The sequence below is a fragment of the Medicago truncatula genome, chromosome 4 (assembly GCF_003473485.1).
Source record: "Medicago truncatula cultivar Jemalong A17 chromosome 4, MtrunA17r5.0-ANR, whole genome shotgun sequence".
In the NCBI taxonomy this organism is placed as follows: domain Eukaryota; kingdom Viridiplantae; phylum Streptophyta; class Magnoliopsida; order Fabales; family Fabaceae; genus Medicago; species Medicago truncatula.
In genome coordinates this window covers 47330322-47474500 of record NC_053045.1, presented here as the reverse complement: position 1 = coordinate 47474500, position 144179 = coordinate 47330322, and the positions used below count along the sequence as shown (strand labels likewise).

The window sequence follows — 144179 nt, the reverse complement described above, 5'->3', positions numbered from 1 at the left end:
CTGAAATGTATTCTGCTTCTACTGTAGACATAGCAATTGTTGCTTGTCTTTTGCTTGCCCAGGATATCAGATTCTCTCCCAAGAATTGACAATTTCCATTGGTTGATTTTCTTTCAATCCTGTCACCAGCATAATCAGCATCACAGAATCCAACCAACTGATAATCTAGGGATTTCCTATACAGGAGTCCAAGATTAGTTGTTCCCTTCAGATACCTGAAGATTCTATTAACAGCAGTTAAATGAGATTCTCTAGGATCTGATTGAAATCTTGCACACAAGCATACACTGAATAAAATATCTGGTCTAGATGCAGTGAGGTATAACAGAGAACCAATCATACCTCTGTATAGCTTCTGGTCTACTTTAGTTTCAGTATCTTCTTTGCTTAAGGTGCAGGTTGGATGCATTGGAGTGTTCATCACTTTACAATCTTCTAGCTTGAACTTCTTCAGAAGCTCCTTTGTATATTTTGTTTGATGAACATATACTCCTTCTTTACTTTGATTAATTTGAATTCCAAGAAAGAATTTTAATTATCCCATCATGCTCATTTCAAATTCATCCTGCATTAACTTAGAAAATTCCTTGCAAAGAGATGCATTAGTAGAACCAAATATTATATCATCAACATATATCTGCATAATCAGAATGTCTTTCTTAAGAGTCCTTCTGAAGAGTGTTGTGTCAACTTGACCTCTCTTAAAATCATTTTTAATTAAGAAATTACTTAGTCTATCATACCAAGCTCTGGGAGCTTGTTTCAAGCCATATAGTGATTTCTTAAGTTTGTAAACATGGTCAGGATGCTTAAGATCCTCAAACCCAGGAGGTTGTTTGACATACACTTCTTCTTCAATGACACCATTAAGAAAAGCACTCTTGACATCCATTTGATATAATATTATGCCATGATTAACTGCATAGGATAGAAGTAACCTGATTGCTTCCAATCTTGCAACTAGAGCAAATGTCTCAGTGTAATCAATGCCTTCTTGCTGATTATAACCTTGTGCAACAAGTCTAACTTTGTTTCTGGTTACCTCTCCTTGTTCATTCAGCTTGTTTCTGAATACCCATTTTGTTCCAATAATGTTTTTCTGATTGGGTTTGGGTACCAGATCCCACACATCATTCCTTTGAAACTGATTTAGCTCTTCTTGCATAGCTAATATCCATCCATCATCAGAGAGAGCTTCTTCAACAGTTTTTGGCTCAATTATTGACAGCAATCCTATCAAAGATTATTCTTGTCTGAAATGAGATCTTGTTCTTCTAGGACTGTCTTTGCTTCCAATGATTAGCTCCTCATGATGTGAAGATTTGTGCTTGAATTTTGGTTGAACCACATGCTGAGTGTTATCTTGAATGTCCTCAGAAGCATTTTCATTCTGTGCTTCTGAATTAGGTTCAGCTTCTGAACTTGACTCAGCTTCTGGATTAGATTCAGCAACTGGACTTGATTCATCTTCTGAATTCTTTTCAGTATCAGAAGATTGATCAGATTCTGATGTATCTTCAGAATCATTTGTACCTGCATTACTTTCAACTTGCTATGGAGTTTTACTTCCAGGTTCTCTATCATCAAATTTAACATGCATAGATTCTTCAACACAATGTGTTTCTGAATTTTACACTCTGTATGCCTTTGACCTTTCAGAGTAACCTAAAAAGATTCCTCTTTGAGCCTTGGCATCAAATTTCTTTAGATAGTCTTTAGTGTTTAGAATGTAACAAGTACATCCAAACTAATGAAAGTAAGAGATATTGGGTCTTCTTCCTTTGAAGAGTTCATATGCAGTTTTCTCCAACATAGGTCTGATATAGATCATATTTTGAATATAACATGAAGTATTGACTGCTTTTGCCCAGAAATGTTTAGCTAAATTATTTTCATGGATCATGGTTCTGGCCATTTCTTGTAAAGTTCTGTTCTTTCTCTCTACAACCCCATTTTGTTGTGGAGTTCTAGGAGAAGAGAATTCATGGAGAATCCCATGTTTTTCACAAAAAGATTCAAATGGCTCGTTTTCAAATTCTCCACCATGATCACTTCTGACTTTCAAAATTTTCATTTCCTTTTCAGATTGTATTTGAGTGCAGAAGCTGCTAAACACTTCACATGCATAATCTTTACTTCTAATGAATTTTACCCAAGTCCATCTGCTGTAATCATCAACAATGACCAATCCATATTTACTTCCATATAAGGATGCAGTGTTAACTGGTCCAAACAGATCAATATGGAGTAATTCTAAGGGTCTGGAGGTTGATACAATGTCTTTGGATTTGAAAGAAGTTTTAACAATTTTTCCTTTCTAACATGCACCACATAGTGCATCTGAATGATAATCAATGTTAGAAAAACCTTTGACAAGTTGTAACTTGCTGATTTTAGAGATTAATCTCCAATTAGCATGTCCCAACCTTCTATGCCATACCCACTTTTTATCATTCATTGACAGAAGGCAAACTACCTTCTGATCAGCCAGATCAGAGAAATTAATCTTATAGACATTCTCAACTCTCTTTCCCTTAAATGTAATGGATTTGTCATCCTTGTTGACTAGAGTGCAGTTGGTCTTACTGAACATAACATCATACCCATTGTCACAAAATTGACTGATGCTCAATAGGTTATGCTTCAGACCATCTACTAGCCAAACATTATTTATTGAAATGGAGGAATTACCAATAGTATCTGTACCAATGATTTTTTCAGTTTGGTTGCCACCAAACTTCACTTCTCCTCCATCTTTCATGGTAAGGGTAAGGAACAAAGCTTTCTCTCCAGTCATATGCCTTGAACACCCGCTGTCTAGGTACCAGGACCTTTGTTTCTCTCTTGCCCTTAGGCATACCTGCAGTTTTGATCAATTCAGACTTAGGTACCCATATCTTCATGGGTCCTTTTGGGTTAGTTCTGGAGGTTTTACTTTTCCTCCCTTTTACCTTGGGGTGAGTGCTGAGTAGCTTCTGATCATTCAATACTTTAGGTTTAACACTTTTGGTTATTGTTTTCTCAGAAGCAGTAACTGTTTTGTTCTTCTGATCCTTTGACTTTAGGATTCTAGATTCTGGTTTGATCAGACTCTGAGGAACAGGTTCTGATCTTTTTAGAATTTTGATCTTTGTAGTCTTAGAATCAGATTTTGTCATAACCTTAGACTTGAGGTTTTCTGGCTTTGATGTAATCTTAGCCTTAGAACCAGAAGCTTCAGGTTCTGACTGAACAGCAGTTACAGCATCAGTACCCTCAGGCACAAAGGTGGATTTCAATCCATCCTTAATACAATCGCAATAGCTCTTGAGACTGTACTCTTTGGATTTCTCCTCAGAATATCCAATCCCTTTGCCATTGTTTTTGTATATGCTGTAGATCATAGAAGCTACTTTGCTTCTGTCTATGCCAGCCATTATAAAATCATCCAAGGCAATTTCATGTTTATTGCCAGAACTTTTATCACATTTTTCTTGTAGCTTCTGACAAAGAATCTTGAGTCTGTCTTCATATGTGGTTGATATGAAGTTAAACCCTCTGAGTTATTCTTCAGAAGCTTTCAGTTCCAATAGAGTTGTTTCTTGTTGTTTCATTAAATCAACATATTTTTCTTTTAAATTAGACAACTCATTGGTTCTGTGTTCAAATAGTGATAGGAGTTCTTTAAGAGAATCAACAAGTTCTAGTCTGGGAATTTTGGAATATACCTCATTTTCATCTTCTGAATCTGATTCAGCTTCTGATACTGCTTCTGATGATACTGTTGCCACTAACCCCATGGCTGCTTTTGCATCATCATCTGCTTCTTCTTTATCAGAACCAGATTCACTATCCAGATCTTCCCAGGTCGCCATCAAACTCTTCTTGATTTGTTTTTTGAATTTGCTAGAGCTGAAACTTGGTTTCTTAGGTCTGCTCTTTGACTTCTCCTTCTGAAGATCAGGGCAATCAGCAATGAAATGTTCAGGCTTCTTACAGTTGAAGCATCCCTTTTGATCTTCTTTCTTGGAGTTCTTATAACCACTTCTCTTGCTCAAAAACTTCTTCTGCTTCCTTGCCAGATATTCAAGCTTGTTAGACAGCATAGCCATCTTCACAGATTGATCTTCATCAGAATCTCCATTTGGTGACTCTTCTTCAGATTCACTGGCCTTGTAAGCTTTGGAAGACTTTCCTTTAGATGGTAGAGCAATAAATCTATTTTTCTTAGAGGATTCATGCTCATTCAGACTCATTTCATGTACCTTGAGGGAACTGACAAGATCTTCAACACTCAAAGTGTTTAGATCCTTAGCTTCCTCAATGGCAGTTACTTTGGGTCTCCATCTAGAAGGCAAGCTTCTCAGAATCTTGCTAACGTGATCAGAAGCAACATAACTTTTCTTCAGTATTTGCAGTCCAGATACTAAAGTTTGAAATCTTGCGTACATCTCCTCTATACTCTCATCATCCTTCATTTTGAACAGCTCATACTGATGAACTAGCATTAGTGCCTTTGCTTCTTTAACCTTCTTGCTACCTTCGTAGTTAGCACAGAGTGATGCAAACATTGCCTTAGCAGTGGATTTATCACTCATCTTCATATATTCAGTGCGAGGTATAGAAGCAACAATGATCCCTCTGATCTTGTGATGCTTTTTGTAAAGTTTCTTCTGAGCAGGAGTGTGTATCCTTCTGTCAATAGCAGCTCCTTCTTCATCAAAATTCAAATCATCAACTCCATCTTCAAGAATATCTCATAGCTCCTCATCCAATCCCATGATGTAGCTGTACATGTTGGTTTTCCACCATGAAAACTCTTCTGGATCTCCATTGAACTTTGGAGCTTTTCCAGAATCTGATTTCCTGTCAGCAGTATCATAGTCATGTTTGACACTATTGTATTTTGTTGATGTAGTGGATTCATCTTCAGTAGACATGTTTTTCTCGGATCTTGATCTGTCACACGGTTAAGTGCTTTGATAACAGAGCAAGCTCTGATACCAATTGAAGGTGAGAAAAACACAAGAAGGGGGGAGTTGAATTGTGTTTTCTTTTTCTCTAAAAATTCTTCTACTGATAATACTTCAGAAGCAGGTTAGGAATGCTTATGATGTGATGATCAGAATCAGATATGCAGCGGAATAAAACAGAGCAGAGAAAAGAAAGAGACACAAACAATTATCCTGGTTCCTTCCACAAACCAGAAGTAGTCCAGTCCCCCTTGCACTTCCAAGGAGATTTTCACTAAAAATCACACAGATTACAAATGCTCAATACTATCTAAGTATGAGACTTCTTCTAATGCTCAAGCACGCAGGCGAGAGTCTTCCAATGCTCAAGCACTAAAGCAAGAGTCTTCTAATGCTCAAGCACGTAGGCGAGAGGCTTCTATTCAAACAAAGATACAGAGAAAATGTTTGACTTTGAACACTTGATATACAATCAGTGGTGTTCACAATACAATGCAATAAAGAGTCTAGACTTGAGAATTTCTAAGATGTATCAAATCAGTGCAGAAATTCAAAGTGCTTTGTAGAATCAAATTTGGCAGAGTTTTGGCGCTTTTAACTTGTATTGATTTCTCTTGCCAATCTTCACGTCTTCACTCCTTTATATAGAGGTGTGAAAGAGACGTTGAGATTTTTAGCACGTCTAAAGAGTCGTTGAGTTCCTTTGATCATCCACCAGTAATCTTTTGCCTGATTTGGGTGTAGTCCTTTGAAGAATCAACTTCAAATTCATTCTCATCTTGAAGGAACATTTCTGCAGGCAGAGCTGTTGTCTTGTCTTGTAGCGTAGACAAAAATAAAGTAGTGGAGGTAGTGGTTGTACACTTGTACTTTGTCAACTCTGATAACGAAGGACAAATACTCAATGCTTTTCAAATGACCGTTGATACCTCCCTTTCAATTCTTCGTTCTCTTAGACGAGGTTGAAAGAAAAAAAGCTCCTTTGAATCTTCAGTTTAAATTTACTGATCACTTGTAGCTTCTGGTGATGATATAGCTTCTGATGAAATCTTGCTTCTGATGGTCTTCTGCTTCTGATGAACTTCTGCTTCTGATGACGTCATTACTTCAGAGGCACTTGTTACTTCAGAAGCACTTCTTAGCTTCAGACGCAGTTTTCTTCAGATGCTTTGGATTCCTTTGCTCTCCATTGTTCTTCCAAGACCTAGTGAAATTGATTGACTTTGCCTATGGTCCTGTACACTTGAACAATTATTAGCAATAACCAATTGATAATTTTTAATACCTTGTTATCATCAAAACTCATTAAGGTTTATTGTGAAACACATTTTGTTCCAACACATTCTTCATTAGTTCTCTTTCTCTTCTTCCCACTCCCTACTTCCAACTTATAATAATTGCAATCATCAATATCATCATAGCTTAAAAAATCATCAAACAAACATAATTTTCAACTCTCTCCATGGCAATTCAACACTCTATCATCTTACTTGCTTTTCTTATTCAATTCTCATCATTATACTTCCCCTCGCTCGGATACGATGAACAAGACATATACTTCATCAGTTGTGGATCAGATAGCAACGTTACTGTTACTGAAAGTAATAAAGTTTATATTGGGGAATCAAACCCCAACTACCCTAAAACAAGTTTCAGCAAAAGCTCCATAGAAACCAGTCAATCATCAGTGCCTTCACCTCTCTACCAAACAGCAAGGATATTTCATTCCGAATCTTTATACGAGTTCAAAACCGTACCAAACAACACCTACATGGTACGTTTCCATTTCTTTTCATTCTCTTCACCACTTAACCTTTCCACTGCAAAATTCACCGTTTCAGTCCCTGGTTTCATTCTGTTACAAAATTTCGATGCAAAAAACACCACCAACTCTCCTTTAGTAAAAGAGTATTACCTTAAAATCATCAGAAAAAAATTCAAAATCACGTTCACACCTCAAAAAGCATCATTTGCCTTTGCTAATGCAATAGAACTCTTTATGCTCCCTGTTCATTTAATCCCCGACTCAATCGCGCTTTTCCATTACAAAGAGTCTACTGGCAGAAACTTATCTACTTATAGTAATGATTTCCTCTCTCGATCGTTGGAAACCAACCTCCGTCTTAATGTTGGTGGCGGAATTGTTAATAGAGAAACTGATACACTATCAAGAGAATGGTTACCAGATGACAGATATATAACTGATCCCCAAAACGCTAAGAATGGTTCCTTTGAAGGTGATATTAAACGCACTGCAAATGATGAATCTGTTGATTCAAATTCAAATAAATACATAGGTCCAGATATTGTTTATAAAACTGCCAAAGTGAGTGTTAATGGTTCAATCGGTTTAAACATAAGTTGGAGTGTTCCTGTGGAGAAGAATATAGATCATTTCCTTATGCTTCATTTTTGTGACATTTTTAGTGATCAACAGACTGGTCTTACAACTTTCATTCTCTTCGTTTATGACAGTTATGTTATAAATGTAAATGATAACCAAAGTTTGTCACTACAGATGCCTTATTATTATGATTTTGTGGTTCGTTCAGACAGCTCAGGACTATTGAAGGTTAGCGTAGTACCTAATACTTCGGTTGAGGTTGCTAGACCGAATGCTTTTTTAAACGGGCTAGAACTAATGAAAGTGATTGAATCATCAGGCCCAATTCCCAATGATGATTCGGATTCGAGGAAGATTAGTCTTCCTGTGGTGGTGGGTTCGGTGATTGGAGGTTTACTTTTGGTTTCTATGGTGGTGGTTTTGTTTCTTTGGATTAGTAAAATCAGGAAACAAAGGCCTGTTGAGAAGTCCGAATGGTTGCCTATTCCAGCTGCCAGAGGAGGAAGTTCTCACAGCAGATTAACTGATGCAACAACAATTCAAGGCTCGCCTTTACCTAACATAAACCTTGGATTGAAAATCCCTTTGCTTGATCTATTAAAAAGGCTCACAAATTTTTACTTGAAACTGTGATGAAACTCTCCTTATATAACCATAAGGGAGAATGTTGTGTTTTACTTTATAATTTAGACCTTTGATAAGTTATAGGACTTTTAGCCGAACCAAAACATAAACAAATATTGGACCATATATCATCTAGTGTTACTATAGCCATTTTTTTTTAATGTGTTGTTACTATAGTCATTTTTTTTTAAAAATAAACGATATTCATTCAATCATATTGATAGAGTATATCGATACAATACAAATCTAAATTCGCTAAAAATAAGGATAAATCTGTGAGCAAACTCACATCATCCATGTTAATAGCATAAAACGGCAAATTACATATGCCTACAAATATGACTAATATGACTATATTTATGTCTTCGAAATGCTCATGTTTTCGGATCTGCAACGTTGACGACGTCAAAGTCATTGTCATTGATCGGATCTGCACTTGCTCAAAAACTAATCTTTCAACCTGAATCAAATAAACACCGCACTAAGACGAGAAATAAAAAACACACCGCACAAAGACGGAAAATCAAAACAAATAGATTTGTTCAGAGATGACGAAATCATAAAAACAAACGAAAGAAAACAGAAAACATGTGAAATCACTTATTCAATTAGGATAAAAGGAAAAACAATTGATTTTTGGGTCAAAATTGACTCTAAATCACCCCTCTAAATAGAAGAAAAAGAAAGGGGTGATGACCAGGTTTGAAATGGAGAGAAGAGAGAGAAAGAAAGGGTTTCAAAGTGGGTGCCATTTAATTTGGGAAAGGAGAGTTCTTTTCCACCATGGGAAAGTTGATCATGTCCATTAGATTAAATGAGGAATACATCTTTACCATACTCTCTCAACACTAAATTATTTTTTACACTATCTTCCACCCTCTCTCTTTCATGTTCTCACACACTTTGACCACCACCGCACCACCACCAAATCTGCCATGGATCTTCAAAATTCTTTATCTGGGTGGTGTGAATCATAATGGATAGTGCCTCAGGGATCATTCTAACAGGTTCTCCCATGCTCCTCAATGTTGCAAGAACTGTGAAAATGGTTTTCAGCATTTAATAGGATGGTGTAGGTAACAACACATCAAACAAAAACAAAAGCAGGTATAACCGTATGATACTTCCAATAGAGAAATGAATTAGTAGCTTTCAGGATCTGCGCATGTATCTATGAAAAATATAACATAATTAAATTTTCTTAAAATACATTGTACGCGTAAGTGATTAAAGTCATAATCATATCATCAATGTTGAATGATAAAAGCAATTGATGGATCTGGAAGACATTCTGAACAAAGCCATTAACTCAAAGCAAGAACAAGTGATTGTGACTTAATGATCTTCGTATTATTTACAATATCTGAAGGTGTTCGTCCTGTGCAATCATAAATTGTGACTGACAATTTTTGTTTGATCCTTGAAAATGGTACGCTAACAAGTTTTTCGGCAGCAACCATGGTGGTGTGTGGTGGTGCAGTGGTGGTTAAAGTGGTTGTTGAATTTGTGATTTAGTGGTGGTGGTATGGGTGTGTGGGGACATGAAAGAGGGAGTGCGAAAGATAGTATAAAAAAATAATCTAGTGGTTGAGAGAGTATGATAGGAATATGTTCCTCATTTAATCTAATGGATATGATCAACTTTCCCATGGTGAAAAAGAACTATCCTTTCCCAAATTAAATGACACCTTGAGAGTGTGTTATACTATAGTCATGGTATTGGTAGGTGATAAATCAACTTTCAAATATTTTATTTATATTTAAAATTAAAGAGAGAAACAAACAAGAAATAAGAAAATTCAAAGGTGACGACTTAACCAGTCCACAGCTAAAGTCTTCCTCTTATCTATGTCTTCTTCATCATTGGTTCCCCTTCTCTTCTCCACTCCCTACTTCTACCAACTTCTATGAATAGCAATCATCAATTTCATAACTTAAAAAAAATCATCAAACAAACACAATTTTCCTCTCTCACCATGTCAACCTTTCACTTCCACACAATTCAACGCTCTATCTTTCTCCTTGCTTTTTTTCTTCAATTCTCATCATTACAATTCCCCTCACTCGGATACGATCCTCAAGACACATACTTCATCAATTGTGGATCAGATATCGACGTGAATGAAAATAACAACCTTTATATTGGTGAATCAAACCATGCTTACCCGAAAAAATTATTCAGCGAAAGTAACTCCAAAGTAACAAGTCAATCACCAGTGTCTTCACCTCTCAACCAAACAGCAAGAATTTTCCTTTCCAATTCTTCCTATGAATTCAAAACCGTTCCAAGCAACACTTACATGGTACGTTTCCATTTCTTTTCATTCTCTTCACCAACTAACCTTTCCTCTGCAAAATTCACCGTTTCAGTTCCTGGTTTCCTTCTGTTACATAATTTCAACGCTGAAAACACCACCAACTCTCCTTTAGTAAAAGAGTATTACGTTAAAATCATCAGAAAAAGATTCACAATCACTTTCACACCTCAAACATCATCATTTGCGTTTGTTAATGCAATTGAACTCTTTATGCTCCCTCTTCATTTAATCCCCGATTCAGTAGCACGTTTCAATTACATCGGTTCTACTGGTCGGGGCTTAACTACTTATAGTGGCGGTTTACACTCACAACGATCGTTGGAAACCAAACTCCGTCTTAACGTCGGTGACCAAACTGTCGATAGAGGAACCGATACATTATCGAGAGAATGGTTAGCAGATGACAGTTATGTAACTAATCCACAAAACGCTAAGAATCGCTCCTTTGACGTTCATATTCCACGCACTGCAAATGATACATCTGATGGTCCAAATTCAAATCAATATATTGCTCCAGACAGGGTTTATCAAACTGGCAAAGAGAGTATTAACGGTTCTAGCAACATAAGTTGGAGTGTTCCTGTAGAGAAGAACGTAGATCATTTACTTAGGTTTCATTTCTGTGACGTTTTTAGTAATCGACAGTCTGGTCTGACAGATTTCCTTCTCTTAATTTATGACACTTATGTTGTGAATGTCAATAATGACACAAGTTTGTCACTACAGATGCCTTATTATTATGATTTTGTGGTTCAATCCGATGCCTCTGGGAACCTGAATGTTACCGTACAACCTAATGTGTCGGATTTTGTACCGAAAGCATTTTTAAATGGGCTAGAACTAATGAAAGTGATTGAACAATCTAGTGAAATTCCCTTCGATGATTTGGATTCAAAGGTTAGTCTTCCTGTAGTGGTGGGTTCAGTGGTTGGAGGTGTAGTTTTGGTTTCTGTTGTGGTGGTTTTGTTTCTTTGGATTAGTAAAATCAGGAAACAAAGGCCTGTTGAGAATTCCGAATGGTTGCCCATTCCAGCTGCCAGAGGAGGGAGTTCTCACAGCAGATTAACTGATGCAACAACAATTCAAGGCTCACCTTTACCTAACATAAACCTTGGATTGAAAATCCCTTTGCTTGATCTTCAATTTGCAACGGATAATTTCGATGCAAAGAGGATTATTGGAAAGGGTGGTTTTGGAATTGTTTATAAGGGAGTCCTCACGAATGGAGTTAGTGTTGCAGTGAAAAGAAGTGAGCCAGGATCAGGTCAAGGTCTGCCTGAATTTCAGACTGAGATAATGGTTTTGTCCAAGATTCGTCATCGGCATCTTGTTTCCTTAATTGGGTATTGTGATGAAAGGTATGAGATGATACTTGTTTATGAGTACATGGAAAAGGGGACACTTAGAGAAAGTTTGTACGGTGCAAATTTGCCTAGTTTCTTGACTTGGAAGCAAAGGCTTGAGATTTGTATTGGTGCTGCTAGAGGTCTTCATTACCTTCACAAAGGAGCAGCTGGTGGAATCATTCACCGCGATGTGAAGTCCACTAACATATTGCTTGATGAGCATCTTGTAGCTAAAGTTGCTGATTTTGGTCTTTCAAGAACTGGTCCTCTTGATCAGCATTCTTATGTCAGCACAGGTGTTAAGGGAACTTTCGGTTATCTCGATCCTGAGTACTTTAGATCACAACAGCTTACAGAAAAATCTGATGTGTATTCATTCGGCGTGGTTCTACTTGAAGTATTATGTGCAAGAGCAGCCATTGAACCGTCGCTTCCAAGGGAACAGGTGAACTTGGCTGAGTGGGGAATTTTTTGCAAAGACAAAGGGATACTTGAAGATATCATTGATCCTTCCATCAAGGGACAAATTGATCCAAACTCACTTAGAAAGTTTAGTGAGACAGTGGACAAATGCTTACAAGATGATGGTTGTGATAGGCCTTCAATGGGTGATGTACTGTGGGACTTGGAATATTCTTTGCAGCTTCAGAGAGGTGCAGTACATAGAGAACCTCATGAGGATAGTTCTAGCAGTGCTTCTGTATCAATTCAATTGCCTAATGTTCGCCGTTTGCCTTCTCTGTCTACACTGAGTGAAGGGGATGACACGTCTATGTCTATTGGTAGAGTTATTGATGAATCTGATAGTGCAGCAGATTCTGTTTTCTCTCAGTTGAAAATAGATGATGCTAGATAGATATTCATGTTTTCTCACAAGTGTCTCAAGTAAGTGGAGGAGCTGTTTTTATTAGATGGCTCACTTCCCTCTTTTGTCCTTGTTTCCTTGTATTTTTCATACTTGGTTATGGTTGTTGGTCTATTCTTAATTGTAAGACTAATGATGATTTCTATTTTTGATGATTGCAATAAACCATTGGTAATTAGCTGCATTATATACATCACTTATTTGAATGCTTGAACCAATATTCTACACTGGCCAGCAAGGCCATATACTAGTATATGATTCTGTTTCCTTCACCTTTTTAAGGTATCAGTGGCATCTGGCATGCAAATTATGTTGGATTATTAATTCAATATTGGACTTATACGTGAATAATTATATATTGTGGATCGTTGTTTAAGGTTAAGTCTAACTAAAAATGATCAAATGTTTCCGGTGATTAACATGATTGATTAATAATTTTAGATGATGGATTTTTCTTTCAACAAATCAGTTACCTTTTACAAAGGAAAAGAGTCTGTTGACCTAGCAACTATTGAATACATTCCTTTCTATCCTCATTTGGTCAGAAGGCCAGAATGATGAATTCAAACCAGTTCAATTCAATGAGCACAAATAGGGTATTTGTTTATGTGAACAGAAATGCTATACACCTCATTTGGTTTCACCTTGTGGATTGTGATGTTACTAATTCCTACCTATATTGCAATTCTGTTTTATTCACCATCACCATTTCCTACTTGCAGGTGAGCAAAGTTAAGAGAGAAACTAAGATACAATAATGGATTAACGCACATTGTCAAAAACTAAATAAAATAATAAAAAATGAATTAATGCAAATAGCGACAGACATGGATCCTTGACTCTTGCATATAGAGAAAATTCGATTAAAGGGGGAACTACACCTTGTGTGTCTCATACATTCTTCCATGAAGATTTAATGATTAATCAATGATAAAAGATGGTAGAAACTGCGTACATTTATGTATCGAAGGTACCTATGTTTCTTAATCTGACCCGTCTCTGATGTATTGGATTGATAGACTATAAATGGTCGTGGCTAGAAATGGACGTGAGTTTGCTGTTGTTTGACACTATACTTTAGGTGCTTGGATTCGTTAGGTGTTGGCGATCAGATACACTTGTGTAATCAAGATTTGGATCCACTGGCTACACCACACACCTCTATTTTTTTTTTTTTATTATTATTTTCTTTGCAATTTGGTTTTATATTTGTACGCAAGTGTGCTAGATTGTGCTAGTAGTGTGCGATCGATTGTTTTGGGATTTGTGGTTTCTAGGGTTGTTTTGTTTTACCCATTTGGTTTTTCTTTTTCTTTTTTTTTTCTTTTATATATTTGGCAAGGTTTTATGTCCTCAATGGTCTTTTTACTCTTTCTAATTTAATTTTAACCCACTTAGGATATTGTGGAGTCATCAGCATCCCATTTCATTATAAAAAAAATGAAGAAGAAAAATATAGTGATACATTTCTCTAACACTATGTTTGGGTGTGAAAGAAATATAAAAGTGAAGTGGAAAACGGAGAAATATAAGATAAGAGAAATAGACAAAAAAATAGAGTAGAAATAATATATTGTTGGGATGAATAGAAATACAAAGAAAAACAAAAACAAAAGAAATATCAAAATCAATTTTCACTTTTTTTTAATAAATACAAAAATAAATTTAGAAGCATTTAGTACGTACACTTCTTGACTTAAGGCTTAATTTACTTAGGGTCTAAGTCAGGAAAACATAAGCTCAAGAGAGCTATAAATATCCACCTTGAGATCATTCTCAAAGCATACCTAAACAAACTAAATCCTAGTTTTAGATATTGTACTCACTGCAAGTACAAATATCCATCTCTCACCTTCATTAGAGGTGGTAATAATCTAGATTGACTAACATGAAGCTACATTATAGTTTACATTAGGTTTATGTTAAGTCGGACTTTATTTTTAAATAGATAATATTAATTTGAAAAAAAAACTTATTTAACGAAAAAGTTAGATAATTTGTCCTCCATTTGGGTCTTACAAAATTCAAGAGATCAGTCTCTGCAGTTGCGCACGAAGGATACCTGATTAACGTAAAAAGAAGTCTATTATACCTACCAGCCTACTTAAGAATATACAAATAGTTTCTAAAAAAAAATGAAAATATGAATCAATTTTTGTCATTACTACTATTATCATATTAGGACTTGAAGTTTAGATAAAGCTATCGATTTACTATTTTTTTTTTCTAAGGAAATTTACTAACTTTATTGTGACTTCATCTTATTAATCTACATTAATTTTTTTATCATATTTTTTTAAGTAGTTTAGTAGATAGAGCTCATATATTTTAAATGTAAAGAATTGGAGTGTCCGGGGTTCGAATCCTAACCCTACATATAATATCAAATAACTCTACCAACTAAGTTAAGCTAACAAGAATATTATTATAAATTAGAATTGAAATGCGATATTATACGTTTTCAGACTTGCTCAAATTTCATGTTAAATATCAAAGTGAAGTTCATTCACATTAGACTATTAGCTTATTAATCTAGTTGTCAAACATAGACCGTTATTATTTATTTAAAATCTAGTTTTTTTTTTTTTTGAGGGAATTTGAAATCTAGTTGTTAAACATAGACTATATTATTTATTTAAATATGTGTATATGAAATAAGTTTTTAAGTATGCTAACAATTCAGGTCTGATTTTTAAGAAGATCAAATCTAGATTTTAAATTTTGCTGACAAGGCGGAACTTAAATCTAACAAAGTTTATTTAGTACGATTTGATATGACAATATTATGATATTGATTAAATTTTGTCTTGTACAATGTTTGATCTTAAAGTTTCTCTATGTCTCTTACTAAATAACAGCACAACTTTTTGTCTCAAATATATATTGTCGAAAACACCAAAATAGTCTTTTGTCGACAAAAATTTATAATAAAATTATTCAATATCATAAAAATTTATATTTTTTTGATTTGTGCTTTTATGTTTTGTGTTGTTTTATCATGTTAATACCTTTTAACATATCAAACGCACCCTACTATAGACAATTAGATTTGGAACCACAAAATTATTCTCCATTCCATTATAAGAACGTCACGACAAATCATGCCACTTTGGAAATTTCCATGCCCCGGGAGAGATATTTAGACTCTACTCCAGTGCCTTATTTTGGCTGCATTATTAGCAGCCTCTTAATTCATTTTCAGCAGCATTTAAATAAATAAGTTATTAGCACAAGTGCGTCTATGGCTATCCTCCCAACCAACCAATCATTTTTAGTAAAACATAATAATAAACGGTACACCTTTAAATTAAGGTGTACCGGTACACCTATTTCATAATTCAATAAGTTAATAATCTTTTTTATGTAATAAAGAGATGTTTATCGACTTTTATATTTTAAAAAATATCATTTCATAAGAAAAAACATCATTTCATCATTTATAAAAATCATACTAATTTTTTTAACATTTTATCCAAAAAAAAATCAATATTCAACAATATGAGTATTAAAAATTAAAAAAATTTAAATTTTGATTTGCCGACACTTTTGAAAAATAAAATATAATTATTATAATTGTAACTAATAGAAAATAAATTTTTTTCTAAGAAAAAAATATTTATTAAACTACTCATTTAATATATGAGTGTATCGGTACACTCAATTTTTGTAAGTGTACTGTAGAAATTGCCAATAATAAAATCCATATATAACAATATCTATACATTTTATTTGTAAACAACAAAAAGTTCATCAACTTTCGTAAAAAAATGTGTATGTCTTTTAACCAAAGTGGAAAATAAATAATAATATTTATATAATTTATTTAGTTTAATAACGAATACAGATATTCGCATATGCATACACTATTAAATCAAAATTCATGTCCATTAAGTAATGAGTAATTGATATATCCATTTATTTTACCTGCAAATAGTCATTAAGTTATCCACTTCTAATTTGTGGCAAATTTTATCGTTCGATATAGATTTTTCTGCTCTCCATACTCAAACGTAGTTCCATTGATAAATCAACTTCCAATATTAAATAAAAATTAAAAGGAGAAACAAACAAAGAAGAAGAAAATTCAAAGAACCACAGGCCACATTGGTTCCCCTTAGATAAAGTCTTCTACTTTTGAAAGATAAAGTCTTCCTCTTATCTAACTCCATTCTTTATTGGTTCTCCTTCGCTTCTCCCTCCCTACTTGAAATTGGATTAAGTGCAGTCACATTATTATGCAGTCAGGTGCAGTCGGCACCTCAGAACCGTCCAATATTTATCGGACGGTTCAAATCTCAAAATAGTTTTTGATTTCTGTTTAATATAAAGTACTGAGTTTTAAATTTGGATTATCCATCCAATCTTGATCAATGGTCTCGAGCTTATTGACTATATAACTGCAGTGGATTTCGACTGCACTGAAACCCAATCACTGCCTACTTGTACTAACTTCTATGAATAGCAGTCATCACAGCTTAAAAAAATCATAACACAAACATAGTTTACTTACATCTCTCCCAATGACAATTCAACAGTCTATCATTTTACTAATTTTTCTTCTTCAATTCTCATCATTATACTTCCCCTCCATCGGATACAATGAACATGGTTACTTCATCAGTTGTGGATCACACAACAATGTTACTAATGAAAGTAACAAAGTTTATATAGGAGAATCTCAACATCATATTTACCCTATAACAAGTTTCAGCAAAAGCTCCATAGAAACAAATCAATCATCAGTTCCTTCATCTCTCTACCAAACTGCAAGGATTTTCCGTTCCGAATCTTGGTACGAATTCAAAACCATCCCAAACAACACCTATATGGTACGTTTCCATTTCCTTTCATTCTCTACACCAACTAAACTTTCCACTGCAAAATTCACTGTTTCAGTTCCTGGTTTCATTCTGTTACAAAATTTCAACGCTGAAAACACCACCAACTCTCCTTTAGTAAAAGAATACTACGTTCAAATCATCAGAAAAAGATTCAAAATCACTTTCACACCTCAAAAATCATCACTCGCATTTGTTAACGCAATAGAACTCTTTGTGCTCCCCGTTCATTTAATCCCTGATTCAGTGTTGCGTTTTACTTACAAAGAATCTAGTTCTCCAGGCTTATCTAATTATAGTGGCGGTTTAAACTCACAACGAGCTTTGGAAACGAAACATCGTCTTAACGTAGGCGGTGATAATGTCACTAGAGAAGCCGATACATTATCAAGAGAATGGTTACGAGATGACAGATACATAACTAATCCACAAAATGCGAAGATTGGTTCCTTTGGTGATATTAAACACGCTGCAAATGATGAATCTGATGGTCCAAATTCAAGTATATATATTGGTCCAGATATTGTTTATAAAACTGGCCAAGAGAGTGCAAACGGTTCAAAAGGTTTAAACATAAGTTGGAGTGTTCCTGTGCAAAAAACTGTAGATCATTTCCTCAGGCTTCATTTCTGTGACATTTTTAGTGATCGACAGTCTGCTCTTACAACTTTCAATCTCTTCATTTATGACAGTTATGTTGTATATATCAATAATGACACTAGCCTGTCAATACAGATGCCTTATTATTATGATTTCGTGGTTCAATCCGATGGCTCTGGGATGTTGAAGGTTACAGTTGTACCTATTACTGATACGAACAAATCTGCCATACCGAATGCATTTTTAAATGGGCTAGAACTAATGGAAGTGATTGAACAATCTAGTGAAATTCCCCCGGATGATATGGATTCGAAGGTTAGTCTTCCTGTGGTGGTGGGTTCGGTTGTTGGAGGTTTAGTTTTGGTTTTGGTTGTGGTGGTTTTGTTTCTTTGGATTAGTAAAATCAGGAAACAAAGGCCTGTTGAAAATTCCGAATGGTTGCCAATTCCAGCTGCCAGAGGAGGGAGTTCTCACAGCAGATTAACTGATGCAACAGCAATTCAAGGCTCCCCTTTACCTAACATAAACCTCGGATTGAAAATCCCCTTGCTTGATCTTCAATTCGCAACGGATAACTTTGATGCAAAGAGGATAATTGGAAAGGGTGGTTTTGGAATTGTTTATAAGGGAGTTCTCAGGAATGGAGTTAGTGTTGCAGTGAAAAGAAGTGAGCCAGGGTCAGGTCAAGGACTACCTGAATTTCAGACTGAGATAATGGTTTTGTCAAAGATTCGTCATCGACACCTTGTTTCCTTAATTGGGTATTGTGATGAAAGGTATGAGATGATACTTGTTTATGAGTACATGGAAAAGGGGACACTTAAAGATAGTTTGTATGGTGCAAATTTGCCTAGTTTCTTGACTTGGAAGCAAAGGCTTGAGATTTGTATTGGTGCTGCTAGAGGTCTTCATTACCTTCACAAAGGAGCAGCTGGTGGAATCATTCACCGCGATGTGAAGTCCACTAACATATTGCTTGATGAGCATCTTGTAGCTAAAGTTGCTGATTTTGGTCTTTCAAGAACTGGTCCTCTTGATCAGCATTCTTATGTCAGCACAGGTGTTAAGGGAACTTTCGGTTATCTCGATCCTGAGTACTTTAGATCACAACAGCTTACAGAAAAATCTGATGTGTATTCATTCGGCGTGGTTCTACTTGAAGTTTTGTGTGCAAGACCAGCCATTGAACCGTCCCTTCCAAGGGAACAAGTGAACTTAGCTCAGTGGGGAATTTTTTGCAAAGACAAAGGGCTATTGGAAGATATCATTGATCCTTCCATCAAGGGACAAATTGATCCAAACTCACTTAGAAAGTTTAGTGAGATAGTGGAAAAGTGCTTACAAGATGATGGTTGTGATAGGCCTTCAATGGGCAATGTTTTGTGGGACTTGGAATATTCTTTGCAGCTTCAGAGAGGTGCAGTACATAGAGAACCTCATGAGGATAGTTCTATCAGTGCTTCTGTATCAATTCAATTGCCCAATGTTCGCCGTTTACCTTCTCTGAATACACTGAGTGAAGTGGATGATATGTCTATGTCTATTTTGAGGGTTATTGATGAATCTGATAGTGCTGGGCATTCTGTTTTCTCTGAGTTGAACCTTGATGATGCCAGATAGATTTTCATGTCATGTCCTTCAAGATACAATGATCAACTTTCAAGTGTCTCAAGTAAGTGGAGGAGCTGTTTTTATTAGATGGCTGACTTATCTGTTTTTTTTTAAAGCTAAATTAACCCACCTAAATTGCCACTGGGGAGAATCGAACCTGAGACCTCGAGGAGGAGCACACTCCCAGATCCCAAGCCATTACCATGAGACCAACCCAAGTGGGTTGGCTCACTTATCTGTTTTGTCCTTGTTTCCTTGTATTTTTACATCCTTAGTTATTATCGTTGCTGGTCTATTCTAAATTGTAAAATTATTATTGATGATGATGCTGTATATTTTTGATGCTTGAAATAAATTGTTGGTAATTATGTGCATTATATACAGCAGTTGTTTGAGTGCTTGCACCAATGCATATATCCCACAGGGGCCAACAATGGTATAACCTAGTACATGATTCAGTATTCTTCACCTTATATGGGTATCAATGACATGCAAGTTATGTTGAATAATTATATATTGTGTATTGTTGCTGAAGTTTGAGCCTAATTAAAAGTGATATAAAGTACTTAAATGTGTGAAAACTACATGGTGGTTCTATTTTTTAGAATGGACTAGTTGTATTAGAAGGAGACATGGAGATAGCAAAAGGGTTCTCTTGGACAAAGTTCATGTTAATCTAAGAGGCCAAATTGCACAACTAATTAGTCATCATTAATTCCAGTATGCTTCCATGATACTTTTGGTGATTAACATGATTGATTATGAATTTTAAAGGACTGATTTTGATACCAACAAATTAATCACCTTGTGCAAAGGAGAAGAGTGTCATTGTTGGCCTAGCAACTACTGAATACATTTCTTTCTATCCTGCTAATAGAAACCAGAATGGAAACCAGTCCAATATTTCAATGAACACATATAGGATATTTGTTTATGTGAAAATAAATGCTATAAACCTCGTTTGAACTCACCCTTGTGATGTTACTAATTCCTACCTTTATTGCAATTCTATTTTATTTAATACTATCATTTCCTGTTTGCAATTGCAAGTGATCAAAGTTAAGAGAGATACTAAGATACAAATAACTAGAAAGCTATAAGTAAAAGATGTATGCAATTAGAAATAGAGCTATGGTTACTAAAATTTGGGAGGGATTACATAACAAATATGTAAGTATATCTGAGAATAATACTTGAGAGGAGTTAGTTTTGATTTTTTTTCTTCAAAAAATCGGTATTTAGCTTAAAGACCGACTAATTTGGAGGACCAATCCCACCATCCATTAGGGGGGACGTAATTGAAGTCAAGACAAAACCTTATATAGACCGACACAACATAAGAATTGTTAGTATCAATCGAATGTAAGACATAGAGTGGAGCACACTCCGAATTTAAAGTAAGGAAAATAGAATCTTGTAAAATTTTCATCTAAGCCAGGCCCTCAATTTTCTTGAACTAGCTAAGATATCAAACACGGACCTTATTATTGACTTGTAAACCGAAGGTTGCATTATGTCACAAAAGCTGGCCAACTACTTTGTTATATTTTGGTAACCAACTACAAGTAACGTTACTATTTTTTTCCTATATAACAGAAAATTGGCCAAGACAAGTTCAAGTTCTGTTGATCAAATTAATATTAATCACAATATTAATCTTTGTCCACTGAAAAATGTCAACCATTTATGATTATGACGGGTTTGACAGTATGGTCATACGGTCTCCACTCTCCATGGCCGTTTGAATTTACTGGTGCCATGATCACATATATACCTTAATTAATCAATCAATCATGTACTAATCCGGTTATTTGTACTAATCCGGTTTTTTGCTGACAAACTCAGGGTTCAGCTCAAATTTTCTTTATATAGGTGGATTAAAATTATTTCATATTAAAGCCTTGTTACCAGAACAAAACAAAAAAAGTCTTGTTACTTTAACGTGATGGTGGCACCTACTTCAATTGATCAAACCATATAGTATCATTATCATGATCCTGTCTAGTTTATTGTTACTGCTTACTCTGGTATATATGTTTGATATAAATCTTAACGTTGTTTGTTGACTATGAACCACATACACAAACATTAGACACGACTTGAATACCGATACGTCAATAAGGATAATAATTTATGAAAATGATATAATTAAGTGTAATCATAGGTGTTATGTCGGACACTGATACGTGTCCGACACCGAGACACACCTATTCCGAGGAGTGTTACTGCTTCATAGTTTTTTGATTTAATTAAGACACTAAGATTCATAAAAAAATTGGACAACAAGACCTCTTGAATCACCTTGTTACTGGTTTATATAATTTGTCACACATGTAAAAAAACACATTCGTTTTTTATTCCATGACTTAGAATCATAAATTTGAGTGTTTTTTCATTTTTAATCACATCACCACATGTTCATAAACATGTATGAACCGGGCATAGATTCATTTCACATCCAACTCAAATTTGGTAACATTGAAGCAAGTCTAAATCACAAGAAAAAGATTTCAACAACACTGTTTATAATTTGTTTGTTCTGTAATAAAACTTTGTATGTTACGAAGAAGAAGGTGTCAAAAAGTTTGTGATGCTAGTGCTCATCGAGCTAATACTTTTCGTACCATCATATATAGGTATCGAATTTTATCCTTTGACGATTATGATTGATTGAAAGTGTACAAAATCTCAAAACATAATATGATTATATTTTACATATTAATTAATTAAACACAAACTAATTAAACCAAATAAAAACATAATCTTAGCAAGAAGTAAAAACTCGAGACTTGAGAGCTCTCAACCATTCTGTACAGTAACAATGCTAGAACTTGCTAGTGTTCAATATATTCCAAGCTTAAAAATTGTTATACAATGTGCAAATTTATATTTTTCCAACATGACTTTGTCTCCTAAAGAAAAAAAATCAACACCTAAATACTTATAGGCATAAGTTACACTTTCTCATACATAATATATAGTTTTACATGTACAAATAAGCTATATTATATGAATAAAACCATAAACAAGCAAATAAAAATTATCAAACCAACTAGTAAACTAATCATCAACCGAAACATTATATGTTAGTGACCTGCACCTCTTCTGCTTGGCCCTGAAGTCATGGTATGATATTGGTTATCAACCAAAATCCTGTTGTTCATTGAAGCCTTGAGATGTTGAAGCTCTTTGATGGGTTCATGAGTGATTTTTTCTATGTTTGTTGGTGATTGAAGGATTCTAGAGTTTACAAAGCAAGACCTTGTAGCAGCAAGAACTGTGAAAAATACTAGAAGTAATATAGAGAACTTCATATTTTTTTGTGCACCTTCAAGGTTGGCTTCAACCAACCTTATTGGTGATGAAGTTACCTTGAAGTGTTTTATTGACCCTAAATAAAGGGGTGTGGAGCTAAAATTATTGGTTTTGCATCTTGTAATGGGCAAGGTACTAAGTGAAGAGAGGGAAGAGGCTTTTACATATGAAGGAAGAGTATGGAAGGAGGGAAATGGACGGTTAAGGGCTAATGTAGTGAGTGTGGGACCTAATGTAGAGAGTTGTTGACTAAAACTGTTTAATCGGTAATAATCTGGCGCTGTCATCCCTATATAGTTCCACATTGAGACTGTCCAAAACATGTCTATGTTAAAGAATCTAAAATAATTATATATTAGAAAACAAAATATTTTAACTTAAAGTTGAATGCACAACTTTTATATATTAAGTTTTTTAACATGCATCATTCTCTTAAGGGCACATGATATCATTTGTCTTTTAAAAACAAAGGGTTGGATAGAATCATGCTTGTTGTGCAAGCGGAGGAGTCGATAAAATAGTAAGTGTTAGGATGGTATATCCCACTGAAGTGAATAAATAAATGTGTACAAAAAGTGCAAAAGATTGATCACAAAATTTGACAAAATTTTTCTAGGGTAGAGTATTGTTGTAGTTTTAATATTATACAATACTAAGGTTACAAAGCATTTTTAACTTTATTTTCTCCATACACTAGATTTGAGCGTCGGTCCACTTATCAGTAAATATGAGTCATAGTCAATTCATGTGAACTTTTTATATTTTAGTTTGTCACAAATTATCTTTAGATTAAATTATCATGTTTGAGTCATGATTAGACACTAAATATGAATATAGTTTCCATTCGAGATATAAATATTGATTTTCTACTTTGTGCAAGACCAACCCTTCTTTTTATATGCAAGTGGAGGAAATGTATATATAAAGATACTTTTTAGTGGGAAGTCTATCATGTAAAAAGAAAAATTATAGTGATTTTACTCTTGGGTTACTAGGTCTAAAAGAGAATTATCTTTTTGACAGAATATGGTTTAGATTGGGAAATGCTGAGGGTCCATATCGTTCCCAAGTTTATGGTGAGAAAGTGGAGTTGGAATCAACAACATGCTAGGGTAGGGTGATTAAACCAACGGAGTATTTGAACTTAATTTAACATCATCCTCACAAAATGCACTTAAAAGGAAAGATTGCAAGATTCTCTATTTTGAAAATTCTGTGGATACAAAAATAATTGAATGAATTTGTGCTATTAAAAAGGCTTATACTACTTCACATGGGTTTTCTAGGAAATTTCTTTTTCTCAAATTTTTAGTGTATGGGAGAGTTAAGAGAAAAAAATGTCGAAATCTTGAATTATGGCACAATTGACTAGTGTAAGTGAGTACGGATCAATAGAGGGATGGGAGGTGTGTGTACCCTTACAAATTTGATTCCATTTGTTCACTTTTTGCAATTGATGGACGACATATGGTGCATCAAAGCTCAAGATAGCTAGAATCTTTAATTGGTGGTTTCCATTATTTTTTTTTAAAATGGTAGGACATTGACTTGACGAATCTGGCTTGTTTCAAAAGGAAATGAAAATATTAGTATTTTTTTTTTTATGAAAATAATTAGTATTTCTTTTTTTTTTCTTCCGTGATAAACAAAACAAGACGAACTCTTACCTAGTCACAACCTCAAATATATTTTACTTAGACACACATGTAAAAGATAAAATTTGAAAGAGAAGTGATATTAAAGACGTGACTTTCTCTTTTAAATTTTGTCATCTATGTGGGTGCGTCCAAGTAAAATTTATTTGAGGTTGTGTCTATGCAAGAGTTACTCGATAAACAAAGACCCCCCATCATCCATGACAATAAGCGCTGGGTCAAGACAAGCAACATCGAACTCATAACCTTCAAAAGAAAGAGAGTGTATTTGTTTGCTAAAAAATCTTCACAAACGATTAGCTTCACTATAAATATAATAAATAGATGTCTTACAATCACAAAGTTGAAGAAGAGAAATGATCTCTTGTAAATTAGCACATAGAAATGCATTATTCTAATTGTAGGACGAACCGCTATGAGAAACTAAATGGTCATATGATAGAATAATTTGAAGATCCTTTAGTTGATTTTAGGTTAAATTACATTTTTAACTCTTAAATTTCTTAATTGTGCGATTTTAGCCCCTTTAATTTATTTTGTGTAATTTTAGCCCTTCAATTTTACCCTTTTTTTATTTGGTAGCCCCTCATTCAATTTTGTACTTAGTCGGCATTTTTGTATGATATTTTATCATTGGCACCTTGCCACGTGGATTTTAATTACATTAAAAAAATATTACTATGAAAACTTTGGGTATATGAACCTGAAGTATTCTTCTATGGTCACAAGACTAAATCAATAGTGTTTGAACACATACACATAAAAAGATGATCTTTAAAATATTTAATTTTTTTTTTTTTATCAATTTCCTCTTTATTATTAAAAAAATATTTCTTTATGTGTGTGTGATCAAACACTTTTTATTTAATCATGTGACCATATTAAAATTTCTCTGGACCACCATGATTGCTGGCTATGCATGTGAGAAACGGTGATCTTGGTACCCTATCGATGAACACATACACAAACATAGGGAATACCCTTCTTCTTAAAAATTGAATTGCAGCTTGCAATGAAGATCTTATTCCTATCACTCATTCACTCCTTTTTCTTCTACTAAATTTCTACAATAGGGTTTGGACTTACCCTATTGATCTTATTGCCAACAATTAAAAGGGGTGGTGAGAGAATTTTTATGTTGGAAGCAGATGAATGAGGCATTGGAGGATTGCGAGAAGGGATTCAGTGCACGGACAAAAGCGTTTTGAAACCAATTTTCTTTTAGATTTTTAATTTAATAAAAATCAATTAAAACATACATTTTATTTTATAATATTTTTATTGTTTTAATTTAATTAAAATCCACGTGGCATAGAGACAAGGGAGGCATATCATACATAATGCCAACTCAGTGCAAAATTAAGGGGGTGTTTGTTTCAAGGTTAAGAATGACATTCCCGGGAATACATGATTAGGGAATGATTATATCCATGTTTGTTATGAGGTTGAGAAAAAAAATTCCTAGGTATAAAGGTTCCTGGGAATGGAGTAACTTCCCATAACTTCCATTATTCCCATGAATTTATTCCCATGTAAAGAGATGGGAATGTGCATTCCCATGATATTATGCATAGATTTTAAAAAAAAAAATTGTAACTTCCAATTTTTTCAGGAATGTCAAGTTATTTGCCAAACACTTTTTTTAACAAATACCCAAGAATCAAATTTTCATATTTTCATTCCCGGGTATGTTATTCCTGAAAATAATTTGTGTTTCCCAAAAATAAACACCCCCTAAATTTTTTTTTTTAAACAGCAACAGTACAAGATTAAGTGAGGGGCTATCAAATCAGAAACTGGGTAAATTTAGGAGGTTAAAACCGCACAAAACAAATACAAGTTCAAAATCACACAATTGAAAAACTTAGAGGGTTATTAATGCAATTAAGTCTTGATTTTGATAATTTAGTGACTAAATTTGCGAGAGAGTGTTAGTTTAGGGATGTTTTTTTTTTAATAAATATATAAAATAAATACATATGGATGGGTTGAATATGTAGTACATTTGCTATAAATAAATTTTATAGAATAATTACCAGGATATTCTAGAATAACTATACAGATGGATGGGCTACTAATTATTTAGGGTGTGTTTGTTTCAAGTTATAATTGTTGATTCCCGGAAATAAAATGATAGAAATGTATATGTTTATGTTTGTTACAAGTTTACTAAAATTTATTCCTTGGTATAAAATGTTCATGGGAATAGAAAAAAAATTCCAAGGAAAAGGGTGGAAATAAAGTTCTCATAGAGATGGGAATAAATTCATAAATAGTTTACCTATTATAATCCCTATTTTTATGGTTCCTAGGAATATTATAAAGCTAACCAAATATATTTTTCCTAAATTCCTTAGAATAAAATTCTCATCTTTATATTCCAAGGAATGTTATTCTCAATTTAGCAATAAGGTAAATAATTAGGATCTATAAATTTCTTTTAGTTGCCCTAGGCAGTAATTTTGGTTTGCATAAAAAGTAAATAATAGAAAATAAGATAGAGTTGGAAAGAATGAGAGAGAGATGAGATCAGGTCTTTCGAATCATCTATGTTCCCCTAATTGGTATACTGCACCTATTCTTATGAATGATTTTCTAGTTCCACGATAGTTAACAAAATAGTCCTAATCAATCCTTTGAGTTAGGACCCTCTTATCAAACTACAGCCCCTAATTCCTTAGGTGGTCTAATAATCTTTGAAGGTTTTAAGAACGTTAACCTAATATCACTAACAAACGATTATCCATTCCTAGACTAACCCTGTTTATTAGAACAATTCAATTCTGTCTAAGTAGAAAGCTATGGTCAGTAGTCATTCATTCTCACTAAATCATGTTTATATTTGATCAGGATATAAAAAGCATTAAGAACAATTGAATTGAATAAAAACTAGATTGTCATTCACAATAAATAAAGTTTCACAGCAACATGGTTCAATTAGGGTTACAAAGAATCATCTCAGACCTAATCTCTAAGAGATTTAGCTACTCATAATTGAGTTTACAAATAGCATAATCAATAGTGGAATCAAAACATACACGAACCGATAGAAGGTTGAAGAAATCGCCCTCCTAGCCGTCTTTAGGTCTCAAAATCGCACTTTGCTCTCTCCAAATCGTAACCCCTGTCTTTGGAATAGACTTCAGCTTAAATAGGCACAAAATTTCGCCTAAAATCGTGCCACGATTCTCCTTGAATCGCAAATCGCTGAATTAGGGTTTCCTCAGATCGTGTCACGATTATGCCATCGTGACACGATTTCTTCAATGTCGAAGCTTGATTTTGGTCTTCTAAAATCGTGTCACGTTTTTACCAAATCGTGACACGATTCTGTTCTTTGTATTTTCTTCAGTTTTCTACTCTTTTGCTGCATAAGTTGCCTTGTGAACTCCAATTTGTGATCAAAATACATATAAAAAGACTCTAGAATTAGCGAATGACGGACTGTCATCACAACCCCAAACGTCCTCAAGGAATTTACTTGTAATATTGACAATCGACAGTAAAATAACAATTACCTGAACAAGCGATAGTAACCAAAAGTTCAACACCTTACTAGCTAAAGATGAGCCAGTTTGACTTGTTAGCAACCACCAATTCACAACTCCACGCAATCAATATGAAAAGGGTTCACACACAATCGACATGCAATCTACATATTACCATACGCTTGAAAAGTTTCTAAACTTCAATCAAAATCAATGTCAATGCACACTTTGAGGTCATTAAGGGTTATAACTGGGCTTAGGTGAAGGTGGGATATTTATTTGGATAAGTAGGCTACACAAAATTTGAGTTAGGCATTCCTACGGAAGTTAAGCACAAAATTCAATCCATCATTCATTCACCTTTTGGAACAACAATTCTTGCAAGGGTACTAGAGATTATTTAAAACAATTGGGACAATCGAGCTTGAAGTTACTCGGTTTTTCAATGTTTTGTCCCTTTTTCATTCTATACTCTTTTTTTTTTTTTTTTTCTAATACACCATTTTGTTTTCATAAGAATGTTCTCTTTTTTTTCTTTTGTTCTCTAGTATCCCCACCCCAAACTTAATTGGTTGCAAATTCCAATAGCAACCCCAAACTTAATATTAAGCAACATCCTACAATGCCTAACTCAGAAAAATAATAAGGGATAAATCCTAAAGTCTCTAAGCTTGTAATGTAGTTTGTCACCGAACAAAAAGATCTAAATCTACCGGCTCAATTTGGCTAAAGAAAGGATAATATTTCAATACAATCAGGGTAGGCTTCAAAAGGCTCACAGGACCAAGCACTTTTGCCTCAGTGTGTATATGACAAAGATCAATCGACAACAGAGAAAAATTGCAAGTTCTAGAAATGTAAATGCATGGAACACTCTTTTAGAAGTAAATTGGAAAATAAAATTTGGCTATGAACCTTACAGTTTAGATTTCTGGGAGTTGAGACTACCTATTCTTCACTGCCGTACACTTCGCCTTTGAAACACAAGTCACTCCTCCTTTTGAACTTTTGGAATACCACTTGAACAAACATTTGTTACTAAACTGGAAAAAGTCAACAATCAAGCAAATTCATCAATAATAAACAAGTGCAAGAACAATTACATAACAGGGGGATACAACTGAGTTATTCAAACACAATGACAATTGTCTGACTCAACAATAGGAATAAAATACTGAAAATAAAAACATAATAAAAATGATGGGTTGCCTCCCACCAAGCGCTTTCTTTTACGTCATTGAGCTTGACGCTTCGACCACTGTTAGGGTGGCAAATATGATAGAAAGAAGATATCATCCTTCTTCTTCCTCTTGTTTGGTAGGAATTCCATGAATTTGGCACAAAGCAGTAGACGCTCCCATGCTCCAGCCACCAAATCTTTGTCATTTGAGCTCTCCCATCTTAAAGAAGGACATGCTCCCTTCTGCACACGAGTGATTTCCTTAACCACTGTTGACCCATACTTCGAGAAAATATCAGCACTCCTCACCTTGCGATTTTCTTCGACCACAACCTGGTGACACTCAGTCTCCATCTGAACCAACTTCCTCTGAGACTCATGTGCTTTCTCAACAAGATTACCACACTGAACATCAAACTTCTCAAATAAAACTTGATTTGACACCAAGAAATCATCTAAAATATTTTGAAGTTGAGTATTGGAATCGATGTTGATCACCTCTTTCTTCTCTTCACAATTACTACCTGGTTGATCCCCCTCATAACGACCACATCTCTCATTTAATCTTGAGATTTTTCTGTCCAAATATCCTATCTTCAAAGATAGCATATATTTTTCATACTTCAACATACCAATCTCTTTTGTGTCATGGAGGTATAACCTGTCTATCATAGCTGCAACACTTGAATAAACTTTTTAGTAGCACAGTACAATGAGAAGAAAAAGAAGAGCATAAATCATATTTTTTTTTTATATATATAAACAAAAATATAAATGACAGAAATCCTACATAAAAACAAAATTACCAAATTGAAATGACTCAACAGTCCCCGGCAGCGGCGCCAAAAACTTGATAGATATTTTAGCAAGTGTACTAAATACTATCAAAGTAGTAAAAATATCGTTCCCACGAGGACTGTGTTAATCTCAATTTAGCAATAAGGTAAATAATTAGGATGTATAAATTTCTTTTAGTTGCCCTAGGCAGTAGTTTTGGTTTGCATAAAAAGTAAATAACAGAAAATAAGATAGAGTTGGAAAGAATGAGAGAGAGATGAGATCAGGTCTTTCGAATCATCTAAGTTCCCCTAATTGGTATACTGCACCTATTCTTATGAATGATTTTCTAGTTCCACGATAGTTAACAAAATAGTCATAATCAATCCCTTGAGTTAGGACCCTCTTCTCAAACTACAGCCCCTAATTCCTTAGGTGGTCTAATAATCTTTGAAGGTTTTAAGAACGTTAACCTAATATCACTAACAAACGATTATCCATTCCTAGACTAACCCTGTTTATTAGAACAATTCAATTCTGTCTAAGTAGAAAGCTATGGTCAGTAGTCATTCATTCTCACTAAATCATGTTTATATTTGACCAGGATATAAAAAGCATTAAGAACAATTGAATTGAATAAAAACTAGATTGTCATTCACAATAAATAAAGTTTCACAGCAACATGGTTCAATTAGGGTTACAAAGAATCATCTCAGACCTAATCTCTAAGAGATTTAGCTACTCATAATTGAGTTTACAAATAGCATAATCAATAGTGGAATCAAAACATACACGAACTGATAGAAGGTTGAAGAAATCGCCCTCCTAGCTATCTTTAGGTCTCAAAATCGCACTTTGCTCTCTCCAAATCGTAACCCCTGTCTTTGGAATAGACTTCAGCTTAAATAGGCACAAAATTTCGCCTAAAATCGTGCCACGATTCTCCTTGAATCGCAAATCGCTGAATTAGGGTTTCCTCAGATCGTGTCACGATTATGCCATCGTGACACGATTTCTTCAATGTCGAAGCTTGATTTTGGTCTTCTAAAATCGTGTCACGTTTTTACAAAATCGTGACACGATTCTCTTCTTTGTATTTTCTTCAGTTTTCTACTCTTTTGCTGCATAAGTTGCCTTGTGAATTCCAATTTGTGATCAAAATACATATAAAAAGACTCTAGAATTAGCGAATGACAGACTGTCATCAGTGGTCGAATCCTTTGATTTGTTTGGATAGGCTAACTGCTTGATTTGTAACTTTTTGACAGATTCTTTGTTTCTTTGAGAGCCCTCTCTGGTAAGCCTTGTGCCAAAGAGGTGTCTCTGTTTGTGTGATTATATATATTCCATTTTTGTTTCTAAAAAAAAAAAGAATTTTGATATTTTATTCAATGTAATATATATATATATATATATATATATATATATATATATATATAATTTTTTAATATATATTTAAATATTTTTATAAGATAAAATATGATGTGTCCCCGTGAGCATAGCTCAGTCGGCATATTATATGTAGGGTTCGGAGTTCGAATCCTGAACACCCCACTTATTCACTTTAAAAAAGGTGAATCCTAGCCACTGTGTTACTTGACAAAAAAAAAAATGATGTCTAGTTACAAATAATGGTGAAAATAATATTATATGACTTAATGGTAATATTAATGGGTATGTGTGTTTGAATACATCCATAATTATTTTTATATTTTCATAAGTTCTAATCAGTTTATTAGAATATCATTTTTTTATGGAAGAATAAATTTTCTTTAAACTACTTATTATAATAATTTTATATACTATTAGTTTTGAAAGAATTATGGATGGTTTTAGTTTTTGTCCCCCTCTTCTTTATACTTTTTTTCTTTCTTTCGTTTAATATTCTTTCTTTCTTTTGTCCCTCATCAAGTCGATCTTTGTCTTTTTAACTCACTTTTAAATTCGTCTCTAATTCTATTAATATTTTAAATTAGTGCATGTCTTTGTCAAACGATTTTCTGTTTGGTACCTCCATTAGTATTAGTCATGTAACTAAACATAAAGATAAGGACCTAACTGTGAAAAATTAGACAAAGACAAATACTAATTTGAATATTAATAAAATCAACGACTAATTTGAAAGTGACTTACAAAGACGGAGATCAATATGGTGATTTACTTCTCTCTCATTATATTTGGTTACATGATAAAAGAAAAAAATAAAAAAATAGGTTACATCCTCAAAAAAGACACACCGACAACATCCGCTAATAAGCCCGAGGACAAATTAGGCGGTGGTTGATGAACCATAATCAGATTATCTAAATTATTAACCCTCATCTTTGCTAAAATATATGCATAAACATTTCCTTCTCGAAAAATGTGATGAAATGATGAACAAAAACCAACAAGTGTATAAGTTTGTCGTGAAGTAGTAATTTTTTGTGAAAGAGTTTGTATATATAGGGATTGCCTAGCTTCAACGTAACTACTGCAAATCAATTAAGTTAATAGTAAAAGGGAGGTTTTTGCATGTTGAAAATTATTGGTTTTATTACCTTAAGAGAGAAGAGAGAAGAGAGAAAGCAATTGGGTTATGGAAGATTTTCTTCCCTGAATTAATTGAGCGACTACAAATATGAATAGTGTTACTGATTACTTGTTTTTTATTACCTTTGATAAAAATAGTTAGGTCATTGTCTTGATCACTGACACTCTTCAATATGTCACACTCCCTACTTAGTTCAAGAGCTCTAACCGAATTTGATGTTAAAGAACGCAAAAGAATCAACTATTATCAGTCCCTACTCCAATCCTAATCAATAATAATGATGTAAAAATTATTAATGGTTTATGTCTAAATCTAATCGATAATTGGTTGGTTAAAGTAGGTCAAGCCACCAAATTTAGGGTTAGTAATCATTGATGAATTATTATTTGATTTACTAACCGATGTTAGGGTTAGTGATCATTGATTACATAAAAAACATTAAGATTGAAATAACGAAGTAAATAAAAGCAATCGACTGATATTCATAAAATTATTTAAAGTTACATGAATGATTAATTACAAGGAAGTTTCTCTTTCATAACTTAACCTAGAGAGGAATTAGCCCCTCATGAATTTTTAAACACGTATATTTATATATGAATAAAAGAACATAAGAAAAGGATTATGGGTTGATGATTGCTTGGCTCCCAAATGGCTCTGACCGCTTCATTCCTCCAAAAATTATCTTTTTGCCTTCTTGTTCTCGTCAAAAGGTGTTTTTCAATTGACATATGGGGTTAGTATTTATAGGTGTTTGTTCCCCTAAGTTTTAGGAGAATTGGTTCGTGATGCGAATGGTGTCTTGCGACGTGAGACATGCTTTGAGTATATCCTTTTTTGACCTAGTCGCTATATCTCGCATTTCAGGGCTCTTAGTCCGTGATGCAAGATAGACAATAGAAAAGGAAATGAATTTCCTTTCATTCTCGCGATGCGGGGCTCATAACCCGCGATGCGAGTTAGGCGGTAGCTGACTCCTTGGTTTTTTTTGCTCCTAGCTTCATTTCTTCTCACCACCGTATACCCCAAGCTTAATCAATGATAAACTCGTAAAAAGCATAGTACGATTAACGATTATAAAGTTGTCTGGTTCGAGTGGATTTCTAAGTGAGAGAGAGAGAGAGAGTTATTTTTTAAGCGCAATAATAAGTTAAACAAACATATGCACGCTAGTATTATTCATAGAAAATCATGAAAATTTCAAATGTCTGCAAAGTTGCGTTTTCTATCAAACCTTCGATGATCTTCCTGAGCTACAAACTTATTCAATATGAATTCAGAATCACCCTTTACTTCAGAATTGGTGTCACCAACTGGAGGTGTGATAAGAACAGTTGTACTTGTTAAAGAATGCTTAGATCATTCTTAACAATATCATTGTACTTGTGATTCTTATCTCCACCTTCAATTTGAAGCTCAACAATTACCTCTTTGTCTGAGGTTTCCTGCACCACCCTTGGATCGTTCTTAAAAACCAATTCCCTGGTAAACTTATTGAAGTTTCTTGCACCACCCTTGGATCGTTCTTAACAACCAATTCACTGATAAACTTATTGAAGTTCTTGCTAGAACTACCACCTTCCTGTAAAGTTTTTCTTGCCAACTCTTTAATTTCTGTAGCCCTCTTCTTAATCTCACCAGCATGTGGCCCTTCCAAAACCTCCCTAATACACCTCTCAATCTCTTCTACACTTGCAACCCCATCTTCCCCATATTTCACTTTTACACCATTCCTAAACACATTCTGAATAAGCATAGCATTTGTTGGTTGGTCAGTCCAAGATGGCCAACCAATAACAGGCACACCAGTTATCAATGTCTCAAGTGTTGAGTTCCAACCACAATGACTTAGAAAACAAGCAACAGCAGGGTGCATTAACACCTTCTCCTGTGCACACCATTTCACAACCAAACCTCTCCCTTCAGTCTCTTTCAAAAACTCTTTTGGTAATTCATAAGCAGCATCCTTTGTTTCATATCCTCCATTATTTGCTGGCTTAACAACCCACAAAAAATTCTTGTTGCTATTCTTCAAAGCTGTAACTATATTATTCATTTGTGTTTGTGATAACACAACCAAACTACCAAATGATATATAAATAACTGATGAATTTGGTTTATTATCAAGCCAACCTATGCATGCATCTTCAGCATTCCACATATCAACACTAACATTACTTATTTCCTTTTCTCCTAACAGAAAAGGTGAAACCAATGGTCCAATAGGATAAATTGGAGTTAATGAATCCATTGATTTCACTATTTCTTCTTCAATTTCAAAAAATGAAGCACCTAAAACCCATTTCACATTATTCAAACGTTTGTATAAATCATCCATCATTTCCTTGAAATGAAGAGGACTAGAAGGAAGTATCATTGAAGGAAGATCTCTTACCTCTAATATTGGTAGCCCAGGTAATTGCACTTTCTCATTTAGATCCTCCAAACTGGGAAAAGAATCAGTGACGTTGAAGTAATGATAGTAAATTGAATACAAAGCAGAGGCTTGTATCCAAAGCAATGCACAAGGGATTTCATGTTCAGCAACAACATCAATAGCCCAAGGAACAAATGGATTGACAATTGCACATGAAAATGTTTCATTTTTGGTTAGGTTGGTGATGAGGTCGGATAGGTTTTTGGAACCCTTTTCTTGGATAGTTTTGACTAAGGTTTTTGTGTCGGAGCGGTCAAAGTCAACGCTGAGACCGTCAGAAAAGAACTCGAGTTTGATTCCTGAATCAGAAGAATTTTTGTCGATGTGTTTGAGCATGCGGTCACGACCATCTTCTGTTGTGGCAATGGTGACGTTAACACCCTTTGAAATGAGGCGTTTGGCGAAGTTTAGCATGGGATTGACGTGACCTTGTAAGGCCATTGACACCATGAGAATGTTAATGTTTGTTTTTTCATCGGCTACTGACATGGTTTCTAGGTACACAAGAGATGTGAAGTACTATGGTGTAATTGTGTGAGTCTGTGAGAGTGATGGCATGTACGACTTTATATATATACACAATAAATACAGATGACTGAGATGGATACAATGTACATTTACAATAATAAATTTGAACACCAAAAGTAATTATTATTTTGACCAAGTATAAAATAGGAAATATTATAAAATAGTCAAGTCAACAAATATATTGTAAATTATACCTTTCAAAAAAAAATATTGTAAATTATTGTAAAATAAATATTTTATATGATAGAATTGAAATAATTTAAGTTTATATTGAAAATATGAATAGAATTCGACGTGAAATACTATAAAATATGACATGAAATACTATAAAATAATTTAAGTTATAAATATTTATTTTTGTCAAGGCTAGTGGCTAGAGCCCTCACATTTTAAATGTAGAGAAGTGAGGTGTTTGAATTCGAACTTCGGTCTCTACTATAAAATAATTTAAGTTTATAAATATTTATATGGATAGAATTGAAATATTTGATTTTAATGTATAATATAATATTTTAATATAAAAGTAATGATGGATATAAGATAGCGCAATGATGTCCAATTTAGTGGTGATCTTAGTGTGTTTTTTTTTTCTTGGACGGGGTTTGAACCCCGAACCTTGCATATACTATGTATTGTTCCTATCAACTGAATTAAGCTCACAAGGACAGATTTTAGGCTTCACAAAACACGTCAAAACATTTCGAATTTTAGAACGTGAATAGGGTGCATAAAAAATTCATAGGTTGGAAAAAATAATAAAGGAAAAAGTCTCAAAAAGAAATTTTTACACAAAATAATATTTCGTTTTTCAAGCCCAAATGTTGGTATTCTTTTTTTGGGTTATTAGTGTTTTTCACCCCTGTAATATATGTCATTTTCGGTTTTCGCCCCTATAAAATTTTCGGTTTCGTAAAAAAGAAATTCCGGTAAACACCCATAATAGTCCATTTTCAGAATTTTTTTTTAAGAAATTTTGGTTTTTGAATGGCCTATTAAGGGTGCTTTCTGGAAAGAAAAAAAAAATTAACGAGGTGCAAATTAAACCGAAAATTTTATAGGGGCGAAAATCGAAAATGACATATATTACAGGAGTGAAAAACACTATTAACCCTCTTTTTTTTCCTCTTCTTTTTAAAGAAATAACTACACATTTACGACCTCAATTTTTTCAACAAAATCTTCCTTTTTTTTTTGTACAGAAAATCTTCCTTTTTCTATTCCTATGTAATCAATTTTAGTTAGTTTTTGACAATTGATCTACTTTTTGTTTTACCATATCCACATATACAACTTCATCGGCCTCAAGACTCCAACTTTCCTCATTGTATTTTTTAGAGAATTTTATCCTGAAGAATATTGTCAAATTTGTATACCATATAGCTTATATACCATATAATTTGGTGATGTGATCCTAAAATTCTCTCTCTTGAAAAGAATAATAAATTCATTATGGAATAAAAGAACCTAATTAATTTTGGGTTCAAAGTTTTATTTTCGTAGGTCATGATATGTCTGTCTTATTTTGGCTATATCTGGAGCTCTAGATGTCCGTTTGAGGTGATCTTTAACTCGTTGGAAAGCTTACGAAATTCTCCACAATTCATCTGTTTGACTCAAGAGCAAACTCAGAATATTTAATGGTTTAAAATGAGTTGTAAGTTGAAAACGTGGTTAAAGTGTGTAAGCTGAAGAATTAAAGGTGGTGTTTGTGAAATTGTAACGTCTAGAAATAATAAGTCTTCACAAATCAATGTGCAAATGAATATGTAACCTCCTCATGCATTGATTAGCCACCAACTTAGAGAGTCATTTTGTAACCTCTTATTTGCATTAATCAGCCACCAAAACATTATTGTAATTAGTGGCTGCATTTCCTTTCATTTTCTAAGAGTTTTAGAGTCAAAATCAACATGTAATATGCTCATATAGATAGAGCACGAAAATGTTATGAAAAAAAAGTGGAATTTTATAGAATTTTACACATATGTGTATTGAGAGCTTTGTCTCTTGTGGTTCTGGATTGAATCATCCTTGATCTTATCAAGAAATCATATTTCTTGTGGCGATCCTCGCATCCATAGACTTATCACTTTCTTGGATTAGAAAGTGTGGCGTCCCTGTCTATCCATTCCATTTCTTCATTTTTTAGTATTTTCACCAATTCCACCAACAATATTCATAATTTGCTTCCGACGGCTCCGTGGCACTCATCATTTGGACTCATGACTACATAAATATAATTTATGAATCTGATTCTCTCTTCGCGATAAAATTCATCAAAGAGGGAGTTCGCGGACCCACCTATATGTTTCGATTGTTGATTACATTATATCCTATTGACTAGGGACTAGAACATTGTTCTTGTTCACACCTTTCTTGAAGAAAACTCTAGCGCCGACTGGTTGTTCGATTTTGAAGCTGCTCTTGATAAGGAGATTACAATTTTTGATTTTTGCTCCCCTTTATTGGTTAGTATATGCTTAGCTGACAATATGGATGTATCTTTCATCAGACATTGGTTTTCTTTTTTATCTTCTTTTTTTTCCCATTGATAAAAAATATATATAGCTATGTACATAAAATATCATATTTTAACAAAATATTATTATTACTATTTTGAAGCAATTCACAAAATATTATTATTACGTAAAAAAAAAACAAATTATCACTATTGTTTGAGAAAAATTAATGCTTCATCTACAATCACGCTTTAGGTTTCACTTAATGTTGGGCCGACCTTGATGTGGTGTGGTGTGTGTGTGTGTTTTTGCGCGTTCGAATATGTATAAAAGTTGTTTTTGATATACTAGAATAAAATTTCTTGAAATTACTTATAAATGAGCATTTAATCCACCTTTTTTTTTATCAAATAAGTGTTTTTCTGACTAAATTTTATCAAATAAATGTTCATAAATTATTTAAAAACTTTACTTTTCATGTACAGTAGTGTAAATAGTTTTACAATGTCAACATACAAAAAGATTTACATTGTCAACACATCATAGTCGGTCATTTGTGAGACTTTAGAAATGATTATGTTAAAATTCAAAAGTGTATAATAATTTAAAAATTATGATTGATTGACAATTTAAAAACTCTTTACACTATCGGTGTATATGAACTAAATTTTTATTTAAAAACATGTCTTAATTAAATATTATACACCCACAAAAAATAGAAAGATTTACAGTTATAGTTTTAAAAACCGGATCGGTCATCGACTCAACAAAGTCGTCGAGTCACTGGATCATTGGTCAAACAAACAACTGATCACTGGTTAAACTGCATGACTGAATCAGATTAAATCGGATGACTCGGTTGTATAACTGGTCTCTATAACAAATTTCTACTGATGTAAACCGGATTTAACTGAAAGGCTCGGTCTAAAAATATTATAAATTTTTTCATCTCGATAATATTAAAGAACTCTAATTATCTTTAAATTATATATAATAAATAGATTTGTAAATGAGTATTATATAAAAATCTGGTATAATGATATTTGTATAAAATAATGGCACACAAGTATAGTGGTTTAAATATTTTAGGTCATTAATCTGTTTCTTCAATTTGATTCCTGTTTTTTGTTTTTATAATTTTTGGTTTTTTAATTCCTATTTTTTTCAGGATTTTTTTTGCATTTTATCGTTTTTTTTTCTTCGTTTTTTTAAGTTATTCAAAATTTTGTAATTTATTAAGAGGATAATAAGATAATATTTTAAAATCCACATAGCAACGCCAGATCAACATAAATGAGTTTAAATTTGACCTGGGGTTAAAATCCTGAAAAATGTAAAATTGGGGGGGGTGGGTGTTCTAAGTTTTAAAATAGGGGGAGGTAAAATCCAATTTGAGTCAAAATAGGGAGGTAAAATTACACTTAAGCCAAAGAAAATAAAAAGGATTTAGTTTGAAGTAGCTTCTCTTCCGTGCTCTCCATTGTTAAAAATTATTGAATCAAACATCTTTTATTCACTAGTTTGTTGATTTGCTCAGCTTAGTCCAGATCCATTCCCATTGTGTGGAAGGATCCTCCGCTTTCCCTTGATCAGGTTAGTGAGCTGGTTTATATGTGTGATGTGCAATACTTTGTGAACACAAGTCACATAGGGAGGAATATGGCTTACCTTGAGAAAACTCCTGCTTTGTTCGAAAATGGCAACCCTTGTCTACACTGCCATAACTATCGAGAATCTTATATCAATGGTAGTGGAGGAACTTCAATGGCCAAGGCAGCCTTGGAGTCGAAGTTGTTGTCTAGTGATAAAGAGAAAAATGTTTATATGAAGTCTTCGAGCGACATATCTGGGAAACTCAAGGTTGCGGAGGACATGATAAGAAATCTATATATATGGATGTCGAGGGCAAGGATTTTGAGAATACCGGGAAGGATGAAGTCAATTCCGCCAAAAATGGGAAGGTAAAATTTCTAATCTTTTCCTTGAAGGATGTTGTTACCAAGCATGTGTCTGGAATGAAGGAAGTTAGTGTCAAACACGAGGTTGGGCTTAGAGACGTTTCGTCCAATGTGAGGAAAAAGGTGAAAAACCTAAATAAATTCTTCATGGAGGCATTTCATAATGCCGTGAATCAAGTCTCGTTTTTAAACAAGAGGGGTCTCTTTTGATTGTACTAGATCCTTCAAAGTCGTTTGAGAGGTTGAAATTTGCGTTTGTTCCAACTATCGTTAATCTAGATGTTTCGACAGGAATCCAAGGTAACACCTCCAAAGTGACCAAGTTGGATCAAGGTATTGTGGCAGATGTTCAATGATATCCCTCTAAATCTGTTGATGCTGAGATGGAAGGCCAATATGGAATTTATGTGTAAGCACTTGTGTATGTGTACAATTTTATTTTATTTTTGTAATATTTATGGTTGGTTGGCATGTCTGACCATCGGTCGGCACACTTGACACTTGTTACATATTAGCAGTGATGGCAATGGGTAGGGTACTATAGTACATTTCCCCATACCCGCGTTTGTAAAAAATGTCCATACCCGAGCCCGTACTTTCACGGGTAACAATTTTAGTGTCCTTCCCCATACTCTGCAGGCACCTAAGTGCCCATATCCGTAAACATTGCCCGCACTTTAATTATAAAAAGACAATAAAAAAACATCACAATTGAAATAAAACTATAATCCAATTTTTTTTAAAGTAACTCATAAAATGAACAAACATTGACACTCCCTTTAGTTTCAAAACTTACACTAACCTCGCTTAAGTTCTCATGTAATAAATAAGCACATCCCTTCTTTGTTAACACTGTTAAATTACTGTTACTTTCTTTAGAGATTTTTCCATTAATATTTAACGGAGGTTCTTCAATATTGCTTTAGCTACCCTCTCCGGTGATCTTATTCATGTTCCTTCTTCTACCGAAAGCTATTTTTGATATTTTTCTTTATATTGTGGAGGCTATTTACCTGACAATTTTTTTGTCAAATTTCCCACCGCTAGTTATGGCAATTGGGGAATTCTTGCTACAAAGCCCAATTTATCCTTGTAACCTTCTTTTGTGGTGTCTAGTTCTTGTTATGGGAAAAGTTGTATCATCTGGATCATGTAGTATAACGTCTTCATCATTGGCACAATTATACCATGTGTGCGTTTCCAAATTCCAACTGTTCGTTAGAAACAACTTTGTCCTTCAATGCATATTCTTAAGTGAAGGACAACGAGATCAACAATGTGAATGATGGTGAGAGCCATGACATGAGCGATAGCATAGTAATAACAATGACGAGGAAAGACGAGATAGGAAGATGGATCAATATCTGTGAAAATTAACGGAAAAGTAACGGTGTTAATAAATAAGGGATGTGTTTATATATTTCATGAGAACTTGAGGGAGGTAAGTGTAAGTTTTAAAATTAGTGGGGATATTGGTGTCATTTTCATTTTCATAAACCTTAAGGGAGGTGAATGCAATTTTCTCTTAATTAAAAGTATATTTTTATATCATTGTTATAAGTCAATTCAACTACTAATTTTATCAAACCCTTCAAAATGATTATGCTAACTTATTTTGTCATTCACTACTTTTTACTTAACAAAACATAATTTTTTTTATTTTTCACACCGGTGAAAATTGCATAAATATACTTACGACAATAACATTATGTACGAGGATCCTCTATAGGATCCAATCACAAAAAATATAACAAAGTTCAAATATTTGATTAATGAGTAATGTCAACTTGTATCTTAAAGATGCTAGTTAAAAATAACAAATTGAATATCCGACTAATAAATATTACATTGTCTTTATATTTATATATTATTTGGATTTGGACAATACCAGATGGTCTTGGTCTTCAACTTAGAGGCAGCTGAGATCATCATACAAACTTTTCATCGTTCTTTCCGTGACCGTAGGCAATGAGAACTAAGACTTATTTCCCAAATTGCATAAGTGTCAAGTTGGACCCGTAATTCTTCAATTTTCCAATGTGTTTTTGCTCTTTAATGAATAACTCTACTCTTGTATACACTTCTCTCCAAAACTATAATCCAAATTTGGTTTTTAGAAATCAGAACCTCCCTAGTTGTTTCCTTCGTTAGAAAAAATCACATACCCACGTTTGTTTTGAAATTTTATTTTGAATATATATTAAAAATATCACATATTTCAATTCAAGTCACTTTCCACATTTTAGTCAAGACACCAAATGCTACTATCCATGCTATAAAAAGGACTCTAAATCTCTTCATACTTCACAAATATCAACATAAACAAAATTCGTCCCTCCTTCTCTATTTGTATTTTAAATTCCACATTTACAAATTTTATAAATTTTAGGAAAGATGAAAAGCACAATCCATAAAACTGAGGCATTATTAGTTCTCTTCATGTTGATGAACTATGCTTTTGTGATCTTAGAAGCATCACGTCCATTGAGTATCATTGACACCAAAAACTCAGCTACTAGAGAGGAAGTCTTGGATTTGTTCGATTGGTTATCACATTCTCTTGGAGCAATCAAACAAGGTGTGCCAATTGAAACACTCGGAGGGATCAAGGATTCGGGTCCAAGTTCCGGAGGCCCAGGACACAAATTTACCGACAGTGAAACACTCGGAGGGATTAAGGATTCGGGTCCAAGTTCCGGAGGCGTGGGACACAAATTTACCAACAGTGAGACTCTTGGTGGAATTAAGGACTCTGGTCCATCACCTGGCCAAGGACATAAATAATATGTTCTTCACTCCCTTTGTTTCATTTCATTGATCCCGTTCACCTATAGTTAGCATTAAGCATGCTAATTTCCGATTGATTAATTCCTTCATTTATTTATGTGTAATTTTGTTTCCCTCTTTCACATCACTGTTTATGTTGCAGTCGTTAAATTGATGTAGAATAAACTATCAATTTAGTTCTAAAATATTGTCATGAAAAATGGAGAATCCATCAATTTAATTTCTAAAGTGTTCTCATGCTAGTGATGGATCAGAGCGTGCAATATGATATTTAAAGCTTGTTAAAATCTCTCCTTTCTTATGGAACCTAAACAAAACAAAAAAATTACCAGACAAAATCATCAACAATAATAATAATCTATACCTATTAATAAAGGCAAAACATTTTATTTGATGTAGCATATTTTTTTTTCAAATATACCCCCTCTATTTCAGTTTTTTACCCGTAACTTCTCATGAGTCACTAACTGATTTATAGCAGTTTCTATATCCAATTGCCAATTAAGCGGTTCTATTGGTTTTTCAACACACACAAAAAATGAAGAAATGGGAGCAGGGACGTTCCAAATTACAATTGAAGAGACATTTCATCTATATTTAGATAGGGAAACATGACAGGGTTTTACCAAATATCAATATTTATTATCTCTTTTATCATCCATTGGTTTCAGAACAAAGAGAAAGATACATACTTTCATCTTACACTTCTTATTTTTAAATTCAATTTCAGTATGAATGGATGATTTAGTTGGTCATTTTATTGGTCATTTTTTTTGTTTTAAAAATATTCTTTATTGATCTTTTCTTCAATTTTCCCTTACATTGATTTATTGTATTCATTTGTTTTTCCTTAGTTTTCATGCAAATCCATTTATATTATAATCCCTTTTTTAGTGTGGAAAATTTATTTAACTTACCTTACACTCCCTCCATTTCTTTTCTTTTGATGTTTTAGCTCTTGACACAAGTTTTAAGGAGTAATTAAAGTATATAAATATTTGTGTATTTTTGACTAAAATGTCCTTATTTAGTATTAAATTCACATGTGATAAACCAAAGGTAAACCTGAGAAAACAATAATAAATTTACTAAAACATCAAAAGTTTTGGAAAATAGTTGAAGTTCTAAAACATCAAAAGAAAAGAAATGGAGGGAATATTACGTTTCAATCTTCTAACCTTCCATTTTTTTTAACAAGAACCTTCTGACCTTTCTTTGGTTTTCATCTTTTTGTTCAGGTCAGTGGTTTCGTGTTGTCATAGATTTAAATGGATAACTCTTATACCATATCAATCACAAGCTTCATGGAGCAGTTGCATGTCTCCTAAACTAAATTCAAATGGGTGTTGTAAATGTTCCATTTTGCATTTTTTTTAATTCCTATATTTTTTTTTAAAAGTTCAGTGTGTAGTAGTCTATGGCTTTGTTCTCAATTTGGCAATCCAAAAGCACAATGATAAGTGGAAGGTATCGTGAGGAAGAATTCCCTGACTTTAATAACTACAAGTTTCCATTACGTCTTTTCAAGTTTGATTTTGTATATTTTATGTTGAATTTTAATTTCATATAAAATAGTGATGTTTAATTTGAAAAAATGCAGTTATTATGTTTCTACTATTAAATTAAAATGCTTTACTTTAATCAGGTTGTGTTGTGTAATTTTAAGGGTGATTCTACTATGTATCTATGTGATTCTTCTACTTTTTTTTTGGCGATTCTACTCTTATATTAAGAGAAAGTATCCCCCAATAAAATACCCCATCTGTTATTCAAAAATGATGACACAAAACTCATATCTCTACTGTGGTTTCAAGAGAGGTTGCACTGGTGTAGCGGAATCCACCATTTCAATAGTATGATTTACATTTTATTTTATACATTCCATAGCACCAATAATTTTAATTACAAATATTTATCTATAAAATGGTAATTGTGTAATGTACTTCTACTTTAAAGTTTGACGCATGTGCCTGAATATAGAAAAATTATGGTTATAGACTACACAAATTTAATTTAATTTCATGACCCTTTGTGCTTGATTTTAGCAAATGTTATAAATTGTTGTGTTTCTCTACAAAGTTTGTGAAGGAAATATTTAGTTAAGAAAAATAGAAAGAAGTGATAAGAAGAAGAGAGTGAGGAAAACGGCAAGAAAATAGAGGACCATTGAGACCATCCTCCAACCGTAGTCTAAATGCATACTTATGTGGCAATCACACAAGATGATGGAAGGGAGAAAGTTGTGCCAAAGGCCGAGATAAGAGTTTACTTATTGTTTTCAATGCAACTTTCTCTCTTCCATCATCTTGAAAGGCAGGGAAAGTGTTTATTTATACTACCTACCAACAGGGCCGGCCCTAGGGCATAGGCCGCGAGTGCGACGGCCTAGGGCCCATGCCGGTAGGGGGCCCAAAAGTTTTTTTAAAGTGTAGGGGGTATATAGAAATATTTGGATTTTGGGGGGTATATATAGCAAAATTCTCTGAAAAGGCCCAAACTTTGACATGATAAAGGAATGGGCTGAAATCTGTTAATGTTTTTTGCCCTTTTAGTGAGATTTACTATATATATATCCCATGTGGCACAAATATTTCTATATACACCCTCCTACAATTTTTTTTGGTTGTTCTTAATAATATGCTCAAAAATTTATTATCAAAGAAATAAATGATATTTTTTTGGGTCCTTTGTTCCTAATAATGTGCTTCACTAATATTAAAAATATCGACGATATTTTTTATCCAAGAAATTGGGATAATTTTCATAACAAAGCAAATTCTATTTTAGTTGAAAATGGGGTGCTAAAATTTTAGTTTACCATGCATGTGCTATTTTTCTCTACATCTACAGTATTTTATTTTGTTTTTGTGTATATAGAGTATTTAATTTATTTTCAGATGTTATCTAAAAAACATTTATTTGGTAATGAAAAGCGAAATAAAAAACGAAATGAAGAGCTGAAAAAACACAACAATGAGCTAAAAAAAATTATGATCTATTATGTAAGGACCCTTTTTTCATATTATGCCTAAGGCCCATAAAACTCTAGGAACGACCCTGCCTACCAAAGGCACGAAAATGCAGTTATTATATACTATATATTAATTTATTTTATACAAAAAAAACAAAGTGAAATATATATGTGTTAGCATAGTAGAAAAAGCGGACAGACGGACACGGGAGTGCCTGTTTGGACGCTAATAGTAATAAAGAAAAAAATTATAAATATTACACCATAAGTTTTAACATGGAAAAATCATTTCAATGTAAAAGAACAAAAATCACGAGACAAACATCAAACAATCATCGAGCAATGGTCGAAAACCAATTTAGAATACAAATCCACAAAATTGGGCGTCCCAAACCAACATAAAGAAAGGTTAAGGGGGTGTATTGGATCATGATTTTAAGAAATTTTAAAAGACTTTTTTATCATAAAAAAGTCTTGTGGTATTCAATCAAGACTCTTTTCAATTTAAAAAAAGTCTTGTGTTATTCAATCAAGATTCCTTGTCATTTAAAAAAAGTCTTGTGGTATTCAATCAAGACTCTTAATCACTTAAAAAAAAAGACTTGTGGTATTCAAAATCATTCAAATTTCGAAGAATTGTTTAATAAATCAGATTTTGATGGATTTTGTGGGATTTTCTAGTGAAATTTTAGCAGGAAAAAGTCTTTCATGAAAGCATGAGATTTCTTAGGATTGTTTTTTTCTTTTAAGATTTTACTCTCTCTCTCTCTCTCTCTCTAGCTCAAATCTCTTGAAATCCATAAAATTATTTCAAATCCTTTAAAATCTTAAGAATTAAATCCATTAAAATCCTTAATAGTCTTTTATAATCATCAAAGTCATCAAAATCCTCTAAAATCTTTTAAAATCCTCAAGACTTTTTTAAACAAAAATTATCCTTTAAAATTCTAATCCAATGCATACTAATAAAATATATCAAAATGACAAACTCTTCGTTGAAAATAACATACTAAAATTTCAACTGAAACGTAGTACATATGTTGAATCCACTTCCACCACCGGCAATTTTTTTTTCTTTCTTTCTCTTTTCTTATGTGCTGCTCTCTAATTTTCTTCACTCTCATGCTCATGCACCGTATCTCTTTGTGGCACACGGCTTTCTCTCAACAAATCAATGCCATTGTCATTTGTATGATCTTCAGCCAATTCATGTGAACACTTTGTACATCTAGCAGCAGCAACAATCATAAAATAATTGGCGAGTTTTCAAGTGTCCCACGATCGGAAGTTATCATAACCTTTATCACATAGTTTAGCCACTGAAAATAAATTCAACCGAATGTTTGGAACATCCTTCACACCCGTGAGAGGTAATAACTTGGTACCAAGAAACATCTCCAAATTAACATATCCAAGACCAACACATTTTAACATACCTCGCGTGAGCCAACTTTACATCATTCACCTAAGAGTTGTGTTTATTAAACATCCATATATATGACAACTTTTGTGACAACCAAAATTTTACAAAGAAAATGAGGTATTGACACAAAAATCAAAGTAATATAGAGAAAGAAAGTAAAAAAATAATATGAGTATGAGAGAGAAAGTTGTCACAAAAGTTGTAAAAAATAGTTGTTCATATATCATTTCTCTTCACCTAAAGGATAAGAGAATAAAATATATATCCTCCATGTGACATATATGGATGTACCACTATGCACTATCGACCACCCAACTGGACATAATATCCACAATATCAATACCAAAATTTTGCTCTTCAATGAGAAGCAAGTCATATGATGTCATATTTTACATTTGTCGTCATCACCTGTGGCAGAGCTTTGTATGGGCTAAGGTGGGCCACAGACCACCCACCCAAAAGCAAAACAATTTTTTTTTCTATAAGAAAATTACTAAAAACTCATTGTTATTAAAGAAAAATGACACACGCCCTTCCTCTCCACTACTTAAGCACGACCCTTCCTTCCCTCAGGCTCTTCTAACAAATTTCCAACTTCAATTCCTCTTCGGCTCTTTTACCGTCGCTGCCCGTTCCGCTTTCAATCTACCCAATCAACATTGCCATAGCTGAGGTGAAAAGCCCTCTTCGTAGTCTCTCTCTCACTCCCTGTCTCAGTTTTTCACTTTGAATTTGAAAGTCAATTTCTTATCTCTTGTTGATTTTTGAATTGATAAGTGTTCTGTTGTTGTATGTATATGTCTTTGTTGATTTGTTTTTTTGCTGTCGTCACCGTTGCTTCGAATATCCTTCATTACCATTTCTAATTTGATTAATCTATTCCCGCTCGCCTTAATTGCAGAGTGAAAACTAATTTCTTAACCTTTGGTAACGAAACAAAATGAGAATATAATTAAGGATAGAACGGAAGATAAATGTTTCAGCTAACTCTTGTTGTTTTCCACTTATTTCAATAGGATGAAGTGTTATAAGAAAGTGAAAGCAAAGTGGCCAAATAATTTGGTATTTGTAAAGTTTAAAAAAACAATCTTTCATACATATGTGTCAATTACTTATATTAAGGATAAATATGTTTTCGTATTGTTAGGACTATAAGAGTTAACTATATTACATTTTTTGTTGAAGACAACTAAAATAAAACTATAAAAAAAGTCATTAAAAAAAAATTATTTTATACTTTATTGTTTATTTTAGTGGCTCACCCAAGATTTTTTTTTTCTGGCTTTGCTACTTGTCATCACAATTTCTTCTATCTCTTTTCCTTTACATATGTTTTCATTATCTTTTTTCATAGACCAACAATTCTTTTGAATATGCCCCTTTTTACCGCAATTACACACTCAACATGCATCTATTTCTTGAATTGATCAGACTTTGGTCTATTGCCCAAATATCAGTTCTTGCATCTTTCCTATATTCAATAACAAATACTTCTAACTGCATAGAACACTCATACTTTCTTCTCATCTATCGACTCAAACTACTACTCTTAACGAGATTTGATGACAACATTCTTAAAGTTTCCCACAAAGCATACAAGAAACCATAAACCAAAGGGTTTTAGAAGACATTTACCAGTAAGATAAACTTATTAGAATTGATATACAATAAGAGTCTACTATTTTGTCACTTCATATATTAATTTAAATATGTTTGTTTGCAAAATGGGGTTAACGTGACAAAATAACATACACTCTTCGAATGTTATTGCAAAATTGGTTTACTTTAAAAGTTAGGTCCAGAAGCTTGTTTTCCTTGTGATTCAATGTTTCTTAGTAGCCATTTCATCAGTTTTGTTCAACTCTTGCGTTTCCTGATATTTGTTATTTGCTTTAAAATTTATCCACTAGGGGAGCAGCAGGGGAAGAAGGATATGCGGAAGAAGGATATGTCGGTCACCAGGATCAATGTCAACTGCGGACCTTGGATCTTCTCAACTTTAATTTTGCACTTCACCGACTCTCTTGAGTTCATCATTGTGGAGTTTGTAGCAATTTTGTTATTGCTCTTGGTTTCCATATTTGCAGAATGTACATGGCCGCTCCATCCCATTCCACCCCCTAAAAGAGAGGTGGATTTTCCATATAACATGGGAGTTAGAGGGTCTCTCTTATTGACACTAGCTGTCTATTTTGCATAATAAAATATAATAAAAATTATTTGTTTACATTATCAGCATAGCATTCATTCCGAACAAAATAAATGCTAACTGATTTTTTCAGGTATTATTGGTGGTAACGAAGTTGTGATCATGCTATCACATGAACTGTTCATTTATCTTTGGACAATTTAATCTCAATTGCCTAAAGAAATGTTACTTACTATCTAGCACGGTGTTTAATCTCAATTGTCTAAAGAAATTGTACTGCTTTTTATCTAGCACGATCTATCAACATCAGTTAAATGAAACGTATTCCATGTCATTAATTGTGAACACACTTTTTTCCCTGGCAATCAACAAATGAGCTAATTACATCCACGGTTCACCTTCTACACGTTGGAGAAGAAAGCTAGTCATGCGAATAATCTTTGACACATTATCAAATGCACAAAACTTGGTTTCCAGTCAAGTAATAGCTGGTGAAATCTTTCCCTAGTGTGGTTGTCATGAGTATTACAGATTTTAATACTTTACTAATGTGTGTTTGTTTCCACGTTTAAAACCAATTAACACATATGATGTTAATATTCAGACATTGTCTGTGTCATTCTGTGTTCATCTCAAGTTTACTTTGTATCTTGTATAACTTTCACGCACATAGATATCGTAGAACATCCACTGTATTCGACATCAAAATTTCAATGTCAAAACACCATTTTTCATGGAATACATCAATGTAAGTGTTTAAAAACCACACATAGAAATCATAGAACATCCACCGTATTCGACATCAAAATTTTAATGTCAAAAAACCATTTTTCATAAAATCCATCAATGTATAAGCAGTAAAATGATGACATCGTTAATTGTTTAGCAAACATTTAAAAAATTCTATCATTATATATTTCAAAACGTTGAAGGAAAATCAATATCTACATATTACAATTCTATCGTGTCTTCACATATTAATTTGGAGTAATGCTAACAAAACTCTCTTTTAAACACTCTCTCTAATAGTCACTCTCTTATTGATTTAAATTATTGTGGGTCTACACTTTGAAAATTGAACCAACACAAAGTGGTGGAACATACATTGATTTCATCTAATAAAAGAGTTGGTGTTAAAGAGAGTATTTAAAAGTGAGTGTTGCTAGCATTCCTCATTAATTTTTTATGCAATCAAACACCAATTTTACAATTTATCCCACGCCATTTTGATTTTTATTTTTTTTTATAAAACACCATCGTGCAATAAAAAATATATAATTTTTAACACCATTTTAACATGGGCATCAGTTAATTTTTAGTGAATAAAAGCTAAAATCATTTCCCCCGAAAAAAAAAAGCTAATATCATTCAATAATTAGTAGCAAAAGAATGTGGTGGGGACAGCTGCCCTGATTTTTGTATAAGATGGACCCATCACTGATACTCATCACCAAAATCAATCTTAGTTTTTACACAGACAAACGACATGGGTGATGAATCACTTGAGCCTGATAACTCTTGAATGATATTTTTCTTGTTTTTAAATGTTTCAGGAGATAAAGGTTGCTTTTTAGAATAAAAAGTAATTAGAGGAACCAAAAGACCAACGTTACAAATGAACCATTTACAAAAGCTAAAAAAAGAAGAAAAAAAAAAAGAATGAATATGAGTGGTGACATAATGATCATGATTATTTGTTGTTTTATATAGTTCAGGTAACAATTGACATCAAGGGAATTTTTAAAAAAGCAATTGACATGAGGGGTATTTGATTGAAATTTTAAAACACAAAACATGCCCCTACTATCCACTAAAACGATTTTAAGCGTGCTTTTAGATTTTCAAGCTACCATCACATTTGCATCTCTGGTGTGTCTGTCCACACTCCATACTCAAACTGCATTGTGAAACTGAGCCAAAACCCCTCTGTTCCGGTCACATCCATAATAAGTGACACGCCAGTGAGTCAGTGACTCCTGTGACGGTGAGCCGTTGCTATGCCATGCTCTTCCGCGAGTGCAGCACGATCCAGCACTTTTGACAGCCACGGTATAGTTATAGATAAGATTTCGTCCAGATATAGGCAATCATCCTTTCAATAACTGGTCATACATGAAATCCATTGGCTACAATTATATTGGTTGAAGAATCACTATAGGAAATGTGGATTATAAAACTGAACACAACCTGTGTTCGTAAGTCTATTTAAATTGATCATGATATACAAGTCACTGATAAAATCCAACCTATATAAAACTCACTAACTAAAATATTGGAGATAGATTTTGCACTGGATATTATTAAAAAACAAAATATGATTGCACTATTCTACCATCAGCTATAATAACCAGAAAAATAAACATAAACTCATAAACTCGGAAAGCATTGAGTCAAGGAATAGCTGGAACAGGAATAATTCCCAATTTTCTGCGAACATCTTCCAAATCTTGATGAAAATGCTGCTCATAATATACACACATGAGATCATTGCACTGTGTGCCAGCACGAACAGCCCAGGGGAAGTAGTGCTGATAAAACAATTTTCTTTGTTTTTCACTGAATCTTGCTGTGCCTCCTAAAACAGACATGACACACATAGGAAGATGCATCTGCTCAAACTCAATTACCTTTAGCGCTGACTCCCCAATCAAGTTAGTAGGAAGGTCAAAAAGGGTATGCCAGAAGTCATGGACTTCACGAGCTCGCATGGCAACATAGGCCAACTCATCTGTATCCATGAAGCGCACAGGAGGTCGATCATCTGGTGAAAAATTCCTGGATCCCATAAATCTAGCATAGGCAGCACCAAATGTATTAGCTGGCAGGTCCCAAGCATGTCCTACATTCGCAGATACAACACGAGGGCGCTCCAAAAGTACTGCCTGTCAAACAAGGTAAGGTTGTAAAAGCAAATGCATTGGTATTAGTGATGACTATCTATAACCCCTTTAATCTGAAGAAATGAAGCAATAATCATCCTTGTAGAATTTTGAAATTCCAAAAGAAAACAAACATGTTGTTGAAAGAATAAAAGAACATGAAAATAACTAAAAATTGGAGAACCGACCCTTCCTTCAGGGGAAGATTTCATCCTTTGAAGAACCCTTTGAAAGGCAGGCTTTCCGGTTGTTTCACCAAGAGCTGCTATCAAATCAGCTCTTCGTGGATCCAAAAGTGCTCCAACTGCAGAACCTAATGCCACAGCTGTCTTCTGCCATGTCTTCAGCTTGATTAAACCGCCTCCCACCATTCCAAATAGTTTGTAAAATCTGATTCATTCACGGAATTCAATCACAATTGTTAACATCGAATTTAGGGTTTTGTGAATTTAAATTGAAGAAGAAGAAGAAGAAGAGATCAATTGAATGAGTTCACCTGTGTTGAGAGAGGCGAGGAGATTGAAAAAGGGTTTTGTTTTATACACGTCAAAATCTCTCTTAATATAAGAAGGGAAGATGTTGTGGAAAACTTATTTTTGCCCATCAATGATTGGCTGCCACATATCACTTTTAAGGGTAAATTTTGTCTTAAAATTACTTTTTCTAACTAAATGACCTCACTTAACTACTATGATGTCATTTAACCATAAAAAGCTTATAGTTTGATTTATTTTGCTCTTCAAAAAGTCAGTTCCATTACATGCCAACTATAAGCCAGATTTTGGTTGACACGGAATCCAATCAATGGAGCCAAATTCTCAATTTCAAAATTCAAATTTCAAACAGACTTTATATTTATCCTTCAATACTCATATTCTCTCATCTTTCTTTCATTTTCCTTTCCTCTTTTTTCTGACATATTCTTATCTACATTTTTTCTTGTTTTCATTTCTTTAGCTTCATTTTCTTCTCTCATTGCAGGAAATTCTTTTTAAAACAAAGAACACAGACAGGTAAAATAATTTCTTTTCATCTTTACAAAACCATGAAAATGATCATTAAACTCATTATTTCTTTAATTTTTTATCTTCATTTTATTGTTGAGCTTCATATGACATATTTAACAAACTATAGAATCTTCAACATCACATATGAGGCAAAACAAGAAAATATATAAAGATGAGAAGTTAAAGAAAGAATACATATCCAAAAACAGTCCTAACACAATTTTACAATTATATCAACAACAAAAAAGTAAATATACAAAATATATTCATTAGAAAATGCTGATTGTGCCTTCTTAGTTTGTTTGTCTTGCAAACTTGTCAGCTGATCTAATGTTTATCCTTTCATTGGCAGGAAGATTCCAGATCACATACGAGCAATAAGGGAAGGAAAAAAAAAAAAAAAAAAAAAAGAGCCCATAAATAAGAGATAGAGGGATGAGCAGCTGATTCTCAGAGTGAGAGAATTGAGAATATGGTTTAGTATCAGTTTGGTTTTATTTTTTTATGCATAACAATTTCGGCTTTGTAAATAAAAAAAAACTATGTATAAAGTGAATTTTTTTAGAAAGAAATGAATATTATTTGAGTCATATTACAAGAAAATGTAAGTGAAATTTTTGTTAAATCATAACAAGTAATAACAGAAAGTGAAAAAAAAAATTTCTTTTGATTTACAAATAAAATTTTTATTCTTCTGTAAAAACAAATCCTAAATTCTGAAGAAAAAAAAAAAAGCTGTTCTATCAAAGATTCATTGAAAAAAGATTTTTGTTATCAATCTGTAGTATAAAAAAAACAGACTTTTTTATCAGTAGCATCAGAACTAAAAAAGATTCATCTACAAAAGAAATTTTTACATCTCTAGAAATAAAACAAAATCACATCCAATTTCATATTTGTATTGTTGTTGTTGCATGTAATGGAAACAAAATATGTAAAGAACTTGACCTTGATGAAGACAACAGCCCAGGTTTAAGTGTTTGTGTAAAAATTCTGACCCAGATCTGGAAAACACGTAAGCTCTTTCCCGGCACGGTGGTTGCAAGCTCCGGCGTGGTGGTCACCGGCGAAGGTTGTCCGTTCCTGATTTTCTTTAAATGGGTTTTGTAGAGAAGATGGAGGGGACTCTTTTTATGGTGATGGATTTTCAAAAGCTTGTGCGTGGATGTCAAGATCTAGCCGAAAAGATGGTCGTAGGGAAATTTAAAATCATCTTTGAGTTGAAATAAATTTGATAGAGTATAATTACATATGAAAAGGAGAGGATGAAGATGGTGGAGCAATGTAACGACCGCCGGAGACACACTGAAGGAGGGAGGAGGAGGAGGAGGAGGCGTCGGCTAGGGTTTGTTTGAGAATGAGAGAGTTTTCTAGATTTCTTTGGTGAAGAGAGAGAAAATTAACTTTGAAATAAATATGGTGTGTGTGGAATAAAGTTAAATGACAAAAAATAAAATAAAAAGAAAATTATAAAAATATACTCTAGGTTTGTACGAGATAGAAACGGGTATAGACTTTTTTTATTGCAAAATTAGTGTAACATAATAAAAATAAAAATAAATAATTTCTTTAAAAAAATAATAATTATTATTATTATTATTATTTCTTTATCAAATAAAAAAAAATAGTAGTAGTTTATTTAATCTCTAAAAATATAATTTAATAAATGTTATTTTACATACACACACATATATATATATATATATATATATATATATAACGGCGTGTTTTTTTACAAGATCTAAAGACGTGTTGTTACATTAATTAATGAATATTAAAATTTAATTTTTTTATATTCATAAAGACATAAGGTAAATAAATTTCATTGTTACATTTGCATCTCTGGTGTGTCTGTCCACACTCCATACTCAAACTGCATTGTGAAACTGAGCCAAAACTTCTCTGTTCCGGTCACATCCATAATAAGTGACACGCCAGTGAGTCAGTGACTCCTGTGATGGTGAGCCGTTGCTATGCCATGCTCTTCCGCGAGTGCAGCACGATCCAGCACTTTTGACAGCCACGGTATAGTTATAGATAAGATTTCGTCCAGATATAGGCAATTATCCTTTCAATAATCGGTCATACATGAAATCCATTGGCTACAATTATATTGGTTGAAGAATCACTGTAGGAAATGTGGATTATAAAACTGAACACAGCCTGTGTTCGTAAGTCTATTTAAATTGATCATGATATACAAGTCACTGATAAAATACAACCTATATAAAACTCACTAACTAAAATATTGGAGATAGATTTTGCACTGGATATTATTAAAAAACAAAATATGATTGCACTATTCTACCATCAGCTATAATAACCAGAAAAATAAACATAAACTCATAAACTCGGAAAGCATTGAGTCAAGGAATAGCTGGAACAGGAATAATTCCCAATTTTCTGCGAACATCTTCCAAATCTTGATGAAAATGCTGCTCATAATATACACACATGAGATCATTGCACTGTGTGCCAGCACGAACAGCCCAGGGGAAGTAGTGCTGATAAAACAATTTTCTTTGTTTTTCACTGAATCTTGCTGTGCCTCCTAAAACAGACATGACACACATAGGAAGATGCATCTGCTCAAACTCAATTACCTTTAGCGCTGACTCCCCAATCAAGTTAGTAGGAAGGTCAAAAAGGGTATGCCAGAAGTCATGGACTTCACGAGCTCGCATGGCAACATAGGCCAACTCATCTGTATCCATGAAGCGCACAGGAGGTCGATCATCTGGTGAAAAATTCCTGGATCCCATAAATCTAGCATAGGCAGCACCAAATGTATTAGCTGGCAGGTCCCAAGCATGTCCTACATTCGCAGATACAACACGAGGGCGCTCCAAAAGTACTGCCTGTCAAACAAGGTAAGGTTGTAAAAGCAAATGCATTGGTATTAGTGATGACTATCTATAACCCCTTTAATCTGAAGAAATGAAGCAATAATCATCCTTGTAGAATTTTGAAATTCCAAAAGAAAACAAACATGTTGTTGAAAGAATAAAAGAACATGAAAATAACTAAAAATTGGAGAACCGACCCTTCCTTCAGGGGAAGATTTCATCCTTTGAAGAACCCTTTGAAAGGCAGGCTTTCCGGTTGTTTCACCAAGAGCTGCTATCAAATCAGCTCTTCGTGGATCCAAAAGTGCTCCAACTGCAGAACCTAATGCCACAGCTGTCTTCTGCCATGTCTTCAGCTTGATTAAACCGCCTCCCACCATTCCAAATAGTTTGTAAAATCTGATTCATTCACGGAATTCAATCACAATTGTTAACATCGAATTTAGGGTTTTGTGAATTTAAATTGAAGAAGAAGAAGAGATCGATTGAATGAGTTTACCTGTGTTGAGAGAGGCGAGGAGATTGAAAAATGGTTTTGTTTTATACACGTCAAAATTGTAAACAAAGAAGAAAACGAAGAATAGAAGAGAAGAAATAGATTGAATTTAAGAATTTTTGTTTATCTTTTAAATTAATTTTCTTTTTAAATTATTAATAAAAAACAATTATTATTATTATTTTCATTTTTTTAATTATAAATTACGTGTAATATTTTTTTTACGCGTGGCATCTAAAAAAAATTAAAAAATAAAAAGCAAAAGTCACGTTAGTGTCACATCAGAAATTCTACTAACTCAAATTGCCTAGGGGCAATCGTGAAGAATCTTTATTTTATTAGGATCGAATCTATTCTTTTTACAAAGGACAAAACCAAAAGTGTCATATGTTGCTGGGTTAAAGCACCATTAACCTTTTAAATTAAAAGTCAGTGTGATACATCAACGTTTTTGTCAAATCATATGAGATCAAAGTCCAAAACAATTTTTTTCATACTAGAGAGTTGAAATCCAGGTGGCGTTTAGCATGGGAACGGACTCTTTTTCCCACCATGGGAAAGTTGGGTTATTAACCATAGATATATTACTATTTAAATTAGATGGCTGAGATCAAATACTGGCTACCTAAAATCAACTTTTTGGTCTGAAAGGCATAAAAAAAGATACCCCACAATATTGTTTACAATTTAATTTATTAATATTTTTTCAAGGAGGAAGATGGAGAATGGTGTTAAAAAATTTTAGACATGCTGCAATCTCTGGAAAGTGGAAAGTAAAGTTTGCCAAAGCCAAGGTGCATATGGGTTGTTGACAGGTTCTGAAGGTGAGAGTGGGGAGTGCTGCAACGTTGTCAATCAATTAATTAATTGCAGCAGCTTCTTGATCTTCCAAAATTTTGTTCATAGATGCAAATATAGTTTTCTTTTTTCATCAATTCTTTGATATATTGTTATTGCTTTTTCGGATCCTATCAATCAGTGATAGTCAAATGAAACAAAAAGAGATGGGTGTTAGTTTTAGAGTAAAAAGATTATAAAAGAGGAATGTGGAGCTATCATGATAATAACCCATCATTGTTATACAAAGAGATTGAGTTAAACTTGAATTATGAGAAGAATGCTGAAATGGGTCGTTTGTCTGTAGCATTCATGATGGATGATAGAAAATAGTAGTATTCTTTGTGTTGGTGGGGAAAGGGTACAGGAGTAAAGAGACAAGCATGTGAATCAATTTTTTATTCCAGCAAGGAGATGAAATAGTAAAAAACATAAAACGGAATAAAATAAGTAATAAGATTTTTTATTTATTTTTAACTAGCAGGTTGAAACCGCCACCTGTCATTAATGGTCCCACTTTCCCATGGTGGGAAAAAAGAATCCGTTCGCAGGTTAAACGTTACCTGAAATCCAATCATATGTGATACATCGCCTTTTACTTTCACTCCCATCTCTCTACTCCATCACTTTGTTACCTCACACTGTTGGCTTCCGATACAGCTCCCTCCGACTGAGCTACGCCATGTGCTACCTACTCTTGTCTTTTCTTTCCCTTCCTTCGAGCTGGATAGCAGATCGAGCTCAAAGGAGACAGATTTATGCACCAGTTAAAAATCATTAACATTTGTGCTTTGTCAAAAAGAAAAAGTATAGATCTATACTTTTTCTTTTCGACAAAGCACATATGTTTATACACATAAGTTTTTGTAATTTTTAATTTTTTTTTAAATTTCAGATCTTCTTCTTTTCCTCTGCAAAATGAAGAGATTATTTTATTTATTAATTTTTTGTCAAAAATTTGATCCATCTTTTTTTTTTTTTTTTTTTTCTCTTTTGAATCATTATTGACTTTGTTCATATTTGAATACACGAACAATTTTTTTTTATCTGATTTTTAAGTCAATGCATGTATATTTCCTTTTGTTTCTTTAATTCACTTTTTTATTTTTCAAATATTTGTATATTTCAATTTAGGAAAACATTTTATTTCATGCGTCTATTCCGTAAGATGTTAAATAAATTATAAACTCTATCAAATTTTAAGCCCTTTGAGGTTAAAAAGTTAGATAAATCTAATGAGAATGTCAATCTAATGAAACAAATTATATATATTTAAATATTAAATTTAAAATTTTGATAATTTTATCTTTTTCACTTAAATTGGGTAGTTTGTTAAACTCATTTTTTGTATCTTTGACAAAGTAATATTGAGAGGGGAAAGTAACAATAAGTTGTTTTAAACTTGAGTGTAAAAAGGTTAATTAAAAAATTAGGGTGGAAAGTGAAAATGAACCTATAGATCGGGGTAATTATTAATTAATTTGATCTTGTATTTTAAATGTGAAATTTTTTGTCAAAATAATCCCGTGGTTAGAATTCACATTTTTTAAGGTGAATAAGTGAGGTATTTGGGGTTCGTACCTCAGCCCTACATATAATAATGCATGTCCCTGCCAGCTGAGTTATGTTCACGGGGACAAGTGTGAAATTGATTAGAAATATTTACAAGTATTCAGTTAATATTTAATTTAAGAGTAATGATATTTGAACACTATTCATGACAACTCTCTTTTTCTCTCTTTTTATTGGTCAAAAACAATTGAGAAAAAATGGATGAGAGAGAATAAGAACATGATGTGAGTATGAGAGAAAAAATTGTCAAAAGTTATCACAAAATAGTTGTATAAATATCATTTCTCTTAATTTAATTAAGTCATACTGCAGAAGATATTATCATAATGTCCAAATTAATTTAAAATGTATTTTATAGAATTTCAAGATACCCTAAATATATCGTCCAAATTAATTTAAATTATATTTTATAGAATTTAAAGATACCCTAAATATATATTGGCTTATATTAGAATAGTATATCAAACACTTTATTTTAGCATACTATGTGTATTTATTTTCTACTTTAATAATATTTTTTTGGCTAAATTACCTTTTTGGTCCTCTAACTATTTAATTGGTATCGGATTGATCCTCTAACTAAAAATTGATTTATTTCGGTCCTCTAAGTTTCTCACCGTTACTACATTTAGTCATTTTTGTTAGTTTTATTCAAATAAACGTTAGAGTTTGTGTTATCTGGGTCCTCTAACTTTATTTATTAGCATCATTTTGGTCTTATGCCTTGTTAAGGTATTATGATTAAATAGTGACAAATATTATTGGTAACTCTTATGGTTCATATGTATGTGTGAAACAAGATGTCAGATACCCACATAACACAAACTCTAACGCTTATTTAAATAAAACTAACAAAAAGGACTAAATGTAGTAACGGTGAGAAACTTAAAGGACCGAAATAAATCAATTTTTAGTTAGAGGACCAATTCGATACCAATTAAATAGTTAGAGGACCAAACAGATAATTAAGTCTATTTTTTTTAAGTCATATGATCCTTTTTTATAATACAAAATATTGTTGTTCACACCTTCAAAAAATATATTATTGTTCATGAAAAAATTCAAATTTAAAAAATATTTACATGTGATGATTGATATACGTGCGTGTATTCAAAGTCCATGCTCGAACCTAACACAAATTATGCACAATAAACATAATATTATTTTATAAATATATTCTATCGATATCTTCCTTTTGATTCAAGTTAAGCTCTTCTTTTCTATCTTAAAAAATGTAAAATTTCCCATTTGAATTAAGCAGCATTTAATACATGCGTGTATTCAAAGTCGATATTGTAGTTTATATAAAAACACATTACTTTTATATCCATTTCTTATATATACATTTCTCTTCTATATGTAAAAATATGCAAAGATTTCCTTTTAAATCACGTAGCAGTTAATAAGTGCGTGTATCCAAAGTCAAGACTTAATTTTTTTATATAAATCGTACTTAGCAACCTAATATTGCTCATTACTTTTATAAATAAATAAATAAATCACTATTACTCTCTCTTGAGTTATTTGATTATTTCGTGTTATTCGAACAACCATTTATGTGATAACTCTGAGATAATCAAAATTTTACAAAGAAAATGAGGTATTGACACAATCCAAAACAAAATATTTTTTGAGGGAATATTAATTTTCCAATTTCCAAATAATAATAATCTGAGGTGTGTAAAAAAAATTTGAAAAAAGAAAACCCTAATATTAAAGTGATATATAAATGTGTGCAAAAAAACCAAACAAACGGCATTGTCATAATAAATATTGAATCTTGAGTCTCTATTCATTTCATTTCGGTCCGAAAAATAATCACTGGTTTCTCGAACAGCGGGTCGTTTTCCGTTCCCGCCTAGTTACATTTTTCACTCACTCTCGCCATGGGAAATTCTTCCAAAGATGCTGACTCGGCCAACTCCGGCGACGGTCCTTCCGGCGACGTTCCTTCCTCCGATTCCAGAGTCTACTCCGCCGGCGAAAAAGTCCTCGCTTATCACGGTCCTCGCATCTACGAAGCAAAGGTACTTAACATTTCTCCGCTTCTAATTATTATTATTTTTTCTCTAATTATAATTTTTAATGCTGTTTAAGGGTTAATTTTTTGTTTCATTGTTTATACTTGTTTTGAATTTGTGAATTCCGTGTTTGTTAAGGAATTTGAATTTTGCAGTTACTAACTGTTAGTAACCGTTTTGTAATGTGATTTTTTTTTGTGTTAGGGATTTGGTTTAGTGTTTGTGTTTTGCATATGTAGATTTTTTTTTTAAGTTTGTTGAAATTTTCAATTTTCAATTCTACTTGCTTTGACTGAATTGTGACTTAATTTTTCTCTTGAAGTGAAAATTTGAAAGGCCTTGTTTGGTTTATCAAATTTTCCTAATTTTTCTTGTTTAAAATTTAATCTACAAATATAAATTTTTGTGATTTTATTGTTTGTCGTTTTTTTTTTTTTTTTTTTTTTATAATGTGTGATTGAACACTATGGCGTTGTTTAATTCATGTAACCGACCCCACTTAATGGGATAAGGCTTGGTTGTGGTTGTTGTGATTGATTGAATTTTTTGTGTGATTGATTGAATTTTTTGTGTGATTGTATGGAATCTGGATTCTGTCACGCAGTCAGGCAATCCGTGACCGTCAGATCCGGTCCTAAAAGAAAATATGTTTTAATTTTTTTTTTTTAAATTAGAATTATTGACTTTGAATTCTATCGGATGGCCACCGATCTCTGACTGCGTGACTGTACGGGAACCCAATCCTATCGTAAGATGTTAATTTAGAGTGGTTTTAAGGTTCTTTTGATTAATGTCTTGTTTTATGTATGTAAACCTAATGCAAATTTTTGTATTAATTGAACAGTACACTATAGAGACAAATGTGTGTATTTTTTATACACCTAGATTGTGATCTAATTTACTGCATATTTTTTTAATCATCAGGTGCAAAAGGCTGAGATCAGAAAGAATGAATGGAGATACTTTGTTCACTACCTTGTAAGTTTAATCATGATGTTTCCTTCGGCATAGATCTTGCAAAAGGCTGATGTTTCATGTGCTTGAATTCTTGTTTGGTTTTCTGTTGGGAACATTTAAATCCAATTTTTTCCTTCAAATTCAATTTGAAATGGAAGCAAGGGGTGTATTTTTTTTCTTTCTTTTTTCACAAACCTAGTTTGCAAAATGAAGTTTTTTCAAACTTTAGTTGTCAACTTTAATCTTATATGAAGTCATTTATACCAGTCACTTAATTCAATTTAAGTTTTCAAAGTAATATTTATCTTGCAAGATTCGATAAAGTGATTTACTTGATAAGTTATAATCTGATACTTAAAGTGATTACAGGATATAGTATTGACTTTCGGTTGCTGTATTCTTTTCTTTTTTGCAGGGCTGGAATAAGAAGTAAGTTTCTTGTCATTTCCATTGTTTTATTTGAAGTAATAAAGGTACAAATGGCATAGTCATAATGGTCATAATGGTCATGCTGCAAATCTGAAAATACTTTAGTCGTTCTTGTTTACGCAACTCAAAGTTGGTATAAGCATTGCCATTAAGTAAGATGCAGAGTTAATATTTGACAAATTTCTAAAGTCAACTTCTCATGTTAAATGTCAATGAATGTGGTATGTAAGGTTGTTGTTGGAACTTGCCTGACAATTTGTTTACATGGCCTTTGTAACGATTGATCGTTAGCTTTTTAGAAAGAATTGCTTTCACTGTGGCTTTTTTTGCCATAATTTTTTTGCATCAACTACATCTAAAAGGTTAAATAGAATTATTATCATTGGTTTGATGTATTTCCAACAGTTGGGATGAATGGGTAGGTGAGAGCCGTTTGATGAAACATAATGACGAGAATGTCGTGAAGCAGCGGGCCCTAGACAAAAAGCAAGGTGTAGACAAGAATGTTAAATCTGGACGTTCAGCTCAAGTAAAGGCCAAGAGTTCTGCAGGTGAGAAATGCTCTCTTTCAAATGGAAATATTGTATTATGACAGTTTGTTGAAGCTTTTGCATAATGAACTTCTATTCTGGCAAGGGGGTTCAGAAGACTTCTAGTATGTGATTGAAAATGTAAAAAGATTTTCTGTTAATTCCTATCTCTAGAATATTTGGGCTGTGGATTCAATTACTGGACCTCTCTTTACTGAGTGTCTTTGCTTATATTCGATATGTCTATAAGTTTTAGATGTGGACACTTTAAGACATTTGTTTTCCATTTTGGCTTTTTTGGGGAGTTTGGACTGGCAGGGGGGTAGGGATCTAAGAAATATCTTTAGAATTTTTTACGTGGAATTGTGACCATTGCCAGTAATCCTACATTATTTTTGCAAGTCATGAGAATGAGGTTTTCATCTCAAAAGGGTAACTGATCTCTGAACATGGTTGGTTTTTATCAGGAAAAGGATATCTTACTGTTAAAACAGGAAAAAAGAGTATGAGATAAACAGATCTTATCAGGTGCTTGGATGCAAAGTTCTATTATATAAGTATAGACAATGTAGCGTGTTTTGATAACGTTCTTTCAATTTTAGCTGCTTCTGAGGAAAAAAATGTGATAATTACTTTTGCCTAAAATTAATCCTGGTCCAAAAGTGCTTTTGAAATTGTTATAAAATATGTAACCTTCTACAGTAGTTATAATGCTTACCTTCTTTTAAATACTTGGCAATACGTAGGTGCAATGCAATTGCACAGACACCAAATCCTTATTCTGCTATGTTTCCTAAACTGCTGGACATAAAGATTATACTTTAGAAATGCTTCATTTTGCTTGCTTGATAATTCAACATTTTCTTTGGATTCTGTAGATGCCAAAGTGGAGAAAGAAGACATCAAGAATATTGGTATTCACTAAATTTCATCTTTCCGGTTTCCTTTTTTGTACACACACTCCATTTAAGCACAGTAATTATCAATTAATAAGTTCGACCTCACAAATTCTCCTGTTTGATTGCAATGTTTTCATTTATTTGTTGACGTGAAAACATATGTGTTTATATCAGCTTGCCTTCACTAATAAGTTTAATATGTCAAACTCTGCAGCGTCAAAAGGAAAAAAACGAAAGATTGATTCAGGAGTTGAGGTTTGATTTGGTTTACTTGTATTGTATGAATCTTATATTAATTTTGCTTGATAATATCATAATATACATCAGACGTGAAGGCGGATAGTATGAAGAAATTAGGAATTCGAACTTTGTTTTCCTTAAAAATGCAAATACCTTCTTTTCTGTATTTGATGTAGTTGCTCTATTTTTCGCACATTCCTTTTAATTGCAAACATTCTACTAAATGTGATTTTCTAATTATTAGAAGGGCAGCGGGAATGATGAAAAGCTTTTCAAGATTCAAATTCCTGCACCGTTAAAGAAACAACTTGTTGATGACTGGGACTTTGTTAATCAGCAAGATAAGGTAAATGGAAACGATTAAATTCACTCTTTCCAGTTATTATTTCTTGCATATGTTTAAATTACACTTTTTAAAGGTTACTGTACCTGATAGAGATGACCGTGAGTTAAATTGTATATTTTCTACTTGAAATTAAAGATGCTATTGTGCCAATACAATTTTACCCTACCACCAAGCAATTTGAAATCATCTGACTGAATTATATTAAGCCACCTCACTAATATGATATCATAATTTATTATAGCTGAATTATTTGACAGTGATCTTACATACACCAGCCCTGGTTTTTCTCTTTTGGATATCTAGTCTAGTGAATGTCTTCTCAAAATTGCTTTCATCTGTTTAAGCTTCCTTGGACCAAAATGCACAAATGCCCAGTTCTTGTAGCTTGTACTGTCGTTTATATTTGAATTTAAATGAAAATAGTATGTTTTATTAGTTGTCTGTGCAAATTGAAGATAATTATTGCGCTCATTTTCCTTGGTTCTATTACAGTATGTCATTGCTGCCTCTCAATTATCTGACTATTCTATCCTTTTGGGTCACAGATATTTTCGATGGCATTATTTTGGTTCTGATGCAATGCATGATTGTTTAACTTTTTATCATTTGATTACCACTTTAAAAAATGATAACCTATCTTAGGGCATTATCAGCTCATCACATGTTAATATTTTTCTTAACATTTCTGGAATTCTCCTTGCAGCTTGTAAAACTTCCTCGTTCACCAACTGTTGATGAAATTCTGACAAAGTACCTTGAATACAAGTCAAAGAAAGACAGTGTGTAAGAAATTATGGCTATCTATTTTTCTTATTTGTTCATCCCATACGTCTAGTTGTGATAGTGATGATGGCATGTACACTGTGTTTCTATGATACAGAGAGGCTGATTCAACAGGGGAAATTTTAAAAGGAATAAGGCTTTATTTTGATAAAGCATTGCCTATGATGCTCGTGTATAAAAAAGAACGCAAGCAATGTAATGAAGCAGTTGTGGACAATGTATCTCCTTCAACCATATATGGGGCTGAACATTTATTACGCCTCTTTGGTATGTTCATTACTTTTTGCTGCTTCTAAGCATCTGCTTGAAAGAGGATACTATGTGTGTGCACATATACTTTTATTTTGTCTTGGGACATATTTTTGTCACCCTTGTTTCTTTTGCGGATTATTTTGAGTCAATATTAAAATAATGCTTTATTGGCTTTATTTGATGGAAAATACAATTTTGAATTTGGACGTCTCAATTTTGAATTTTTCAAAGGATCATGGTCAGGAGTTTAGGTTATAGTTTTTGTAGTGATTGCTGTGCTATGTTACCAGAATTTTAATCTGCTCTTATCTTTAATGATTTTTAGCTAGTTGCAAGAATTTTTAATGATTTTTTGATGTGTTATTTGTATTTCCAGTCATTGCAACAATATAATAATTTTAGAGACATTGATATATCACCATTAAGGATGTAGCATTTGAACATTACACATGATGCACATACCTAGCAAAAGTTTCATAAGTGTGTATGCAAAACAGTCAGATTTTTTCTTGTGCTTGCAGTTAAGCTACCTGAGCTTTTGTCATATGTGAACATTGAAGAGGAAACGTTAAGTCGCTTGCAGCAGAAACTACTTGACTTTCTCAGGTAAAAGCTTAAACTCGTCTCATTATGCACTATGCTCCTAGCTGAAATAACGACAAAAGCTGTCAATTTAGTATTGATGTATTTGCTTTCATAATCTTGTGTACAAGCTGATGATTGCACTGACTAAATTGCAAGGATTTGGTCTATAGTGCCAAATATTACATTACTTCTATTCGTTTACTAAAAATGTTTAGGTGATGATGCAACCTTTAAATTAAAATATGTCCATTATCCAATGTAATTCACTTGCTTTTCTACCCATTATGGTTGATACATTGATTTTTATCCAGTTCAATAGTATAAAGTTGATTTTAATTACATTTCTCTTTACAGTTTTGTTGCTATTCGTTTGATAAAAAAAATCATTGCAGGTTTTTGCAGAAAAATCAAAGCACTTTTTTTCTCTCAGCATATGAAGGAACAAAAGTCTCTGGAGGAAAAGGCAAGGGGAAGGATGAATGAGAGAGACTGTTGATTCCTAGTCATCCTCATCTGTTGTATTCTTAATGTCTGTCATATATCTTTCCCATGAATAATTCACCACAGGAACCCTGTTGTTGTAATAATAATATTGACTAGTTCATTCTTTAATTTTTCTAGTTTACATAATATTTGCAAATCTAAACATTTGATGTGTGGGATGAGCAATATTAACTGAATAGTGGGGGAACAAATTTTCCCACCACTACATTTTCGAAAGAACTACAAATGACTTGAAAGCGTACTTTTGGACAACATAATTGATGTCAAGTGTACATTTGAATTGTACAAAAGTTGTGTTTATTTGGAATGTGTGTACATCCGAAGTTATTTTGAGAGGTGATAAAAGTTTCTCACATCTGGAAGCTTGTATCTGCATGTGCAAAAATTGGTGGCTTTTTAGATGCATACTTCTGTGTTGATGTTGGGAGGTGGAGAAACTTTTCTCCTAGCCTTTTATTTTTAACCAGGTTGCCCTGGCCAAAGCACACGGTGAAAAACTTCTTTCGGTTTGTACAAGGAAAAAATAATAGAGCAATGCTAGATGCAGTCGCTCTATCAATCACTTTTAGGCACTTCCTCATGGATTGGTCCACGTCATTAATCTTAATAAAATTTAAGACCGGCAACCTGCTGCTCTATTCAATTATTATATTTTAATAGTAAAATGAAAAGTCTGGTAACTATTGCATTCATCTCCCACATAAAGCGTTATCTTCAAGATCTGATGTCCCTAAATCACTTTTTACAAATTTAGCGGCACCACCTTCTTCATCAAATTCGTCTCTCGACAAAATTGTACGGTGTTGACTTAGAAGAACACGTATATTAGGAGGAAGAAGTAAGATTCATGCAATAGTTTGGTGGGATTTGGGGTTATTGAAGATGAAGAAATATACAGAGAAAGTAAAAAACCATTTTTTGGAAATCAAAAACCCATTTTTTTCATAGAGAAAGAACTCAGTTTTAAGAGAAGCATTTCTTTGGCTTGGTGAAGTCTGGTATTGTGCTAGTTCTTTCTTACGGGAAGATTTTTGTATTGATTATTAGGAGTGGGGTTTAATGAGTCAGGCACAACGAAGGGGATGAGCAATTTTTGTTTTGAAGTTTGAACAAAAAAAAATTGTGTATCTCAAACCAGAGGAGCCGGTTATCCCGTATTTAGTTTTTGGAAAATGACAGGTGGCCCAATAGCTGAATCCTTAGCATTCCTCAAAATAATATTTACACTGTTAATGTATAAAAATCGAGTTGTGTTATTTGAACATTCATATATGTGACAACTTTTGTGACAATCAAAATTTTAGAAAGGAAATGAGGTAGTGACACAAAAATCAAAGCAATAGAGAGAGAAAGTAAAATGAAAATGTGAGTATGAAAGAGAAAATTATCACAAAAGTTGTAAAAAATGGTTGTTCAAATATCATTTCTCATAAAAATTATAGTAACTACCTAAATGCTTGATCCTATTCTGAGAGGTAAAACTGTATTGGTGTACTTTATACGTGGTATTAATGAAATACAGTAGTCACATTATAATATGAATCGAATCTAAGTTTGGATAAATCAATCTTAATTGATAATATAAAAATGCTTACACCAACCGTATATATAGAATAATAATATTAAACTTTAAAAGCATTTAAAGGTCGCATAACTCATTGAAATTGAGATTCTTTTATGTCGACTGAATTTTATTTCGAAACATTTGGTCTTTTATCTTATCAATTTAATCCCATATTACATTTTTTGAATTTTACTGCAATGTAATTTTTTTTCCTAAGACAATGCAATCAGTCAGGCCAAACAGAAATTTGGTAAATTATTGGAAATGAGCACACTATGTGGTGCTGATGTCGTAACAACTAACTGAATGGCTCATTTTCACTCCCTGGAGTCTCTATAGTCCTCCACTGTAATGACCCGTAACAAGAAAAAACAAACAACTGCCCCACAATAATAGGTCATATATGTCCTAATAAACTCTGATTCTCTCATTTCAACATTCAACTTTTATAATAATGGCATGAAACTCGTCTTCGAATTTCAACTCCCGAAAATGGAAGCAATTTCATACTCAATCCCTTCTACCAAGTTCCATTCACTTCACACCAAAACCACAAGAATTCAATCCTCTAACCTCGCTTTTCCTATTCGCACATCCCCAATTTCTATCAAACCTCTCTATTCTTCCAAATTCCTCATTCTCCATCATCATAAACTTCGTTGTTCCGCAAATCACACCGATCATAACCATAACCATACTCATAATCATAATCATAATTGTAATCATAACCATCATCATCATTCACATGACATCGATGATGTGAATCTCACTGGACCTCAAAAAGCGATTATCAGTTTCGCCAAAGCTACCAAATGGATTGACCTAGCGAATTTCTTGAGAGAGCATTTGTATCTATGTTGCGCATCAACTGCTTTGTTTGTTGCTGCAGCTATTTGTCCTCATACTTTGCCCAAATCACTCATCAAACCTGTCCAAAACTCGTTCATTCTCGTCGCATTTCCGTTGGTTGGGGTAACAAACTAAACAATCTCTCACTCAATTTAGTTCTCTACTGTTATGGGATTATTTATCTCTATAGCACTTACACTTCTGATCGAAGACGTCTCTGGTGTCTGACACGTGTCTGTGTGATTACATTCAATTTTTACATTTTCTTAAATTACTACCGGTGTTTGTGTCGTGCCTCATAGTTATTTATGTGTGTCAGGTTTCGGCATCACTTGATGCTTTAATTGAAATTAGTGGTGGAAAAGTGAACATCCATGTATTAATGGCAATGGCAGCTTTTGCAACTATTTTTATGGGAAATGCTTTGGAAGGAGGGTTACTACTTGCAATGTTTAATCTTGCACATATAGGTAAGTTTGTATTATTCGAACAGACACATTATGGTCGTATTTGGATAAACAACTTGGTGCATGTTTGGTTTTGCTGATAAAAATTGATTTTGAATGAATTAATTTTACTTAAAAGTGAGTTGAATGTGAAGTTGTTTATGTTTGTATACATATACGTGAAAATGAGTTGAACAGTCAATTTTCCATGCAAAAACCATGTTTAGATTCAAAAGCTACAAATCCTAGCTTTAGCTTTTAAGATAGAATCAATTCCGGAGGAAACATCAATGCCACTCGACAAACATGTCAAAATCAATTTTACACCTCCAAAATCAATTTTGACTACTCCAAACGTGGAACCAAACATAGGCTTAATTAAGTGCTCATGTGTAAGCTATTTCTATAACATAAGATAAAATAAAGTCAAATTGTTAAGCTATAAGTTGTATTCATATACTATTCCGGACTGGAGAGTTAATGAAAATAAGTTGAAAACAACTTATGGACATGTAGGTAAACTCACACCTGTAGATAATCTCTCCCAAGCAGTCTCACATGTACTTATACCTGTAGACAAACTCAAATAAAGTAATCCAAACATGCCCTAGTTTAACAAGTTAAGTGCTATGCAATGAGTTTGATTTGTTTGATTTGAATGGTTTACGCAGCTGAAGAGTATTTCACAAGCCGTTCAATGGTTGATGTTAAAGAGTTGAAGGAGAACAATCCAGAATTTGCACTTGTTCTTGATACAAAAGATAATAAACTTCCTAATACATTTGATTTGGCATACCAGAGGGTTCCTGTGCATGATATAACTGTGGGATCATATGTCCTTGTTGGTGCCGGAGAGGTAACAAGTTTTGGAATTTCAATTGCTTGGGTATAATTAGTTTGCTTAAAATTCTAGGAAGTGAAAATATGATTGCTTCCTTGTGTTGGGTTTTGAGGTTTTCAAATGGCTAGGCAATTCTTTTTACTACAATCTTAGTTGGAAATCATTTCAACTTTTGATGGCTTGGATATGCCAAACCCGTGGCATTTGTGGTTTGCAACTTTGCTGCATAGTAAAATCAATAAATAAATAAAATTTCAAGTTTTCTATAGCAGAATATTGAAGTATAATCGGAATGGTATTGTGATTAGTCTGTGCCTGTAGATTGTGAAGTTTTCCACGGCGGTGCCACAATTACCATTGAGCACTTGACAGGGGAAGTCAAACCTCTGGAGGCCAAAGTTGGAGATAGAGTTCCTGGCGGTGCAAGGAATATAGATGGGAGAATAATTCTGAAGGTATGTTTGGCCATTTCAGCTCTTGCTGTACTATATTAAATTTCAAATTTTTAGCCTTTATTATAGTAGAAAAGCTTAACAATGTTGGTGGTATGAGGAAGTGGAACAGAAAAAGAGTGGCAATTATTGTATTTGGGGTCTGTGTACTATGGTGACTAGTTGTGATGGATGAAACAGTTAGGAGAAGAAGGTCAAACTAGTGATGTTAATGTGTGGGAAACAAATCAAGCAATATTAATAATGAGGTGTCAGTGGCGGCAGTATTGAAATTAACCTTGTTACTCTTCTTAAGCTTGGTTTTCAATATATATTATTTTAGGAGGATTACTGGAATGTTGTTGTGTAAATCATTAGTTCCGAGGTTGCTGGTGGTGATAGAGATTGTAAAATATGTGAAGTCTGGGTAAACTCTCTGTGTATCTATAATGAGATCACACAGCTTGTATTTATAATGGCTTTACAATAAATACATTGAATGCTTATTTAGTAAGCACTAGCCTAGGAAGTTGAATACTCTAGGAGTTATAAAATCAATCTAGGAAGTTGTACAATTAAAGGGATATCTAAAGATTCTTAACTTTAACAGAGATGAATGGAGTTAAGGTTGGTGTTGGTGTTGTTGGTGAGAATTGCTGTATGTTTTTGCTGGAACCAGATATCTCCATTATAAATATCTCCATTATAATTAACCAAGTTTCACATGACATTGACCATACTTATGTTTGGAAGTTTCATTTTCATTGACAAAGATTGAAAAATAAGGTGATGAGTCAATTCCAAGTATGTCTAAGAATAAGTTGTTAGAGATTGTAATGCTAGGTTGCCAATTTTAGACTGTCAGCAATGTGCTGTCTTGTTCGACACTCTCAACTTGTTTCTAATAGGTGAGTGTTTCTTGTTTACAGTGCAATTTTTTTGAGAACTTACAGCAAAGTACAAAATTATTTCATCACAGGTAACAAAGACATGGAAGGAATCAACTCTAAGCAAAATTGTGCAGTTGACTGAAGAAGCTCAGTTGAATAGACCTAAACTTCAAAGGTGGCTGGATGAATTTGGTGAACGTTACAGCAAAGTTGTTGTGGTGTTATCAATTGCTATTGCCGTTCTTGGTCCACTTTTATTTAAGTGGCCATTCTTTAGTACACCAGGTACTTCTTAAATTCTATTAATCTAGCAGTGTTGTATAATGTAATGTAACCTAATCATTTGTGGGATTATATATGTCATGTCAATTACTCCTTTCCTTTAATAATCATTTAATGGAAATGTGGAATTAAATTAGAAAGAACGGGTATCAAGCTCCTTACAAGCAGAGATTTCCCACTTCTAATACTGAAATCACAAAGGAAGTGCAGGAGAAAAAAAAAAATTACATGGGAAATTCTGCAGATGCACAAAATATCTCTTTGCTACCCAAAACCTCGCCATTTCTCTATTCTTTCCTACCAATACCATCTTGTGTGCCTGAACCACTCCGCTTATTATTTCCCCATTCATACTGCACCAGCTGTTCAGGCTGTTAACAACTTCTTTTGTCTTTTTCTCTGCTCATCTGCTGTGAGGATTGAGGACAGACCCTGCAATTCCTCCCTTATAGCTCCTTGCATGCATACACAGTCCTTTCTACTCCTGCAGCCTACTTGAGCATAGCTCTTGTTTCTTCATTCTTGTATAGACTTGGGCAAGGGCCCTTGACTTCCGCAGTTCATTAAATATTATACTAAAGTCATTATCACCAACTTTATATAGTGCTCACTGCAAAACCTTCATATAATTATATTTCAGCTTATTTAGTCTTTGTTGATTCAGCTTGCAGAGGTTCTATTTACAGAGCCTTAGGGCTCATGGTTGCAGCATCACCATGTGCATTGGCTGTGGCTCCATTGGCATATGCCACAGCAATCAGCTCCTGTGCAAAAAAGGTATAAGTTAGCTATTTACCAGTATCTAAATACACTAACATCTGAATATATTAAAATTTAAACGTCATATACTAATTGCCGCCTTGAATTTTTGTTAGCCCTTTAGCTAGATATCCTAGTGTTTTAGTTGTGAAGTATTTGCACCATCTGTACAGTTTATGTTCTTCATTTTGTATTCAACATTATATTTTCAACAATCATAATCCAGCATCTTCTGAAAATCGTGCTTATATTTATGGATTTTTCAGTATAGTTGAGGAAAGGAAATGAAGAGGAAAGAAAAAAGCGGGACTTGCACAAATAGTCTTCTCTTCAAATGTAGGATGAGAAAAGATAGAAAGGAAAAAAACTTTATTTTGGACATATTTTGCCCACACAATCTGCACCAATAATTGATTATTATTGTACAAAATAATCACTTATCCAGACAAGAAAATCGACTATTTATTGGTGGTCACTTACTTAACTTTGAAGAAAAGACAATAAATCATACATTTTTTCCTTTTGCATTCAACCATAAATGATAAGTGAAGTTTTCGCCTTTCTTTCCTCTTCCCTGCATGCAAACATGTATTTTCTTCTTCTTCTTTTTTTTTCTATCTCCATTTTCTTTTCCCTTTATTTCCATCATTTCTTTTTCTTTCTGCATTCAAACAAAGCATTATTAACAGTTTTAACCAAGTGTAAACTAGGAAACTGATCAAACTTGTTACTGAAGAAAGACAAAGTAATACTAAAGAGTATAGATGCTAATACTTCATATTTTATTACATTGTTGAATATGGTGAAACGAATTATACTGATTAAATAAATGTTCCGGAATAGATCTATCAATAAGCTGAATTAAATGGTATACTTTGATTATCTTGTCCATTTTTATTACACATTGTTCAAGCCCCACTTTCTGAAGTTTGTGTTTGTAGGTCTAAAGTTAAGTAGAAACTTATTAAAAAAATTGAACATGGGATGTTCCTTTATTTGTGGGTGTGACAGTTACCTCAATTTGCAGGGCATATTACTCAAAGGTGGACATGTTCTGGATGCACTAGCTTCGTGTCATACCATTGCATTTGATAAAACAGGGACATTGACTACTGGTGGACTTGTATTCAAGGCAATTGAGCCTGTTTACGGTCATCACATTAGAAACAAGGAATCAAACATATCTTCCTGCTGCGTTCCCACTTGTGAAAAGGAAGCTCTTGCTGTTGCTGCAGCTATGGAAAAGGGCACTACCCACCCCATTGGAAGGTATCATTTTGAACAGATTATATTTGTGTTACTTTTGAACCAACCTCGTACAAGTAACAACTGTGGCTGTCATTGGCTCTTTGCATCAATCATCTATTTATTGAGGAAGAGTAGAAGTGTGTTTTCTTTCTTTGTGTGTTTTTCAATTTGGTATTGGACTTTTGTGGTGAACACTATATATTATTGCAGTGTCTTGCTAGTATATATGTTACAAACCATTCAATTCAATCTTGAATGTTCAGTTATGCCATCTCAAATATATAAATATAGCACGAACTTCAACATGATTATCTCTTCTCAGTCTTTACACTTTTTTTTTCTTTCTGTAAAATGAATTGCAGGGCTGTGGTTGAACATAGTGAAGGAAAAAACCTCCCTTCTGTTTCTGTTGAAAATTTTGAGTACTTTCCTGGTAGAGGCCTTACTGCTACTGTTAACAGCATTGAGGTACTTGGCTATTGCGTGCATTGCTCAACCCGTTATTCAAATATTCACTTTGCTTGACAAAGCTAAGCATTATAGTTTACACTACTATACATCGTCCGTATTTTGAGCTCCTATTGCATACATTTCTCTTGGAGAATCCCATTTTTTTCATGGTACACTTCTAAAGATGTCTTATCATTATTTTGCATTGTATTCTTTGTATACCGAGTCTGAAGCTAATGGTAGTGCTAACTATATGTTATAATGGGACCTATGAAGTATTCAGTAATAAGATAGACTTTAATGTAAGCATATTTTACTCTCATATATTGTATATGTAAATGACAAGTAAAATGACTCAAATTGGTTTTTATTTTGTTATAGTCAGGAGCTGGAGGTGCTAACCTATTAAAAGCATCACTTGGGTCTATAGATTTCATCACTTCATTTTGTCAATCTGAAGATGAATCAAAAAAGGTCAAGGAAGCTATTAATGCATCTTCTTATGGAAGTGAATTTGTTCATGCTGCCCTTATAATTAATAAAAAGGTAGTGTACTGTCATATACTCTTAGTCTCTTACGGGTGCGTTCGATTCACAAAATAGTAAGTACTGGACAGAACAGTGTAAGATAGGACAGTACAACTGTACTAAAGAGAGATAGAGAGATGATATTTTTTATGTTGGAACATGAAACACGTACTTTGGTAATTTTGATGGTTTGTACTCTGGATAAAAAGTTGTCTCGCGGTTTAGTGAGGGACAAGAATTTATGTTTTTGTCTAGTCCCACAACCAATTTCTAAATTAAATAGGGTAAAGAAAAAGTTGTTCAGTCTAGTCCCCAGTTTTTTAGCATATCAAAAGCACCTATATTTGTTGGAGCAGGAATAATGCTCTTAGCACATTCAAAGTGCAAAGATATCTCCAGCTTTAGAAGTTGGCTTCATACCAAAGTTTTTCAACTTCTACAGCCTGTTTATTTTGAAATTATTTTGCTTCCTTTTTCTGCCCCTAACCTATTAACCACTTGATGCAGGTCACGTTGATTCACCTGGAGGATAGGCCTCGTCCAGGGGTTTTTGATGTTATTCAAGAATTGCAAGATGAAGCAAAGTTCCGTGTGATGATGTTAACTGGTGATCATGAATATAGTGCAAGGAGAGTTGCAAGTGCTGTGGGTATCAAAGAGTTTCATTGCAACCTGAAGCCTGAAGATAAGTTGCGTCATGTAAAGGATATCTCAAGAGATATGGGTGAGTTTCTTGATTTGAGATTTGTCTTCATCTTTTGTCTCTGATAACATAGCATGTCGTAGAAATAATGTAAATAGGGTAGTTATGACGACTATATACATTATTACATAATACTTGCATATAGTACTTTCTTTTTCTTATTTCTCAACAACTCAAAAGGGTGACTCCATAATTGCATACCCGGTACTTATGGGTAAGTACTGAGTACTTATTTACTAAAAGTTATTGTGGGTACTTTTTGGGTAAGTACCGGGTCGTACCCGCAGACTAATGAATAAATATATATTTGTCATTTATTACAAAATTATTATAAAATGAGGTTTTCCATTCCTTTTTTTATATTCTTAATACTTTTGTTATTATATTGTACATTATTTTCCCTTTTTTTGCTATGTAAACACCCTTTCCCTAACTCATTTGTAAATATCCTCTTACAATCCTAATTCTTCCAATTTTGCATAATTATTTCCTAATTCTATTTTATTTTTTTTTTTGTGATGCAGTATATTATGGTAGATATTTCCTCGTATGTTTTTATTTTAGATGTTATACTTATTTGTAATTTATATCAATTATACAAACAACTAAATAAGTCATACTTGTAGAAAATTTAATTTTTATATTATTTAAAAAAAATTGTTAACATACCCACTCTTATAGTTTTTTGAAAAATCTAGATACCGTGTTCAAGAAACTTAGCTCAAAAGCATGTTTTTCGTGTTTTCTTTTTTAAAAAAATAAAAATTGAGGAAGGGGATTTTTTTTAATTAAAAACGGTGACACTAATGGTTATTTTACAACTGTCCCGTGTAAGATTTGAACTCCATCCATTGAAGTTATTAAATCAAGCTCTTGCAACTGCGCTGCACCTTTTGGACTTTTTCGTGTTTTCTTTTGTAGCGACACACTATTGGTCCGTTTCAGTGTAGGTTTCATGCAGGGATGCACACACACACACATTCACACCCAAAATGAAACTTATATTGTTGTTCTACCTTAGTTGACTCTGTTGTCATAACCTTGTGATGAGACCATTTCAAATAATGTCCGAATTAAATGACGTCCTTTTTACATTTTTGTGCTCAATGCTATTGTTTTTACTTCTGTGACAGGGGGAGGCTTAATTATGGTTGGTGAAGGTATTAATGATGCTCCAGCACTTGCTGCTGCAACTGTTGGGATTGTGCTTGCTCATCGTGCTAGTGCAACTGCTATAGCTGTTGCAGATGTGCTGTTGCTTCGTGAAAATATTTCTGCAGTGCCATTCTGTATTGCCAAATCTCGGCAGACAACTTCACTGGTAAATTAATATCATCTGTTGGGATACGTAATCATTTCAACAATTGGATGTTGTTGTCTCATATGTCAATGAACATGCAGATTAAGCAAAATGTGGCTCTGGCATTGTCTAGCATATTCTTGGCTTCCCTTCCATCAGTTTTGGGATTTCTTCCATTGTGGATAACGGTATGACATTCAATCTGATTTAATGCTCGATCTTGTGACTATTTGTCAGGCTGTCGGGCGTGTTTTATTGTCCTTGTAAACAGAATGAATGTGATCATGCTGCAAAATATTTATTTTCTTTAGAAATTATGGCACCATGTAGTGAATTACTTGAACACGCTTTTTCCCCTCCTCTTTTCTGTGTTTACATTCTCCCTAAACGAAATTTAAGACACCCACAACACTACATGCCAATTTTTCCTAATATAGTAGAAGAATATACAAATTCTTTAAGTTGTGCCCCTAATAAAGTATTATTTTTATTTAGCTTCCTCAATAAATATCCTCAAGCTCTGGCTGGTTGCTTCTCTTGAACCTTATTCTATGGTTGTTTTTCAATTCTTGCTTGCTAATCAATATGTAACATGCATGCAGGTTCTCTTACATGAAGGCGGAACCTTGCTTGTTTGTCTCAACTCCATACGTGGTTTAAATGAACCATCCTGGTCCTGGAAGCATGATATATTACAGTTGATTGGCGAGGTTAAATCTAGACTCCCCTCTCTTCGGAAAAACATAACAGGCTCAAGCAGCATTACAACCGCAAATTTGTGATGTATGTAGCGGTGTTTCAACGTAGAGAAATAGTGTATTGCGGTTGCAAATTACTATATCGCTTGTTAATAAGAAAATGTCAATACCCCTTGTAAATGTATAGGCATCTTTTTCGTCCCAAAGTATTGGACATTCCCTATTATTTTAACCTAGCGACCCTTTAACCCCCGTTTTGCCTTTCAAATGGAATAATGAAAATGGTAAATGTCAAGGGAAGAATTTGTACGTGATTTCCCTGTTATAACAGCACGAAAAGTGGCAAATGCCTGGCGCTTTTTTTTTTACAATGGTATGAAAGTTAAATGATTTCATCTAAGCAATAAAACAGTAGTTTACTACTAGACCATGGCATCATCTTATTTAAAATTGTCAAGGCAATGAGATTTTAAAACCTTAAATGATTTATTTTACTTTTAAGAAAAGTAATAATCTATTTGCTATATTCTTGTGTTTTTTTTTTTGGTACATAAGAGGGCCAGAGCCAAAATACAAGGATATTATAAATAAACGGTCATTCGTAAAATTAAAAACTTTCTTATACTTCCTCCGTTTTTAAGTCACTTTAGATCTTACACATATTTTATTTAAGCAATGAAATTAAATTAAATATATTGATGAAAATAACACAGAAAAGAAAAGGAAAGAAGGAAAAAACAACAAAAGCATACAAATATGAGAGGACAAAATCAAAATCATGCTAAATATATTCTCATTATATTTATACTCTCTTTCCTCTTTACTTTATTTTTTGTGTCAATATTTCTTTGCAAATATTTGATTATCTTATAAATTGTCATAAGATGGTTGTTCAAATAATACACCTTTTAAATTGAATCGTGTGTATCAAGATGTAAGGTGGGGTTTAGCATGGGAATGGAGAGTTGTTTCCCACCATGGGAAAGTTTTTTTCAACCATTAAATTAAAGAGGAGTATTAATTTTATCATGGATTGCCTACACCATATTTTTTCCTTTATCTTTTACACTTTTTTTTGTTCAGATCTGGAATTTTTTTCTTTGATAATCCGGTAATCATACTCTTGCGCTCTATCAATTTCAACATTGATTTCATTATGTTTATATGTTTTTTCTATTGCTCTATTACGTATAAGGCAAAAAAACTCAAGATCTGGAATATTCTCATGGACATGAACATTCTTGTTCATATTCTCAAAGGGTAGTTGAATTTCTATTGCTGCATTTTTATTTCATCTCCTTCTTCTTCTTTTTGTGGTACTTGAAACCTTTGTTTCATTGTTGTTTGTGATGTTTTGAACTACATAGTTATGTGTTTCTAATGAAGTTTTGCACATGATTGTAGTAACATTGTTGCGTGTTAATAAACAAAATTATCCAAATGATGATGATGAAGCTAGTTTGAATTTTGATGGGATTCTATCACAGAAGAAGCAAGTTGATGATCCAAATGATGGTTAAGTATATAAGCATGGAAAGAAAAAAAATACAGATCTGAACAAAAAAAAATGTAAAAGACAAAGGAAAAAATATGGTGTAGGCAGTCCATGATAAAATTAATACTCCTCCTTAATCTAATGGTTGAAAAAAACTTTCCCATGGTAGGAAACAACTCTCCATTCCCATGCTAAATGCCACCAAGATGTAAATGTTGCAACCAATGTGTCTTCAGTTCCCATTGATGCTACTACAAATTGAACTCAATTGCTGCGGATGTTGAGTTTGCTGTGTTGCATCCAAATCGCAAATGTATAAACTTAACAAATACGAAATTTTCACAAAGTATAATATTACAAATTGTCCTCTCATATTTACAAATATCAGAGGTGATCTTAAATGAGTAATGATATTTCTGCCTCATACTTCTTACCTTTTCTTCTCCTCTTTGTTTTTATCTCAAAAGAAAAAGAAAAAAAAAAAAAAAAAAAAAAGATTGTCTCAAGGTTATATAAATTATCATTTACTCTATTGAAAATTAATTTCCATAAAACATTCAATAAATCAAATTACAATCGAAGATAAACAATTAGATCTCAAAAACTCTTCCAAAAATGGCACAACTAAAATGACCATCCTTGGGGACCAAAAGTTGATTTCAACTTTAATAATAATTCCCTCAAAAAAAAACTTTAATAATAATTAATTTTTCTAATTAAACTTCAATAATATTATTATGTCCCTCAAAAAAATAATTTTAAAAAAAACATTATCAACAGCTTTAATATCTTTTATTAAAATTATCAGGTATTGTGAAAAAGAAAACTGTATGATCACTGATCAGGTGGTGAAGTGAGGTTTGATGTCAAATAAAAGGTGGAGTGAGGTTTAAAAAAAAGAAGGAAACTAAAAAAACTACCAAAAACGGTTTCAACTATCCAAAGCTTCATCGCAGAAAATTTCTCGATTCTAAAATCAAAACATAACCATATAAAAACTGATCAACTAATTTTCAGACTCATAAAAGTATAACCGACAAAAAAACAACTCCCAATTTTTTCAAAAAACGTAACCAATTTCCTTTCATGGCTGCTACACCAAAAAACTACTACATTAATTAATTTTGGTTTTGAACCATAATAACGATTACTTACATTAAGCTTGTACCATTGTACTTGTACAGATTAAAATAGAAGATGAATTAAACTTAAATAAGAATTTTTTTTTAGGATATTCTCATTTTTTCCATGTAATCCCTCATGATTTTTTCCAACCAAACAAGAGAGAAATTACAGATTTGCCATTGCTAAGTAAATAAACTTCCATTTCCCCCAACAAACTCTGTTCCCTGTACATTGCCAAAATTATTTCCTTAACAAAAAAGAAAAAAGGAAAAAAAGATTTTCTCTTTTACTTCTTCTTCTTCATTTTCCGTTAATTAACAACTTAAAACAGCCTAATTAAAATTCTAATCACCCATCAACCCTGTTAATCCCAATTGGCTTAGCAGAAACATTTCTAAGCCTATCAACTCCTTGAAAACACATTCCATTTCTCTCTTCCATATAACTCCTCACTTCATTCTTTATCATCTCTTGCATAACCGCCATAAATTCACCACTCAAATTTAACGCTCCAATTCCAGCTTCTTCTGAAACCGTTACGGCAGTTACAGCGGTTATCGGAGCAGGACTAACCAGCACCGCCGCAGCAGCATCCACACCTGGTAGAGAAAGCGACAGCGAAGTTAAAGGACCGTCATCCTCCTCAACCGCCTCCGGTACCGTTACTGGCTCCGGCTCCGATGTAGTTTCCACAGGCAAACGAATCGGAACAGGACGAAAAACAGTTTGTTGAACACCAGAATCACTTAAATCAGAACCAGAAGGACTCCCCGGAGCACCGACGGAAGCAGAGCGTTTAAGCGGCTGAGGATTGAAATCGCGATCATCGGAACCGATGAAAGACGAGCACTTCCGTTTCAGCGTAGAGTTCCAGTGGTTTTTGATAGCGTTATCGGTTCGGCCCGATAACAAACGGGCAATAGTAGCCCATTTGTTACCGAACTGAGCATGGGCTCTGATAATGATGTTATCTTCTTCAGGAGAAAAAGCACGATGCTCAACTTGTGGAGAAAGCTGATTACACCATCTCAGCCTGCAAGATTTACCACTCCGACCAGGAATAGCACGGCTGATGAGTGACCAGTTACGAGGACCGTAACGATCAACGAGTTTTGTTAAGGATTCGTCTTCTTCGGGGCTCCATGGACCTTTGATCCGATCCATTTTGGTTGATGAAGGAGCGTTTGTGTTGTGTGAAATGAAATGAATGAATGTGTGTGGGGTTAGGGGTTACTAACTCTATTTAAGGGTGGGTGAATGAAGGGAAACGGTTTGGGAGGTTAGGTTTTTGGGGATTTTCGTATCGGTCATGGTGAGATGGATACCGCTTGTTCCTGGGAAGCGGTTGCTTTTAGCATTTTTGCGATACAGCTGTATTACTACACGCGTCGTTTCTTTACTACACAAGTCATCACTTCTCATCTAGTTTATTTTATTTTAAATTTAAATCAATTTTCAATTTCTTTAGGATTAAATAAGTAAAGATTTTTCTATCATATGTAATCTTTAGGATTAAATAAGTTTTGTAATTTATATTGTGCTAATCTATCTTGTTAAAAAAAATGTACTAATTTTATGTATTTTATATTTAAATATATTTTTTTAAATGATAATGGTTTGCAATAAAAAATTGTTATTTTTAGTTTTTTTTTTAAGGATATTTTTAGTTGTTTTAAAATGTACTTTGTTATACCATCTCCAACTGTAATCGATGTTGGTATTGGATTTGGAAATTAAAAGTTCTAGAAAAAAAATCAAATTTTTATATGGTTGGTTTGCCATTCTTCGACCCCTATTATTTCTCTACTCAATCATAGGAACATATCAGCATCTTCTACCTATACGAGGTGTGGCCATTGTGAAGGGACTTTTTTCTATTGTGTCCGAGATTGTGAATTTTCAAAAAAAATATATATGGCGTCATTTCGGCTTCAATCATTCATTTTTCTTTGATTGCATGGTCACCCGTGATTGGCTCAAAGTTGGCCTTTTTAAGTACTCATTCATTCACATTCACCGCCATCATTTGGTGGGCTTGGCGTCACCATAACATGATGTGTTTAAGCCAAGAAAACTGGTTTCATCACCGTCTTGTTTTTCATATCCAAAGCATGGTAGCAACCTTCAACAATTGTCTCACCATCAACCCCAGTAGTGCGAAAGAGGACAAATTTATCAAATGGAATCATAACAATCATTCTAATGTAATCCTAAATGTTGATGGAAGCTGTCTTGGCTCACCTACTAGGGATGGTTTTGGGGTCCTCTTACGCAATTATGTTGGGTTCTATTTGTTAGGATTCTCTAGTTTCATCCAAAATTTAGCTCATATTCTCCAAACGGGGCTTTTGGCAATTTATCATGGACTTTTGCAAGTGAAAGAAATGACAATAGTTGATCTTGTTTGTTACTTTGACTCTCTGCATTATATTATTCTTATCAAAGTCATCCAATGAAGTTTCATACTTATGTAGTATTGATCCAAGACATAAAAGAGCTCATTGACCAAATCAATGTTACTATATGTCATGCTTTAAGAGAAGGGGACCAATGTGCAGACATTTTGACCAAGCTTGGAGCTTCCTCGTATATTGATTTTTTTCATCCACCCTTCACCTCCCGAAGGCCTTCGAAGTCTTCTAAAGATTGACGCAGTCGGAACTTTTTTCTCTAGAATGTAGTTTGTTCTTTTGTTCTTTCTTTTTATTATTATTAACATTGTAACAAAAAAAAAATGTGCAATGTTATACATGCTATACAACATGTATATAATTTAGATAATAAATAAAAAAGAATGATAATAGAGAAATCATCCACAAAAGACTAATTTAAATGGTAAGATGTTAGAGTCTTTTAACAAGTATATAGTTATTCTTGAAATCAATATATTCTTTTATATATATTTATCATGGACTTTTGCAAGTGAAAGAAATGACAATAATTGATCCTTTTTGTTACTCTGACTCTCTGCACTATATTATTCTTATCAAAGCCCTCCAATGAAGTTTCATACTTATGCAGTATTGATCCAAGACATAAAGGAGCTCATAGACCAAATCAATGTTACTATATGTGCAGACTTTTTGACCAAGCTTGGAGCTTCCTCATATATTGATTTTTTCAACCACCCTTCACCTCCCGAAGGCCTTCGAAGTCTTCTAAAGATTGACGCAGTTGAAACTTTTTTCTCTAGAGTGTAGGTTGTTCTTTTGTTCTTTCTTTTTATTATTATTAGCATTGTAACAAAAAAAAAATGTGCAATGTTATACATGCTAGACAACATGTATATAATTTAGATAATAAATAAAAAAGAATGATAATAGAGAAATCATCCACAAAAGACTAATTTAAATGGTGAGACGTTTGAGTCTTTTAACAAGTATAAAGTTATTCTTGAAATCAATATATTATTTTATATATATATATATATATATATATATATATGTATGTATAATATTTTATAGTACATATACAAAATTATAGGGTAAACATACAACAGGTTGGGCCACTAACCCAAAATGAATGTAAAAAGTGGGATATTATGTTATTTTGTATATGACATAATTCAAACATTTTGAATAGTTAGTATATTTAATGGTACATTAAACGTGACTTGATCAATATACCTCTTTAAACATGAAGACAATATTTATAAATATTCATAGTTAAGTTTTACTGTCAAATAAAAAAACAATAATGTATAAAGATTATTTTGTGCGTAGACACGTGATCAAATTTCATGGATCATGGATACCAGATATCAAGTCTTCACATGTGTATAATTTATTAAGAATGATCTTTGTACTGGATTGTACCACCATAATAATATATCTTAGTGTGATGTATGTCATAAGTTATTCTCATAATACTAGTGGTGTATTTCACTCTTTGATCTGAAATCATTATGGCCCCTGCATGAGGAGTTGAGTGCTTTATTGTCGTCAAATGTTGTCTATATTTGGGGTGGGGATAGGGTCGGTTCGGGTTCAAACCCTCAATCCGAGCCAACCCACGGGTGGAGAACAACAACCCTATTGCACCTTAAATTCAAATTGGGGTTTAAGGGTTCGGGTAGGTTCGGTTAACCAGGTTGTGTCATCCAAAAAAAAAAAAAAACACATAACAAACAAAAAAAATCCTAAGACACAATCTCTAATAACAAAAGTCCATAAATTTATGAAGATAAAGAGAAAAAGTAGATTTGGATCATTCCTTTCTCAAATCCAATTTGTGTTCTTTTTCACTATTTTGACGAGATATGTGTTTGTTCACAATAAAGTTTTAATTTGTGGTTGTGGTTAATAGAGAGGAACGTAGAGACATGTATCAATGGTTAATGAATATAATAGAGAGGAGAGAGGGGGAGGGAGATAGAAGGACAAACACAACACAATTACAAAGAGGAAGGTTATGACGACAACATGGATGGAGGAAACATGTATGAAGTGCTAACTGGTTAGGGTTTAAGTTTTAAGTGGGATGGGCATATTTTTCAGTTTTTGGCCAGTATATTGAGCTGTGTTGTGGACTTGCGAGAAACAAGTATGGAAAAAACTAATAATAATAGTAATAATTTGGAAAACAATAATAATAATAATAATAATAATAATAATAATAATAATAATGCTTCAGTCGAGTTGGTCGGGTCAGTTAGGGTTTCAACGTGCGCAAAAGAACCATCCGAACTAAACCGAGTATATCCATAATAGCTCGTAAAATTCACCTGACTAACTCGTGACCAATTTTAACCTGAACCGAATGTGTAAATTTACATCAGGTTGGTTGGGTAAATTCGGGTCCACCCGTATTTGCCCGCCCCTAGTCTATATCAAGACGATTATAAATTCAGATAACTGGGGTCCGAACGAGTGATGCGGAAGGACATAAGTGACTTACACTAGATTTACCCCTCTTACATAGCACGAATAATATCTATGAGCCCCTTGATGGAGCGTGATTGTAAACATGCATGACCACGTTAAAATAAGTCAATACGAGATATTGAGCTTATTTGTTACTAGTAAATCAATTGGAGTATTAAGAAATAAAATAATAAATTATATATGAGAGGCATATATTAAGGTTTGTATTCAATATATATAAAGGGAAAAAGGATAAATATACTAATGATCATCATCAAGAAAATGTTACATGAAATTATATGACATTATCTTCATTTGGGCAGAGCAATATATTTCAAGATACCATTGTTTTAAACGTTAAGTGATTTAATATTATTCCTTCAAAGTGATTTAATATTATTATCAATGTTACAAGAACCTATAAAGTTGGACATATAAGAACAAATAGATGAGAGAAAAAAATAAATAAATAAAACTCATTATGTTTCAGTGTGTAATCTTATGGCACATTAATGTAAATTAGAGAATGTGGCATACCCTTAGTTGCGGTTCATATACGTAGTTCTATAAATAGAACTCTTATTTTGAAGTAATCAAGACTCACTTTTTAAAAAACTTATATGAACCTAATGTTCTGAAAGTGTTTCTCAAAGGTTATGATTGTTCAACTAGCATTATTGAAGGAAGTCACTCTCATTTTGAAATTTGTTCATGTGGACTACGAAGAAACATTGTTTTAGAATGTTGGTGTAAGTCGTAGAGGTCAATAGTTTTATGTTAAACTTATGTTACATATCATGATTGTTATTATTAAATAAAATGACGCACTATTTATTATATTTGTTGTAAGATTAATAATGTCCCTAAAATAAATAGTTCATGTAATGGAAAATTAAACGAGACTTAATCGTGAGATTACATTAACATATAAGACATTATTCTTAAAAGTATTTGTAGACAAACTTTAATATGAATTAAGGTAGTAATAAAGCGTATAGACTATTATTTATGCACATTGATGACCACATCTCACGGATAAAAAAATACGAGATATTAAGTTTATATATTATAAGTATAAATACAAACAAAGAGAAGATTTTATTAAAAACAAGATAAAAGGAAACCAGGCATGCCAAAAGTCTCACAAAATACAAGCTATAGAAACACCAATTAGACTGCATGAGTAATAAAAGCAAATTGATCAACCGTGAGCCCCACTATAAAAGAACAGATAAACCTTCTTCACGAAACAAAAATCCAACCTTGACGAATTAAATCTCTAGAACAAGAAGCAAAACCACTACGCATTGATCCAAAATCATACACCTCTCAATCTGGTATTCTGGTTCCAATACTAATCAATGACCACCAGCAGACTTTATTTGAGAGTTTATAAAGAAGGGAAGTGAAGGATTTTAAGGGATTGAAAATATTAAAAAATTCACATTTTTTAAGAGTTTTTTTTTAGAATATGACAAACTAATACTCATGATTAATATATTTTTAATTTTAAGAATATTATAACTATATAAATTTGGATTTAAAGAATACATGTAAAACTTTTCAAACTTTACAAAACTATTCCAATACAATGTTTGAGTTCATCAAAACGAGGGAAATTTTATATTATTATGAAGAAAATAGCCTCCAAAGTCCTTCCATTTCAAAATTCTCTATTTTTTCCATTTATTTTGTCTTTTTCTTTTCAAAACTAACAATCAAAGTTTAAGAAAGAAATCTTAAAAAAAGGGTTGAATATGTTTTTTATCCTTATAAATATACCAACTTCTTGTTTTAGTCACTCTAAAATTTTCCGTTAACCTTTAGTCCCTATAAAATTTTCAATCACTACTTTTGATCCATATTTTTAAGATTATTTTTTATTTTTTAATGAAATTGTCCAGAAATGTGTAGAATATTGTAAAAATATTTTTCAAAAAAATTAAAATTTTTTAACAAAATATAAATTAAATATGAATTTTTGTATATTTTTAACCGTAAAAAATACAAAAATTCATATTTAATTCATGTTTAGTTAAAAAAAATATTTTTTTAAAGATTATTATAATATTATATATTTTTCCGCAAAATTTTATTCAAAAATATGAATTCTACATATGAGTTTACTTTAAAGTATGAACCGAAAATGAAGAGGCAAAACTTTTGGAGACTAAAAGTTGAAAGAAATTTTTAGAGAGATTAAAACGAAAAGTTAACATATTTATAGGGACCAAAATCATATATTGTTTGCTTCGAGATCGGGAATCGGTGTCTAGCTGCAATCTTGTTTGGCGTGATTTGGTGTTTCTCTAATGTACTGAGGGTGAGGGGTGCCCTTCTGATATGGTCTTATAGCCTGGTGGGCCGATCACTTTTGATTCGAGATCGGGAGTCAATTCCTTAGATCAGTTTTGGTTTTGGGCTTTTTATGGTTTTTTTCGGTGGATCGGAGATCGAGAGGTGGTGGAAACTGATTGATATTTCAGATAGGAGCTTTTCAAATGTGGCTTAGCTTCGGTGTTGGGTCTTTTTCTTTGGGTGTGAGTAGTGACGACGGGTGGTGTTGGATATCGTTTATACGGTGGTTGTTCTCGTGTAGGAGTCAGTTTTAGATGGTGACGTGTATTTTGGTGGTGTTATGCTCATGAGTGTTTTTTATGGTGTTCATTTTCGGGTGTTCCGCCTATATACGACACCTTTTATTTATATTCCTAATTTCTAAAGGTGAGAAAAAACATAAGAGGGGGGAGGGGGGGGGGGGGGGGGGGGGGTGAATTGTGTTTTTTTTTTCTTCATCTTTTTCTCCTAACTAAAACAAGCAGTTCAGAAGCAGATAGAATTCCACTTCTGAATAGATGTTCAGAACTAGATGCAGCGGATAAAACTGAGAGAAAGAGAGAAGAAGGACACAAATAATTTATACAAGTTCCTTCCACAAACCGGAAGTCAGTCATGTCCCCCTTGCACTTTCAAGGAGAGTTCACTATGTAATATCTGATTACAATTGCTCACTGCTAAAACTAGCAAGAGACTTCCTATGCTCCTGAACAAGATCAAGAGACTTCTATTGCTCAAGCACAACTGTAAGAGACTTCTTAATTCAAACAGAATTACAAAGAAAAATGTTTGAGGTTGAACACTTGATATACAATCAGTGGTGTTAACAATACAAATCAGATATAGACTCTTAAAGACTCTAGAATTCCTAAGATGTGAGCTTTGTTAAGAAATTCTAAGTGAACTTTGGAGTTGAGTACAAATTCAACAGAGTTTTTGCTTAGCTGATGCGTATATTGTTCTTATTGAAACTATGTGTCTTCAGTCCCTTATATAGAGGTCTGAGAGAGACGTTGAATTGCCAGCACATCCAAAATAGAGTCATTTGAAGCTTTGATAATTCACCATTGATCCTTTGCCTGATATGGTTATTGTCCTATGAAGGATCAATTTCAAATGCGTTCCCAATGTGCATAAACATTGTTTGCAGGCAGAGCTGTTATTCTTGTCTTGTAGCAGAGACAAAAACAGAGTAATGGAAGTAGTGGTTGTACACTTCGTACAAACGTACTATGTCAACGCTTTTGAAGAATTAGCATCAAATGCATTCCAAACTAGCCGTTGCCACACTCTTTCAGTCTTTTGTAATTTCTAGGCGAGTTAGAGTCCTTGAAACAGCTTTTGAAACTTTGAGTTCAATTTCCTGATGAACTGCAGCTTCTGGTGATACACAACTTCTGATGAACTAGCTTCTGATGACGTCATCACTTCAGAAGCACTTTGTCTTTAGGAGCACTTCATAACATCAGGAGCAGTTTTCTTCAGACGCTTGAAGCTTCCCTTTTTGTTGAAATACTTGCTCTTTATTTGTTCTTTCAGGACCAATTTAAGATGTCAAATATTGTCTGTAGTCCTGTACACTTGAACAAATATTAGCGTATCCAATTCACAATTTTTAATATTTTGTTATCTTCAAAACTCTTAAGGGTTATTATTGTTAAACACATTTTGTTCCAACAATTTCACCGTCTCTGATCGTCTTGAGGAGAGATATGGTTGTTTAATAAAATTTACTATTTCAAAAGAAAAACAACCTCCTTAAAAAATCACAAAGCAAAGAGGTAGTAGCGCGTCAAGTCAAATACACACACAACTCTTCCCTCAATGATCTATAGCCTTCGGTTTTAAAATTTACTTTTGACATGTTTTTAGAAAAAAAAAAAAAAAAAAAGGAACAGTGTTTCCTCAACAACAAACACAAAATGACTTCAAAGAAAAAACAACAAACACAAAGAGGAAAAGAACGGTGGATAGCAATTGTAAATTTGTTTTTCTCGAACCAAATGTTTTTGGATTATAAAAATTATATTCGAGGCCCACAAATATACATTTACTAATTTATCTTTTCTTCCCTTTATCTAAGTAAGTGTTGGGGACATGAATGAAACAGTTTGTGGAAGTTAATGTAGCCAAATAAAACGCTGAGATACACAATTATCTTCTCATCTGAGGTTAAAATATTACGTAGTACAAACTGAGTAACATAACATAATTTAAGAAAGCAAAAGAAAGAAAGAAAAACGGTTGGGTGATGATGTGAGGTTCCTTCTTTCTTTGTTTGGATGAGTTTGACTGATGACTATTCCAGGCTGTATACCATTTCGTGCGGGAATGAGATATTTTTTTGAAAAAGTTTTTGGTCGTTGATGGGAGAAAAATAGAAGTATGTTGATGTGGCAGAAAACGACAAGATCGGTCGCCGAATCGGAGCGCGAATCATTATTTCTTTTCTGTCAGTATAGCCAGCCAGCCTGTATTCTTTACCTGCCTGCCTGCTTTTATCTCTATCCATCCTTCTTATTTCTCCACACACTTGCCCTTTCCCTTCCTTCCTCTCATCTTCCTCCATCTCATTCATTATTTACCCGAGTACATTTTTATAAGATCATTTATAATGTTGAAAAACATTCAACAACACTTAACATTCATTTTTTCAATTCTCAACATTCCACATTTCTCTCTTTTATTTAACATTTATTCAATTTTTACTCTCTTCAATAGTTTTTCATTCAACACTCTATCCCATTGCACTTGATCTAAGGGTTATGCTAACCAGTACTAGATAAGGAAACAAAAAATGGTAAGTTTGTATTAAATTCAACAATTTTTTAACTTTTAAAAAGTCAAACATATCACTTTTTACCATTATCCAATACAACATTTCTAAATTTGTACTCTTAACCAATGTCCTAAGGACACTCTTTAACATTTTCTTTTTTATAAACTACTCCCTCCGTCCCAAATTGTACGACATTTTGGCCATTTCACACGTATTAAGAAATGTAATTAATATTGTGTGGGGAAGAGAAATTATGAGTTGTTTTACAAAATTATCCTTAATAAATGGTATGAGAAATATAAATGAAATAATTGAAAGAAGAGAGGGTAATTAATACTTAAGGATATAATAGGAAAAGTAACATTAATATTTCATTGGTATTGTAAAGCGACATATAATTTGGGACAATTTTTTTTTCTAAAGCGACATACAATTTGGGACGGAGGGAGTACTATGCCTGACTCGTTTAAACTAAAAAATTAAATGAAAAATTATACTATTCTTCCATTAAAAATTTCTCGTTTTCAACCAAACTTATGAAAAATACTTCCGTGTGAGTTCACTCACGCTGAGGTTTAATATGAACTTTCAACGTAACTTAAGTCACGCTGTATAAATTAAGTCGCACTGAATTTAACATATGAGTGACATAACTCACACCCAAAATATTTTTGATTGGGAGTGAACAAATCTTGATGAAAGAAGAGCAGAATTCTTAAATAAATTGAAGAGTTACAAATTTAGAGTTCAAATATCACACTTTGAGATTTAAGTTTTTTGATAAGTTTAAACTTATGTCTTACAAAGCTAACTTGGTCTATAATGCTTTCACCCTTAATTAAAGTGAGTATTATTAATACAAGTCTTAAAATTTTAATTTTAATTAAAGAACCTTAGTGCATTTTTGCCATTGAGTGAACCAAGTGTATGTTTGGTTTTTCATTTTAGAAGGATTATAATTGATTTTGGACGTATAGTATTGATTTTTAAATTTCTTTCGAGTAAAATTGACTCAACCTCAAAAATCAATTCTATTTAAAGTTAGAATTTAGAATTGATTTTAGGGAAATGCGCTAACAAATACCGTTGGGGCACTTGTTTAGAAGTCAAAAGAAAAAAAAATTCTTAAAAATTGTACATTCAACGCATTAAAACTTCAAAAAAAAAAAAAAATCATGCATAAAATATGTATATCATTTCCTCTATTGAATCCTTAACAAATACCCATAAGACATATGTTAACATAACCTTTGATTTTATCATACAAATTTATACTTCAAGTCACTTTTGTATTTATATGAATGTGTCTATATACAAATCAATTTATTTTCAACTCACCTTAATAATAATCAAATTTACATCATCAATTTATACAAAATCAATTCTCACATCATTGAACCAAACATATACTACTAAATATAAGTAAAAGTGGGACTAGGGGTTTACATGAATGATAGATTAATTAAAGCAGTGTATAGGGAAAGGGCAGGAGAGAAAGTTGTCGGGTAGGATGGGGGTATGGTATTCATTATTGAAATGCCAAATATATGATCCCACAGATTCGTATCCAATCTATTTCTGTTACTTGTACCTCCTACCTACTATTAGTGCCAAGCCAACGCCTTCTGTCTCCATGCACTAGGACTAGTATATAAAATACCAATAGTATCATTTTCTTTAATTACAGTATCTTTCTTTACTATTCAGAATGGATACCAGCTATACCATTCATGAACAAATGCTGGTACTAAATTAAATCCAAAGATACCATATACATTCTGACACAAGAGTTATAAATCTAATTCCTTTAACTTTGGATATGAGATTAAGAAATTAAAGCTTTGTGTCAACATGCAATGCATGCAATAATCCTTCGATTATATGCATGATTAGCAATGCGTGTTGTCCCTTACCAAACTAACAACTTTTGTTATCAACATAAAAAAATTAATTTAAAGTAGATTATAATTCTTAAAAAATTGATAACAATAATTATATATCAAAATAAATATAATGAACGGTAATTTTTTTCTTTTAAGAAGTTAAGTTAGTCCACTCAACTTGACACCGAAACGGTAATGTTATGCAGCCGGGGTATAATCGTCACTTTCATAATATAGTTAGATATTTTGATGCACATCACAAGGAGTGGTGTAGAGTCAGTTGTGGACAGCAAAATGAAAGTGATGTGTATAATTACAGTATCCATCATTCTGAATTGGTACTGTAATGGTTGCAGCTGTATTCACTGTGGTAATAATAATGCTAAGCCATTAATAGATGGGTTTTAGAAGGTTTTCATTCAGCATGGTGTTTTCCAAAACAAGAAAAGAGATACGGAGGATTGTACTTTTACTTTAGCACTATTGAAATGGTTGGGCAGGGACAGTTGTAATGTTATTATTATTAACAGTATTTTTATTGATCAGTTTTAAGATCACAGTTTGATTAAGAGCACAATCAACTTTTTTTTTACCTGTAGAATACAATCAACTTTTGTTTTTATTAAAACAGTACATATTAAATCAAACATTTTCCTAAAAATAATAAATTAAATCAAACATTTGAAGACTAATCATATATATAGCTGTCATCCTTATCGACTATAACATTAGTTTAACTTTTAGTAAATTCAACCAATGGGTTTGGACACAATTCATAAAAACAAGAAGGCTTAACTGCACTTTTTCCCTCTATCTTTTGCTAATTGTGCAATTTTGCATCCCTTTTTTTTTGAGCGATTTTGCACTCCATCTTTTTGCCCCCTTTATGGTTAGATGGACCTTATTGTGCTTAATTGCACTTTTGCCCCCTATTTTTTTTGTCAACTGTGCGATTTTGCACTCCCTCTTCACTTTTTTGAGCGATTTTGCACTCTATCTTTTGCCCCCTTTTCCCCTCTTTTAATGATGATTTTGAACAAAACACAATTGACAAAAGATGGGGTGCAAAATCGCTCAAATAAAAAGAGAGGGTGCAAAATCGCACAATTAGCAAAAGATAGGGAAAAATCTGCATTTGGCTACACATGTGCATTTGACTCAAATATAACATTGTCAAGTCCCAATTTGCCGATCCATCTGATAACTTGTATTAAATCATACACCTCACCTTCCATTTGATAACAAAGGATAATAAGTAATTGTTGTAATCAACAAAAAAAAAGTATCTGATGTAACCTATTTACTCATCCTTTTTATCTTCATCAACTATTCATTCATCACACATAAGGGTGGGAATAGGTCGGGTCGAGTGATTATACCTAATTGAAAAAAATTAAAGCATATGTCTGACTTATTAGCATGTCAAAAGCTTTGTTTTAAAACTGACCTGGTCATTTTAAACGTCCGCCCTAGACTTAGCCTGTCTAAAAACCTGTTTTGTACTAAAAAAAATTAAATAGAATATTTGACCAATTTTTAAAAAGGCTTTATTTTCCCACCTTATAAGCCTATATTGTACGTATATCCAATAAAATTTTGTAGAACTTGTACATCTATTTTGTAGAGGCTAATAAACATGTATTACATAGATATAATCATGCCTTTTATTTTTGTTGCTAACTGAGTTCTTTACTTTGTAATTTCGTATAAGACGAGAATGATAATATTAAGAGAGCAGGGGCGGATCTGTGTGAGGCTCCCAACCCAATCCTTTTTATTTTTATTTTTATACAGAGCATAGTTATATAATGGGTCATGTTAACTTGTGCCCTTAGGGCACAAGTTAAGGAACTTAAAATGAAAAGTCAAAGTAACTTTTATATTATACTCCCTCCGTCCCTATATATAACCACTCATTTGACAAAAAAATTGTCCCTAAATATAAACCCCTTTTCAAATTACTAGACACATTTATTATTTTTTTCCTAAACATACCCCTAATTAATACCACTAACTTATCTTGAAATATGAAAAGTCAAATTTAACACATACAAACAAAAGATAATTTGATAATATTAACACACAAAATAGACATATTAATTGCATTATCAACTTTTCTTAAGAAATATGAAAAAAGTAAAACAGGGTTATATATAGGGACAGAGGGAGTAAATACAACTTTTAAAATTTTTAATGCATTGAATGCACAATTTCCAAAAAAAAATTTCTTCTACATTTAGCCTTTTAACTTATAACTTAAGGGTACAAGTTAACATTTTCTTTATATAATATATATGTTCTGTTTCGAGACATAGCATGACATATTGCTTTGGTCTAATGGTGTGGTGTCTCTGTTTGTACCTAATGGTTGCAGTTCAGAACGCTTCAAACCCATTGACTTGATTATTTTTCACTAAACTGCAATGTTTGCCATGTTATTTTTGTTGTAACATTAATATATATATATATATAAAATTCTGAGACATTCTAACTATTTTGATTAATTTGACGATGAAATTGATCAATTTATACATATTAAATGAAGAAAAAACAAATCCACTTTCTTCAAAATCTCAAATTCAATTCTGTATAATGACAATTTACGTGATCTAATTTAATTTCTTAAAAAAATTATGAAAAAATACTCACTCCTTCAATGTTTCTCACAATTTGTCCATAATGAACGAGTACCTAAAAGGTGAAGTTTAGAATGGGAAAGACTAATTTTTCCCACCATAGGAAAGTTAGTTTTTAACCATTGGATTAAGTAGAGAACATAATTTTATCATGGTCTCTCGACACTAAATTTTTTCCACATCATCTTCCATCACCAACCTTCTCCCCTTCCTTTGTGCCTTCTCCTCATCCGTAACTATGGCTCCTTATCACACCATCTTTCAGTGCTAGAGTTCCATCAGCTTCCATATGAAGAAACCACAACATATACATGCTTACTTCAATAGAGTTTGTGGTTTTTCTATCAATATAAAAAGAATTATTGAAATAAACCAGCAGGTGTGACAGTTAATTTCAGAAAATTCAGAACACATGATTATTGGAATATTATGAACACTCCAGATTCATCACCATCATCTTCAACATGCTTGAAAACAAAACCCCAATATGCAACTCTAAAAAATAAAACATTCTGAAAAGAACCAGCCCAAGAATTGAATGCGACATCAAATGACTCGAATCTAGAAAACTCCACTATAAATCCGGATTCAACCTCATGAATTAAAAATCTCATGTTTGCATTCACATAGAGACAATGATATATAAGGATTTGAAAAACATTATTAACCCATTTTTTCAAAACCAATTTCGATCTAAGTCTAAGCTAATTCTATTATGAAAACCATTTTAACTTCTTATGAGTTAAACATGGTGGTGGTGGTAGTTATGATGGTTCTGTTTGGAAAGAGAGGAGAGGAGGAGGTAGAGAGAGAAAGTGAGAAATCTGGTTGTGAGGTTGAAGAGAAATGGAGAAAAATCTAATGTTAAAGGAGCATGATAAGAGTGTGTTTATCATTTGATCCAATGGTTAAAAACTAACTTTCCCATGATGGGAAAAATTAGCCTTTCCCATGCTAAACTTAACCGTACATGAAATGATTCATTCTAAAGTCTAAACGGATCCTTAATAGAATGCATTAGAATTTAGAATTCAGAATTCATCCCCACGTAGGTGGAGTGTTGGTTGATCACGTGATTGGAGTCGTACGTCACACTAAGCGCGTGCACACACACACACGTGGTATTTGCTTCCTTTTAAGCGGCAAAGTAAGGTAAATTCTATGGTATATCCAACATTTTGAGTGTACCAGTACACCAAAGCATTAAATTAATACTAATTAAATTAGTTGTTTTTTTGAAGAAAAAAAATTATTTTCTATCATTGACAACTATAATAATTAAATCTTATTTACCAAAAGCATCGATGAAATAAAATTTACTCTTTTGAATTTTTATTGCTCATAATGAAGAATATTAATTATTTTTTATGAGAAAATGTTAAAAATTTAATATAATTCTTATAAACAATGAAATTATGTTTTTTTTCTCATGTGATGGTATTTTCTAAAATATAAACATTGATAAATAACTATTTATTTTATAAAATGATTGTTAATTTATAAATTTATGTAGCAGGAGTATCGGTACACCTTAATTTGTGAGGTGTACCGTAGAAATTCCCGCAAAGTAAACTTGGTACAGCTACGAAATTACAAAGATGTCCATGTGGCGGTGCATTTTTAACAAAAAAGTCCACGCCAGAGCGTAGAAACTTGAATCTTACGGAGAAAAAAAACCAGAATAAAACGGTCTAATACAGGACAATGAGAAGGTACGGAAGGGTGAATAATTCAACTTCTTTTATGGCTTCCAGTTGCAGGTTTCCACCCTGGGTCACGTGTGCCCAACCAATCCAAAAGTATAGCTCTCATCTACATCTTCAGCATTTCAATTGAATTAAAATCTATTTATAAATTATTTGATTGCTTATTGACAAAAAAAACATATGTAAAAAAACAAGTGCACATTGAATTTTTTTAATGCTTGAAAACCTTGCATATATTATACATTGTTCTTACCAACTGAGATAAGTTCATAGAACAAATATAAATTGGATTAGTAGTTCATATATTTGTTGGTACATAAAGAACCAGTTAAATTAAAAGTGTAAAATAAAATTAGAGAATTTATTTTTTCATCATTCGATCTTCTCGTGCATCTGTTGTTTTTCCAATTTGATCTAAGTTTGGTTTTTATAATCCAAAGTGTATTTCATGTTTTTCGAATTATAAAATATAAAATATATATTTCTACATTTTGATCCCCTCATCTAAAAGGACAATTTTTTCTAAAAAAAAAAAACTACTTCAAATTATATACTCTAGAGTGTGTTTTTCCGCTTTCGGATTATATAATCCAAAATGCATAATTAGACATTATCTCACTATCTTTCTCTCCTTCCACTCCATTTACCAAAAAAAAAAAACACCTTTATTTTGGCGAAAACATGATTTAATACTCCATTCTAATCATCAATGGAGTGCATGCACATTATTTTCGTTTGAACGTAAAGATAATATGACTCTAAAACATTTCTCATTTAATTTCTAAGAATTTTCCGTTTCAATCACTTCACCAATTTTGTATTGGCGCATTCATATTATATAATCTAAATTTTTTAACAACGCAGTTTGGATTTTATAATCTGAACTTTGTATATACAAAAACAATTAGTTTTTCGAAGGATAATTTGAATTATTTCAAATATGGATGCTCATATTGACCACCCTATGATTTGACACCTCACATTACACGTCAAATTATGGAACTTCATGTTGATTAGAAGGAAAACATTGCACCTCAAGTTTTGGATGATTTCGACAATGCGAAAGTCGAGGTTCCTCCACCTCTAATTAATGTTATCATTGTTTACATGTAATAGTCACAACTTATATATATTAAAGGTATATGAGAAGGACAAGTGTCCAATTTCTCCCACGTCTGTACTATGGGATCGCCACCATAGAGATGATGCAGCGCCTTGGGAGCCTAGACGTATCTATAGGATGGTTAGTTCTAGATGATGTAGTGATAGTTGAAAATCTAGAGAATGATGTAGGTAATAAGAAGGTTGTCGATGATGATAAAAAGGATGTAAATGATAAATGTTGTAGATGATAAGAAGGTTGTAAACAGAGTAAAAGTTGAAAATGATAGTTTTGAAAGTGATGACTCAGGTGGCATTCACCATGTCCAAGATGAGTTGAAATGTCTATCATTAGGAAACTAAATACATATTATATATAATAATTTTTTGTTATAATTATATATGTTTATGTTGGTTAAATCTTGTAGTTTATGAACGTTTGTTAAATTTGCATATGTATGCATACATTTATGTTGTTTGCTGGTGTCTGGAATATTTCAGATATATAATCCAAAAAATACCAAAACTCTCTTTAGATTATATAATCCAAGCGAAGGTAAAATGAGAAATTTAAAGTCGCTCGAGAAAGCTGGAGGATGGTAAAAGAATTTCCCAAAAATTAAGATAATTGTTCTTGATCGGGCGAAGGACAAAGCCTCTCAACCTCGAGTCCATTATGCAACAAGGCATCAACATGCTACAACGGCCCACATGCATCAATGAATAGTCATGTTGCATATAATCACACGTTTAGATTGACTTTGAACCGTCCCTGATCAAATAATCACTCATTTATCGCACCATAAGGGAAAGTTTGACTTATCTACGCCCTTGGGCTTATCAATAGGGTGTGACTTGCTGAAATCATATGCATTCTCTCATTTCATGAAATCGTCTCAAATCTCATTGAAACATCAACCACCATCGACCACCGTGAAGATTGTATAGGGCCACCTTCAGCATGAATCATGGTATTATGATAAGAACACTACTCTCTTGCACACCCCTTCCTCACTATATTTTCTCCCCCCTTCCTCATCATTGACCCATCTGCCTTCTTACCAAAACAATCAAACCTTGCTAGATTAGCCTAAACTCTATATTGCCCAAACCAAACATTATTCAACGCCTTTGCGAGTTTTGTTTCATTCCGTACAGTTCACAAATCCGTATTTTGTCGTCACACATTTCTTGTGTGATAAAAACACATGTCAACATTCCACAAACCTTAAATCCCTTCCTCAGCTCTACATAAGGTACTTGTTCTAGGTCATTTGTAAAATTGGACGTAACACCTTCCTCAGAGCCATTCTTCATCTTCACTACCTCGCTGCAAGAATTCATACCTTTAGAACACTGCACATCTACATTACCAGTCCCCATCCTCCGACATGTCTACCACCATAGTACCATCAGTTCCACTCTTTAATGGAAGTTTAATGACTTCACGAAAGTCGTGTCTTGAATCAGATGCAACGATGACTATTCGCAAAGACTCTTCACTTCTACAATAATCCTCATGAGCTCGATTACCCTGGATCGATTATGGATGCGTAGTTCTACACATGAATTTGGATGTCGCAAGAATGATGATCACAGTTCCTCCATGCTAATCGATTTTCCAACACCATTGTTGGGTTGTCGTTCCAAATTTCCTCGATGCTAGTTGAATCTTCCAAACCTGTCATGTCCCTGTTCACTCGGTCGAATCACTTTTCGACCCTGCGAACACACCTTTGAGGCACATGCCATTCTCCTATATCCCCCATTATATCTCACCTAAGTGGATCCCTTCCCCTCCCATATGGATTGCCGACTTCAATAATGATTGACATGGTTGCCCTAGGCGAAACCTAAGGTTAGCACTTTTCACTCTCTCTACCTCTCACTCTCCTTCACGTTATTTGCCTCGGTTTTCTCTCAAGCAATTATAAGAGATTAATAAAATGATTCATCAATTAAGTTCAATCATATCTTTAGGTATTATGATCCTATTAAATGGACATATAGTAATCTTTGCGTCCATAAATAAAAATAGTAATCTTTGTGGACTACAAAATCACTTTTTACGTCTCCAAAAACTAAATTTCAGTTATAAATAACAAAACTGAAAGAATACACGATCGTTCTCAAATCTCTACTACATAAATATCCGATAAATCAGCACATGCATACATAAGTATCATCTGGCTATTGATAAAGTGATTGTTGCGTGAATTCATTTACTTCATTAACTTGCAGGTCCAACTTTCTTACTAATCAGGGCTTGCACTTGATCATGCTTTAGGACGAAGAACAATTAATCCCTCTTTTCATGTGTGCACTTTTTAAAATTAAGTAAGTTGAAATATCGATAGGTATGACACAAGTTCAAATTTCATTAGAAAAGATATAAAAAGAATGCCCTTCCCCCACGAGGAGGGGATGTGTATGTGCATATGATAAGATATTGGTTAAACATTAAAGCATATATATTGACTTTATTCCCTTTGATTATTGTAATAATCGATGTTTTTGAATAAGTTAGGTAAGATGTGACAGTGGTTTAGTTTAACACCAATGATACATATAATATATGCAAAAGCAAACGGAATAAAAACAAAATAAACAGAAGTTTTTTTTTTGAAGGAAAAATAAACAGAAGTTTATTATTACTTTTAATTATTTAATTATTTTAATATTGTAGAATTATTAAGCATGGAAAAGGAACGGTAGTTCGATGGTGTCGTGTTCTAATTTGAAACTGCATTCTCCTAACAGAGTGCCACAAAAATTAAGGACATTGGAATCCATCAGATTAATACAAGACACATATGTATAAGGGACTTCGATTTTGTCCACCCACCCAATCTTTTCTTTCCTCTCCTATCTCTATCTTTATCACTTTTGTCACTATCTTTTCTTTTGTTTTTGATGTTGCTATGAATTTTCCTTTTCTCTCCTCGATCAACTCCTTTTTGTTTGTTTATTTCTTTGTATTATTATATACATTAATAATACATTATTGATTCTAATCTTGGTTATAATAAAAAGGGTTAAATATGTTTTTGTTTTTATAAATATATTAATTTTTCGTTTTAATCTCTTTAAAAAATTTCTTCAACTTTTATTCCTATAAAATTTTCAATCATTATTTTCGGTTCCTATTTTTAAGTTAATTTTTGTATTTTTTTTTATTAAAATTGTGCAGAAATGTGTAGAAATTGTAATTTATTTTTTTTAACAAAACATGAATTAAATATGAATTTTTAACGGCGGAACCCAATCTCAGCTTCCAATGATGCTAATGATTTCATTCCTCTTGATTTGGCAGCGGTACATATGCCTAGTCAAGACATGCGGCCTCCTTTGCCTGTAGTTGATCCAATTGTCAATGCTTCGGCGGATGAATCCCAAGACATCACTACATCAGGTCACACAACTACTATTACTTCTCCCGAGAAACATAGTGTTGAGCACGTTGACGTCCATTATGGGTCAGGCCATTCCTTGGTGTCACCCGTGATTGTAGAGCGGTCCCTTGTTGTAAGTGCTAGAATGCCCACGACAGTTCAAGAGGAGCAAGTGGTTGCTGAGTTACAACAACAAGAAGTACACCCCAGCAAGAATATTCAGCACGGTTTAGATTTGTGGGACAGAGTTCGTGAATATGATAAACGATCAGCTGCTGAAGACTTCACACCGGTCCTAACAAGAAAACAGAAACAGAAAATTAAAGTACAACAGGTCTTAGCAAAGCAGCCTACTAAAACCCGTTCTCGGGGTGGTAATCATCCAACTGCTCCATGAATTTTCTCAATTGGAATGTTAGAGGTATCAGTAATTCTGATACTGAGATTGCTTTAAAGACCGTCTCATAAATTTCTTTCGGGATAGATGTGGTTTACCTAACTACATATTTCCTTAATCTGTTTTTTGGTTGTTTTTGTTTATTGCTTTTTTATTTCCTTTATGTTTTCTTTTGAGGGTTTTGATCTAGTCCCCCCTTCTTTGTAATTATTTTTCTCCTTTTTTTAATAAAATCTCTAGAGTTTGGCGGCATAGGATGGAGGTTTCTCGGGGTGCCAACCTAGTTGGTAAGTCGATGTTGCCTCTTGATGCCTATCCTCACTCCTTGCGTATCAAAAAAAAAAAAGAATTTTTAACCGTCAAACATATAAAAATTCATATTAAGTTCATGTTTTATTAAAAAATCTTAATTTTTTTGGGAGAGATTCTTATAATATTATGATTTTTTTTTTAATTTTAAAAAAAAAAATATGAATTCTACATTTGAGTTTACGTTAAAGGAGTGATCAAATTTGAAGATGAAATTTTTTTGAGGGACTAAAAGTTGAAGAAATTGTTTAGAAGGACTAAAAGAAAAAGTTAACATATTTATAAGGACCACAAACATTTTTAACCCTAATAAAAAATAACCCATTTTACACTTATTAAGAAATTTAGTTATATTTGTGTAGAAAAAAAAAAGAGATTTAGTTAAATGGGATTAAATTTTTTGAACTTTATAAAATGTATCGATGCATTAGTTTATGAGAATAAAAGACTCATTGAAAAATAAAGCTTTTTTCAACAAAAAAAAAAAAAAACGTATATTAAAGGATATCTATATACTTATATAAAAAGAAATGTTCCTTGAATTTACCATTTAGCCCCTATAAGGGGTAATTTGGTAATCTACTTATTGGTTAAGTTTTTTTTTTAACCATGGCCTATGAATTTCCATTTTTGCCCCTAACCAATTTTTTTAATTACTTTCTAATTTTTATATTTTTAATAACTTTTAATTATTTTTCAATTTTTATATTTTTAACCATTTTTCAATTTTTTCTCCCAAATTCAGTTGCTTCTACATTCTTTCGAAGATTTTTTTTATGCTGTGATTATCCAAGGTTATTATTTTATCGTAGATAAACATTAAATGTAAAAGTGTGGAGGAAAAATTAGGTTAAAATTAGAGCCGACATTTTGCATAAATTAAATCTAGAGTTACTATAGTAAAGTCACACGAAAAATAGGTTAAATCTAGGGTTAATATTGCGTCACGGGTTAACATTTAGAAATAAGAGATGACATTTTGCTTAAATTAAATCTAGGGTTAATATAGTAAAGTCACAAGAAAAAATTAGGTTAAATATAGGGTTAATATTGCGTCACAGATTAACATTTAGAAATAAGAGATGCCATTTTGCATAAATTAAATCTAGGGTTAATATAATTTGTTTAGTAAAATTAAAGAGAAAAATTAGGAGCGATTTGTTTATTTTGATTTCCCTAACAATTAACGTTAACATTTTGATTAAATTAAACAGGGTTAATTAAATAGGGTTAATACAGTAAAATTAATCAAAGAATTTAGGTTAAATCTAGGGCAAGATTTTGCATTCGGGTTAACTTTAAGAAATAAAAAATAGATTAAGTATAGCAAGACGGTTTAATATTTATAAGTAAGAGATTAAGTTAAGTATAGCGAGAAGGGTTAACGGTTATTCATTTCCAAAAAAACAGCATATAATTGGGAACATACTTTTATTTTACTTTAGATAAACATTAAATGCAAAAGTGTGGAGGAAAAAATTAGGTTAAAATTAGATATGACATTTTGCATAAATTAAATCTAGGATTAATATAGTAAAGTCACTCGAAAAAATACGTTAAATCTAGGGCTAATATTGCATCACGGGTTAACATTTAGAAATAAGAGATGACATTTTGCATAAATTAAATCTAGGGTTAATATAGTAAAGTCACACGAAAAAATTAGGTTAAATCTAGGGTTAATATTGTGTCACGGGTTAACATTTAAAAATAAGAGATGACATTTTGCATAAATTAAATCTAGGGTTAATATAGTAAAGTCACACGAAAAAATTAGGTTAAATCTAAGGTTAATATTGCGTCACGGGTTAACGTTTATAAATGAGCTGACATTTTGCATAAATTAAATTTAGGGTTAATATAATTTGTTTAGTAAAATTAAGGAGAAAAATTAGGAGCAATTTGTTATTTTGATTTCCCTAACAATTAACGTTAACATTTTGATTAAATTAAATAGGGTTAATTAAATAGAGGTAATACAGTAAAATTAAGCAAAGAAATTAGGTTAAATCTAGGGTAAAATTTTGCGTTCAGGTTAACTTTAAGGAATAAAAGATTGCAATAGTTGTTATGTTATTTTTTATGTAGTGCTTTAGGCTCTGTGTTGCAAATTTTTAGTTTACGCAGCTTTGATTTTCACATTTATAAATGACAACAATTTTCCGTAATTTATAAGATTTCGCCTTTGAAACTAAATTTTAAAAAAATATGTTATTCAACCCGTGCGAAGCACGGGTTTGTAACTAGTTTTAAAATAGACAAGTTGGATTAGTGAGGGGAGCTCGGGACCGTTCACATCGAGGCTAGAACAACCACACAAGCAAGAGAGACACCACATTCTTGCCCAAAACCTTAAGGCTATAGGTTTATGGGTCCTCTTACTTATAAGGTGTTCCACCTTTACTCTTTTATCTGATGTGGGACATATAACTCACACTTGTACACAACAACACTCCTCCTCAAGTGTAGTCCATCAATTCATCGTGCTCTCCCTCAAGCGGAAGCTCTTACTTGTATCGCCGTTGATGGTTTCTCCGCAAACGGACCGACACTGCTTGCACTGCCGTCGTTGCTGCTTTCTACGCAAACGGACCGGCTGCCTCGGTCATACCCTTCGTCGAACAGTGTCCTGATACCACTGTTGGATTAGTGAGGGGAGCTCGGGGGACCGTCCACATCGAGGCTAGAACAACCACACAAGCAAGAGAGACGCCACACTCTTACCCAAAACCTTAATGCTATGAGTTTATGAGTCCTCTTACTTATAAAGTGTTCAACCTTTACTCTTTTATTCAATGTAGGACATATAACTCACACTTGTACACAAACATATGATTAAATAGAGTTAAAAGTGTTCTATTTTTTTTTTTTTTTGAAGGAAGAGTTAAAAGTGTTTTATTATTTACATTTAAGAGCAAAAAATATTAGCACTCTTTGACTTATATTCTAGACCAGAATATATAGTACTACTCGCTGGTTTCAAAATGTAAACAAAACAAAAGGCGTTATTTGGTAGTTCTACATACATAAGAGAATCGAAAGAATAAATAATTGTTCTCAAACTTATTTAGGTGTCCAAATTAAATAACACAATATTTTTAAAGTATCAATGAAGAGATTGTGTAATATCACCCTCTCAAAAAGGTCTAAATGTGGACTCTCACTATTAATTTTTAGTTAAAATTAAGTTTTATAATACTAATAAAAAGAAAATAGTACATTATTTCATTAAAATATACTAAAAATTGTAAAGGTTACTTTGAACTTTTTTTTTGAGAAATTCATACTGGATAAACTTCTCGATAAAACAAGTTCTGATATGAAATTAAATGTGAAGAAAAAGTAGTTTTGACGAATAAAATTATTATTTTTGTTAAATTAAGAAAAATAAATAAGATTAACATTATTTTTAATAGGAAAATGTGTAGTTGTGATTTGTGATCACATACATCGTTTTCCTAATAAATTGACTCTTGCTTTGCTGTTTTTTGTGTGTTTAGAATCTAACCAGAAAAAATGGAAAATATCCTCCCTAACTGCTTAGATTGTGGATTATATAATTAGCACATGCATTAATTTATGTTGTACTTGTATCAATCATGCATGCATAGTCCATGCGACTATGACTTAAAAGTGACTAATGTCAAATAAAAATTATACAATGGCAGCTGTAGACAATTGAGGTTCAACTTGCGGACACATTTTCTTCTTTGGTTTCTTTCTTTCTTATCCATGCTACCTATATTAATTATATGACCAATGCCTCAAATATTAATTAAGAGTTAAATATTGTAGTATTTTATATTGAATCATGTGTAATCAATGCATTAAAATCTTAAAAAAGTTTTATTTTTAATTTTAAATTTATTTTTTTAGTGTTCTTAACCGGTATTTTGGAGTCACTTGTTAGCATGATCCATGTTATTATTACCGATGAAAAGTTGAGTATTCCTAATAGGTCTTTGAAATATAAATGCAGTACTGTTTGTGTGTCAAAACATGTTTTGTTCTATGGGCATCTAGCTATTAATATAAGAGAAGGGCATCTAGCTATTAATTAAGTGCGAGTTGCACCTTGTTTTGTTCTATGGGCATATATTGCTGCATGCATAACTCCGATATTCAGCCAATGTGACACATTTGGATTGGAAAAGGATTGAATAATTTAAGTGGTTCAAGTTGAAGGATAAAAAGTTTGTTGTAATAAGTTTAAACTCGGACGAAATAGTAAATATTGATTAACAACTAATTTAAATTTTGTCATTCAAAATAATTTTGTACACTACACTTACCAACTAACTAAGACCATAAGTATTGAAGTCTCACATTACCAAAACTTCTAGCTTGATGTATATGTGTTTGGACATTATTCTCATGTCTTAAACTAGCCAGTTTTAAGAGTGAGTTTCAAATCAAATTAACATATGCATGTCATTAAGTACATTGAGAAGTAATTAAGGTTTTTTTTGGTTTAAATTCTGCCTTCATTGTGCTGACTTCGTCCATAGATAATAGTAGTATATAAAAATATTTGTGTAACCATATTTGTAACCGTGTAACCATATTTGTAACCATTCCTTACCCTAATGAGTCTTTATTCAGTTAGCACAAACTGTTATTTATAACAAATAGAAGTAATGTAAGATGACATTTCCCTAATTAAAGCTGAAAACTACCAAATTGATTTTATATTTTCACCTCCTTTGGTATGAACACAGTAACAGGAAAGACAGAAAAGTATTACAAATTTACTTAAATTGTATGCAGCTTAAAACCACATCTAGATTTGAAGAGGCCAAAACAAAACTGAGAGATTTTATTCCTTACTTTTGTTCAAAACTCTCTTCAACACTTACTTTTTTATTGGCTTAAATCATGATGGGTCTCACACTTTAAAAATTGATTCCACTGTACGTCATACATTGATTTCATCAAACAAAAGAATGGGTGTTGAAAAAAAAGCATGCTTAACATTCCTCATTTAAAAATATGACAAATTCGAAAAGAAACATTCAACAACCATAGGTCAAACATCCCACCTGTATAATGTTTTCTAATTTTCAACTTTTACTTATTGGACTGTAGGTTTTGGTCGTATGGGCCATGCACACCCTAGTGTTTTTTTGGTAACATGCACACTCTAGTGTGAATGCATACATAAAGTTTCGGCTCTTCTAAATCTTCATGCTTTGTTCTATTTGAATTTTGGAATGTATAGGGCAATTCAAATACTACTTGTTGGTTAGGATGGCTCTATCTCGTTCCATTATGCCTCTTCAATGTTTTGAGTTGCCAATAAAATTAGAGTCATGTCATAATGTTTAAAGAATTCATATTAGTCATTAAAAAAATATTACGAACACTCTTTTTTTAATATTCTCTAACAATCATTTTTTTATTGGATAAAATCCATATGGATGCAACACATGAAAACGAATCTTACGTAAAGTGGTGAGATCCACGTGAGTTTCACTCAATAGAAGAGTGAATATTAGAGAAAATGCTATAAAGAGAGTGTTTATAGTATTTCTTAATTTAAAGAAACTCTGTTTCTCAAGTAAAATAGATGAAGAAAAAAAAATTACACAACTTTCTACGTAAAGGTTAGCTCTTTTGATTGTTTATACATCACCTAAGTGTATTTGTTAGCATTTTTCGTAAAATTATTGTTGGGTTTTAGTTATTTTTAAGTGGTCAAGTTTTTTTTTTTTTTTTGTCAAGTAGCCTAGTGACCGGAGCTCACACATATTTAATGTGGAGAAGTGTGGTGTTCAGGGTTTGAACTTCGACCCCTGCATATATTATGCATTTGTCCTTACCAACTGAGTTAAACTCACGGAAACTAAGTGGTCCAGTTCTTATTCATGATAATGACTTTCAAACCGTTAAACTTTTGTTTCTATTCTTTTCTTTTTCTTCTATGCCCAAGTATATATGATTGCCCAGCGGTTACATGTTCCACCAAGCTTGACCTAGGAAGGAAACGTGTATTGTTTGGTTCTTTTGCAGTTAATTACTAACTTGGAGATAAGATCATTGGATTTATAGGGATTGGTTAATGCTAAACATAATTTGACATCTCTCCAACCAACTTCATTATCTTTAAATCTAAAAATGCAATGATTAACGAGTTAAAATGTGTAGTTCCGTTGGTCCCTATCAAATCAGGTATCAAGCATGCAAGTGATGAATAATCAAAAAAGTTGTCTGGTAACTGTATCGTGACCTATATGTTTCAAAATCCCTTCGAAATCATACGTACACTTAGCTTTTTTGTTTTAACTACCTGCACATTAGGAACGGAGACACGGAGCCAAGAATTAAACATAGGAGAATCAAGTTGAAAGAATGATTTAGAGAAAAAAATTAATGTTTAAATGCACAATATTTACAAGATATTTAAAAAGGAAGTTTCTACGGTCCAGTCATGAAACTGACTTTTTTGAAAAAGTTAATTTTAATCTTAATGTTTGATTCATTTTTAAATTGTTGATTGCTGATTAATGATCAATAGTCATTCATCTAGTAATGCTTGCAACATCTTGAACTTAAAGGTACCATTTTATCGTTGGCATCTTTAACATGCAAACAGAGTTGCTGATATCATGATATCATGTGAGTGTTACACTTTATTGGAAAGGCAAAAGCATTCTCATTGATCAATTGCTTAGAGTTAAATTACATAGGCTAGTGTTTATATACATATAAACACAGTTGACAAAATAACTCTGTAATAAAACTATTAATGACAGAATTAACTCTAATAAAAAACTTATTAACTTGCTAGTAAAAACCAGTTGACTTCTAACTCTATAGCTGTGAGTTAATCTCCTAACACCCCCCCTCAAGCTGGAGAGTGAATGTTCATCACTCCGAGCTTGGAGTGAAGCTTGCAAAAAGTTGCAGGTTCAAGAGCTTTGGTGAAAAAATCAGCTAACTGATTTGCAAAACTAATAGGAAGAAGATGGAATAAGCCAGCATGAAGTTGTTGCCGTACAACATGACAATCGATATCAATATGCTTTGTTCTTTCATGAAAAGTGGGATTTAAAGCAATATGTCTTGCAGACTGACTATCACAATAAAGAAGAGATGGTTGAATGAAAGAGATTTGAAGATCTTGAAGAAGATAAGTGAGCCACTGAAGTTCACAAGTGGTTGATGCAAGTGCACGATATTCAGCTTCCGAAGAGGACCGTGAAACTGTGGTTTGCTTCTTAGAACGCCACGAGACCAAGGATGAACCAAGAAATATGCAAAATCCAGTAATGGAGCGTCGTGTGGTCAAGCACGAAGCCCAATCAGAATCACTAAAAGCTTTGAGCTGAAGAGAGGATTCTGTTGGAAAAAAACAATCCTTGTGCAGGTGCACTTTTAATGTATCTCAAGATTCTCATGGCAGCTTCATAATGATGAATGGTAGGATGTTGCATAAACTGACTAAGTTGTTGAACAGCAAAACTTATGTCAGGTCTTGTATTTGTGAGATACAATAATTTTCCAATGATGCGACGATAAGCAGTAGGATCATGAGGTGGAGCAGAACTGTCATATAAAAGCTTGGAATCATGAACCATAGGTTGAACATTGCTTAGCAGCAAGCAAACCAGTATCGGAAAGGATATCTAATGCATATTTCCGTTGACAAAGATGAATTCCTTTGCGGGAACGTGACACTTCTAGGCCCAGAAAATATTTTAAATCACCAAGATCTTTAACTTTGAATGTATCATGCAGAAATTTCTTGACATATTCAATACTACTGAGGGAATTTCCCGTAAGTATAACATCGTCGACATAAACCAGTAGGGCTGTGAAAGAACCATTTTGAGATTTGGTAAATAAGGAATGATCATATTCTGAATTTTTGAAACCAATAGAAACTAGAGCATTTAACAATTTTGAGAACCATTGTCTACTTGCTTGACGTAGACCATATAAGGACTTTTACAATCGACAAACTTGATTGGAAAATTCTGGTTGAAGCCCTGATGGAAGTTTCATATATACCTCTTCATTTAAATCACCATGTAGAAAAGCATTATCCACATCGAGTTGTTTAAGGAACCAACCGTGTGCAGCTGCAATAGCAAGTAACAAACGCATAGTTGTGAGTTTAGCAACGGGAGAGAAAGTATCAAAAAAATCTACCCCTTCTTGTTGAGTGTAGCCTTGAGCTACTACACGGGCTTTATATCTTTCCACAGTACCATCAGCCTTGTGCTTGATTCGGTACACCCACCTGCAACCAATAGCAACTTTGCCTGGAGGCAATTTCGTTAGATGCCAGGTATTATTAGCAGCAAGAGCTTGTAATTCAGCATTCATAGCATCGATCCATTCCGGGGACAAAGTGGCTTGTTTGTAAGATTTTGGTTCAATAGAAGTGGAAAGAGCAAGTGTATACTTTAAGTGGTTAGGGGACAAAGAATTATAGGACAAAACAGAAGACAAAGGATACTTGATGTTACCTGAATTAGAAGATGATGAACTTAAATTACATAGGCTCTGATACCATATTGGAAAGGCAAAAGCATTCTCATTGATCAATTGCTTAGAGTTAAATTACATAGGCTAGTGTTTATATATAGATAAACACAGTTGACAAAATAACTCTGTAATAAAACTATTAATGACAGAATTAACTCTAATAAAAAACTTATTAACTTGCTAGTAAAAACCAGTTGACTTCTAACTCTATAGCTGTGAGTTAATCTCCTAACACACTTTGTGGGGTGTTACACTTAAAATAAGGCAGGATAAAATTAGATTAAGTGTATTCTTGTTAATTGATGATACTGAGAAGACTGAACTTTTGATGTCACTGTACAAACAATGGGGTGTTACTCACAACACTTTTAATGTTATAGTGTTAACTTCACCATAAAAGTCATTCTAATGACTTCACCATAGAATTTTCCATTTAAAAAATTATCAGATATATTCAAAGTTATAAGAAATTTTAAGGATATAAGAAAGATGAGAGTGTTTTGAGGTTTGCTCGAGAATGAAGAGACTACAATGAATTTTGAATATATAGCAGCAAAAGAAAATGTGAAACAATAAAAATACAAGCGTGTGAGGATGAATTCAAGATGAAATGACCAATGAATCAATGGCAATGCGCAACCAAAATTGCAGACTGTGATTCAATCTTTTTAAACGAAATTGCAATGATAAATCATATATTGGGATTCTAGTTTAGGATTAATTACGTTTCCTCTATCAATTTCTAACAAAACCTCACTTTCTTTTTCGTTGTTGTTAAAGATTCTAGTTAAGTATTAGTGCAATTAAGTCTAGAAACATATCTCTATATATATATTGAGTCAAAAAAGAACCATTATACAATAATAATCGTTTAAAGTTTGTGCACGATGTTTAAGGAAATGATTAATTATGTTGATTTCATTGGTAAATTTAATGTCATTTACTAAAATCCCCATATTAATTGTAGTTACTAGATTAGTTAAAATGGATGAAATTTAATAAATAAGGGTATAATAAATAGCTTCCTATAATGTCCAATTACAAGACTTGATGTTAAATGTACCACAAAATAATAAAATGCTATTTGTCTCATGTTATTTATGTTATCCTGATTTATTTTTTGTAATGACTAAAAACTGTTTTAGTTTTTTCAAAGATTAAATTGAGTCTTGCATATTTTATTAAGGATTAAAATGAGTCTTCACTCAATAAGAATGAGGCGGAATTTTTCTAGAAGTTCTTCCTCTTTTTGGCTCGTTATGTTAATCTATAGGTAGATGTGATTTTTGGACACGAACTCTCTTATAGGTATCAAGATATCCCATGACAAGAAGTTGATTATAGGTTAATCTCTATAAGTATATAAAGAAACGGATCTAAAAAACTAACTATTAAACAAAACATAAAAATGTACTTCCTCTGGTCATTATTATAAACAAACCTTCATTTTTTAGATACATTAACCTAGATACATTAATTATCCCATGTATTTAAAAAGTGAAGTTTTGTTTATAATAGTGATCGGAGGAGTATCATAAATATTAATTTTTCCTTCACGGTCTTTTATTTTCCATTTTGATTTCTCAAAAAGTTATGTGGCCTTTGGGGGACATAGTGCATACACTTTGGTGCGGTTGATGATAATGGATTTGTCACTTATGTTACTTTAATTTCCGTCTCATGTTTCTTTGTTTAGCAAGTAGCTTTTGTTGCTTGAATGAGTATTAAGCATATTAATGAATCTATCTAAATTGTAGCATGAATGAGAGTATGGTATGGTCACGCTGATCCATAATCTAGTGTATATCTCAGTGGACTAGTTTCAGCGGACAATATTGTCATGTGATCCTTGAAAAATTTACTTTGAACAAAATAACTAGGACATATCTTGTTAGCCAAACACAATTGTATATACTCGACATATAGGATTTGAAGGTCGTGGTCTCCAAATGGTAGTTCATCAACCTGTAAATATTTGTACATGGCAATCAAACCAAACATCAAGTCAATCATGCATAATGATAAATGTGATCGGTTCCTGCATGGTAAGTAACAATTTCATGCGAAAGAATTCAACTTAATTGTTCAAGCTGAAACTTCATTGAATGTTAAGCATTATATTGAGCTAACATGTTTTGAATTGTTAAGAACTATTAAGATTACTGGTGCTGTAACCTTGGCTCGTATAGTATGTCGATTTATAATAACATAGCACATCAAAAATTTGCAGTCTAGCTTTTAGTGATAGCTGCACTTGTCTAGATAACTGATAATCCCTGCAAAATTATCTCTGAGCTAACTGTATAGAGCACATCTTGTTAGCCACACACAATTGTGTCTGCTCGACATGAAAATGCTTTCGTTATGACGAATCATTAGAGCACTCGTTGAGACCGTAAGCTAAAGTAATTTTCAATATCCTTGGTACAACTAAGAGCAGAACCGATGATGACGCTTGGTCGGTGCGATGGAGCACTTAATAATCTTTCGTGTCACAATCGTGTTTTAGACAATGTTACATAAGCCCAATCGTGTATGTCATCTTTTGGCTTGAAGTAGCAACGAGATATGTGTCGAGATTGATCACATTAATTAGATTCATAACAACGAATGATGACATTTAGCATAAGGAGAGATTTCCAAATGATGCGCTTACATAGTTACATGTAGTCTTCAAACATTTCTCGTAGTGTGCTTTGGTACAGGCTTTAGACAAGTCCATTGAATTGCTAGTTTAAATATACGATGAGTTGTACAACTCGTATAAGGATGTTTTCTTTTTAACCATTTTGGTAGTATTCTCAATCTAATTTCATATGATTGTATGACCCATCTTGGATGGCGTTGTGACCACTAAATCTGTAAAGACAAATCGGTATCCGATTTCAAGTATGTTTAGAAACATTACCTCAGATTTAAGGTGTTGAGATTATTAGACAACAATGGTGATCCCCTTAAATTTTGGCAGAACCATTTTGTTCACAGCTCTGAACTGTGTTGTTGCATTTAACTGAGCAAAGATAGAGTGCGAAAGAGCTTGCTCTTTATGACGACGGGCCTTTGAGAAGGAGTCCATGTCCATCTCACGATATTGTCATTGGAAACGGTCAAGATTTCTATAGAACCTGTAAGACTGCAAAGTATTAATCTAATTCAAATTGTTTGAACCTATTATCTCGGATTGACAGCTGCTAGTGTATTCGATATCAAGAGATATGATTGTATTCACTTAGTGTCGACGCAAATGAGCTTGGGCATCCAAATTGTGAACACATTTTTTAAGAGTTTCCTTGTCTATATGTTTTGGAGCAACATTCAGATATAAAGATCCATTGTAGGAAATATGAAGTATATTCTCATGCAATGTCTTTAGAGACCAAACCATATACAATATGTAGTACAAATATATGTGGACGTGAAGTTGAAGTGGAGCATAGCACTGATATCATTTTCGGTTATGAAATGTATTCCATGATTCAGAATATGCCACAGGACCCAGGCAATGGTTTCTTTTAGCATCAATGATTTGTTAGTTATGACATACATTGAACTAATTGGATATGCTATCATAATAAATAATAGGAAAGTATACACTTGTTTGCTGGTTGATCCCGTAAAGCATTATATTAACTTGAACGTCAAAGTGTTAGCAAATACACCACATCATCAAACAGCATCAGTAACGTGGATCCAGCCAAATGTTACCGATTCTACTACCGATCTTAATCCAATGTGAAATTATATATCCAATCTGAGTTGTAATCAGAAAACACCAACTAAACCTGAAGAAACCCATTATTGATTCAGAACCATAACTTCTTTAAACTGAATTAATTGATTCATGTATTGGAAAGGTTTTATCTTATTAGGAGATCACTATTGCGTGTGCCTAGTGACCCAACCAGTGCCCAAACCAATTACCAGCCACAAAATGACCATATTATATTAGTTGAAAACGAAAAAGGAATTCTAGAGACACGTGTCCAATTCAAAAATGCTAATCTGTATGAATCTAGCGGTGGCAATTCCTCGAAACAGAATACGCATTTCCACTATCAAATCTGTTCAATCTCAAGATTCTCAACCCATGGATCACCCGAAGAGAGTGGTTGTTTGCGGCGGCGGAGTCATCGGCGTTTGCACTGCTTACTTTCTCACCAAGAAAGGTGCCTCCGTCACACTCATCGAGAAATCCACCATCGCCTGTGCCGCTTCCGGTAAAGCCGGTGGATTTCTCGCTTTAGATTGGTGTGACGGAGGCCCAGTTGAACACCTTGCTCGTGCAAGCTTCAATCTGCACCGTTCACTCTCTCAAGAGCTTAACGGTACAGAAGCATACGGTTATCGATCACTCACCGCTCTCAGCCTCACCGTAGCTGAAGAATCAAAAACCACTGTTTCTTCCTCCTCGTCAGCTACTTTGCCATCTTGGATTGATGGGCCGACCCATGGGCCTAAAACAATTGGAACACACGAAACTACTGCGCAGGTGCATCCGCAACTGTTTACGCGGACACTGATTGAGAACGCTGTGGAGAAGTACGGTGTGAAAGTCGTGATTGGGAAATTGGAGAGGTTGGTGGTGGAAGGAGGAAAAGTTGAATCAGTGATTCTAGAAAGTGGGGGTGTTGTGGATGCGGATGCGGTGGTTTTAGCATTGGGTCCTTGGTCTAATAAGTTGGAGTTGTTGTCTTCAAGGTTTAGAGTTTCTGGGCTTAAGGCCCATAGTATTGTTTTGGAGCCCAAAGAAGCTAATGCTATAACGCAACATGCTCTTTTTCTTAGCTACCGTGCTTCCAATCGAAGGACACCTCTTGACCCAGAAGTGTACCCTCGCCCTACAGGTATGCATGTACTAATCAAATATCTTAGTCACAGAAAAATATTTAGGTATAAATATAAAAATAACATTGATTTTAAAATTGCAGTCTTTAATCTTTTTTATTTAAATTTTGGTCACTTAAATTATGTACTTTGGTTTTTTAAGTGTTTTTGTCATTTGAATATGTAGAGGAAGTGGCAATGACTACCTAAAACTCACACACTAAGCTCCCGGGTTCGAATACGGATGGAGCTATCTAGCCTAATAATATCAACATTGTCAGTTAGTTAGGTTTTACAAACTGTTTTGTCGTTGAACTTAAAATGTTAGACTCTTGTCGTTTAAGTTACAACATATTTTGGACCCCTAAAATTAATTTGACCGACTCAAATGAAAAATTGACATAAACAAACCAAATGTCTATAAAAAAAAATTAAGGGATCCAGCATTGGTTGTTTGGTTGATGAACTAAGGAACATTGAAAGAGTTTAAAAGATGAGGTTTCGGCTCGATCGTCATAAACTAACATTGGCATAAAAATAAAATAAAATTAAGGGGTCCAAAGTGTCTATAAAGAACCAAAATGGAAAGAAAAAAGTTGAATACTACTTAAAAATGAAATGGTCCAAATGTTCTTAGAAATTATTGTTGTTTATTTGAAGTTGCCATTGGCACAAAAGTGAAATCTAAAAGTAATATATAACTAAGCCATTAATAAATACTAATGTTTTTTTTCTCCTTCAGGAGAGGTATATGTGTGTGGGATGTCAAAGGAGGAAGAGGTACCTGATGATCCAGAGGAGATAAGGGGTAACGAAGAATCAATTGCGATGCTGAAGAGGGTAGCTAAGACCGTATCAAGCCATCTCGGGGAAGAAGGAGTGAAGGTGGAGCAAGCGTGCTTTTTGCCATGTACCGATGATGGCGTGCCGATTATAGGAGAGGTTCCTGGTGTGAAAGGTTGCTATGTAGCGACAGGACATAGTTGCTGGGGTATTCTCAATGGCCCTGCCACTGGAGCTGCTGTTGCTGAGCTTGTACTTGATGGTCATTCCACCATTGTTGATCTTAAACGGTTTAGTCCTGCTAGATTTGTTGGGCGTACCAAGGCTTAGTCACTCTTGGTACATGGTGTGGCAGGACTCTTTTCAAGTGTTGCTTATTTGTAACTTTTTATGATGTATATATTAATATAATTGTTGGATTAGCAAAAATAAAGTGTGTGAGCCTTAGTTGATTAACTAGGCTATTTACCAAATCAAACTTAGCGTGTGAGCCTTACTTGATTGGACTTACTAATTGGATTTGCTTCGACTTTGCAACATTTGTTTGTTTTTTCTTTCTAAATGGAAGTAAATTAAGTAAGTTCTAGCCAACTTGAGCGGAAGATTGAGATTGTTAATTCTATTAATCAAGATAAATATTGGGCTAGTCTCAACTCCTACTACAGAAGAATCAAAATTTGGTTAAATAAAGATTGGCTTATCATAATAGAGTGTGCAATGTGCTAACTTTTTAGCTTCATGAAAATTAAAAAATTGAACCTGGGTTTGCATTGCTTTCAGATCCACTTTTAGGCTAGATAGTTTTATTAGCAGAGATTTGGTTGGGACTCCAGTCCCCCCATAAACTCTATATCTTTGTTTTGAGAATTTCTTTTCTCATCCTCCTAGCCTCTCGTGCGCCCTCAAAACTTTCGATTTTAACCCGTTCGGATTATATAATCCAAAATAAACTTTTCAATTTTAGAATATATAATCTGAAACCACCCACACTCTACCGAAAAACAGAAAATGCATGTATACATATGCAGATTTAACAAACATTCATAAACCAACATAAACATATATAATTATATAAAAAAAAAAAATCATTATATATGTGTTTAGTTTTTTAATGATATACATTTCAACTGATCTTTGTCGAGGTTTATGCTACCCCAATCATCGCTTTCAAGATCTATGTTAAGATCTCCATTAATTGATATATCTTAGATACACAATCATACCAATATTAGAGGATAAACTTGTTCTCTTTAAATCATTCTTTATCTTCAAAACAATTTGGATCACTGTTCTTCAAACCATTATGCTTCTAAAAAACATGTGTTTATATAACTCAAGAGTAGTCCTCGTTTTGATGTTATTTTTGTAAGGGTTAAGTTAGATTCTGATTTAGAGTAGATCTAAGGTGGTGATAGGATTTTAAGTGTATAGTGGAGAAATTCGGCAAAGCTCCACGGAGGAGGTGATGTACCAACAAATGCACTTATGTTCAAGTTAGTATTTGATTGAGTAGAGTGAATGGCTTATCATAATAGAATTTGTACATTTCTTCTAGCATAGATTTTTTTTTTTGAACAATTTCTTCTAGCATAGATGTCCTTTTGTAAGTGAGATTTCAAATGAATAAGATAAATATCATTGATGTTGTTGAGAAATTCTTGGTATGATTCACATATCGCCGTGCAATCTAAAGTAAAAAATGTTGTAGTGAATGGTTTGTTGTTGGGAAGGTATGCTAATACGGGTTGGTGGTACATCATTGAAAATTGCTTTTTTGATAAAGGAAAGTTCCTATTAACACAAATAAAATACTTAAATACCCCTAGCGGTAGTTAACAACCGTTATCCAAACCGCCGACAATTAACTGCCGCTGGAAGTCAGCGGTTGTTAACAACCGTTGCGTTCTGCGAATAAACAAGAACAGAACCCTCATTTTTCCATTTTCCAGAAACACAAACACTAAAATCACAACTTCCAAATTTCTCCAAACTTGTACTTCACGAATTTGCGCCAAATTTCATCAATTAATTCACAAGTAAGTTCCTTCCTTCCTATTTACATGCAATGTAGTTTGTTTAGGGTGTTAGTTTTCATAATTTTGAGCAAAATGTTAGTTTTAGGTTAGGTTAAAAAATTAAAAATTAAGCTTGATTTAGGTTTTAAAGTATTGTTTATTATGGAATTGTTGTTTAGTGTAAATGTAGGTACAATGTAGCCCTTTAGATGTTCAAATAACACTAGTTGTGCTCCTAATTTAGAATGCAGATAAGGTGTTTGATGAAATGCCTAAGTAACAACATGTTGCTTTTTTTGTGTAATTTTTTCTCAAATATGTTCAATTTTATAATGTATATATGTTCTAATTATTATAAACTTGAATTTTAAATTTTTTGGCAAGTTTTAAGAATGACATAATGTGGTATTTTATATAAATGTCTAAGTTGTTGAATGATTGTAAGTGTGGATTTGTATGAATGCCTAAGTTTAATTATTGATATGTTACATGTTACTTGCTTGGATTTTATGTTACGGTCAATGCCTTAAAAGTATATAGTTTTTAGGAAATGCCTAAATACATTCTCCACGTATTTATGTTATTTTTAATTTGTTTTGTACAGATATGGCTGGGGAGGAGGATGTGCGGGAGCGGTGTATTAGAGAGGGTAAGGTGCGCAAAGGTAAAACTGCTATGTCAGATGATGATGCTAGGGATGAGATTAGGACTGAAGCGGATTTATGAAGACCACCTGACAGAGGCTAGACGGCTGGACGACTGACATACGAGGGAGGAGCTGCAGGAGAGAGCCAGGAGGAGACAGTGGTGTGTGAGGAGTTTTCTTCTATATCTCGTCGGTTGTGCGTTGTTCACTAACAAAACGAACATACACATCGACTTGATATATCTTGATTGTATCGCGGACTTGCAGGCGATTGGGAAGTGGTCATGGGGAGGGATGGCCTTAGCGTATCTGTACGACTATCTGGATGATTCTGTTATTCTGAATAACAGAATGATGGCTGGGAGTAGACTCTTTTTATGGTAATAATTTAATATTTATCTTCATTTCTTTATGAATTTATTTTATAATTTTTATTATCATGTTAGATTATTTTTTCCTAAGTTAGACTGCATTTATTTAGGATTTAATTTAAATTTTTTTGTGAAGCTTTTATAATGTATTTTATTTATTTGTTGCAGGGATGGATTTTGGAGCATTTGTCAGGTCCGTACCCAAGGAAGAAAAACAAGGAGTGGACGCCGGAGAGATCATGTGCTGGGAGATGGCTTACTAGTAAAGGGCATACTGATGTGCACCATTACCGCTTACTGCTTGATCGCTTAGAGGTGGATGACGTCAGGTTTTCTAGTTATGGTGATCACAGAGAGATACACCCTTTTCAGCTTATTGTCACTTACTCGGGATGGCTGATGTGCGGGAAGGAGAGGATGTAGCGTCATTTACCTGAACAGGTAAAGAGGCAGCTTTTCTATGTACAGGATGTTCCCAGACATCCGTCATCTGTCGCTCAGGTGCCTACGCATTTGCTGACCACCGTGCTGCAGAATGCTCAGGTGTGGTTCTTCATTGGGGAGATGTGCGTGAGAGACCATGGCATCATGCGTCTGCTAAATGGCTTGGTATGCCAAAGTCTCTCACCTGATGAAGGATCTCCTCCCAGGCCGGCGAACGTGGAGCAGATCATAGAGGAGGAGCATGCCAGTGAGATGTATGACACACTGACGATCATCCGGGATGTGGTACATATAACTGATGATATTGTGGTCAGGCAAGCCGGGATGACTAAAGAGGAGATTGTTCAGGAGGTGATGCGGATAGCCGGTACTGGTCGCCCTGACCTTACGTATCAGATTGCCAGGTGGCGTAGGGGGCTAAGGCATGCTAGGCAGTAGGGTTGATTATGATTAGGCTTTTTTTTTTTATGTATTTTTTTACTGTGATGATCGTGATGTATAATTATGACATGTTTCGTACATTTTCTTATTTCTATGACATTTTCGGACGTACCTTTTATATTATTTCTTGCGTTTTAAATATCCTGTTCTTGTTAATTTTATCCTGTTCCTGTTAAATATTTGATGAGTGACTGGAAACCAAACATGTTGATCAAGTGCTACCTTTTAGTTGGTTTGGAAAAATGAGCTACTGCCTGGAAAAATTTCCAAGCATACAGCGGTAGTTAACAACCGCTGGATTTAGCTGCAGTTAACTGCCGGCGGTTTGCAGAACGGTGGTTAACTATCGCTGGAAGCATTTAAGTAATTTACTTGTGTCAATTGGAACTTTTCAATGTTAAAAAAGCAATTTTCTACATCATTTTAACGTGTAATTTTTTAGGTAAAGTCTTTTATGTATTGAGCCTCATTCCAATCCATAACAAGTCCAAAACTAGTTTAAAATAATATCAGAGTATATTCGAGATTTGCTGGGCTATCGTTACAAGATCATCCGAGATAAACTCTATATATTTAGTCATACACGTGGGAATAGTATATTAAGAGTCTCACATTAAATAAAATATAACTTCAATAAATATTTATAAATAATCATAAATTCTCAATCTACACGTCTATTTTGTATGCTTTGAAGAATCACTGATTGTATTTCTTAGGTTCTCTCTTTCCCTATGGTCGCTCCATTATCCATTCTAACACATATATATATTCAACCAAACAAACACCTAATATTAAAATTGATGAATCTCACGGAACTGATTAATGAAGCAAAGATACTGTTATCGTTAGTATTATTCCAATGCTTCACACCACCTCGACCATGTGCTAGCTTCATGTGCAAGCATTTGTGTCGGAATTCTGGGTGTTACATTTAATCATTATTTTTTAATTATTATTACTAGGTCTTTGGTACTACTACTACTGATAAACCTTAACGTTACTCACGGTCACATTATAGAAGATAACTTTACCGTCTACACCTTATCCCCCATATATATTTTATAACTTAATCTAAAGTAAAATATGCATATATTCTCAACTAAGATTATGGGAGCATGTGTGAATCAAGTTGTACAAATCTGTGCAGTAAGCATTAGACAAAGCACAAGACAAAATGCCAGTGAGAAATAAACCTGGTGTTAAGAAGCAGCCACTTAGATTTTTTTTTTTTTTGTCAAGTAGCCTAGTGGTTAGAGAAATTCAGGTGAATAAGTAGGATGTCTAGGGTTCGAAGTCGGGCCCCTGCACAAATTATGCATTATCCCTTACCAAATGAGCTAAGTTCATGGGACGCATTCACATACAATTTAAATCCAAGTGTCCTATAATACACACATTGTTTAATATTTGTTAGACTTTAGACCAATTAGTCACGCCATGCCTTCACATCCACGGGTCGACTACGCTTACCAAAGCTCAACTGCTTGAAACAACCTCTTTTATATTCCTTCTTAACTTTGTTGACAAGTTTTTATCACATTATTCTTCATTGATTTTCGTTCTTTGTTGGTTAAGTCCAATTAACTAATTAATGTGGACATTTTGACAATTTCTTCCTACTACTCCCTTAAATAGATAATCATATTAGTTGGATGACTAGAATTAAAAAATTGATAATATTATTAAATTTGTTGACGATTAATTAACATTATTTTAGAAGTTTATCCTTTAGAAGAGAGATTTGATTTATAGTTTCATCAAAGTATTAATTTAGAAAAATGCTATTTTCAACCAAAAAAATTCACGAGTACATCGTAATGTGTATTTCAGTTATCTATTATCAATGTTGCCTCTGATTTCCACTAATTCTGCATTTTTGCTGTAATACCCATTTTAACTATGAAATACGCTTAATGATGATTTCACGAGCTTTTTCTTCGTGATAAATAGCATAACTCATTAATTTATTACCTTGAAAAAGTTACATTTTGTAGAAAAAAGATGTAAAGTAATTCTTTTTGACACGCGTGTTTGGTTGTGCGATGATAATTGATTTTTGTTAAAAGTGATTTTGATTAAAAGTGGTTTTTGTTTAAATATATTCATGTAAAAGTGAGTTGAACTTTAAATATGTGTGTGAAAATCAATTATAGAATTAAATGTTATAAATTTTAGCTTTAAGTAGAATCAATTTTAGAGACAGAATCAATTCTACTTGTCAACAACCAAACATATCATAATCAATTATACTTCTTCAAATTCAATTGTGATCCCTTTAGAAGTGGAACCAAACATACATACCGTAAAAGATGTAATATAATTAGAGGTGCCATGATCAATAAATGATTAATATATATGAAAATTTAAATAATTATTTTAAAGATGAACTTGGAAAAATCTTATACTTAGGTTAGGGACATAGCGGGTATGTACCTCTTCAAAATGTTTGGTTACTACCAACGTAGCAAAATGTCAAGGGATTCAAAAATTCCACAAGTTAACTTATTGAATAAGAAACGAAGAAGCACGATCCGTTCATTGTGGGAAGCAAATAGATAGGTTGAGTTCAAAGGAATAGCAATTCCATTCTTTCAATAGTGAAAAATAAAAGACAAAAACAAAGTTATTCATAGCTAAACTCCAATGAGTAAAGTGTTACACTAACTTAATGAATAGTCAAATTTCTTTTTGGCCCTTACTCATTGTACACCAACTTAAAGGCATTGGAGGTAGAATCTTTTCACAAACTTTGGGATTACATCCCCTACAAAAGGTCTTAATTGAAGGAATTAAGAAATGACATAGACATCACTAAATTCACCACTACTAAAAATGTAATTTGTCTTGTAAAAAAATGATTATTTGAATGTCCTTTTTTTTTTGGGACCAAATTGGAATGTCCTTTTTTATTCCTTTCTAAAAAGTGTTTTCCTTTATTGGTATATCCCTTTTTTGTAATATTATGGAGCGGGTTGGTGTTAGCATCTACTAGCCTTAATTTGTTGTTTAAAATTCTTAATTGGATGTGGTTAGGTTGGGATTTATCATATGAATTACTATGTCTTTAAATATAGGATCCGTTTCAAAAACTTCTTTATTCTTTTTTATAAGCTTTGTTCAACTTTTCAACTGAATTGATTATCTTTTTATCAAAATAATTTTACCTCTTTTTAGTAGTAATAACAAATTCAGAAAATTGTAAATGTTGTTTAGTTGACAATTTTGATAGATGACATTTAGTTAGTATAATTTTTAAAAGATATTAAATATTTTTTTGGCTTAAATATGGAAATGGTCCCTACAAATATCTGACGTTTTGCTTTTAATCCCTATAAAAATATATTATTTTGTTTTAGTCCCTGCAAATATAAAATATTTGGTTTTTGTCTTTGGTATATTGTTTTAATCCTTGTAAAATCATTTCATATTGAAATTGGTCCCTATAATATTCATTTTAGTCCTCATTTTGAAGGACTAAAATCAAATATTCTACATATTACAAGTATCAAATCCAATATGAATCAATTTTACAAGGACCATCCCAAATTTTTTATATTTGCAGGGACTAAAACCAAAAAAATATTTTTACAGAGATTAAATCCAAAATGTCATATATTTGGAGGGACGATTTTCATATTTAAGCCTATTTTTTTATTATATAATAACTCATTTGACTATTGATTTAATTGTGAATTGTACCAATGCATGTTGAATTGAATAATTGACACATGTGACGTTGAAATTCTCTAAATATTACGATAGCTAGAAAAGATAAATTAAGGTAAGCACAGCGGCAGTATTGTCATATTTTTATATTGATTTATACTAAAATAAATTTAGTTGTTAAACAAATTTTGTCTATGGAGAGTACTGGTATCTAGCTAAACTTCAAGGTAACTTAGAATTTACCATCAATTAGTTTTCTTTTATGAAAGTTAAACTTGAAAAAACAAGTCAAATTTTTAGTAAATTCAATCTCACCATCAACATTTCTAATTTTTATAATTTAGTCAATAAAAGTCTATATTTAAAGGCAAAGGTAGTTCATATATTCAAAGTGCATTGTATGGGAGCTTGTTTGTTAACATTGAAGTCACAATCCAAACCGTTGGTTTGGTGCACATTAGATCATCTATCTAACGTTCATAGTGTGAACTTTCTTGGTCATCTTCTCTGAACAGCCATGGCCCGCAACCTTCTCCTTTCTAGGAGCTCTTACCATCTTTATTATATGGGAAGAGAATATATGTACCAAAAAATAACAATATACAACTGCTTTAAGATCCTTTTTATTACCTTTTATTCATTCTTAGCAAGGTTGTGCTTAATGAAAAAGAATTAAAGCAGCTTTTACTATTAATAGGGCCATAAAGTAAAAGTTAAATAAACTTTAGTCTAGATCATTTTTGCCAAGTTAATTTTTTGTACCATATAAAGCAGGTATCATCAGACCTTTTGAATCTTGAGATTGATTATTCTTTAAAGGGGTGGCATAGTTTCTTACCTGTTTGCATGTTTGCATTTTTTTAAACAGGAGGTTAGTAAAGCTGCCACCAAATATTTAAATTGCAGGAGCCAATTTAATAATTTAAAATAAATGATAATAAAGGTGATAATGCTATCTCTTATGTGATCTAAAATATGAATGAAGTTGCCTATGGAAAAAATATATGATGGGGGAAGTTATGAGCAAGGGGTGGAAATAGGTAAGACTAAGTTAGGCTTTGCGAAATTTAAATTTGTTTTATAAAAAATTTGAAAGCTTAAACGTAGTTTGTAGTTTGTCATAGAATATTTTATAGATCTTAGTATAACTTTTGGAAAGTTAGATATTGTATGTTAGGCCGCTTAAAAACATATTTCATATAAATAAATTTAAATAAGTAATCTATATGAGTTTAAATAGATCAATGAACTAATAACTCAATAAGATTAAACTTTTATCGATATTTAACATGATATTTTAGAGAATTTAACTAGGGGTCTTTATGGCGGTGGGTCAACCTGCACACCCGACAATCCAAATCAACCCAATTCGTTAATTATACAAACTCAACTATTTATAAGCCTAGTTCGACTCAACCTGCAAAGTTTAGTTCAGATATTGGGTTTAAGTTTCTGAGTCCGTGGACCTGACTCTCTAGTATTGATTTATTATATTATTATTATTATTATTATTTTAAGTCGAAAACTTAAGAAATATATTTCTGTTCTTTTATCTCAGCACAATTTCTACCAAAAACAATTATGAGTCCAACCTAACCCTAACCCTAATTCTATTTTTTTTTTTGCGGTGGCCGAGACTTGAACCTTGGACCTTGCATAGATTATGTATTATTATTCATACCAACTGAGTTAAGCTCACGAGGATCCTAATTCCATTTACAATAAATTCAAATTCAAAACCATGACTTTTGTAGAATTTTAAAAATAATAATTTTTTAATATATATTTTTTTATTTTAGCCCAACACCTGCGAACCCAACCCTTTCACAGTTGGGTTGATTCAATTTGAGTTTGATAGTGAAAATATGGTTGGATGAGGAATCCGACCCGTTGAAAGTTGAATTTTATGGCTTGTAGCCCAGACCTTTTTAGCTAAATAGGCTTATGAAGAAGTCTTATCCTTCTCCATTATAAAAAGAAAAAGAAAAATATTAAGCCTCTGTTTGGTTTGGCTTTTGCAAAGCCAGAATCAATTCTGGAGCATTTCAAAAGCAATTCTGCAATATTTAACATGTTTGGTTTGGCTTTTCAAAATAGCTTTTATCCTCCAAAAGCAATTCTAGTTGAAGCTACAATTCCTAACTTCTTACTTTCCTAGAATCAATTCTACACCCTCAATTCTATTAATTCCATCCCTGCCCTCATTAATTTTTCTAACCCTTCTCCAACCGAATTTTTTCTTTCTGCAGTCTTATTAAAATAAATGTTGGTGAAGAGAATAACATTTATTTTCTGCAGTCTTAACTCTCAATTCTATTAATTCCATTCCCCCTTCACAGTCCACTTTTCTCAACCATAATTCAACCACCCTTCCCAAATTTAATCCAAAAATTTATTACCATCAGCTTATATATCAATATTTTAGTACTATAATACACATTATGTTAGTTTTGTAATAATATTTTAATACTCTATTGCACTTTAAATTCTATTATCTATTTGTAATTTTTATTTTCATGATGTTAGTATTGTAATACCTTATATTTTAGGACTATATTGCACTTAATTATCTTAATTTAGTAATTTCTATTTATTTGTATTTAACTATGTCTATTTTGGTAATTATACATTCAAAAGTAATTTTGATCAAAACTATCCAAACAACAATCATTCTGTTTAATCAATTCTGCATTATTGCATCCAAACATAAATCAATTCTGTCAGAATCAATTCTGTCAAAATCAATTCTTTCAGAATCAATTCTGTCAGAATCAATTCTACACACCTCAGAACCAAACACACACTAACATGTGTTGTTAGGGTATTGTTTCAGCAATAAAAATAGTAACTTTTAGGTATAAAATTGTGTAGTTATTTTTTAGATATAAAATTGTATAATTATGACTTTTCCATGTATTTGACTGTTATTTTCAAAATAGAATTCCTTTCTATAGATTCTTGTTAGCATTACCCTTTAACAAAAGATATATCGTCCGACCTGACTTGTATGTTCCTATGGATCGATCTTACCCTAGTTATGAGTGTGAGCAAAACAGATAGGGATTTTTCTATTTGAAAGATGTAAAAGTGATAGAGATAAACGTGTAATGTTTTGATGTTCAAATTCATAATCTAACATGGCAAATCTACTGCATGTCGTGTGTTTTTGAAAAAGTGTAAACAGACAGAAATAAGGGTCTGGTTGGCTTTTGTCCACCGTCAAATATAAAAGGACACAAATTATTTAGCATAGAATCATATCATAGTACTATAAAATTGTTTTGGGCAATTTTCATTACTGTTACGGTTTATATAGTTCATCGTTAACTATAAGAAAAAACAAGATATGCCACGTTAATTAGATTCGTACAACGTATTTATTGTCTCCCTTGCAGAGTGATGGGTCCATATCTTCTCGCGGCAATGAAATTCAATGTGAGTTGGTCCTTAACTTTGTTTGTTCACACATAAATTTCATCCAAATGCTAGTGAACACAAGTAAAATTGGAAATGGTGTACATTTAATTTAGTTAGATAAGATATTTTTTCTTCTTTTTGAAATTAATTAAACCAATAATGACGTTATGACGGGATAGCATTGTTCAATTTTGGGACCCTCCTCAATAATGGTGGTACTACTGCAATATCTTTTCCAATCAGAAATTATTTGTACAAAGAAAAATAAACAGTGATTTTTTCTGTTTCTAAAATCATATAGTTTCACATGTTCCTAATTCTCCGTTCTTTCGAATTTGTAAAAGGTGAAAATTAAGTGTATCCAATTAGTGAAGGGGTAGATAGATTTGCGTAGAATTTTATTAATTTTGATCCATTGATAGGAAAATAAAGTAGAAGAAAACAAATGATACAGCCAGCCATGAGTCATGACTATTGTCTATAACAACGTAGTACGTTTGTCCATTTATTTACATAAAATAAAGTAGTCAATATTTTATGTATACGTAACAGGCTTTTGAGAGTAACAGAAATAAAAAAGAAATAAAAGTCCAAGACATAATTATATTGACAGGGTTATAATTGAAGGACTCGTGAAGTCAATAACTAAAGAGATTGCAACATCTTACAACTCTACCTGCGTGTCAAGTAGTAGTGGAGAAAGATACTATACCGTTATTATTACTCGCATAACTTTACAAGTAGTTGTTAGATCAAGATGGATCTTAGAATACTGATATAAAAATATGATCAATTCTTTAATTTATTTTTCTTTAGAAAAATTCACCTTAAAGATGAATAAATGAAATGTTTAGATTCGAACTCAACAAATGGCACAATTTTACATCATGCAAGGATTAATTTTTATCGTTAGATATACAAAACAATGTATTTATGGCAAATTCTATGGTACATTCAAAAATTTAAGTGTACCGGTACACCAAATCATTAAATTAACAATTAAATGAGTTTTTTTTTTAAGAAAAAGAATTATTTTCTATCATCGACAATCATAATAATCAAATCTTATTTACCAAAAGCTTCGACAAAATTTTTTTTTTTTTGAATTTTTATTACTTATAATAAAGAATATTGATTATTTTTTATGAGAAAATGTTAAAAATTTAATATAATTCTTATAAACAATGAAATGATGTTTTTTCTTATGAAATAATGTTTTATAAAACATAAATATTTACAAATAGTTTTTTATTTCATAAATTGATCATTAATTTATAATTTTATGGTGCAAGAGTACCGATACACCTCAATTTATAAAGTGTACAGTAAAAGTTCACGTATTTATCGACACAACAAAAGTATGAAAGAGTAATATTATTAAAAAATAGTTGAACAAATACCATTTTTCAAAACAACTAGGATCACTTATCAATCAAGTGTGAACTTGCTATAGGAATACTCTTTTATCAAGTAAGAGTTTGTTTTTCCTACTTACACTTGTACTATTTTTTACTCACAAGAAGTTATTCAATTTTAGTCAAACTACTGACTCTCATACCTTCTTCGGGCACAAGAGGAGCCTACCATCAAGAAACATCCACATTAGACTAACAACCACACATATAACTTGGAAATGTATATTTAGTACAATAACTGTAATTGCGTAACACAATAATCGATCTCAATCGTTCAATCTTAAATAAACAGTTGAAAATTGTTCAATCATCGACCCCAATCGTTCAATATCAAAAATAACAACCAAAATCGTTTATTATGTGTCATTACAAGGCAATCAGGGTCCGCGACTTGGACAATACACATTCATAATAAAAAATAGATATATTCTCTCATCTATATTTCTATTCATGCCAACACTTCTTATTTAATATTCAGTAGTACTCTTGATAGATAGAATGCAACAACAACTGAATCAGAAACTATGCAGTGAGAGAGTAATGAGAATGCCATTAAACTATTTAGAGCTCAACCATAAATTGTAGCAGCGTAAGAGAGAGAGAGAGAGCATATTTGCAACAAGAGGTATAAGTTTTGTTGAGCTGTAAATGTCCTTCTTCTACACCCTTTTAATATCAACCCTCATATAGTTTTATTTTTATATTTTCATTTTCATTTTCATTTTCACATTCATTCATCAACAATATAATTCCTTCCACATGGACCTCTGTCCTATCGCATTAAATCCCCGTTACCTCTTTCCCTCTTCTTTCTCTCTCCGTTCTCTCTTCAAACAATGTTCAAAAACCACTCCCTAGTCAAATTTCTAAAACCATGAAAACAACACTTTCTCTTCTTCTCACACTCCTATCTTTAACCCTAACCCTAAACCAATGTTTTTCACTCACTAACGATGGTGTTTTGTTACTTTCTTTCAAATATGCTGTTCTTAACGACCCTTTATTGGTGCTCTCAAATTGGAATTACAGCGACCAAACACCATGTTCATGGAACGGTGTTTCTTGTTCCATAATAACACCAAACACAAACAATGATACACCGTTTCGTGTTACTGGTTTATCACTACCAAATTCTCAGCTTGTTAGTTCAATTCCTTCTGATCTTGGTACCATTGAACACCTTCAAATTCTTGATCTTTCTAATAATTCCATTAATGGGTCTCTTTCTTCAAACTTTTTTCAGCCAAATTCTGAGCTATGTTTTCTTAATTTTTCGAACAATTTGTTAACAGGTGAAGTTCCAGAGTCTTTAACAGAGCTTAGAAATCTTCAGTTTCTTAACTTTTCAGACAATGCTTTCACTGGAAAACTACCAAACAACCTCTCAAACATGCAAAACTTAACCGTAGCTTCGTTTAAGAACAATTACTTCACTGGTTTTCTTCCTAAAGATTTACGAACTTTACAAATTTTGGATCTGTCTTCAAATTTGTTAAACGGGTCATTAACTCAAGATTTTGGCGGTGATTCCTTGCGTTACTTGAATGTTTCCTACAACAGATTTTCCGGTGAAATTCCACGGGAATTCGCCGAGAAAATTCCCAGTAACGCAACCGTTGATCTATCATTCAACAATCTCACTGGCGAAATACCGGAGTCCCCTGTTTTGTTGAACCAGGAAACAAAAGTGTTTTCTGGTAATAGTGATCTATGTGGTGAACCAATGAAAAATCCTTGTTCTATTCCTTCTTCTCCTTCTTCTAATCCTCAAGGTTCTTCTCCTCCTGCACTCGCCGCAATGCCGAAGAATTTTGATAATGATTCTCCTCAATCACAAACAACAGAGTCTTCAGAGAAGAAACAGAGTGGTTTGAGAAAAGGAACTATTATAGGAATTGTTATTGGTGATTTCGTTGGAATTGGAATCTTAGCTATGGTTTTTGTTTATGTTTATAAGCTAAAGAGAAAAAAAGATGCGGAAAATGCAATAAAAAATGAAGTTGCTACTGCAAGAAGTGAGAATTCTTCATCAACCTTAGAGACAAAAGGGTTTACAAGGTGGTCTTGTTTAAGAAAAAGAACAGAAGATGAAGAATCCTCGGAGACACAAAGTTCTTCAGATAGTGACGTGGAAATATCACAAAAAAATGTTGATGCTGAGAATCAAAAGCAAGGTGAGAATAAAGCTGGTACGGGTTCGGGTACAGGCACTCTGGTCATAGTTGATGGTGAAAGAGAGCTTGAAGTGGAAACACTTTTGAAAGCTTCTGCGTATATTTTAGGAGCTACTGGTTCAAGTATAATGTATAAAGCTGTTCTTGAAGATGGAACTTCTTTAGCAGTTCGTAGAATTGGTGAAAATGGTGTTGAAAGGTTCAAGGATTTTGAGAATCAAGTTCGGGTTATAGCTAAATTAGTTCATCCAAATTTAGTTAGGGTTCGTGGATTTTACTGGGGACATGAAGAAAAACTCATTATCTATGATTTTGTTCCTAATGGTTGTCTTGCCAACGTTCGTTACAGTAAGTAATTTCTTTAACTTTGGTAAATATTTAATTTTTACTGTGTTTTGTGCATGTTAGTGTATTGCATTTGTTTTCACTAGAATGCACTTGGGTTATAGGATATGAAATTGTTATAAGTCATGACATTGATGGTGAAGTAGGTGCAACGGAACCCTTTACTTTAATGAACCATAGTCAACTATGTTGAGACTTTATACATTTTAATTTTTTGATTTTTTTTATATGATGTTGAGACTTTATTGCCCAAGGGTCGTTCCATGGCTTTCTGATAACGATACGCGTGACCATAATTGGAAACACTTACATGCCTATTGTTTCTTGTTTTTGTTCTTGTTTTTGTGACTCTCTTTATCATTATCAAATCCTAGTGCAAATTGGAAAGGAAAAATAGGACCATTTTCCTTTATTTTATGTGGACATATCATTCATGTGCTTCTATTATTCGTGGTTCTTATAATTTAGCACATAATTGGAAACATTACATGCTTATTGTTTCTTGTTTTTGTCAATTGTCACTCTCAAGGCTCTCTTTGACAAGGGTAGTATTTGACCTTATAGTAAATCATCCAATTCATAGCATAGCATAGCATACAAGTTTATATGATAAAAATAGACTTTGATAATTTTTTCTTCACTAGACTTTGATAAAAAATAAAATCATGCATTTTATGAGTTTTTTTATAAATTAATTCAAGTAGCTCATAACTTGGAGTATAGTTCATAACTTTATCTTAATTTTATATTTGTTATCTTAATTGAAAATAAAATAAGTATTATGAACTTTTATAGATTATGTCATTTCATATTTATCAATTAGTTGAATCGCTAATTTCAGCAAACATGACAAATTTAACCTATTAATTTATCTATTACTCCCTCCGTCCCGCAATAGATGACTTAGTTGAAAATTTGCAATTTTGACCTAGTTTACTTTGACAATATTTTTCTACTAATATACATATATAGATAAATAATATCATATTAGATATCGTTAGATTCGTCTCGATGAGTATTTTCAAAATATCAAATTTTCATGATTTTTTCTAACATATTATTCAAGATATTTAAGCTCAAAATCATGCATTGAAATGCGTAATGGAGTCAACTGTATCATGTATTAAGGGACGGAGGGAGTATAATTTATTGGCTATGACCTATGAACTTTTTTTACCAAGCAAATCCCAAATTCATAGGTGCAACTAAAAAAATAGGACCATTTTGTAGTACAGTATGTTAAGGATTATGTGAACATTCACGTGCTTCAATTATTTGTGTTTCTCATAATTTATATCACAAAATAGTTGTTCTTTTCTTTTCATCTTTATGTTTCATTATGTAGAGGATATTTTCTTCCATTCACCGACTATTGTCTTGCTTTTTTTGATGAAAAAGTACATTTATGTGTGCTTGGAATGAATTTCAGGGAAGGTGGGGTCCTCACCTAGCCACTTACCGTGGGAAATACGGCTCAAGATAGCAAAAGGTGTGGCACGTGGGCTGACTTATCTCCACGAGAAGAAGCACGTGCATGGAAACTTGAAGCCTACCAATATTCTATTGGGCAATGATATGGAGCCCAAAATTGGAGACTTTGGGCTTGAAAGAATAGTAACAGGTGACACAAGTTATAGTAAAGCAGGAGGTTCAGCACGTATTTTTGGAAGTAAAAGATCATCAGCCTCACGTGATAGTTTTCAAGATCTTACATGTGGGCCTAGCCCAAGCCCAAGCCCAAGTTCCATAGGTGGTGTGTCACCTTATCATGCTCCTGAATCACTTAGGAATTTGAAACCTCACCCAAAATGGGATGTGTACTCTTTTGGGGTCATGTTTCTTGAACTATTAACGGGGAAGATTGTGGTTCTTGATGATATGGGCCAAGGCCCAGCGGTTTTGGTTGAGGATAAGAATCGAGCTTTGAGGATGGTTGATGTGGCGATTCGTGCTGACATGGAAGGTAAGGAGGATGCTTTGTTGGCTTATTTTAAGTTAGGGTATAGTTGTGTGACTAATGTACCTCAAAAAAGGCCACAAATGAAAGAGGTGTTACAAGTTCTTGAAAAAACACCATCTACGATTTCTTCATCGTATTATTATAGCCATTGAAACATGATTGTTCCATATTTTGTTTTGTAGAAAAAGAAAAATCAATGTATGTAGTTATGATAAACTAATAGGTTTTTGTGTTTGAGTTCAGCGTTGTGTGTATTGTATGTAATTGTTGGAAGTCCATTGACTATATCTCCGTCAATTCATTTACTAATTTTCACCAAACACATTCTATCTCCAAACCTTTTTTACTTCCTTGTGCAATATAAGCTCAACATTTACCTACCAACTAGGCATGGCAACCAAACTCATATCTGTCTGTGGTTACCCGCCCGAACCAAATTCAATTTGACGGGTTTTTCCTATTTTGACTGAGTTTGGATATGAGTTTGGCTTTTCCCCGATTTCAAAATACGGGTATAGGACGGGTAACGGGTATATAGATATCCACCCCAATCACATACTCAAACCCGTCCCAATTGCAAAAAAATTACTTTACGTTGATGTCATGTTATTTTGTTTGATAATTGCCGTGTTATAAAAACTACCACTAATATTTAAAGGAACAACTAAATAAATCAATCGAACAAATGTTAAGTGAGCATATTGCTCGATAATGCATCACAATATTTCTTTAGGGGTTACAAAAAAACTTCTATTTATTATTAAAAAAATTATTCAATTTCTCATCCCCGTTGGATATCGGTAGGGTAACGGGTAAGTATATGAGAATCAGATATGAAGACGGGAATGTAAAACCCGTCCCCACCCCGCCTCATTGTCATGCCTAATACCAACCATCTTATTTTGGTTTCTTTTACTCTTAGTAATGAAATCATTTTATTTCATTATTTATTTTCTTATCATCAATGATCCTGAAACCAAAATTTAGCTTATATAATTTAAAGATATCGCAGTTTATGAATATCATCTACTCAAAATGCTAACTATAGCTTTTGAAATGATATCTTACACATGCCAAATCATTCAAATACTAAAATTATGATGCATCTGAGCTAAGTATAAGATGTTGAATAATGTCATCTAAGCCATGATTGAATAAGTTTAAGTTATATGTATGTGTGTGTGTAAGAGATGCCAAGAAGTTATGCATCATAGCATAGTAGTATAGCAAAACTAATCAGATAATATATAATAATATTGGAATATTAATATGGCAAAGATATTGTCATACACAAACATCATATAATACTGGAATATTGACAATTCATACTCAATGATATTATCATACACACGGCATAATGCTACCCTCCCATTCTTCAAACAGACCAAGAGTTACAGGAAAACAACGACAGTTAGGTAAGGAAAAGTCAAGGAGAATAAAGGTAACTATGACTAGATTTAAATAATTATTAGAAATCGTATACAAATTAATCAAAATATGATGAAATCTAAATGAAAACTTTTATGTTCTCATTTCCTGTATTTTTTTTTTTGGTTTCCATAAGTATCTTCCACTTGAGGTAATTCTATTCGAAGTGTGTCAACATTAAATGTGTGTATCTTTGACACTCAAGATTAACATTAATTCGGAATTGGGAGTCTAATATATCTTCTGCAGGACTCAATTCACATTGGTCCTATATATTTTCTTTTATAGACCAAATTTTATATACTATCTATTTTTAGGGAAGCCAATTTCCTATAGCTGATATTAGCATAATTGTTCCAGGTGTATTTTTCTGGGTTACTCTAGCTGCCAATCAAATAAGATTAGAAATTATTGCTTGTTTTAGTAGTATTTTAAAACTGTGGACTGTGGTCATCAAAAGATCTACATAATGGAACAGTGAATATAGTTGTTTAATACTTTCTGTATTGTTGATATTGCAGATAACAGAAATCAATTATGGTACATTAAGCTTCAACTGCAGTTGCCTTAATCGGAAAATTATCAAAGTTTAGATTGCAAATTAAATTTAGTAATCAAAACAGACACACCTTTTAGAGTTCTTTATAATTGGCATACTTTAGTTTACCATATATGTCGAAACATGATGCAGTACAGAAACTGTTGGGTACATAAATGTCAGCTTCACTGTCTCGTTTAGCATACACAAATAAACAAATTTATGTAGTGTTTGATTTCTTATCGGTAGCTCCATACATGCGGATACATGTTAAAGAATCGCTCCCTTTAGGCTCCTCCATGTTATGGTAGTCTGGATTTATCTCAAGTTATTTTTGAAACGGATTCTTGGATTGTTGTCATTAGAAGATTGATCTCGCATTTTAACCTCTCTTCGAATTTGTTCACGGCCTCCTTCAATTTTTAGTTTGGAACACCTTAGTTTCGCAATATTATTTTTTATAACTTCCTTAACCGATGTCTTTGGGACACTGGTTAGTATAACTCTTCTTTTGATTTTGTTAGAGCATCTCTTGATTCGACCTCTTCAACGAAGACGTTATTTATATAATTCAAAAGGTCTAGTTAATATGTGCATTAGATTGTAACCATAGAGTTTGGAAGGGAATTCCTATAACCAGACAAAGGATGGTGAGTGATGTCGGCACTTAGCATGTGGATGAAATATAGCCTGCGTGTGTGTGTGGTCGTCAAAGCTATGATTGAATAAGTAAAAACAATAATGTCTGAGCAAGATATGTGTTGAATAAGGTCATCAAACCAATGATTGAATAATAAGTTAGAACAGCAATGTATCAAAACAAAAGCAATTATTAACGTATCATATCAATATCATATCATATTATATCATGCAAAGACTTGTATAACACCAAATAGTTGATGTATCACAATCAACAACTTATAGGTCCAGCAAACAAACATATTATAAGCAGGCCCGGCTTGAGGGTGTGCAAGGTGCTCAACCAGGCCGGACCTCCAAATTCTACGGGCCTTTAACGAAAAATTAAATCTAATATCCACCCGCCACTTAAATAAAAAATATATATGTTATTGATAGGTTCGCAAGTGCACGGAAATATCGGTTTTAGTATAAAAGATTGTCGAACCCACAGAGACCAATGTCAAGTACCGTAATTAATTGTTACGTTGTTTATCTAAGGCGATGCAAATTAATTTGGTTGCAAAATTGGGAAAATAAGTTGCTTTAAATTAATACTAATGACAAGAGACCGGAATATAATTTACGTCGACCGTGAGTACTTGTTAAGTTATATTTTATTATTTGCAACAGGACAATATTTTCGCGTGTAAAAAGAACAAATTTAAAGGCACCGTCGACTTTCGTACGTCCGATACTGTATTTTAAACTCACAAGCGTCAGCTTTCGCATGTACGACCGCAAGTTTAAAATAGCCTTTTTGAAAATTTGAAATTTCTAAATTAATTAAAGAAAACGCTTTCGCTGTATTTCAAAATCAATTCCTAAAAATTCTACGGTCAGATACAGGTTTCACTCTTTCGATATGAAACCGGTATCACTGTATTTCAACTTTCATTGTAAATGTTAATTGTTTAAAGTCAGAATTTTTAGACTTTAAAAATAATTCCTGTTACAATTTCTAATCATACAAATTAACAGAGCACCATTGGTACGACATTCATCACATTCCGGACTCTATGGAAATCTACTCAGACATAATTAAATTAATCACTAAATATCCTTCTACTGAGTTCATGCTAAAGAGGAAGCTAATAAATATTGAAAGTACCTAACCTGTTATCAGATGGCAACTAAAAACGAGTAAAAGAGCAGCTGCAATATTCACCACTATAACTGAGTGTAAGTTCAAACAGGTTCTATGCAAATTGCTGAATAAGCATTCCGCTGCAAAACACAAATTACTAACAAGCAATACTATGCAGCAGCTTGCATATGCAGTAGTTAAACAGAAAAAAGAATTATAAACAAGAAATAAAAGAGAAACAGGAACAATGGTGAAGAAACGTAAACAGAAGAACTCAGGGACTAAATTGCACAAAATTTAGAAGACAAGTCTGGATGTTATTTCTTCACATAATGAACCAAAATCTGTTTACAAATCTGTGGATATGATTCTTGCTCAAATCGGAATTGTAAAACTTGCGAAAAACTAACTTAAGCTAAAATGGAAAATAAGCTGTTTTCTGAAAATCTAAAGCTAAAACTGAAAGCGTGCGTGCTGCAGGACTCCTCTCCGGGTCTATTTATAGGCCAAGCTTCATTGGAAACGTGCTCTGATCGTGCTTCTGCAGGTGGAGCGAGTGGGAGAGAAATTTGGAAACCGTTTCAGATAATGGGGGAGACTGCTTCTTCCGAACCCGTGACGGACGTCACAGGGTGTGACGATCTGCTCGTCACGGGGTGGTGACGGTCTGGGATGCTGGTGACAGCCAGGTCGAGTTGGAGGGTGACGATCAGCACGTCACAGGGTATGACGGCCGTCACCCTGAAGCAGAATTCCTTAAGACTTCTTTCCTTCTTTGTTTTCTCACTGAATTCCGTCATTTTTGCGCATGAAGGCCTTTATTGCTGTGTACCTGAAACATAGCCATACAACCCAGCATAACATAGACAAAACCAGAGAATTTAGGCCTAAACTACACACAAAACGAGCTGAAATGATGTTGTATTTTCCATGTTATCAAACTCCCCTATACTTGAACCATTGCTTGTCCTCAAGCAAATTTTAGCTTGCATTATCAAATAAATTGCAGCAATTCATACAGACAGAATTTAAGAAGAAATAGCATCACAAGTGGTTGCAAGTGGTTTAAGAAATCGGAATGATTGAGTGTTAAAACTCTTGGTACTAAAATCAACTCTAAAGACATTGTAACAACACATGCCGCATTAAGCGGGCAAAGGTCTCCCTCCTAACATACAAATTCAGATCATGCCATTGTACCTTAGTCTCAAATCTGGGCTTCATTCATCCTCTTTCATTCTAGACAATCACATTAAGACCCTTTATCTTATCACACACATGGTAGGAAAACCGGTTAGCGTCTTTTTAACACATCTTTCTTTGAATTTGCACATTTTGCGCATAGATGCATTTATAAATAGATAATCAAGGTTAGCTAGTTTGCCCCTTGTTATACCCTGTTTTTGGACCTAAAAATACTGGGCCCAATTTCATTTCAACTTTGTCAGTTATCAAATTTCAACTGCACAGTTCAAATTGTCTCTGCCTCGCAGTATTTTCAATCGCAATTTTACCTATGTTTTTCTTGCATAAAACTTTTCAAAATGTCTTTACTTGTCTTGTAAGTCATTCAAAAGTGTCTCTGAATCATTACATTGTTTTTACCTCAGTTTATTTCAAAATTTGCAAAAAAGTCATACAGAAGGGTATTTTGGTCATTTCCTGCAGTGGGACCCATTTTCATCCTTGTGACTGTCTCTGAGTCTTTTCAAATTCATTTTTAACATTTCATCTCAAGTTTGCATCTGAGTCAGTGTCAGAGTCTGTTTGAGTCAGTTTAGGTCATTTTTAGCCCTAGGGGCATTTTGGTCATTTCACATAAAATTTTGGCATGGGGAGGTTACTTTGAAGTACCTCATTTAGGCCATTGGTTCGTTTTAGTCCGTTTTGTCAATTTTATTTTTGTTTCGCTTTACGTTTGGTCAAATTACGTTTTTTATTCAATTTTATTTTTAGATTGCATTTTGGTCCCTCAATTGAGGTCCCAAAATTGCATGTTTTGTCCAAAAGTTTTTAATTGCATTTTAGTCCTTACTTTCATTTTTCAGTCCAGTCCATATATTTTTTCAAATTTGCAAACAGGTCCTTCAAGTTAAAGTTACAGGGCAGCGCTTTTTTTTCAGTCCAATGCCACATGTCAGTTTCCTATTGGTTCCAATACACACATGTCAAGCTATAAAAGGTGTACAGTGCCACACAGACCCATTAATCACACGCCAACTCACAAACACAAATCCAACTTTCTCTTTCTCAGCAGTTAGATCAAAAACAGAAAATTTCTCAGAATTTCTCAAGAACACCAAGAACAAAAACCCTAACCGTTTTCCAGAAACCCTAATTTTCATCAGAATCAACATTTTTGCATCAATCCTCAGAGATTCGTGTGAATCTTCATCACCGGATTGAAGATTTTCCTGCAATTCCAAGTGCGAGCTCACATTGAAGCAAGCTCAAGCACTGATCACAGGGTTTCCTCACGTAAATCTAAGAAACATTGAAGCAAGCTCAAGCACGTAATCACAGAGAAGCAGAGAAAGAATCAGAGAAGATGAAGAAGAGGAACCGGTAAACCGATTTATTTTCGGTCCAAAAAGCAAGCAGAAGAATCAAAATCATCAAGAACATTCAAACTTCTTTCCAAAGATTTTCCTCCATTAAAGTTTCAACCAAAACTTCAGGTAAAACTCATTTCCTCTTTTTCAAAAGTAATATCACTGTTAAACCTAAAAATCACGCAAGCAAAACAGATCCAAAGGTTCCAGAATTCAAAGAAAACTATAACCGTAAACATCAAAATCTAGATCCGTAAGGATCAACGTTTTGAAAACGAGAACAAGCGTCAAAAAAGTAATCAAACGACGAAACGATGTAGATCTTTAAAGATCTAAACGATCTCGTTCAAAAATCAAAAAATCATTTCAAAACCGTAAAAGTTTTTTCCAAGATCTACGTCGTTTCAAGCCGTATTTGAAAAAACAAATGCTGGATTCGTGTTTAGGGTTAAAGGACGAATCAAAATATGCAAGAATCTTTGAAATCTGGAATTTTAGGTCACCGGAAACTGCATGAACTCGCCGGAGAAGATGAAGTTTCCGGCGGACCTTCAAGGTCTCCGCCGTAGCTTCATCCTCGCCGGCGGCGAGGTTAGAGAGAGGTGAGAGGTGAGAGAAGAGAGAAGAGCTAGAGAGAGAAAGGGGAGTGAAAAATGAAGAAAACCGGTGTTCCTTCACTTTTATAAGCCAGTGAACCGGACCGGTCCAAGACCGGTCCAGTCCCTTTTGTTCCTGGCCGTTTGATCTAGGGTTTCAGAATCCTGGATCAATCGTACGTCCCCTATGCATCCGGATCTTGTGGTTATTGGGCTTGGGCTTTATCCATTGCTTTTACGTTTTTGCTTTTTTTTGTGCTATTCACACTGCTTTTTTTTGCTACTTGCACCTGTTGCTTGCTCACCTTTTTTATAAAAATCCTAAAAAAAAATCCTGGTTGTTTCTTGGTATATTTTTGGCATTGCTATGGTGTTTCTTGCAAAAAAAAATGTGTTAAAATGGTATGAACTAATTCCATGTGTTTTTACACTTTTGGTATGCATTTTGCTATGTTTTGTTCTTGACATTTTGATAGTATGATATGAATGAATGATGCCTAATATGGTGATGAATATGCCTCTGGAAATGTGCTTATTTTTTGTTGTGTTTGGATATGATTTTATGAATTTCTTGTTTTACAAGCAATAAGTGTTTATTTTTAGGAATAAAGTGGTAAATTTCTTTATGAATTTGGTGTGATATTTTGCTTGCACATGTCTCCATTAATTGCATGTCATGGCTTGAAACAAAATTTCTTTCAAAATTGCCATGATGTGATAATTATGGGTCACTAGCATCTTTAGGTATCATATCAAATGTTTTTTTTTAGGTTTTTACCACTTTGTTACTTTTTCTTTGCCATTCTTATGCATTTCCTTTTGATTATTTCCTACTATTCTATGCTTCATTTTACTAACTATTTCATCTCATGTGTCATACATTTCATAGCATTCCACTACTTCCTCCACTTTCTTTAGCTTAGCATTTATTTTTGCAAATTTTAGTTCATTTGGTGATGTAATTTGTTATCATTGGTTTGTAGCTTGGCAAAGAGGCCATAGAATGTATTTAGGCAATTTTTGTAATATGGACTACGGACACTATGACGCACCGACACGCACACACTCACCCTAGATGTATGCTTAGGATTGTATGCATAGATGTATGGCTAGGATTGCATGATTAGACGAACGCTTAGTTTCGAACACTTAGAGAAAATCCAATTTTTTCCAAAAAATATGCAAATAAATTCACTCCAAATATTTTCATAAAAAATGGAGTCAAAACTCCAATAACTTTTCCCTTTTATTTTTCTTAAGTAAAACCTTTAATGAACTTTAACCATACTTAGACTTCATTTAGCAAAATGACTAATTCCACCTCACACTTTCCAAACCTTATGCCCTTGAGGCCTCTCATCTCTATTCTTCAAAATCTCTTTTCAAACTTAAAATCAACCAACAAAAACAAAACCTTTTTGAGAATGAACTACGAACGGTTTTGATCCCTTAAAAGGGTACGTAGGCAATGAGTCAAAACTCATCCAAGCCGAAGTAAAAATCAAATTCTGCTTCTTCTCACCCCCATTCTTCACTAATCATACCTCCCCTTTTTTACAAATAAGCAATAAAATTAAAGCGTAGAAATAAACTTAGGAGAGCGGTTCTTATGGAATACCATAATCGCTCCGGGTGCCTAACACCTTCCCGTAGCGAAAACGACCCCCGAATCTAGAAACTTTTTAAGGGTTTTTCTCCTTTTACCCTTCCCAAGAAAAAAGAGAGATATCAACGGTCGAAAGGTTCAAGTCCAATTAATGGCTTGGCACCAAAAAACCATGATAACAGAAATGGCGACTTCACTGGGGACTCTTTTTAGCGGGTCGCGCCTAGTTTTCCTTAGTTTATATTTACGCTTTGTTTTATTGCTTACATATGTGAATACTTGTTTACTTTCATTTGACGTGTGGGGTGAGAATATCAAAAGTCCTAACCCGGGCTGAGTGAACTTATGTTTAGGTAGAGATATAATCGACAACTCGATCCGGGGGTTGCCTCGTGTATTGGATTATGCGATCAATCTCACATAGCTGAGGCATTTTGAAGGTGATATTGTCGGCGTGTGTTGTCATGCTTAGGCACTTCACTTTCAATTGTTCGACGAAGCTATGAACCATAGTTACCAAACCCATCCTAGCCTTTTTAGGACGTAGTGCGGTGGCTAAATTGAGTGTTGTCTCAAACTTTAGTCGTCACGCGATACTACACTCAAACTAGACCTTCTCGCAAATAATCATGGAACGGGTGTCGTCCTGTACTACCATGATATATGTGAGAGAGGTTGCAGTTTGGGAACTGTGTTAGAACCTTGGTTACTACTATCCAAAGCCTTAGTTCACCGGACGCCGTGTCCATCCGTGGCCCCGTTACTTTGAAACTCAACCCACTTTGTTCTTTAACAACACAATCATGCATACATGCATTCATGCATAAACATTTTTCATGCATTCATCGAAGGGTTTAAACAAATGGAAATTTTTGTAAATAATCACAGGTATGAAGAAGACTAAGTGCTACAAGTTCAAGGAAGTGGATTTGGTTAGTTTGAGAGAGTTGGCACTCAAGGTCAAGAGTCAAACAGGGTTCCGACTCCGGTATGGGGGATTGCTTACTTTGCTCCGAACTGATGTGGACGAGAAGCTAGTGCACACTCTAGTGCAATTTTATGATCCAAGCTTCCGTTGCTTCACTTTCCCGGACTTCCAGTTGGTTCCTACTCTCGAGGCTTACTCCAATCTAGTGGGTTTACCTATAGCCGAGAAGACGCCTTTCACCGGTCCCGGGACTTCTCTTACTCCTCTGGTTATTGCTAAGGATCTCTACCTCAAGACTTCCGACGTCTCCGACCATCTTATTACCAAGTCTCACATCCGGGGGTTCACTTCGAAGTATCTTCTTGAGCAGGCTAATCTCAGTACTACTCGTCAGGATACACTCGAGGCTATCCTTGCTTTGCTTATCTACGGGCTCATTCTCTTTCCGAACCTCGACAACTTCGTGGACATGAATGCTATCGAGGTCTTCCATTCCAAGAACCCGGTTCCTACTTTGCTAGCGGATACCTACCACGCCATTCATGACAGGACTCTCAAGGGTCGTGGGTATATTCTTTGCTGCATATCTCTTTTGTATAGGTGGTTTATTTCGCACCTTCCGAGTTCCTTCCATGATAACTTGGAGAACTGGTCCTACTCGCAGCGGGTTATGGCCCTCACTCCTAATGAGGTCGTCTGGCTCACTCCTGCCGCTCAAGTGAAGGAAATTATCATGGGTTGTGGAGACTTTCTAAATGTACCTCTTCTTGGTACTCGTGGAGGAATTAACTACAACCCCGAGCTTGCTATGAGACAGTTTGGTTTCCCTATGAAGTCGAAGCCCATCAATCTTGCTACATCTCCAGAGTTCTTCTTCTACACGAATGCTCCTACCGGACAAAGGAAAGCTTTCATGGATGCTTGGTCTAAGGTCCGAAGGAAGAGTGTGAAGCATCTAGGTGTGAGATCTGGTGTTGCTCATGAGGCTTATACTCAGTGGGTGATAGACCGAGCTGAGGAGATTGGTATGCCTTATCCAGCTATGAGATACGTGTCTTCATCCACTCCATCTATGCCTCTACCTTTACTCCCCGCGACTCAAGATATGTATCAGGAACATCTAGCTATGGAAAGTCGTGAGAAGCAAGTGTGGAAAGCTCGGTACAATCAAGCCGAAAATCTAATCATGACTTTGGATGGTAGAGATGAGCAGAAGACTCATGAGAATCTAATGTTGAAGAAAGAACTAGCTAAGGCCCGGAGGGAATTGGAAGAGAAAGACGAGCTGCTTATGAGGGATTCCAAAAGAGCCAGAGGACGGCGAGACTTCTTTGCCAGATACTGTGATTCAGATTCCGAGTCCGATGATCCTCCGACTACTTCCTATGCTTGAGGGCTTCATTTGTTTATCTTGTTGAAATTTCAAAGTCTTCCTTTTGAAAATGCTATGTAGTTTTGATTATCTGCAAGATTTCTAATTTGTTTAAAAATCCTTCGATGAAAAATAAGTCTTTCGCATTTGCATTTGCATATCATGCATCATATGCATCATGCATTGGTCACAAAGGCTTCCAAGTGCTCACTATCTCCTGGTTTCTCTGCCTCAGTGTGAAAAGTGGCTCGTGCTCAGAGGATTTATGAACCTGATAGAACCGATCGAACCAGAGAATACAGAAGAAAGAAAAGGGCTATGGAAGAAGAGAACACGCAGCTTCGTACTGAATTGGCATCTTTAAGGGAGGAATTGGCCAAAGCTCATGATGCTATGACTGCTCTGTTGGCTGCTCAGGAACAACCAGTTCCTGTAGTTTCTACAGCTGCAAATGTGACTCCTACCGTAACAACTGATCCCCGCTCTATCATGCCATCCGGGTATCCTTACGGACTTCCGCTGTACTATACTGCTAATACAGGGGCAGGGACCTCTGGTACTACCAACAATGGCCCAATCGCAGGGGCAAACTTAACTCCTGTTAGTACCGCCTTGACTCAAGCTGCAACAACTGTTACCGAGCCCATTGTGAATGCGGTGCCTCTATTTGTCCATGCTAATGCGCACCACGGGAGTATTGCCACAACCGGAACTATGGAAGAGAGAATGGCAGAACTTGCCAAAGAGCTCCGACGGGAAATTAAGGCCAACAAGGGAAATGGAGACTCCATTAAAACCCAGGATCTCTGCTTAGTATCGAAAGTGGATGTTCCTAAAAAGTTCAAAGTCCCGGAGTTCGACAAGTATAACGGGCTGACTTGTCCTCAAAATCATATTGTCAAATATGTCCGGAAGATGGGCAACTACAAGGACAATGATTCCCTTATGATCCATTACTTCCAAGACAGTCTGATGGAAGACGCTGCGGAGTGGTATACTAGTCTGAGCAAAGACGATGTCCATACTTTTGATGAGCTAGCCACTGCTTTCA

The 144179-nt window shown here is 33.3% G+C and overlaps 11 protein-coding genes and 1 long non-coding RNA gene across 14 annotated transcripts; 8 read left to right on the top strand and 4 right to left on the bottom strand.

Moving 5' to 3' along the window:
• Positions 1-6414: 6414 nt before the first annotated feature.
• LOC25493511 (probable receptor-like protein kinase At2g23200) lies at positions 6415-7929 on the top strand. The gene is given in 3 exon segments (XM_039832790.1): positions 6415-7291; positions 7380-7420; positions 7423-7929. Coding segments are annotated over 3 exon segments (1425 nt in total).
• A 1776-nt stretch (positions 7930-9705) lies between these two features.
• Positions 9706-19906, top strand: LOC25493508 (probable receptor-like protein kinase At2g23200). The gene is made up of 2 exons (XM_024782134.2): positions 9706-11049; positions 18117-19906. Exons 1-2 carry the CDS (start codon positions 9828-9830, stop codon positions 19505-19507), a joined length of 2613 nt encoding a protein of 870 aa, XP_024637902.2. The 5' UTR covers positions 9706-9827; the 3' UTR covers positions 19508-19906.
• A 13686-nt stretch (positions 19907-33592) lies between these two features.
• On the bottom strand, positions 33593-35410 carry LOC25493506 (UDP-glycosyltransferase 84B2). Its single transcript, XM_024780735.2, has one exon. The coding sequence runs from the start codon at positions 35370-35372 to the stop codon at positions 33870-33872; it is 1503 nt and encodes a 500-aa protein (XP_024636503.1). The 5' UTR covers positions 35373-35410; the 3' UTR covers positions 33593-33869.
• A 6715-nt stretch (positions 35411-42125) lies between these two features.
• On the top strand, positions 42126-43174 carry LOC25493505 (PAMP-induced secreted peptide 2). The gene has a single exon (XM_013602014.3). It carries the CDS (start codon positions 42223-42225, stop codon positions 42610-42612), a length of 390 nt encoding a protein of 129 aa, XP_013457468.1. The 5' UTR covers positions 42126-42222; the 3' UTR covers positions 42613-43174.
• Positions 43175-47537: 4363 nt separating this feature from the next.
• Positions 47538-49236, top strand: LOC112420734 (uncharacterized). The gene is made up of 2 exons (XR_003010829.2): positions 47538-47682; positions 48920-49236. It is a non-coding gene; the product is annotated as an uncharacterized lncRNA (long non-coding RNA).
• Positions 49237-51295: 2059 nt separating this feature from the next.
• Positions 51296-54469, bottom strand: LOC25493503 (ubiquinone biosynthesis protein COQ4 homolog, mitochondrial). 2 transcript variants are annotated; one of them, XM_039833389.1, is made up of 3 exons: positions 53993-54469; positions 52226-52427; positions 51296-52040 (listed from the first exon to the last, which is right to left on the bottom strand). In XM_039833389.1, the coding sequence occupies exons 2-3, from the start codon at positions 52406-52408 to the stop codon at positions 51549-51551; spliced, it is 675 nt and encodes a 224-aa protein (XP_039689323.1). In that variant the 5' UTR covers positions 52409-52427; positions 53993-54469; the 3' UTR covers positions 51296-51548. The 2 variants fall into 2 exon arrangements, with proteins under 2 accessions (XP_039689323.1, XP_039689324.1); XM_039833390.1 differs by lacking the exon at positions 53993-54469 and adding an exon at positions 52534-52970.
• A 719-nt stretch (positions 54470-55188) lies between these two features.
• LOC25493501 (ubiquinone biosynthesis protein COQ4 homolog, mitochondrial) lies at positions 55189-56440 on the bottom strand. Of its 2 annotated transcripts, XM_024781157.2 has the most exons (3): positions 56390-56440; positions 56088-56289; positions 55189-55902 (listed from the first exon to the last, which is right to left on the bottom strand). In XM_024781157.2, the coding sequence occupies exons 2-3, from the start codon at positions 56268-56270 to the stop codon at positions 55411-55413; spliced, it is 675 nt and encodes a 224-aa protein (XP_024636925.1). In that variant the 5' UTR covers positions 56271-56289; positions 56390-56440; the 3' UTR covers positions 55189-55410. The 2 variants fall into 2 exon arrangements, with proteins under 2 accessions (XP_024636925.1, XP_013457464.1); XM_013602010.3 differs by lacking the exon at positions 56390-56440 and having other exon boundaries at positions 56088-56366.
• Positions 56441-60549: 4109 nt separating this feature from the next.
• On the top strand, positions 60550-66593 carry LOC25493500 (protein MRG1). Its single transcript, XM_013602008.3, has 11 exons — positions 60550-60822; positions 61741-61794; positions 62189-62202; positions 62608-62753; positions 63611-63646; positions 63846-63886; positions 64116-64217; positions 64921-65000; positions 65098-65267; positions 65774-65858; positions 66230-66593. The coding sequence occupies exons 1-11, from the start codon at positions 60682-60684 to the stop codon at positions 66318-66320; spliced, it is 960 nt and encodes a 319-aa protein (XP_013457462.1). The 5' UTR covers positions 60550-60681; the 3' UTR covers positions 66321-66593.
• Positions 66594-68256: 1663 nt separating this feature from the next.
• On the top strand, positions 68257-77660 carry LOC25493499 (probable cadmium/zinc-transporting ATPase HMA1, chloroplastic). Its single transcript, XM_013602007.3, has 13 exons — positions 68257-68877; positions 69074-69224; positions 69872-70056; positions 70350-70496; positions 71452-71647; positions 72309-72421; positions 73431-73672; positions 74014-74119; positions 74483-74647; positions 75137-75353; positions 76466-76653; positions 76734-76820; positions 77235-77660. The coding sequence occupies exons 1-13, from the start codon at positions 68365-68367 to the stop codon at positions 77412-77414; spliced, it is 2490 nt and encodes an 829-aa protein (XP_013457461.2). The 5' UTR covers positions 68257-68364; the 3' UTR covers positions 77415-77660.
• A 2335-nt stretch (positions 77661-79995) lies between these two features.
• Positions 79996-81199, bottom strand: LOC25493498 (transcription factor MYB44). Its single transcript, XM_013602006.3, has one exon. It carries the CDS (start codon positions 81112-81114, stop codon positions 80299-80301), a length of 816 nt encoding a protein of 271 aa, XP_013457460.1. The 5' UTR covers positions 81115-81199; the 3' UTR covers positions 79996-80298.
• Positions 81200-113539: 32340 nt separating this feature from the next.
• Positions 113540-115945, top strand: LOC25493497 (putative oxidoreductase TDA3). Its single transcript, XM_013602005.3, has 2 exons — positions 113540-114686; positions 115409-115945. Exons 1-2 carry the CDS (start codon positions 113837-113839, stop codon positions 115777-115779), a joined length of 1221 nt encoding a protein of 406 aa, XP_013457459.1. The 5' UTR covers positions 113540-113836; the 3' UTR covers positions 115780-115945.
• Positions 115946-128337: 12392 nt separating this feature from the next.
• On the top strand, positions 128338-132665 carry LOC25493496 (probable LRR receptor-like serine/threonine-protein kinase At4g37250). The gene is made up of 2 exons (XM_013602004.3): positions 128338-130386; positions 131813-132665. Exons 1-2 carry the CDS (start codon positions 128739-128741, stop codon positions 132493-132495), a joined length of 2331 nt encoding a protein of 776 aa, XP_013457458.1. The 5' UTR covers positions 128338-128738; the 3' UTR covers positions 132496-132665.
• Positions 132666-144179: the final 11514 nt, after the last annotated feature.

Coding starts and splice junctions, on each gene's coding strand:
- LOC25493498 (XM_013602006.3), bottom strand. CDS start 81,114: ATGGATCGGATCAAAGGTCCATGGAGCCCCGAAGAAGACGAATCCTTA.
- LOC25493499 (XM_013602007.3), top strand. CDS start 68,365: ATGAAACTCGTCTTCGAATTTCAACTCCCGAAAATGGAAGCAATTTCA. Junction 71,648..72,308: donor GCCATTCTTTAGTACACCAG/GTACTTCTTAAA, acceptor TTGTTGATTCAG/CTTGCAGAGGTTCTATTTAC. Junction 75,354..76,465: donor GGATATCTCAAGAGATATGG/GTGAGTTTCTTG, acceptor CTTCTGTGACAG/GGGGAGGCTTAATTATGGTT.
- LOC25493496 (XM_013602004.3), top strand. CDS start 128,739: ATGAAAACAACACTTTCTCTTCTTCTCACACTCCTATCTTTAACCCTA. Junction 130,387..131,812: donor TCTTGCCAACGTTCGTTACA/GTAAGTAATTTC, acceptor AATGAATTTCAG/GGAAGGTGGGGTCCTCACCT.
- LOC25493497 (XM_013602005.3), top strand. CDS start 113,837: ATGCTAATCTGTATGAATCTAGCGGTGGCAATTCCTCGAAACAGAATA. Junction 114,687..115,408: donor AGTGTACCCTCGCCCTACAG/GTATGCATGTAC, acceptor TTTCTCCTTCAG/GAGAGGTATATGTGTGTGGG.
- LOC25493508 (XM_024782134.2), top strand. CDS start 9,828: ATGAATAGCAATCATCAATTTCATAACTTAAAAAAAATCATCAAACAA. Junction 11,050..18,116: donor ACCTAATGTGTCGGATTTTG/TACCGAAAGCAT, acceptor ACAAATCTGCCA/TACCGAATGCATTTTTAAAT.
- LOC25493506 (XM_024780735.2), bottom strand. CDS start 35,372: ATGTCAGTAGCCGATGAAAAAACAAACATTAACATTCTCATGGTGTCA.
- LOC25493503 (XM_039833389.1), bottom strand. CDS start 52,408: ATGGTGGGAGGCGGTTTAATCAAGCTGAAGACATGGCAGAAGACAGCT. Junction 52,041..52,225: donor AATCTTCCCCTGAAGGAAGG/GTCGGTTCTCCA, acceptor CTTGTTTGACAG/GCAGTACTTTTGGAGCGCCC.
- LOC25493501 (XM_024781157.2), bottom strand. CDS start 56,270: ATGGTGGGAGGCGGTTTAATCAAGCTGAAGACATGGCAGAAGACAGCT. Junction 55,903..56,087: donor AATCTTCCCCTGAAGGAAGG/GTCGGTTCTCCA, acceptor CTTGTTTGACAG/GCAGTACTTTTGGAGCGCCC.
- LOC25493505 (XM_013602014.3), top strand. CDS start 42,223: ATGAAAAGCACAATCCATAAAACTGAGGCATTATTAGTTCTCTTCATG.
- LOC25493500 (XM_013602008.3), top strand. CDS start 60,682: ATGGGAAATTCTTCCAAAGATGCTGACTCGGCCAACTCCGGCGACGGT. Junction 60,823..61,740: donor CTCGCATCTACGAAGCAAAG/GTACTTAACATT, acceptor TTTAATCATCAG/GTGCAAAAGGCTGAGATCAG. Junction 63,647..63,845: donor AGAAGACATCAAGAATATTG/GTATTCACTAAA, acceptor CAAACTCTGCAG/CGTCAAAAGGAAAAAAACGA.